The sequence below is a fragment of the Pinus tabuliformis genome, chromosome J (genome assembly GCF_031772625.1).
Source record: "Pinus tabuliformis cultivar Carrire ecotype Pingquan chromosome J, CPIR1, whole genome shotgun sequence".
Lineage (NCBI taxonomy): Eukaryota > Viridiplantae > Streptophyta > Pinopsida > Pinales > Pinaceae > Pinus > Pinus tabuliformis.
The window spans coordinates 538,778,870-538,923,048 of NC_142295.1; positions in this window are offsets into that span (position 1 = coordinate 538,778,870).

The following is a 144,179-nucleotide window of genomic DNA, read 5'->3' on the forward strand; positions in this document are numbered from 1 at the left end:
TGATGATGTTGGACCCGCCAACATGTCAGGGGATCTCCCCAGTAATATGTCCCAACTAGTCCTCAGACCGTTTGGAGGAGGAGTCCCAACAGTGGGTAGTAAAGTAGTGCCTTGATCGAGATAGTGCATAGAGGTAAGTATGATAACTTTGTTAGAAGAAAGTGTGTGACATTGCAGTGACTCAAGTGAGATGCATGGGGGTTCGAACAACAAAGGGGAAAAGGAAGTGTGTCCATTAGAATCCTATAATAGTACGCAGTTTGAAAGGAACACACGAGCAGAATTCCATCGCACGGTGGAAGCAGAATTGTCCACAATCCAAAGTGAGCGGTTAATACAAAAGCACGTCTTCAACAATATTCATACAATTTCATACAAAATATTTCATACAAAAATGCATAAGTTGTATAACATTCATTTCTAAAGTAACCAGAATAGTCGAACTACAATAACAACATATGCATGAAAATGTGTTGGCTCAGTTATATTATTAAGTAAAATTTCCATCCATACATACACCATTGACAACCATTAGCCCCAAAAGTGGAACATTACAGCCAACACCACCTGCTCCTACAAAGAGATGTACTTGCTCTGTGCTGTGGAGAAGCCAAGGCTTGTCACAATACTCTCCAAGCCTTCTCTAAGCAATGCCTAGCCAAAAGATTGCCTCCCAAAAGCTTGGACTATGAGTTATGAGGTTCTATATATAACAAAGGGTGGAGTGACCCTTGACATTCCCCTTTGAGTCTTTGACTACCCTCATGACTCTTCACATTACATAGCGACTGTTCACATTCCACGAATGACACTTGGAATTTCAGTTACAATATATTTACAAATAATCGTACAATTTCCTCATATACCATGTTTGGTCAATTTAGTGAGGTCTAAATTGCTACTTTAAAATGTCAACCCGGGGTTCGTAAACTGACGAAGTGAAGTGTACTATATGTACTAGATAACCATTTCCTTAGTCTTTTGTCGTTTTTAGTTTTTTTAAGTTTGTTTTTGGATTTATCTTTCCCTAATGTGAGATGATGAAAAAGGTGATAAAGCAAGTGAAATATGGATGATTATGGTGATCTCTAAGTGGTTTTTCAAAACTTAAAAGAAAGAAAGCTTTAAAATAACTGAAATGAAATCAATTCTTAAAAAGAAATAAAGACATCAAACAATGAACTAATGACATCGGCCCAGTATCTTTGTTGCTGAATGAAAATGAAAGTGAAATCTACACTAAATTCAATTAAAATTAAGAACAACTAATCCACACTATTTCAACTCTTCAACTCAATCTTCCTTGTGAAAAGATATCATGAAATGTTAAGCAATGTGAAATCTAAAAGAAGTTAAACTGCATAAAAGAAACTAATCACACTACTTTAACTCTCTTGACCTTTTGCCTTTCAGCTTAATTTACCCTGTGAGAAACAATCATGAACAAGTCAAGCAATGTGAGATCTAAAGCAAACTAAATCAAGCTATAATGAGTGATATTCTGGTTCCTAATAAAGTTATTTGATTATAGAAAGAAACCGTTAACAGATGAATAGCATGATATCTAAGAGCAGAAAATAAATGTACAACTTAAGGAAATGACAGTACTGGAAATCAAACTTCAGAAAACAAGAGTCAGCGACAAAGACAAGATGATCTCGTATGCCAATAGTTATAAAAAGAAAAGGTGAAAAATTGCCCCGGGCTGCCTAGGAAAACCTGCAGAAAACACTGATCAGTTGTAACCATAAAAGAGCAGCAATGAAAATGTAAATCAACAGAAATCAAAAAGCTTTGTTATGTACAACTAATATACATGATGAAATAAAACACAACATTTAAATGACAACTGTACAACTAATATAAATGAACAGGAAAAAAAAGTAATGCAAGAGTTAAAGGACAACTATACAAGGCTTTAGTGAGCAGGGGCCCTCTGCCACTTCCGCCGATTCAACGAACAGCTACAAGCTTAAGTTTAAACCAGTCTTCTCATATATTAAACAACAACGTAAAAGTGCAGTGGGGAAATACAACAACTTCGAATTACACTACAAGAGATTAACTTTTTCAGCGTTCATGGACGCGTTATTTATAAGGAAAGAAAGCTAAACAAATTAACTAAATCTACGTTATTAACCACGCTGCCAGAGACACGTAAATCCTCTTCAGCTCGGATCTAGGTAACTGTCATCATGTTTATTAAATCTGAGAGGTATGGCTGTTGGATTCACGCTACCAGGATGTCTTCGTGGCTAAGGACTGTGCCACGTAGCTTCACGTGCTCAAAAACAGAGCTACACAGAGTCGTGCCACCGCTGAACATTTCCGTTGACTATCCTTTGCCCCTTGTTTGACCGCGGGCTTTTATGGGCGTGCTGGATGATCTGGAGGGACACGTTCCATGTCCTTGACTCCTGTAACTTGCCCATGTGTCTCGTTTCTTCAGAGGACACCTGTAGCATGGTGTTTGAAAAAACGGCTGCGGAATCCTGTGCTGGCTGCAGAAACCTGGGTCGGCTGCGGAAACCTGTGTCGGCTGCGGAAACTGAGAAGCTTCCGCAATTGTCTGAACAAAATTCTAAACCAAACAACAGTCATCAGCGTAGTTAGAAAACCATGTCAAAAGCTCTTTTTTAAACTAAAATACAATGATTTAATCAACTTGGTGGATGAAATGAGTGGAAAAAGAAGGCTGAGAGGGTGTATAGGAAGGTGCAGGTTCGAGGCTCAACATACCCCCACTGTGAAGGTGTTGCATGTCCTCATGCAACCAAAACTTAGTTATTTTCCCTTAATCCATATGCTCTGAGGCTTCTGCAAGAACATCTAGCCCTCTTCTCTTTCTCTTTGATGCTAAAATGGTCCTTGGTTTCCTGACTAGACATTTGAACTTAAGATTAATCAATGCCCTGCTCAACTTTTTACACTTTTTCTTCAGCTTCCTGTTCTTCTTTTGCCACAGTCCTAAATGGAGCATAGTGTTATCATGGACAATCTTGTCTACCTTACTCTGCTCTTTGAGTGCTTCGTTTTCCTGTTTGATGTGCCTATTTAGGACTTCCAATTCAAACACTTCCTGTTTTAAAGACTGTACTTGTGCATCAAGTGGCAAGGTGGTGCTTGGTTCTGCAGCTGATTGTTCCAAGGACTCTAGGTAGTTATATACCTCTTGCTGATTAGGATCTACTTCAGGTGTCTTTCTTGGGCTAGGATCAAAATCAAAATCTGGTGGAGGAGGAAGACTGTCCTCTCTTTCTGGCCAAAAAGGGCTTTCATCACGTGGAGGACTTGACTCAATGTTTGGCTGAGCTGGAGCTTTTTCAGGTGTTTCTTCACCTAAATCAATAAAGTGTGATTGTTTTTCTTGGGTTACACTCTTCTTTCCTTTTAGCCTACTGCTCCTCCTCACGTGTGGGCTAGTGCTCTTTTCCTGTGCACTCTGTTTTCCTTTTTGTTTCTTTGTTATGGCAGCAGCTTGAAGATGTACTAATATTTCTGCCAAAGTTTGAGAATCTTCCTCTATGGATGGTTCAAGGGATGGATAGGTTTCTTGAATGGTTATTTTGCCTTTGTCCTTCTTCTGTTTCTTGTTTTTAGCTCCCTCTTCTTCTTCTTTCTGAATAGTTTCCTGAATGTCTATTGTAGGAGAGTCTTGGGCTGTAATATTCTTTTCTTTCCTCCTACTTCTCTTTGGAATTTTTGGGGAACTGCTTCCAGAGGCTTCAGTCAGTTCTTGGAAGTGGTTTCTTGTCAAAAACTTTTCCCAAGTATCCTTAGTGTTTTTCAACTGATCTTCAATAAGGATTTTTATGAACCCGTGATGGTAAAGATGGGGTTCAATATTGCCTACGTGTTTTTGAACAGTAGAGCTCATTTTCTTCAAGCTTGATAACAGAAAATAAGGCAAATTAAGGGTATAACCTTCCATAAAATTCATCATTAGCCTGGCATGATACATGTACATGGAACCAAAACGACCCTCGCATGTGATAAATTTCTGGATAAGTAATAATAGAGTGGACCATTCTTCTTTTATTGCATGCACAGGGATTCCTTTTGTAAATACAGAGGTATCCATACCTGGGTTTTGGAGCATGATTCTCCATCCTTGATCGTCCACACTTCTGTTTTTGAACCACCTTTCACCTTCTTGTGGGAGACTTGTTGCAGCTGCTATTGTGGCCTCGGTCACTGTAAATTTTAAGTCTCCTATCTCCACTGTGTGTCCATTAAAGGACCGTGCAAAGGCTTTAGTCACTTCTTTGTTATAGCCCCTGAACTTTTGAATGAATCTCAGCCACCTTGCTTTCTTCAACGACTCCTTCGTTTGAGGATAACCCTCCAGGTATTTTGGTCCTTCCGGTTCAACTCTTAGTAGTTTTCCCATTCTCGGCTTTAAATTCCCACTGAAAATTCTACTGCGTATGAAGGTTCAGGAAAAACAAAATGTGCTGATTACGGAATTCTTAGGGTAACTGGAGTGGCCGTAATCGAAGTTCAGGATGTATATGGTGACTGTAGCCAGGGTTTGGAGCAAGCTGTAATGGATGCAGCGGAAATGGAGAACAGGGAATGGTATGAGTACCGAGGGAGTAAAGGGTAAGCAACAGTAACGAGTTCAACATCGAATGCATGCGGGAGTGAAGTGATAAATGGGCAGAATAACAGCTGAGTCCTTTTGGATCGGATGACTTGCGCACACGTCTTAGCAGACGGCTGCGGAAATTATGGTGAAGGAGAGCCGTAGTACAGTAGGTCACGTCTCAAAAGTACGGCCAATAAATGGGAGAGCAGTCCATCTCGAGTTTAAATTTAGAATGATCATGGGACCGTTAGAAATGAATAAGGTGTGTGGAATGACATCGTGGAAGAGGAGTGGTATGGGGCTTGCTGTATCAAATCATTGCATTTAGTGGAACTTGCCATGGTTTAATAACTATGCATAATAATGACATTGAATTGTTATTTGGTAGAGATTTTTGATCATACCTTTGGAAGTTTATCATTTCTTGATTAAGGCTTCTGACCCATTGTTGTTCTTTGATCTTGAAGATGCCCCATGTCTTTGCTGCACTTGGTGATGATGACACTAACCTTTGACTGTGATTTTTTTGAAAACAGAGTGATGCCGGCTGTAAAGACAGAGTGATGCTGGCTGCGGAAATTGTTTCTGGCTGCGGAAACTGGTTCTGGCTGCGGAAACGGTTTCTAGCTGCGGAAACTAAGACAACACCCCTTTAACTGCACAAAGATAGTTAGAGAAGAACTAACTAAATAAAATAGTCATGAGAGGGACTTTTATTGATGGAATGAGATGGAAATGAAGTGGAGTGAAGATGGAGATGAAAATGAGATGGATGAACTGAAATGGCAAATGAGGTGGAGTGAAGATGGAAAGAGAGAGAGATTTTTTTTTTTTTGGAAAATATAGAGTGTCAGGTGCCCCTGATTTTCACTCTACATTTTCTGTATAAGACTGCCAATCTATGATTGGTTTTCAGGCTTATATAAAAGGATTTTTTTTTTTTTTCAACTGAAAGAAACAAAGACAAGGCTGATGGAGGAGAAGGATTCCTCTCCACCAACCTCATTGCAGAATTTTCTTGAAACATTTTGACAAATTCCTCTTTTGAGAGTGGCTTATGATAAATTTTCAATCGGTGGCCATTCACAATGAGAGGAGTTTGAAACTCATCAATGGTCTTGAATCGAACTGCTCCATTGCTAAAGACTTCGTCAATCTCATATGGTCCAAGCCAATGAGTCTGAAATTTTCCTTTGAAGTCTTTAAACTTGGAATCAAACAGTAACGCCCAATCTCCCTTTTGAAACTTTTTCTCTTTGATATATCTGTCATGCCACTTAGTTCTTTGGTGCTGAACTAGATCAGTCCTTAAAATTGCATCTTGTCTTATTTCATCTAGCTCATTCAGCTGCTCCATTCTGTGCTTTTGGGCTTCTGATAGATTCATCCCCAACTGAACTGCCATCTTGAAAGTCTTGACTTGAAACTCAATGGGGAGCAGGACTTCTTTCCCATAAACAAGTTCATAGGGAGAATGTCCTGTTGTATTCCTCCATGTAGTTCTATAGGCCCATAAGGCTTCAGGAAGCCTTTCTGCCCAATCTCTTCTATGTAGATGAACAGTTTTGGTGATGATGTTCTCAAGGACTTTGTTTGTAGACTCCACTTGGCCATTTTCTTGCGGATGGTACGGAGTAGATTTTCTATGCTTGATTTTGTATTCTTCCATCAGCTTCTCCATCAAATTAGATGTGAATTGACTTCCCTGATCTGTTACAATTTCTCTTGGGACACCAAAACGAGTAAAAATATCCTCAAAAAGAAATTGAACAACTGAATTTTCAGTGGCAGAAGGCAATGCCTTAGCTTCTATCTGTTTAGTAACATAATCAGTGCAAACCAATATATACTTCTTTTGTTTAGATGGTGGATTAATAGGTCCAATGAAATCTAAAGCCCATTTTTCAAAGGGTTCGATGAGTACCTGTGGCTGTAATGGCATTTCATTTGAAAGAGTTGGCCTCCCAACTCTTTGGCAGCTATCACACCTCCTGACATATTGTTTTGCATCTTTGAAGAGAGAAGGCCAATAATATCCTAAAGAAAGGATTTTATAAGCTGTCCTCTTGTTAGCGAAGTGCCCACCGCATGGCTCATCATGACATGCCTTGAGGATGTCAGGCATTTCATCTTCCCGAACACATCTTCTGATCACACAGTCTAGCCCTGTTTTGAACAATTCATTAGAAATCCATGAATAACTCGAACTCTCCTGAATAATTCTTCTCCTTTCATTAGGAAATAAATGTGGAGGTAGTTTCCCTGTAACCAAATAATTAGCAATATCTGCGTACCAAGGAGTTTTAGTAGTTACTGCAAACAAATATTCATCTGGAAACTTATCCTCTACAGGAGAATCTTTGTTAGTATTTTGGATTCTAGACAAGAAATCAGCTACCGTATTTTGTTTCCCTGGTCTATCCAACACGGTAATATTGAATTCTTGTAAAAGTAAGAGCCATCTGGTAACTCTTCCATTAGTAACAGGTTTGTTCATTAGATATCTAATTGCAGAATGATCAGTATGGACAAAAGTTTCATAGCCAGTTATATAGTGTCTAAATTTATTGATTGCATGAACAACAGCTGTTGGAAATAATACTGAGAGGGGGGGTGAATCAATATTATCAGATCAATAAAACTTTTCAAATTTCATGCTCAGAACATATACGCTACTTCAGTTAAGTGAACCCGCGTGTACACGCTACTGTGTCTAAAGAAACTAGCATATATCCAGAAATCTTATGATTCAGTTAGCTTATCTTCAGTAAATGCATCAGAACATTATTAACCACATTGACAGTAAACAGGTGCAGTATAACAGAACAGATCATCACATAAAAGCCACACACATGAACACCATGATATAAGGTGGAAACCCAATGTGGGTGAAAACCACCTGCTGCAATTCGTCTCTTTCTTCTTTAATAAGAAACTTCTTTTACAATGTACTGGTGCAGTCCTTTACCAGTACGCAGGTTACAACCTGCAGAGGGCTACAACCCTCTCTCATTTTCCAGCTACTTCTGGAAGGGAGCTACAACCCCCTCAGCTCTTGTACTAGCCGATCCATTTACTAGTACGTAGGTGCTGACCCTACAGAAGGCTACAACCTTCTTTCCTTCAGGGACCACGTTTAATCAATTTTCAGACTGGATCCATGAGTACAAAACAAACACTGCTGCAATACAATCATCAACTTATACTTGCATCATAATTCTCTAAATCACCCAATACTGAATCACTGAAGCCCTGTCATCAAGAACACAGAACACAAACCAGAGCTCAGAACTCTGCAAGAACCACCAGAATCAACAGCAACCTGAAATATCAAATCTTATTATGCATACGCTACTTCGCTATACCAAAACCGCGTGTATACGCGCTTTCTCCAAAGGCAACCCGCGTGCAGATCTAGAAATAATTACTTATACCTTCGCTGTCAGATCCAACCCTTGCCAAGCGTCCTGAACAGATAACCAACAATACCATATCTTCTCACTTCGTCAGACATACCTTGCTTGCCGCACTTTGCCTAATGATCTTCTCCTTATATAGCCTTAGGCCCTTCACAATACCATGGTCCAAAACCATAGTAACACGATACCATCAACTTCAAAACTAGGGATCGACACGTCTGTCGAGACACCATGGTCCAAAACCATAGGCACAACTTCCAAGGACTAACCGCCACGGACCAAAGGTACGTTTTCACATGTACGCGCTTTTACTGAAACCAACCTGCGTGTATACGCTGATTTTCCTTAATGAACCTGCGTATATCTCTTTCTTGTCCTGCTGTACTAAGATCTGTCCTCTGATTAAGTTGCCATCACTTGTACCTACTTCTGAGTGAGTTGCCATCAAGGAAAACACTTGTATCATAATGCCAACAATCTCCCCCTTTGGACTTGATGGCAACCACCACACCAAGTCACTCTCCCCCTTTGACATCAAGGGCAAAGGGCAGACCAAGATATTCTCTTCTTTGGTATACCTTCTGCTGTCCATACTCCCCCTGAGTACATGCTGAAGTTTCTGATTTGGCTCCCCTTTGTATATGCCAAGTTGTATCAATCCATCCATGCTCCCCCTGAGCAGATGCAGGTTCTACGACCAGCAATAACTATCATGATCTGTACCATACGCATAAGCCCGCAATACCATTCCTTTGATCAAACAACAAGATGTATCATTTAGTTTCATCAGCAACTTCTAACCATAATGCCAACAATGAATTATTTGAAGTATATGCTCCCCCTGAGCGTGAGCCAACCATGACTGAACCATTTCCTGAGTCTGTTCTGCTGCCATTTATGCTCCCCCTGAGCCTGAGCCACCCATGATTGAACCATTTCCTGGGTATGTTCTGCTGCCCTTTCTACATATACGCGACTTTGCAGCCTGTAACTCGCGTATATACGCGACTTGTCTTCATTATATAAGCGTATGCAAGATGGAATAATGAAATTCATCACTTTCAGATTCCCCTGTGTCTGTTATGTCAGCTGACTGAGTTATGCCACACCTTTCTGTCTCTAATTTTGTCTTCTTCAATTCCTGGAACTGTGATGATGTATGGTCCTCTTGTTTTGAATTTTGAAGTCTGCTCCTGCATTCCCTTGCTTTATGCCCATATTTGTTGCATGTATAACATCTTACATATTTCACGTTCCTTCTATTGCAATCAATTGCTTTGTGTCCATATTCATTGCAGGCAAAGCAATATCCTCTGAAATACCTGGGATGCGATGATTTTTTGTAATGGTCTTGAACCATTCTACTTCTACATCTGGCTGCAACATGTCCAAGATTATGACATACATAACATTCAACATTATTCAGAGGAGGAAATAATCGTCTATCACTTCCATAGTTAGGAGTAAAGGATCTTCCTTGAGGAATTTCTTTCCTTGGTTGTTCCTTGTTCAGCATTTCAGATTTCTCATTAGAGTTTCTTGCCTCACCTTGTGAACTAGATTCACCTTCAACATATTCATGAAAACCAAGACCAGTTTTGATAGCAGGAGACCTTTGACTATTAAGAATATCGTCCAAGACTTTAGTACTATCTTGAAATTGTAAAAGCTTATCCTTTTCTTCTAATTTACCTTTCAAGATATTTACCTCAACTTGATGTTGTTCTTCCTTTTCCAGATACTGATTCCTTAGGTCTTCTTCAGCTTTTCTTCCTTCTTCCACTTGTCGCTTTAGTTTGATCACTTCATGTTCTTGATCTTCAAGAGCTTCTCTGTTCTGTTCTCTTGATTTTTTAAGATCTTCTTTTAGAGAGAGGATCTTTGATTCAAGTCTCTGAATAGTTATGCTCTGATCCTTTACTATATCCTACAATTTCTCTCTTACCCTGGTTTCTGTCTCCAATTGTTCATTTAATTTGGTAACTTCTTCAGTTTCTGCATTCTTCTGTTCATGTGCCATGAGACTTCTAATATCTTCACTATTATTGGATGAAGCATTCTTCTTTTCATGTGCCATGAGACTTCTAATATCTTCACTATCATTGAATGAACTTTTAATATGGGTATAATAGCTTCTACCATCTTCTTCAGATATCTTTCCTTTGTTATGAGGGCATCTAGCAGCATAGTGACCAACTCTACCACATAGAAAACATTTGAAAGGTAGCTTACCTTTGAACCGTCCAGTTCCCCGTTCAAGATTATTGACAAAATTTACCTCATCTTCTTCCTCTGACGCTTCGAATGCGGCTTCTGATGGTACCTCTTGTCGCATTTCAAAAGCAGTTAAGATCCCGTGAAGCTGTGACATGGTGATTTTCTGCACATTCTCCTTTTCTTCTATGGCAGATACTTTAGAATCAAATTTAGCAGACAGAGATCTCAAAACCTTTTCAACTAAGACAACATCCTCAAATTCTTCACCCAGATCCCTCATACAATTTACAATCTCATCCATACGCAGGAAATAATTAGCTATGCTTTCATTACTATGCATCTTAAGAGTTTCATATCGGATTCTGAGAGTTTGAAGCTTTGCTCTTTTTAGCTGATCATCTCCTTCGTAGCTTTTAACGATTTTGTCCCATATTTCCTTAGCTGATTTGAAATGCATGATCTTCATAAATTCTGATTGTGTCAAACTACTCAATAGGACAGTAACAGCTTTGGCATTGAGCTCATATTGCCTTTTCTCTGTTGGATCTGTAGGAGTTGCTGATGGGAATTTGTATCCTCCTTCTACGATTCCCCAAACTTCTGCTCCAAGTGATTGTAGATATGCAGTGGTTCTTATCTTCGAGTGGGTAAAATTGTTCCCGTCAAAGACTGGTGGCCTGATGTGTGCCTCTCCTTCTGGATTAGCCATTATGATGGATCTTTTCCTTCAAGCGATCAAGCTTCCTCTGAAGGACCTGCTCTGATACCAATTGTTGGAAATAATACTGAGAGGGGGGTGAATCAGTATTATCAGATCAATAAAACTTTTCAAATTTCATGCTCAGAACATATACGCTACTTCAGTTAAGTGAACCCGCGTGTACACGCTACTGTGTCTAAAGAAACTAGCGTATATCCAGAAATCTTATGATTCAGTTAGCTTATCTTCAGTAAATGCATCAGAACATTATTAACCACATTGACAGTAAACAGGTGCAGTATAACAGAACAGATCATCACATAAAAGCCACACACATGAACACCATGATATAAGGTGGAAACCCAATGTGGGTGAAAACCACCTGCTGCAATTCGTCTCTTTCTTCTTTAATAAGAAACTTCTTTTACAATGTACTGGTGCAGTCCTTTACCAGTACGCAGGTTAAAACCTGCAGAGGGCTACAACCCTCTCTCATTTTCCAGCTACTTCTGGAAGGGAGCTACAACCCCCTCAGCTCTTGTACTAGCTGATCCATTTACTAGTACGTAGGTGTTGACCCTACAGAAGGCTACAACCTTCTTTCCTTCAGGGACTACGTTTCATCAATTTTCTACTGGATCCATGAGTACAAAACAAACACTGCTGCAATACAATCATCAACTTATACTTGCATCATAATTCTCTAAATCACCCAATACTGAATCACTGAAGCCCTGTCATCAAGAACACAGAACACAAACCAGAGCCCAGAACTCTGCAACAACCACCAGAATCAACATCAACCTGAAATATCAAATCTTATTATGCATACGCTACTTCGCTATACCAAAACCGCGTGTATACGCGCTTTCTCCAAAGGCAACCCGCGTGCAGATCTAGAAATAATTACTTATACCTTCGCTGTCAGATCCGACCCTTGCCAAGCGTCCCGAACAGATAACCAACAATACCATATCTTCTCACTTCGTCAGACACACCTTGCTTGCCGCACTTTTCCTAATGATCTTCTCCTTATATAGCCTTAGGCCCTTCACAATACCGCGGTCCAAAACCATAGTAACACGATACCATCAACTTCAAAACTATGGATCGACACGTCTATCGAGACACCATGGTCCAAAACCATAGGCACAACTTCCAAGGACTAACCGCCACGGACCAAAGGTACGTTTTCACATGTACGCGCTTTTACTGAAACCAACCTGCGTGTATATGCTGATTTTCCTTAATGAACCTGCGTATATCTCTTTCTTGTCCTGCTGTACTAAGATCTGTCCTCTGATTAAGTTGCCATCACTTGTACCTACTTCTGAGTGAGTTGCCATCAAGGACAACACTTGTATCATAATGCCAACAATCTCCCCCTTTGGACTTGATGGCAACCACCACACCAAGTCACTCTCCCCCTTTGACATCAAGGGCAAAGGGCAGACCAAGATATTCTCTTCTTTGGTATACCTTCTGCTGTCCATACTCCCCTTGAGTACATGCTGAAGTTTCTGATTTGGCTCCCCTTTGTATATGCCAAGTTGTATCAATCCATCCATGCTCCCCCTGAGCAGATGCAGGTTCTACGACCAGCAATAACTATCATGATCTGTACCATACGCATAAGCCTGCAATACCATTTCTTTGATCAAACAACAAGATGTATCATTTAGTTTCATCAGCAACTTCTAACCATAATGCCAACAATGAATTATTTGAAGTATATGCTCCCCCTGAGCGTGAGCCAACCATGACTGAACCATTTCCTGAGTCTGTTCTGCTGCCATTTATGCTCCCCCTGAGCCTGAGCCACCCATGACTGAACCATTTCCTGGGTCTGTTCTGCTGCCCTTTCTACATATACGCGACTTTGCAGCCTGTAACTCGCGTATATACGCGACTTGTCTTCATTATATCAGCATATGCAAGATGGAATACTGAAATTCATCACTTTCAGATTCCCCTGTGTCTGTTATGTCAGCTGACTGAGTTATGCCACACCTTTCTGTCTCTAATTCTGTCTTCTTCAATTCCTGGAACTGTGATGATGTATGGTCCTCTTGTTTTGAATTTTGAAGTCTGCTCCTGCATTCCCTTGCTTTATGCCCATATTTGTTGCATGTATAACATCTTACATATTTCACGTTCCTTCTATTGCAATCAATTGCTTTGTGTCCATATTCATTGCAGGCAAAGCAATATCCTCTGAAATACCTGGGATGCGATGATCTTTTGTAATGGTCTTGAACCATTCTACTTCTACATCTGGCTGCAACATGTCCAAGATTATGACATACATAACATTCAACATTATTCAGAGGAGGAAATAATCGTCTATCACTTCCATAGTTAGGAGTAAAGGATCTTCCTTGAGGAATTTCTTTCCTTGGTTGTTCCTTGTTCAGCATTTCAGATTTCTCATTAGAGTTTCTTGCCTCACCTTGTGAACTAGATTCACCTTCAACATATTCATGAAAACCAAGACCAATTTTGATAGCAGGAGACCTTTGACTATTAAGAATATCGTCCAAGACTTTAGTACTATCTTGAAATCGTAAAAGCTTATCCTTTTCTTCTAATTTACCTTTCAAGATATTTACCTCAACTTGATGTTGTTCTTCCTTTTCCAGATACTGATTCCTTAGGTCTTCTTCAGCTTTTCTTCCTTCTTCCACTTGTCGCTTTAGTTTGATCACTTCATGTTCTTGATCTTCAAGAGCTTCTCTGTTCTGTTCTCTTGATTTTTTAAGATCTTCTTTTAGAGAGAGGATCTTTGATTCAAGTCTTTGAATAGTTATGCTCTGATCCTTTACTATATCCTGCAATTGCTCTCTTACCCTGGTTTCTGTCTCCAATTGTTCATTTAATTTGGTAACTTCTTCAGTTTCTGCATTCTTCTGTTCATGTGCCATGAGACTTCTAATATCTTCACTATTATTGGATGAAGAATTCTTCTTTTCATGTGCCATGAGACTTCTAATATCTTCACTATCATTGAATGAACTTTTAATATGGGTATAATAGCTTCTACCATCTTCTTCAGATATCTTTCCTTTGTTATGAGGGCATCTAGCAGCATAGTGACCAACTCTACCACATAGAAAACATTTGAAAGGTAGCTTACCTTTGAACCGTCCAGTTCCCCGTTCAAGATTCTTGACAAAATTTACCTCATCTTCTTCCTCTGACGCTTCGAATGCGGCTTCTGATGGTACCTCTTGTCGCATTTCAAAAGCAGTTAAGATCCCGTGAAGCTGTGACATGGTGATTTTCTGCACATTCTCCTTTTCTTCTATGGCAGATACTTTAGAATCAAATTTAGCAGACAGAGATCTCAAAACCTTTTCAACTAAGACAACTTCCTCAAATTCTTCACCCAGATCCCTCATACAATTTACAATCTCATCCATACACAGGAAATAATTAGCTATGCTTTCATTACTATGCATCTTAAGAGTTTCATACCGGATTCTGAGAGTTTGAAGCTTTGCTCTTTTTACCTGATCATCTCCTTCGTAGCTTGTAACGATTTTGTCCCATATTTCCTTAGCTGATTTGAAATGCATGATCTTCATAAATTCTGATTGTGTCAAACTACTCAATAGGACAGTAACAGCTCTGGCATTGAGCTCATATTGCTTTTTCTCTGCTGGATCTGTAGGAGTTGCTGATGGGAATTTGTATCCTCCTTCTACGATTCCCCAAACTTCTACTCCAAGTGATTGTAGATATGCAGTGGTTCTTATCTTCCAGTGGGTAAAATTGTTCCCGTCAAAGACTGGTGGCCTGATGTGTGCCTCTCTTTCTGGATTAGCCATTCTGATGGATCTTTTCCTTCAAGCGATCAAGCTTCCTCTGAAGGACCTGCTCTGATACCAATTGTTGGAAATAATACTGAGAGTGGGGGGTGAATCAGTATTATCAGATCAATAAAACTTTTCAAATTTCATGCTCAGAACATATACGCTACTTCAGTTAAGTGAACCCGCGTGTACACACTACTGTGTCTAAAGAAACTAGCGTATATCCAGAAATCTTATGATTCAGTTAGCTTATCTTCAGTAAATGCATCAGAACATTATTAACCACATTGACAGTAAACAGGTGCAGTATAACAAAACAGATCATCACATAAAAGCCACACACATGAACACCATGATATAAGGTGGAAACCCAATGTGGGTGAAAACCACCTGCTGCAATTCGTCTCTTTCTTCTTTAATAAGAAACTTCTTTTACAATGTACTGGTGCAGTCCTTTACCAGTACGCAGGTTACAACCTGCAGAGGGCTACAACCCTCTCTCGTTTTCCAGCTACTTCTGGAAGGGAGCTACAACCCCCTCAGCTCTTGTACTAGCCAATCCATTTACTAGTACGTAGGTGCTGACCCTACAGAAGGCTACAACCTTCTTTCCTTCAGGGACCACGTTTCATCAATTTTCAAACTGGATCCATGAGTACAAAACAAACACTGCTGCAATACAATCATCAACTTATACTTGCATCATAATTCTCTAAATCACCCAATACTGAATCACTGAAACCTTGTCATCAAGAACACAGAACACAAACCAGAGCCCAGAACTCTGCAAGAACCACCAGAATCAACAACAACCTGAAATATCAAATCTTATTATGCATACGCTACTTCGCTATACCAAAACCGCGTGTATACGCGCTTTCTCCAAAGGCAACCCGCGTGCAGATCTAGAAATAATTACTTATACCTTCGCTGTCAAATCCGACCCTTGCCAAGCGTCCCGAACAGATAACCAACAATACCAGATCTTCTCACTTCGTCAGACACACCTTGCTTGCCGCACTTTGCCTAATGATCTTCTCCTTATATAGCCTTAAGCCCTTCACAATACCACGGTCCAAAACCATAGTAACACGATACCATCAACTTCAAAACTAGGGATCGACACGTCTGTCGAGACACCATGGTCCAAAACCATAGGCACAACTTCCAAGGACTAACCGCCACGGACCAAAGGTACGTTTTCACATGTACGCGCTTTTACTGAAACCAACCTGCGTGTATACGCTGATTTTCCTTAATGAACCTGCGTATATCTCTTTCTTGTCCTGCTGTACTAAGATCTGTCCTCTGATTAAGTTGCCATCACTTGTACCTGCTTCTGAGTGAGTTACCATCAAGGACAACACTTGTATCATAATGCCAACAATAGCTAAGAACTCTTTCTCAGTCACAGTATAATTTAACTCAGTGGGAGTCAGATTTCTACTGGTGTAGTAAATGGCATAAGGAACTAAATCCTTTTGTCCCAATACAGCTCCTAGAGCTGTATCTGAAGCATCTGTAGAAATATGGAAAGGAAGTTTCCAATTTGGTCCTCTCAAAATGGGTGCTTCAGATTTTCTTGTTTTCAAAGTTTCAAATGCAGATTGACAGTCAGGATCCCAATTGAATTCACAGTCTTTTGTAAGTAATTTGAAGAGCGGAGATGCTATCTTGGTGAAGTTTTCAATAAATCTTCTATAATATCCAGTAAATCCAAGAAAACTTCTAACATCTCTTTGACAATTTGGAATAGGCAACTTGGAGATGACTTCAACTTTTGATCTATCAACTTTAATCCCATCTCCTGAAATATGATGTCCTAAAACAATCCCTTCAGTAAACATCATAAAGCATTTCTCATGACTTAATGAAAGGTTTGTTTCTTTACATCTTATAAGGACTTTTTCCAAATTCTCTAATGCCTCTTCAAATGAATTACCATAAACTGTAAAATCATCCATATAAACCTCTACACAATCATGAATTAGATCAGAAAAGATTCCTAGTACTGCCCTTTGAAATGTTGCGGGTGCATTACATAATCCAAAAGGAAGTACTCGGTAAGCAAAAGTTCCCCATGGACAAGTAAATGTGGTCTTGTCCTGATCTTCAGGTGCTACCTAAATATGATTGTAACCACTAAAACCATCCAAAAATGAGAAATACTTTTTGCCTGCTAAAGTATCTAATACCTGATCAATAAAGGGTAAAGGAAAGTGATCCTTCAAAGTTGCTTTGTTTAATTCTCTGTAATCAATGCAAACCCTCCATTTACCATTCTTTTTAGGTACTATAACCAAAGGAGAAACCCATCGGCTATCTGAAATGGGGTAAATGAAGTTTACATTAAGTAACTTTTGGAGCTCTTCTTTCACTATCTCCCTAAGGTTTGGATTCATCCTTCTTTGAGGTTGTCTGATTGGTCTACTGTTTTCCTCAATGTTGATGTGATGAATGCAAGTCTTAGGGTCAATACCTTTCATATCGGTATACTCCCATGCAAATGCAGTAGAATGTTTTTGCAAGATTTTGGTTAGCTCTTCCTGTTGTGATTTTTCCAAGTTTTTGTTGATATTCAATGTTTTTCCTGGAAAAATCTCAATGTCAGAACTACCAAACTCTTCCATAGAGAAAAGAGACATTTGTCTAGATGATAGACACTCAATGTCAGAATCCAACTGAAATTGTGTGTGGTCATATTCTGAAGATGGTTCAAAGTTTTCTAATGTGTTCAGAATTTGACTATCTTCACTGATCTCAGAAATGGTAAAGACAGGTTGTATAGTATCTTCATCATCAACCCACTCATTATCTCCTATTTCTGTAATTGCTTTTGCTGGAGGATACAGATTGAACTTCTTTGTCGAATTACCATAAGAAATATACATATCCCCAGACCTACAACTGATAAAAGCATCAGCTGTCGCTAGCCAAGGTCTTCCTAAAATAAGAGGATGTCCTCCTAGATTACTCTTGGGAGTTAAAATCATGAAATCGACTGGATATTCCCAAGAGTCTAGGGAGACTGGAATGTCTTCTAATACACCATCTGGTTTGATAATTGATCGATCTGCAAGTTGCAGTAAAGTAGGTGTAAAGAGAAGATTAGGAAGTTTTAGCTGTTCCATAGTCTGTCTACTCATAATGTTGATAGCAGCCCCTAAATCAATCAGAGTATTTGGAATTTCAATTCCATTGATATGTGTTTTGACAATTGGACTACCGGGATCTATATACTTCTGCATGGTAATTTTACCCATCATGATATCTGCAATTTTTCCTACCAGGTGGATTCTTCTTGTGTCTCTTGGTTTCTTTCCTGGTCTTTTAAGGCTCAACTCCTTTATTGTTTTTGCTAGAATAGGAATCTCTTTAATGGCTTGTAACAAGGGAATCTTGATACAAACATTCTTCAATTCATCTAGAAAATTATAGTCAGGCAACCAAATTTGTTTTCCACTCCTTTGTCAATTTGTAATCTTTCAGGAAAAGGAGGTGTGGATAAAAATGCAGGTTGCTCAACTATGGGAGTTGTGGGGGTTAACTCTTTTTCTTTTTCTTTTTGAGTGTTTGGGTTTTGAAGAGATGCTTTAGAACCTTTATTGGCTTCAAGAGACTCTTCCTCAAAAATGTCTTGTTTTTGGGCATCTATAGAAGGCTTATCTAAAATTCTACCAGATCTGAGTTGTACATCATTGAGAGGAACAATCATATAGGTAGGAAATTGTTGTCCTTCTACCATATAAGCATTTTGAGGGTTTTTATTATTGGGGTTTGGCAATGGCTGGGAAGGAAGTTGATTTGACTTCTGTTGGAATGGAAGCAAGAGTTGAGAATTTGGATTCTGTTGAGAAGGTTGTTGTTGTTGAAATGGTAATGATAATTGTGGATTTTGATTTGGAAATTGTAAAGCTTGTTGATTTTGAAAAGATGGGGGATATTGATAAAATTGAGCAAATCTCCCATAAGGATTTTGCATACCTTGTACCCATGATTGAAAAGGATTTTGAGGTTGGGACCAAGGTTGTTGCCAAGGATTCCAATTTGGTGGGTTTTGAAAGTTCATAGAGTTTTTAAACCGTTGATTTTGTTGCCCTTGCCAAGGTCTCCTTGCCACAAAACAGAGAGATTCAATTGTATTTGTATCTTCTTGAAAGACAGCTTTGAGCCCAGGAATTGAAGGACAATCCTTGGTCTCATGATTATCTGAACAAATTACACATGTTTATGCAAATATTGCATCCAAGGGACATTCCCTTAGAGCATGTTTCTTCCTACACTTTGGGCAAAAGATGGCCAAAGCCTCAGCTTCTGCTTTCTGCTTATTGTGAATCTTAAGGGTGTCTAGTTGCTCACTAAGACTCCCTAAGATGTCAGTTTTGAATTCATCAAGCATGTTGCCAATCTCAACCCTACTTACTGATCCAGTTGCAGATTTGTTTGCTCTGATGAGAGAAGGATCTCTAGGCCCTTTTTGAGTTTTAGATTTCCCCCTTGAGAGATGGACACATAGCTCTGCTATATCATGAAGTGGAAGTTGAGATATGTCTCCTTTTCCCATCATGTTCAAAATATCTATCCATTCATCTCTAATGGCTTTTAATAGAAGGGCTTTCAAGGTCTCCTCATCTAAGTTACTCATTTTTGCTCTTTTCAGGTTGTATTGAAATCTTTCAAGTAAATCCTCCAAGTTTTCATCGTACCTATCCAAAAATGTTTGTTTCATATCATTCCAAGTCCTAATGGATTGAGTGAGTAATCCCATGAACCATTTCAAGGCTACTCCTTTCAATGTTGAAGGAAACAATTTGAGTTTTTGAGAGTCTTCCAGATAATCATAAGTTCGACACACGACTTCAAACTCAAATAGAAATGTTTCAGGGTCCTCATTCCCTAACCCATGGAAGTTTGGGAGGACAGATGGTGAGATGTTTTTCATTGTGGCTCGGGAGTCCTCATCGACTATAGGAAATCCGAATGAGTTATCTCCATCCCTATTTCCCCCAATGTTACCTCTACCTTCTCCATTATTTCCTCCTCCACCTCCTCTACTTCTACCAAATCCGTTTACTCGTTCCTCTGTCATGATAGTTTCCCTAGAGACTTCAGAGTCCTCTGGTTCCTCTATTAATGGTGAACGAGGAGGAATTCCTCCCTCTTCTTCCTCAGGTGATTCTAATTCTTCAATTACAATTTGTCCTCCTGTGGAAGGAAGGAAAGGGTCTCTTCCTAATTCAGACTCGATAGATGGTGTGGGTGAGTCAACTAATGCTTCTTGAATTCCAGGGACCCTAGGACTAGGAGTGTGGTTTGGAGATGATGAAGATGTCTCTTGTCTATCCCTTGAAGTGGATGGACTTGTAAAAATCGAACTCTTAGCCCTAGCTAAAAACCTTCCCCTAGAATCTCTTGCTCTATGCATGTCATTTTTATTTTTTCTTCAAGTCGGGGTAATAGTTCCTTTTCTGATCTTCCAGGTCACTCTAGGTGCAAGAAGAGAGCATACTTAAGAAACTATTAAACCAATAACTTTCTCTTTTATGATCCTCCAGATCACTCTAGGTGCAAGAGGAGAGCATACTTTGAGAGGTTATTAATTTTCCTTCCTTGAAATTTTCTTGTTATTATATCTTTTTTTTTAAAGAATTTGGCTACCTAATTTCACTTCCCCGGCAACGGCGCCAAAATGTTTGGTCAATTTAGTGAGGTCTAAATTGCTACTTTAAAATGTCAACCCGGGGTTCGTAAACTGACGAAGTGAAGTGTACTATATGTACTAGATAACCATTTCCTTAGTCTTTTGTCGTTTTTAGTTTTTTTAAGTTTGTTTTTGGATTTATCTTTCCCTAATGTGAGATGATGAAAAGGTGATAAAGCAAGTGAAATATGGATGATTATGGTGATCTCTAAGTGGTTTTTCAAAACTTAAAAGAAAGAAAGCTTTAAAATAACTGCAATGAAATCAATTCTTAAAAAGAAATAAAGACATCAAACAATGAACTAATGACATCGGCCCAATATCTTTGTTGCTGAATGAAAATGAAAGTGAAATCTACACTAAATTCAATTAAAAGTAAGAACAACTAATCCACACTATTTCAACTCTTCAACTCAATCTTCCTTGTGAAAAGATATCATGAAATGTTAAGCAATGTGAAATCTAAAAGAAGTTAAACTGCATAAAAGAAACTAATCACACTACTTTAACTCTCTTGACCTTTTGCCTTTCAGCTTAATTTACCCTGTGAGAAACAATCATGAACAAGTCAAGCAATGTGAGATCTAAAGCAAACTAAATCAAGCTATAATGAGTGATATTCTGGTTCCTAATAAAGTTATTTGATTATAGAAAGAAACCGTTAACAGATGAATAGCATGATATCTAAGAGCAGAAAATAAATGTACAACTTAAGGAAATGACAGTACTGGAAATCAAACTTCAGAAAACAAGAGTCAGCGACAAAGACAAGATGATCTCGTATGCCAATAGTTATAAAAAGAAAAGGTGAAAAATTGCCCCGGGCTGCCTAGGAAAACCTGCATAAAACACTGATTAGTTGTAACCATAAAAGAGCAGCAATGAAAATGTAAATCAACAGAAATCAAAAAGCTTTGTTATGTACAGCTAATATACATGATGAAATAAAACACAACATTTAAATGACAACTGTAAAGCTAATATACATGAACAGGAAAAAAAAGTAATGCAAGAGTTAAAGGACAACTGTACAAGGCTTTAGTGAGCAGGGGCCCTCTGCCACTTCCGCCGATTCAACGAACAGCTACAAGCTTAAGTTTAAACCAGTCTTCTCATATATTAAACAACAACGTAAAAGTGCAGTGGGGAAATACAACAACTTCGAATTACATTACAAGAGATTAACTTTTTCAGCGTTCATGGACGCGTTATTTATAAGGAAAGAAAGCTAAACAAATTAACTAAATCTACGCTATTAACCACGCTGCCAGAGACACGTAAATCCTCTTCAGCCCGGATCTAGGTAACTGTCATCATGTTTATTAAATATGAGAGGTATGGCTGTTGGATTCACGCTACCAGGATGTCTTCGTGGCTAAGGACTGTGCCACGTAGCTTCACGTGCTCAAAAACAGAGCTACGCAGAGCCGTGCCACTGCTAAACACTTCCGTTGACTATCCTTTGCCCCTTGTTTGTCCGCGGGCTTTTATGGGCGTGCTGGATGATCTGGAGGGACACATTCCATGTCCTTGACTCCTGTAACTTGCCCATGTGGCTCGTTTCTTCAGAGGACACCTGTAGCATGGTGTTTGACAAAACGGCTGCGGAATCCTGTGCTGGCTGCAGAAACCTGGGTCGGCTGCGGAAACTTGTGTCGGCTGCGGAAACTGAGAAGCTTCCGCAGTTGTCTGAACAAAATTCTAAACCAAACAACAGTCATCAGCGTAGTTAGAAAACCATGTCAAAAACTCTTTTTTAAACTAAAATACAATGATTTAATCAACTTGGTGGATGAAATGAGTGGAAAAAGAAGGCTGAGAGGGTGTATAGGAAGGTGCAGGTTCGAGGCTCAACATACCAATGTGTGACAAAACATCATCACTTGGGGTCTTGGAGAAAGACCAACTCAACAACATCCTCTTGATGGTCTTCGGTGACAAACTGATACCAAGCTTGGTACTGTGGTATTGTGTCCCCGTACTGTTTGGTGATGTCTTTCTCGAAACAAACTCTCACCTCCATGGATTCCTGGTATATGGTTTTGGAACCTTTTTCCAACTCATCTTGAATCACATGCAACATTGTCCTCAGTGTGGTTAGACCACCGACATACTTCTGCATGTTTTCTACGCTCAGCTGCAAGTCATCGCTAGTGGCCTCTCACATCAACTTCTCTATGTACCTGTCGACCTCTAGCAGGGCTTTATGCTTCTTCATGGCTTGAGTGAGGGTTCCGATTGAAGGGATCCTATGTCTCCTCACTATGACATCTAGACTCTTGAGAAACCGTGCATAGGAAGTCTCAATGTTGGTGATGAGCTGAGGGAGCTGCTCATAATTCCAGATCAACATCCGAATCCGTGCTTTGTCTAACTCTATCTGCAACTTCATTATCTTCTCCAAGTAAAGCGGGGCTCCCTTTTACCTCATTGTCCATTCTTGTACATATGTAATAAAAACGTGGATATCTTTGAGAGTTTGGGTTGTCTTTGTGCACTGTTGCTGAAAACAATATAGATGGACAACCGCCTTGTGTACGGTGACAAATTTGCCATACAGTTTCCGTGTGGTTGTCTCAAGGGTCGATACTTCAGCGAGTATCACTTTTCTCATCTATGCCATAGTGGATTCTGTAGTTTGTTCTATTCTCTTCCTAGCCTCTTGCAAGTCCTTTGCCATCCGATCATTCTATGCTATCAATAACTTGACCGTTGAACTCGTGGCCTCTGCATAAAACTTAGAAGCATCAGCCATGGCAGCTAGATTCCTTCTAACATCTGACACAATCACGCTTTCCTCTATGTGTGCAAGTGACGCATGATCATCCAGGAGCTTATTTCTTAACGTCTGTTCAATCCTTTGCTGTGACTCATCAAATGACAGATTGTACACATCCATCATTGGATTATCATCAAGGAGAACAACCTCTTCTTGCTCGCTCGAGACTAGTTTTGATTCTAGATGTGGTGGGGATTGTGGTGCGACCTCAGATTCTCTTGGCATGAGTTCGGTGTCTTGGTCCTGTGATTCCTGTTCCAACTCCATGTCCATTGCTTCAAACATCTGCTCAATCTGCTGAGCAAGTTCCCTAACTTACACCTTCTCACCCATTTCTTGATTTCATGGCTGGTCTGACTCCTCAACCTGTATAGGCATAATTTTCTCTATCATTGCACTTTTCCTTTCTTCCTGTTCCCATTTTTCATCTCTTCCCTTTCTCTCCTCCTTAGCTCTTGCTCTTCTTTCAAGTTCTTTTCTGTTTCCTGCAATTTTCTCTCTGCATCCTCCAAGATTTACTTCTCTCTCTTCCTCTGTTCTACTCTCCTTTCATGCTATCTCCTCTTTGCCTTATTTTCAAAGCCACTTTCTCAACAACAGGATCTTCTATGAAATTGTAGCTTTGCTTAGCCTTTGGGTTCTCGACAATCTTCCTCTTGCCTTTGTCCTGCGATGGTTTGCTACTCATAGTTGTTGTTGTTATTTCTTCCTATAGTGATGCTACCTACAAATATTCTTTCAATTCTATAGCCATGCTGACCAGTTCATTAAGCCTAGAGGAGTTGTAGCAATACCTCCAAGGGTCTTCCTCTGGTCAATGACATGCCCCGTGGATCCATGGATAATACACCTTCACATAGGGATTCTTGCATATGAAGTGGGGATCATACTGATTGAAATTCTTGGTGCCAAAATCAAACTTCTTCAAGTCCTCAGCCTTGACATCCACATCTTTCAAAATCTAGATCTCGTACAATCCAATCTGCAAACTATGAGGAGGCCATGGTGCCTTCTTCCTCATGTGTAGTCCTGTCGATAACCATGTGGAGATGTGATATGCAACTTATTGCATGACCAAATTATCCTTGGAAAACCCTTGTAGCACATGCGAAGGCTTCTCTCTACCAAACATCCTCATGAAGGTGCCATCGAGTGAGGCATACCAATCTACAATGTTAAGCAATGCCTGCATCAATTCTTGGGACATGCAAGGTGGATCATGTTCGAATAAAATCTTGTAAACTGGGGTGATGAAGTGGTCAAATAGCCTTGCCATGACTCCTTGTTAGCTACACTTAGAGAGCAACTTGCAATAGACATTCACAACATCATCTAATGGTGTTCGTGCCAAACCCATGCCAGGAAACTATTGTTGGGCACAAATTGCATCAAGTAGGTACACAGACATATAGAATATTTCTTGCTCGTCCTTAGTCAGATTCTGGGCATTAGACACATTAAATTTTAGCTAAAGAGCCAACATGTCTAACCAGTTGAATGGTATTCCTTCATTTTCAAACTGATCCACCACAACACCCAACTTTGCATAAAGGTATCCATGCTCTCTTGACCGTACAAGTGACATGCAAAGTGATCAAGAGTTGGTAGGCCTTCTTGAGTGACTTAGTCTTGTAGACCTGATTGGGTGTCAACCTGAACTTCGAGTGCTCTTTTACCCCATTGCTTCATGATGTCTCTAGTGTTCACATTGATGTTGGGAGTAAAGAAGAGTGCATACATGCGGTTCAATGGTTGTGGTAATTGATACATCTGATGATAATTTTCCATCTTGAAGGTAGCAAGATGTGTTCCACTGGCATTGCTCAATGTCGTCGTCCCGAGATTGGTATGTGAGACAATCTAGTGAATGATGTCCACACATGGGAAGGTGGGGTACCTGCATGCAACCCTGTAGAAGCCTGACTTCTGGATGTTGGCATATACCTATTGATCTTCCAGATCTTCCTTGAAGCTACCTGCAAATATGTCCTTTATTTCATGCCATGTAATCTTCACGTCCTTTTCTACAACTGTGTGTATGCATAGACTGGTAAGTTCATTGACACCTATTCAACTACATATCTAGTGCTACTTTCTACAATATCCTTCGGTCCATCTCTCTTGGAAGCCATGTTACTTGTACTGCTGAGAAGTTGCTTAATAACTACTGTACCTAGAGACAGAGAGGACACTCATGGCATGCAAACGTCAACTTAAAATAAAAAATCACTTCAAGGACCGATCATGCAACAAACTAGGCAATTGCTAGGCAAGATTATGCAAATCTGACCCTCATAGGTGAGGGATGGTTAGCTGGATCTACGCATTGCCCAGTCCCAACTTCCAGTGAGAGGTGATGATGACTAGAACTATGCAATGCACAGTCCAGTGTCACTTGCTGATGAATGGAACTACACAATGCGCAGTTCAGTCTGGCTTTGATGCTGGCTGGGACTGCGCATTGTGCAATCCCAGTGGGCAAGACTCTTAGTCTCTCTCCTAGAATTGCGCAACTAGAGCCAATAATTGGAAGCCTCTGCACAATTCTAGGAGCCAAGGCAGACCCTTGGGATCCAAAAATGCATAGTGCATGTCGGGAAGAGTTAGATCCAGGTCAAGGCAGCTCGAATCTGCTTAAGGGAAACATGAAAATGAGTAAATATGAGTTCATGAGTGAAGGATGGTGCAAACCTGAGTAAGAAATGATGCATGCAATAAAAAAATGCGGGAATCAGTCCAACAGAAGAACAACGAAGCTTGTGGGGAGAGTCGCCACAAAGACGACCGTTAGTGAAAAAATTGGGTTATGCATGCAACGCTCAGGAAAGGTAATGCAAAACTTAAAACAACACTTCTATAAGCTAAAACAAGAAAAAATCCCAGGGGTTGTTCAAAAAAATGGGTAAAACAACACTCGCACAAGCCAAGTTAACAAAAGCGATAACAAAAGCTACAAAATAAAAGAAAAGCAAGACTTACCCGGAAAAATTGTGCTGATTGTGCCAAACGTTCCTAGATGCCTCAGGAATGCCAAATCTCCAATATTGAATGTGAAAAATAGCTCTGGTGGCATCCATCAAAAAGATTTGATCAATTTAGGGTTTATGACGTGAAGGCGAAAATCTAGGAAAAAGCGACAAGTGGCGACAGTTTCTAAAATTAACTCAAGTGTAACTCCCACTGCTAAAAATAGATCCCTATTTTTTAGGGATGTTTTTTGCTTTTTCTTTTTGATTTTTTTGGGAAGGGTTGCCATGCATGCATGGAGAAATTGTGCAGTTCTGGGGGAACCAGGCAACTTGCCGGCGCATGCATCAGACAACAGTTTACGAAATGCTTCTTCGCAATTCCTCGACTAAGTTTTTCTGGCTGCCTCTCATGCTCCATGTAGTTTCCCAACTGAAGACAAGTTACCAACTGGGTTTGCACATTTTTGGAGCCGAAGCTCACTGCTTGTCTGAACTGTGCATTTCCTAAGAGAAAGGCTGGTTTCCCTCTAGGACTACGCAGTTTGCTAAGGCAGTGCAAGAACTAGATTGTAACCAAGTCACGGGGATATCAACTTGTGGTTAATCAACAAAGCAAGTAAGAAAACACAAGATTTAGAGAAAAAGATAAACTTGACGAAGGAACGAGTACCTGGGTAGTGCGAGACAAGCTGCTGAGATTTTAGTAGGGATGCTCCAAAACGAAGTGAAGGAAAATTTTTGGAGGGTGGTTATAGCCGCTACAACATATGAAAAATATCATTAATCTAAGATCTAAAAAGTAAAAAGGAAAGTAACCACATGTTTTTGTCTTGCTAACACATATTCCTCAATGGCACTCCCCATAAGAGATGTGGTATATATGCCTACACCAACGACTTTTATAAGCAAATTTCTATCAAGAAAGAAAAGAGATGTTTCTAACAAAGGCAATGCATGGATAAAATACAAAAAGAGAGAGTAGAGCCTTTGGGTTTGTCCCTAACCCAAGGGGACTCAACCCTTTAAAACAAACTAAGATGAAAGATAATAATAATATTTTAATGACATAAAACAAAGTTCAAGTACATCATGCAAAGGAAATGAAAATGGCAGTCTCAAGCTCCTATCTATTAGTAGATCTTATCTGATCCAAAAGTTCGAATCTTATTGAGCCCCTAGGCTTGCTTATTTAAACAAAAATGATGGAGGGGCAGCCTCCTTGGAAAGAGGACTGCTTCCCTCCAAAATCTCTAAAAAAGTGCAGCTAGCACCCTTAGATCATCGTAATTCCTTGAGTGCATCGGCTGCTAGTAGATCCTTGAGTTGTAGATGAGTTATTTTAGGGATCAAGTTGAGTTGTATGTGAGTAAATACTGGGGGAAGGCCTCCTACATCTCCTCCAACTACCTCCAAAGTGCCTCTACATAGTAAGAGCACTCAAAAGCACACTTTTCCTGCACATTAACCGCATTAGGCCATACATTATAACGAACATCCTTTAGTCTCCATATTAAACACATTATAGTAAAAAAGATGTTAACAAATGCGAGGAAAGAGGAAATAATAAGATGGGGTATGGAAAAATGGGCCTTATGATATACCTATTGATAGGACCCATTACTTTTACTTAGATTTATTTGTAATATGATTATGGGAGTGCCTACCTAGAAGATTATCATTTGATGATATTGTACTGTAATATCTTGATTGTTGACTTGTAGGTTTCCAAACAATTGGTATTTGTTTCGAACCTTTTCATGATAAAGCACTTTAATCATCATACCTTTTTGACTTCATACTTTAAGAGGCAATCTGTTACACATTATTTTCTCTCATCTAGGAATATGATGTCAAATTTGTATCTTTCGCTATATGAAGAACTATTGTCACCAATCCCCGACAAAGATGGAAGATAAGAATTTTGTTAAAATACCTTAAAAAAATATTATTTTTGGAGAATGTCACAGGTGCAACCATTATTGACATGATACAATCACATCTTTCATAACTAACATCTCACGATTTCGTCACAAGTTGCCTTCACAAAAAGTGCAATTGTCTTTTAATGTGGGTAAAAAATAAAAAGGAATGAGAAAATTCTATTCTAGAAGCCTTGTGAAGATATCTATTCAAAAAGGTGGGGATTTGGCTATCATCCTTCCTACCTTAGATCTGATCCCTGCCTTAGTGGATCTTGCATCCCTCCTACCTTGGATTTCATTCCTACCTTAGCGAATCCCATCCTTACCTTAGTGGATTTGTAACCTCCATCTCTTATATCATCTTACCCTTTTCTAGTCTATTGTAACAACCACTGGTTGATTTTCCATGTAAATAAAATAAGACCAAGGTCATGGGACACATATTCCAAGCTGGATTCTGGGAAAAACATCATACTGGGCATCACTTCCAGTTTATTTATGGCTATGGAAACTGGGAAAGGCATTGGAAAAACCATAGAGGCAACAATATACATTTAATTAAGGAAATATAGGAAATAGGAGAAAAGGAAGGTGAAGAGTCTCAAATTTGCATGCAAGTGAAATTAGAGAAAAAATGAAGGAAAATGAAGAAAAAAGGAAGCCTCAATGATAAAAAGGCACCTGAGACTTAATTGACAACTTTTTCTCATTCTTTAATCAATATCAACAAAGGAGAAGGAACACGCACTTGGACAAGCATGTAAGGAAAGCAAGGTAGCGCAAGATAAACCTTGAACAATAGCAAGTGAGGATAGAAATTAGCTGTGGATCGTAGGTAACATTGTGCATGTGAGATTTAACATGTTGGTTTTTAGATGCATGGCATATGCATGTGATTCTTTGGTTGTGTGCTGCCATTGGCATGTAGTTTTTCTTGGATTGACAATGGGTTTTAGCCTTGCCTTGCCATTTCCTCGATAACCATGGTATTGTGGGTTTCTTCCACTTGTTTTTCTGATTGGTGCTCAGGTTCCTTATGGATGTGGGTTGGAAAAAACACTCTGGAAAAACTTGGATTGAGTTACTAGTTCCTAGAGCGGAGGTTGGGACAAATGCTCTGGAGCCCTTGGTGTATTGATCCATTAGTCCCCAGAGCCGCGGTTGGATCAAATGGTTTGGAGCCTTGGAAGGCTTTGGGTTGAGCTACTAGTTCTTGATGCCCTGGACAACTTGGGTAAAGACTAATATTGTTAATTTTAATGATTTCCAGATCATAGAGTTGGAATCATTATCGATGAGGGTTGAGGTGGTTGGTCTCTAGAAGCCCTGGTTGGTTTTTTCTTGGTTTATTCCATGAGGTTTGACATTCATTCTTGGAATATAGCGCAAGGGTGACTAGTTGAAAGAGAGATTTGGTTCAACCTAGTCTATGGTCGGGTGGTAAATGGAAGTCCCTGACTAAGTTGGCATTTTCATAGTGTAGTGTGAGATATTTTCCTATTGTGATCTATGAGAATTTGTAGTGATTATGTTGGTGATATTATAGTTGATTTTCCATGGTTTCTATGTTGGCTATATGTTGGTTATATGATGTAATCTATATATGGCCCTTGACATGTTTTCATAACTTATAGATTGGTTGATGAATGCATGGACTAACACCTGCTATTGCAGCGAGGTAGAGAGGGCTTAGATCCTTCTTGGCGATTCTCAGATAAAGACTATCAATTTATGATCAGATACGCATTCATGAACTGTAGCTTACATGTTTTCCATATATTTGACAAAATGTATATTATGGATTAGGCATATTTGGGTCAAGTTCCTACTTGAGTTTTGATTGGCTGGATTTGTAATCACCTTTGATTACATTCTAGAAAGTTACAGGAAATTCTAGGAAGTGGTCTAGAGACTAGCCTGAAAAGGTGGCATAAACCCCATAACCACATGCTCAGAATTGGAGGAGTCAAGTCTTAATCACATGTAAGCAAGCATGTGAATATGATTATAGGCTTCCAACTGCATGGATGCAATGTCAAGGGCACGATTATGGATATAGGTTAGAGAAAAAGGTTTTCAACTTAGGGATTGATCACCTGGGGTGGTTGCTTAGCTCCTTAGTGATCTGCAGTCCGTATGGGTTGTTAGTAAGTATTAAATTTGTAGGCCCCACTTCCTTAACTATAACTTGGAGGTTGGGTCATGTCATAATAACACTCGTCTCATCTTTTCCTTGGCGAGCCTGTGAATTTCGGTAAATGTGGGAGGGGGCGTTACATCTATAAATTCAAAAGAATCTCATGGGAATGGGTTGTCTTTTTGACTCTTGAGACTATACTTTCATGCTACCAAATTATCCATTGGAGGATTTTTATTACAATATTGGAATTAAGGATCATTGGGAGGAAGCTTTCAACATCGAGGCTTGGTTGTAACTCCTTTTCTTCATTCTTAATACAAATGAATTTTTCTTTCCCACACTCATTGTTATGATGATTGTTATGACATTCCTTGATCACTTGTATGGTTTATGTTAAATAATTTATGTATCATATGCTTTGATCATTTGTACGTTTGTGTCTTTGTAAATCTCTTCTTGGAGCATTTAGAACGAGATTGAAAGCTACATCAAACAACAACAAGGAAACACATTTCAAAAAATGAATGAACCATTTATCCCATCTTACATCTATGATTTGAAGATAATCTAGGGAATGTTTCTATGTATTTGTTTGTTTGTTTCTAGACTTGGTTCCAAAGTCTAGGGAGATCTGTCTTGCCAACAAGATAAGATTTGTCTGCAAAACAACTATGTTGCCAAATTGTCTCACAATTGGCATAACTTTATGTTTATATGGTTCACCATTAGGGCTATCTTAAGGATATATTCTTACAAAGAGAGAAAAGGGATATTCCTTTAGGAGTATTATAGGGCTCATTACCATATAAATTACTTTTAGTGTCTTTGGGATAATATTTTAACTCTTTTCATGAAGTAATAAAAGACATTTCTTGCTTTCCTACCTCCATTTTGTTTTCTTTGTGCTAACATTGTAACTCGTGATCTTGTTTAGACATAGTTGCTTTGTTAATTTGTTTATGTGTTTTGCTTTCTAACCATTTTCTTATTGGTTCTATGTAGGGAATAACAACCTTGAAATAAAGTGGATTTTGGGACATCCATGCTCCAAAATCCACACAACAAATTGGTGACTCCACTTTCTTTTCTTACTCATTTCCATTGTTTGAAAACTCCCTCTTCATTTCAATTTTATTTACATATCTATATCTTTTTGTTACCTTCATTTTAGGCCTCCTATTGTCCCGTGCGTGCCAGAAATTGGCTTAGTTTCTTTTTTGGGACGGTATTTACAGATATCAAAAAAATAATCATCATGATTCCTTGCGCATATCATTAGATTTTTGACACATATTTACAAAGTTCAAACCATTGTAATTTTCCCCTGTTTTCAATGTTGGGTAGTAACCACTAATAATTCGTTGCCACTCCTACAAATATTGACAAGTTAGGCTATTTTTCATTGAATTAACCACTAGAGTAGAATTATTTAGTTTCTTTTTCCACAAGGTTTACATCAACATTATTGTTCATGTCATTGTAGAATTGGGACTAGAAGCGTCTTACTTCCTTATTGAGTATCCTCTTCCCCTTGTGCACATACGTGAGCTGGGGAAATTAGAAGAACTTTGAAGTCAAATTTCATCTCCCTTTAGGATTATAGGTTAAACCACATAGCATAATAGGAGGAATGTAATCCTCCTATCATACACACATATTTTCTTTCTTGCAAGGTAAAACACACATACCATAATTAGATTGGAAAGTCACAGTTCTCATGGTATCCATATCTCTAAAATCTAATAAACATTATGATGTTCACTTGATACTTTGCACCCACTACACCCAACAACTTCACTTATTTCTTACTTGATTAGTGTTCTCTTCCCCTTGCACCCAAAGTGATCAGGGAATCAAAACTTGAAGTGTAGACTTCTTGAACTTCAACATTTTTTCATACCATGAGTTACATGAGTTTTGGGCCATCATCCAAAAATCATAACCTCTTAAAAGTAATCTTACTTAAACATGTTAATTCTCCTCATTATGGGGTAAAAAAAGAAATTATAGTCTAAGTTAGTATCCCAGGAAGTAGACATCAAAATAACTCCCCTTGGTAATTATCATTTGAAACATAGAATGTTATCTTTTAGGGAACTTTAAATCCTCCATAATCTAATGTCATAAAGCTACTAGTGAGAATAAACTTGTGAAGGGGCAAGGATTAGATAAAAGATTATTTTTGGCCTCCTTGAGTCCCCCGATTCTTGATAGGGCCTTTGGATCTACAATTGTAACCCAAAAGTCGCGGTTCTCTCACCCACACTATATGGATGCATCTTAGTGGCCAATTATTAGGGTATCTTACCAAAGGTGGTGGAGCGGGAGCACTTTCACCTAGAAGCAATTTTGAACAAATGCTAGAAAAATCGCTAGTTTCTTTGGGATGTGGATCAATACCCCTCATTATAACCGTCCTTTGGAATGTCTCTCTCCAAATGATCACTCCAAAAAAAAAGTTATAAAAAAGAGACCCATGGTATTCTGATGATAAAAGAGAGATTGGAGCCTACTCTTTGGGCATGCATAATCATTTTCCTCATATTGGTTGAGAGCTCTCGTGGCTATGGAGGGATGTGGGTTAAATTCTTGAACGAATTAGTTTCATTGATGAAACAAATTCACCTTAGCTAATGAAAATGAAATATCACTTAGATATTTCACAAGTATTTATTGTTTAAGATTCATCTCATTGCTAGGTTGTGGTACAACGAGAGATTGTGGGATTTTTGGAAGGTTGTATTTTCCATCTACCATTTGAGTGGGAAAAAAGGGGGTCAAATAACTCATTATTAGACAATACAATCACTTGAAGAGGCCATACCAGTTAATTGTCAACACATTATGGGTATTTTTTGTGGGTAGTTTCAACCTAGATTTTTGTTGCCGTATCCAATTCCATTTTTTCTATCAATAGTTTGAGCCATAATTTGCTGGGCCATGGTATAAAAAGGGAGGGTAAAAGTAGCCATAAAATTTCCTCCAATGTAGTAATTTACAGTAGTTTAAGGGGACATTTTAGTGTTTTCATCATCTCCTATTTTCCCAACAAATCATGCCATTAGCTATGGTTGTTTATGGGCTTCCAGAAACCTATTTTTGTAAAGAATGCTCCAACGTGTAATTCCACGTCAAATTAATAAAACATATTATAATATATTGGTTGAGGTTGTTTTTTGTGGTATGATGGTTTCTTATTTGTTTAGCGAGAAGGGATTTTACAGTGGTATTAATAAACATATATGTTATATTGGTTGAATTTCTTTGTTGTGATATTTTGTTTTGGTATATTGGTTGAGTTTCTTATCTAGAAAGGGGGGATTTATAGTGGTATTAGAGCAAGGGCTTTCTTGCCAGCTTATGAGTGCATGCTATCTCGATGTCTCTGGAGGACATGGAATACTTCACCTATTGGATATAGAGAAAAGGTGATAATGATCTTCATTCGGAATAGAAGAAGAGGAAGACAAGGGGGACCAGAACAAATAGGCTAGGGGAAGTAGTGTGTATATTTTAAATGACCTTACAAGGGAGAAACAACACTTGGTTCAACTTATAACCCAACGTATTGAAAATAATCAAGGGAACCAAAACAATGTTGGAAAAAATGGTTCAAGAGGGTTAAATGGTAATAAGGGGAACCATGTTGAAGGAAGAAACACCCATATCCTAATTCAGAATAACCCTCAAACAATGAATATAGTGAATCCTAGACATCCATTACCTTAGTTCTTATAAGAAAAAATAACAAGAGATTAGGGACATCGAGGACAAGATGAAGGGTTTTATGATTATTAGAGGAAGTATCAGGTTCTTGGTGAATAATTTCACGCATCCTTGTCCTTGTAGGAGTTTTGCATCATTAAATACAAGAACATGCCAAGAGAGTAGAATAGGGGCTCACATAATTATGTTTTTCCATTGAAGTTGGGGAAATTTTCCATCCCTTCCTTTGATGCTTCATCCAAATTCACTGACAAAGCATGGGTTCAATAATTGGACACATATTTCCAACTCAACCCTATGTTGGATTTAGAGGCCATCAAATTTTCTACCTTGAATTTGGAGGCAAACTTATACCTAGACATCACATAAATATTGATTGCCTCATTTGATAAGAAGGACCCATAGATACATTTAAGAGAGTTGGAATAACTCAAATAGACATGTGCAAAAATTGTTTATATTTGATAATTTCAAAGGCTCACAATCATGAAAACAAATGTGTCAAACCACAAACTAATTATGCTATTCGTTGAAGGATTATCTGAGCCCCTACATGGTTGGGTTAAGGACTTGAAACTATAATTTCTATAGGATGTTATCCTCATATTCTAAGACATGGAGGATGTGGTGCCAAATAATAAATTCTCTCCCAAAACTTTCATTCATCAAAAGAGCAAAGACAAGAAGCCCTATATAAGAAGTTGAATGATAAAGACAAATTGGATGATGAGACTCTGGAGGAACTAAGAAGGAAGAAACTTTGCTTTATTTGTAAGGAACCTGAGGAATCAGGTCACATGTGCATTGGGAAGTGTTACATAGAGGTTCTCTCCTACAGCGAGGAGAAATAAAAATCACTATAGGCTCATGATGATGATAATAGTGGTATGAATGATGAACAACCACGTGTGGAACTATGGCCACTCTATCAGGAATCCCGAGATATCACACTATTAGGGTCAAGGGAGTAGTACAGGGATAATGTGTCACTATCTTGAATATTTATTGATGTTGGGATAACCCATAACTTCATTGATGTAGCTTTGGTGGCCAAGAGAGGGATTCCCACATAATACTTTGAGGGATTCAACATTGTGGTCACTGATGGGTATGATATGACTTTCAGAAAAAAGGTTCCGTAGTTGGAGTTGATGATGGGTAACTACATTGTGGCTGATGACTTCTATGTGCTTGAAATGGTAGATAGTAATGTTGTATTGGGAGTTTAATGAATTTATTTTATAGGAAACACTCGAGGAACTACCAAAGAATGGAGATGGAATTCACTACAACATATGGTAAAAGGGTAGTTCTTAGGGGCATGTCCAATGGCAGTCATAACATTGTTACAACCAAGTGAATGGAAAATGTATTCAGGCATGATGATGTATCTTGGGAAGCAGAGTGTGTAATTGTGACATAAAAAAATTCATATTGAAACCAACGTTATCTTGTAGACATTCAGTCATTATTGAGTAAACATGACTAGTTTTTAGGGAGATCCTTCTAGGGATACCTCCTGACAAAGGCTTCAAGAACATCATTGAGTTAGAAGAAGGGACCATGCCCATAATAACTTCTCCATATAGGCACCTGAATAAGTTCAAAGATGAGATAGAGAAGGCAATCAAGGAGTTGTTATAGACGGGACATATAAGACTTAGTTCCAGTCCATTCACTTCTTTAGTAGTCTTCATTAAGAATAAGGATGGAACTATGAGGATGTGTATAAACTATTAGGATCTAAAATAATTAAAAATAGGTATCCCATTCCAAAGATCGATAAGCTATTGGAAAATTTTCTTGGGCTAGTATACTTCTTGAAGATTGATCTTTGATTGGGATATCACCAAATCAGAGCAAGGGAGCAAGATGTTCACAAGAATGCCTTCAGGTGTCATTATCGCAACTACGAGTTCTTGGTCATGCCTTTTGGGTTGACTAATGCACCTACCACTTTCAAGTCCTGCATGAACCACATCTTCAATAAGCAATTGCAGAAGTTTCTTTTAGTGTTCTTTGATGATCTCCTTCACTTGAGGCATTTAGATGAGATATTGGGTATTATGAGGGAGAAGTCATTTTACACTAAGGAATCAAAATGTGAATTTGGTATGATGAAGACTATACATTTAAGCCATATTATCAATGTAGGTGCAGGAACATTAGGAAAATACCTAGTCCATATTACATTGGCCATCACCTAGGACCCTTAGAGAGTTGTAGGGATTTTTTGGATTATGTAGCTATTATAGGCACTTTGCTAAGGGCTTTTCATAGTTGGGTTCACCCTTAACATATATTATGAAGAAAGGGGAATTTAGGTGGAAAAAGGAAGCCCAGTAGGCATTCAATAAGCTCAAGGAGGTGATGAGCACTTGTCCAATATTAGCACTTGCTACTTTCACTCAACCCTTTGTGCTTGAGTGTGATGCTTCTAGAGAGGGTATAAGAGTTTTCTTGATGTAGAATAGACATCTGATAGCATTTGAGAGTTGGAAGCTTAGGGAAATAGAGAGGCTTTACTCCATACGTGACAAGGATAAGATTTCCATTATGCATGATTTGGCGAAGTTCAAATTGTATTTGGTTGGTGGAAGATTTGTGGTTAGGAATGAACACAATATTTTGTGGTATTTCCTTGAAAAGAAGGACCTGAATGAGAGGCAATAGAAATGGGTGAGAAAGATACAGGATTAGGATTTTGACATTGATTATATGAAGGGCAAGAAAAATATTTTTCTTGATGACCTTTCTTGGAAATCAACAACATGTTACCTTACATAGGTTTTAATTGATTGGAAATCACACATGTTGGTGGAATATTATAAGAATAAGTTTGCTTATGAGTTGATGGATGATCACATTCAGGATGACATATATAGAGTGGTGGATGAAATTGTCTTCTATAAAGAAAGAATGTACTTAGTTTCTTAGTCTACACTTAAGGAGAATATTACGAGGGCTACTCATGATACACCTTTAGGAGGACACCCTGGATACTTCAAAACTTACAGGAAAATTAGAGGGGGGTTCTCATGGAAGGGCCTCAAGGACAACATGTTACGACATGTGAAGGGTGGATGGCTTGTCAGCAAAACAAGTCAGAGCATACTCATGCTACAAGTTTATTGCAACCCTTTCCCATTCCATAACAAAAGTGGGAGTGTGTGTTTATGATTTTAGAACAGGTCTATTGAAGGCATGTAGCTGTTGATTGGTTGATCAAATTCACACATTTCTTCACAATTTCATCATAGTATAAGGAAACATAGGTGGCATAGTTGTTTTTTAGGGAGGTGTTTAGGCTCCATGGGTTTCCTAAGTACATTGTCAGTGATCAAGATACCAAGTTTCTCAATGCATTTTGGCAAGAGCTATTCAGATTGGCTAGCACCGAGTTGACTCCTAGTACTAGTTATTTCCCTTTAGGTGGATGTCCAGATGAAGATTGTGAAAAAATCATGTGAGGGATATATCTTTGTAACTATGTATGAGGAAAACATAAGGCTTGGATTAAGTGGTTGCATCTAATAGAACATTACAACAACACCACTTACCACATGTCCATTGGTTTGACCTTGTTCCAAGCATTATATTTTTACAATACTCCTTAATTTGTATATTTGGAATTTGGGGAGAGCAAGCCTACCAAATCCAAATATTGATAAACAAAGCCAATATATCCTTCAGATCCTGAAGGAAAACTTGTAGGTTTCCTGGAACTGATAAATATGTATGAAAATAGGCATAGGGTTGAGAATAATTTTGATGTGGGAGACTTGGTTTTCGTGAGGTTACAACTATACAACCAATATTCTTTCAAGAAAATTGGTTCAAAAAAGTTCAAACCACACTTTTATGGTACCTACAGAGTAATAAGGAGAGTTGGGGATATAAATTACGATCTTGAGATTCCATAGGGGAGAAAGCTTCACAATGTTTTTCATGTATCATGCCTCATGAAGGCATTGGGACAACAAGTTATTATTTCATTAGAGTTACCCCCACTAGAGGAGGAGGGGAAGTTGGTATCAATCCTTAAGGATATTTTGGAAGTCAAGGAAAGGAAATTAAGGAGTAGAGTGATTAGAGTGTATCTTATCAGGTGGAAAGAATTGCTAGTAGGGGAGGGTATGTGGAAAGGAAGAAGATTTTGCACCATCATAGTTTACAGTTGCTTGAGTGCAAGAAATCTTGGGAAGGGATGATTGTAATGTCCCTCACTGAATGATCACTCCAATTTTTTATTATAAAATAGAGACGCATGGCATTTCGATGACCCATGGTATTTTGATGATAAAAGATAGATTGGAGCTAACTCTTTCGGCAAGCATACTCATTTTCCTCATATTGGTTTGGAGAGCTTGTGTGGATTTAGAGTGCTAAGGGTGAAACCGTTGAGTTCAGGGGGGGAAACAAATCCACCCTAGATGATAAGAAGGAAATATCACTTAGATATTTCACATGTATATATTACTGAAGGTTCATCTTATTTCCAATTCGTGGGTATAGCTCGAGATTGTGGGACTTTTGGGGGGTCACATTTTCCATCTACCATTCAAGTGGGAAAAAGGGAGCAAAATCACTCATTTCTAGACTGTGGGATGACTTGAGGAGGGAATGCTAGCTATTATTAAAAGGATTAGGGTATTTTTTGTGGGTAGTTTCAACCCATATTTTTTCTTCCCTATCCAGTGCCATTTTTTTCTCGAAAATTCAAACCATAATTTTTTGGGTCATGCAATCAAAAGGAAGGGTCAAACCAACCATCAAATCTGCTTTAGTATAGGGGAAATTTCAGCATTGTCATCATCTCGTATTTTCCTGACAAGTCATGCCATTAGCCATGGACTTTTATGGGCTTCCAAAAAATCTATTTTTTTAAAGGTTTCTCTAACATGCAATTCTAGGCTAGCTTAATAAAACATATCAAAATAAATTGGTTGAATTTGTTTGCTTGTGGTATCATGGTTTCATTATTTGTTTAGTGAGAAGGGATTTTACAGTGGTATTAATAAGCATATATGTTATATTGGTTGAACTTATTTTCTTTGATATTTTGTTTTGGGTATATTGGTTGAATTTCTTGTCTAGAAAGAGGGGATTTTACATCCTTTCATACCTTCACTAGTTTTGTTCCAATGGCTTGAGACCTCAATGTTGTAAGAATTTCGAAATGCCTAGTGAAATTTAAGTGGAAGAACATGATGTCATTTAAAAACCTCGTGCCAAAAAATTGGATTGTTTCAAACATTAAAGACAATGTTAAAGGTTACTAAGCTATTGTTTTTTGTTTTCTTTTATGTATTGATACATTGGTTTGCATGCTTGGAATCTCCCAATCATTCATCCATGTCCTTGAGCACCATTGGGGGACATTTAGTACTCTAATATCTCGATGCCTTCAAACCTCACCACCTTTGGTTGGAGGAGTGCTAGTTCTTGCAGGTTTTCCCACTCGACCTTCCTTGCAGAGATCACCATTTGATCTAGATTTGTTAGACTCATCCATCCTCAGTGCCACTTTTTTAGAATCTTCATTACCTCAAAGGATAATGAGCCATTTTCATTTCAGTCATTAGAGCCAACAATTGAATCATAAATGACTCTAACGAGGGATATAACATTGAGTGTTAGGAAATGATGAATCCAACCAAGCATCCGACAAAGACACATAATACACACTAAGAGGGTTCAAACAGACTATGTATTATCAACACCACTAGAATACAATTCAAAGATCCTATAAGTAGTGAGAGTGTTGTTTGGAATGAGCAACGAGGTTTTCTACATAGACTAGGATAATATGGGCCAGATCATGAAAAATGTAATTCATGGCTCACTGGAAAGTAGTGCTAGCATTTTTAAGGCGAAAAAACATTACACGATACACGAATGTACCCTATGGGGTTAGTGAAGGATGTTTTTAATTGATCCATATATCAGATATAAATTTTATTGTAACCTAAAAGTCATCCATGAAAGACAAGGCATCATGCCCCATGTACACTTCAATGACCTAGTCAATAAATGGCATAGGAAATTTATCCTCCAATCATGCTTTGTTCAAATATTGGAAGTTAGTACAAAAATAATCCCCTATTTATTCATGATAAGAATTGGGTTAGAAACCCTTGAAATATAAGCAATAGGGTGTATGAACCCTCCCTTGAGAAACTTATAAATTTCAGACTTCATAGTTATGGCTTTTGACAGGTGCAATGGAATCTACTTTTGTTGAGCTAGAGCAGTGCCGGACTATGTGTCAATAGGTGTTCTACAATGTAGGACTTAGTCTAGGCATTTCGACATATGAATAAGTGAAAATATCATGGTACTCCTAGAACAAGACTTTATAAGAAACAACTTCTTCTTAGGAGTAAGTTTCCCCTAGCATTATTTCTTCAACGATGTCGAGCTTCATTGAAATTTAAACTTTGATGGTTGAAGATATTTTAGCCATATTACCTACTTCAAAGGCATTTGGTGTAGAATGGGGTTTTTAAACCAATTGACTTGACTTGTGGGAATGAATTCCTTTGTTTCCAATGCATGTGCCTATTTATAGATGGTATAGAAGGTGTGAATGATCCTTCTAGTAAAAATAAGGAGCAATGGTGCATGGAACTCCAAGGACACTTGCACTATCATGTCCTTAAGGACATCCTCATTTGAGTGCAAAATATTTGAAAAGGGTTGTGGTGTCATCAATGGGTCATGAGGTATTGGTTGGTGCATGAAAGTACTGATGGATGTGCAAGGGTGAAATATCACATTAGGTTTCACAAGACCAATGATTGTGGACACATCGCAGATAGGGTGGGTTCATGTTGTCCTTGTTGGTGCTACCTTTTTTTTAGATGAAGTAATATTGACACCATGGAATGATGAGTAGATGAATGGTCAAATTTCCCTTAGAAATGAGGAAATATAGTAAATATTCCCTTGATTCTACGCATTGTTAGTATTGGGGGGTGGAAGAATATCTTTTATTAGTCCAAGTGGTAGGGTAGTTTGAACTTCTAATGGTTGCATTGATGTTGTGGGGAAATTTTGGGTGTGGGTTCTTCACTTGAAATGGTTGAGGTACTTATTGTCTTAGGGGAAGCCACACTCTAAGGTTTATTGGGCTCTTAAGGGGGAGGAGATGACACTGGAGTCCTGTGGTACCATTTGTACGTGATGATCAAAGGACATATATAGGTGAGAAGAGTGTCCTCAACACAAAGTGTGCAAGGGCGTGCCATCCATTGATTAATCAAGGTAGTGACAAAATAAATGGTATATTTTTAATCAAGATTTGAGGTTAGTGGAAGTGGTGGCGCAATCATTGAGGCATGACATAGGGAAACCAACACATATCAATATAATGGGAGATCAAGTAAATGATTCATATAATTTTCATGTTTCACACAAATGGAACACACGTGGTTAGTTCTTAAACCGTTAATACATGATGAGGTAGCATTGTTGATTGATGGAGAGGGGAGAAATCAGGTTGCCTAAGGGGCATAAATAAGAACCCTCAACTCATACAACATGGATAATTGATTGGTGGGATGTCCTAGTATGTCACAAAGAGCACATAGGCTGATTACATTATGAGTAGTTGTGGTTGGGTGGTCTTCCTCTTTTTCTTTCTCCCTACCGATTTTTTGATCCCCTCGAGTGTCCTTATGTTGTTTGGTGTTTTCGAAGGAGTAGGTTCCTCTAAAGATGAGGAAAATGTAATATATTGAGTGGGAAACATGCTTTTCTTATCCTTGTGGGCACACTACACATCAGTTAAAATGTCCACCAATTTCATACCCTTCCACCTTGTTCATGGGATTGAAGCAGTTCTACCCATATAATGCAAGATCCCTACTTTGCACACTACTGTCAATGTTTTACCCAATATAATTGCCATAGAGTAGTGTCTCATCTAATTGGAACACTTCGATGAAGATCAATGAACTCCATGCAACATAATGAGGCCAAACTCAAAAATTTCTAATGGAACATTCAACTGTAATATACACCTTTGTACCTTTCACAAGGGAGACAATCATTCGATATGACATCGATAACAAAGCCTTAGGCCGGGAAAGTTTGAAACATTATGGAAATTCCCCTATATAATCAAACATTTCCTCCTCATAGGGTAATACATCCTCACAAATATAGATGGCACATGCCTCAAAGACCCCGTTAAAGGGCTCTACCTCAAAAAATTCCACTCATGATTGAAATGCTGGTTGTCCCATAAATGTTGTCATATGGTATTTTTTCACTTATTATATGTTGACAACATTTATAAAACTCTCTTTGATGGATAAGTTGTTGTTTCTTTGTAGATGGATCACCAACCAACAAAATTCTTTGGTTTTGCAGATGACACTTCTCGATGGACACAAAATTTTGCCTTTGCAACCTAGGTTATATATTCTCCTGATTAAACCATGTTCAACACAAGAAAATTTTGCATTGGGCCAACCACCAATTATGAAGCAGAATAGGACATTTTCATAGGTCTGTTGGTCGATTCCATACACCTTGGCACTCATCATCCTACATGTTTTCCCTTATTTCCAACTCATTATTGCACAATTGAACCACACCTTTCAGGTTTGTGATACTTGTATGTTTAGGAAGTACCTGCATGCCAAGTTGTTAGTATGATGTTTTGACAATGTCATATTTTCACATGTATCATGGAATTAGAACCAAGTCATTGAATTCTTAGAAAATCATATCTTAAGTTGGTAAGCATCACACTAAATATCTAAACCATGGAGATACATGTCACATAACATACATGAAACATCATAAATCATCTATAAATGAGAAACACATCATAAATGTATAAATCAAGAGAAATACATACCACAATAATTTATATTACACACAACACACATATGCATGCATGCATTTGTATATACATATGCATATGTATATAAAGTTTGTGTACATTGAGGGGTTATCGATCATAAAAATGAGTTGTAGAAAAAAATCATGGGAGCATCCTCATTATGGCTACTTTCCCTCATACAAATACAACATCTACGGAAATGAAAATTCTAGGTCACCACCATGTCCCCCTCAACCAACTATAGGTGGGTCTTGCCCCGCCCCTCAGTCACAAGCCTAAATGGGAATCACAACCACTTCCACCATCACTACCATTCATAGCATTGACCGCCACTCTTGATGTGGCATCATGACAAAATTTGTGTTATCCTCATCAAGAATCACTTATAAAGCCTCAAGGATGGTTGGAAAAATAGTCAACATGCACTGGTGAACATCCATGTCCCTCTCTTTGTGGGATGCCACTCACTCTCACAGTGGTTGAATCTCCTCATCTCATGAATTTTCCTTGATCCCTCAGATAGGAGTGTTGGAAATAATATTGAGAGGGGGGGGGGGGGTGAATCAATATTAGCAAGTCAACAATATTTCTTTTCACAAGCAGATTTGTATACGCTACTTCAGTTAATGAAACTTGCGTATATACGCAACTGCAGTTAAGGAAACTAGCATATATCCTGCAGACTTATAATTTAGTTAATTCATCAGATGTTGATCTTTAATTTATGCATCAGAACCATATAATAGTAACCAGGTACAGTAAAAACAGAGCAGACAATCACACACAAGAACACAAGATATAAGGTGGAAACCCAATGTCGGTGAAAACCACCCGCTGCAATTCGTCTCTATCTTCTTTTAATAAGAAACTTCTTTTTACAATATTTCTGTACTGGTGCAGTCTTATACCAGTACATAGGATTCTACCTGTAGAAGGCTACAACCTTCTCTCATTCTCCAGCTTCTCCTGGAAGGGAGATACAACCCCCTTAGCTCTTGTATTGGCTGATGTACTAATATGTAGGTGCTGACCTACAAAAAGCTACAACCTTCTCTTTTCTTCCAGGGACCACGTTTCATAAATTTTCAGACTAGATCCATCAATAACATCAATCAAACATCAAACTATATCTGCATCAATCAATCTCCTTTGCACCAACCAAAACTGAATCAAACAATCACTTCTCTAAATGATGTAACCAGAATATAGTAGCAGTACCAGAACCCAAGCCAGAACCCAGAACACTGCAACAACAATCAGAAGTAGCTAAAACATATTTTATAAGGTGTACACTACTTCAATGTGACAAACCTGTGTGCATACGCACTTGTATCAAGGCAAACCTGCGTATACACACTTTTGGAATGTTGAACCAGTGTGTATACGCGTCTTTGTTATAATGAATATGCGTACAGATATGTAAAAGATGATTTAACCTTTATAACTATTCAGACATCAGTTATACCCAGATCATCAGATTTACAGATTATGACATGCGCCATTTATAAAAGATCAAAAACCACACAAAGATACTTCTCTTCAAGCCTTAAGATCTTGACCCATCAATAGAACTTATCCTTCATCAAGCAATCATGTTCATCCTTGATTCAGATCCAGCTATGCGCCATAACCCAAAGACCTGTATTCTAGATCTTATTCTTCATTAGATATTCAATGCTTGAGTGACTTTGCTTAATGATCTTCTCCTCCTTTTATAGTCTGAGGCCTTACTAAATACCATGGTCCAAAACCACTTAGAAACAATACCTTGGACCAAATACCTGGGTTCAACACTTCGTACAGAATACCTTAGACCAATACCATGGATCAAAATACCATGGACCAAATACCACAGACCAAAACTAAGTTTTTCCAACATGTACACGCCTTTCCTTGTGTGAAAGTGCATGTATATGCATATGCACCTTTTGGTATGCGAACCCGCGTGTATATGTGGCTTGATCAATGGGGAACCTGCATATACCTCTTTTTCTTCTTTCTGAGAGCCTGAATTGTGATCTGTCATCTGAGTGAGTTTCCATCAAGGACACCACCTGTGACATAGCGCCAAATCTGTGTCATAATTCCAACAATATCGCCCTTTGGACTTGATGGCAACCCCAAGTCACTCTCCCCCTTTGTCATCAAGGGCAAAGGGTTATGCTCCCCCTGAGTACATGCTGAATTCTCTGATATGCTGAAGTGTGCTATCCATGCTCCCCCTGACTGCAAGCAAGGTCTGCAAAAAGATGTTCTAAAATAAGAACATGACTCTATACATCATAAATGACCTTCCTATAACCAAAGACTCATACCTACATCCATCTCCCAACCAAGTGGGGATATACCAAGATTGAATCATCCACCCAACCATGTGGGGATATACCAAATGTTTATGTATGACAAAACAAGAACATTACATCATCCATCCCATGCGTAGTGGAGAAACAAAATAGGTCGTTACATGACCTTCATAACAAAAGATATACATGACATAGAGACAAAATATCTAAAACAAGACTATGATAGTTATTAACAACTATCATCAGCATCTGCCAATCACCATCTAGACCAGCAATCATGATCTCCTTCTGCACCTATTCCACCTGAATAAAAAACAACTGTGAAAATGTACCAATATCTTCTAAGATAATGCCAGCAAGGAGTGGCCTCTCCCCAATATCAAGCTAACCTTGTTGCCATGTTCGCTAGGGTCCCTCTACCTTTCCCTCATATAGACACACACACCTGCCATGTGCGGGTCCTCGAGCTTGATACCTCCCTTGATGGTGATTGCAGATGGTCAAAATTTCCCACCCAGGAGGTCCCATATCTATATGCCCAAAATAAAATCTAAATGTCAACAACATCATATAAATGCATAAAAAGTGATAAAACCAAACAACCAAAATGTAGATAAAGAATAATTCATACCAAAGGGCCCCCATATCTCGTAATGGGGTAGAGGCATGTCTAGATCCCCTTGGAAATCCATCCCCACATAGGGGAAATACAATATAATCTATGGCATGGATAGAAACCATTAATGGAACTTCTCTATCTAGAACCTCCCTTCCTCCCTCCACCCCTCACAAATATTGAGGTGTTCCCACCACATGATCTAACGCTAATGGGGAGGGGTCACCTCCACCCTAATCTAGGGACATAGTATCACGACATAATAAGAAAAATAACTACATAGGAGCATGTCGAATGTAAACTCTTAGAGTCATCCCTCCATTGTTCGGGTCAACAGAGCTAATAAACTTCCATAAGTAGTCGGGCCTAGTCACAAAATGTGCCTCCACGCAATTTCTTTAACATGCTAAGCTATCAGCCAGTAATACAGTTGTAACAACCCTGGTTAAAAATTCATGTGAAAATATACAAGACCACGGTTGATGGGACACATATTCCAAGCTGAATGGTGGGAAAAACATCTTAGTGGGTGTTCATTCGGTTTGTTATGGCTAATGCAATTGGCACAAGGCAATGGAAAAGGCTTTGGAAATGAAAGAGGCATTATTTACAAAAATAAAGGAAATTAGGAGAAAATGGAGGTGAAAGGTCACAGGTTTCATGTGAGGAGGAAATTGAAGGAAAATAATGGAAAATGAAGAAAATAGAGGCCTCATTGATAAAAAGGATTCTGAGGATCAGTGGGCAGGCTTGGTCAGCATAAACTTGGTTAGTTCAGTTTTGGAGCTCTCTTCTATTATCTCTCTCTCTCATACTCTTGGATACTTAGAGTTTTCTTGGAGCACTCTTGGATGGTGTGGCACACTTGGATTTTTGGAGAAAGAAGGTAAAGGAACAACATGAAAGTGCAAGAGGACATCAGGATCAACAGTTACAATGAGTTTTTCTTTTAGGTACCGAGTTGCATGTATGTTTTCCTCACTAGTTTTGGCATGCATGTGGATTATTTGTCATGATCTGTTACTGGCATGGAGGAATGCTTGGATTGACAGTGGATTTCCTAGCCTTTACATTTCCTGGATAACCATGAAGATTGTGGGTTTATTTCCTTAGCTTGGGTTGAGTTATTAGTCTTGGAAACCTTGGTTAGACAAATGCTCTGGAAGCCCTATAACAACTTGGGTTGAGTTACTAGTCTTGGAAGCCTTAGTTAGACAAACACTTTGGAAGCCCTTGGTGGGTTGAGTTACTAGTCCTGGAAGCCCTGGTTGGACAAACACTCTAGAAGCCCAGAATAAGCTATGGGTTGAGTTACTAGTCATGGAAGCCTTGGTTGGACAAACACTCTAGAGCCCAGGAAGGCTTGGAATCACTGTTTGATGGGTTGAGATGGATGACCTCTAGAAGCCCTGGATGGTTTTTGATTGATGTGCTCTATGATATCCCACATTCATGCTTGGAATATGGCACGAAGGTGAATGGTTGAAGAGAGATTTGGCTTAGTCATTCTATAGTCAAGTGGAACGTGGAAGTACCATCCCGAGTTTGGATTTTGCATCATCAATATGAGGTAATTTCTCCTTGTATTGCTATGAATATTATACTGTTTTATATGTGGATCATATGGCTATGATTTCCTTGGTATTTATGTTGCTATCATGCTGGTTATGTATATGTTTTATGACAATAGCTAGCTGTGTATGTCTCTCATCATATTTTTACTAGTAAATGAATGAACAAAGTATATATGACCTAATAGATGAAAGGTAAGTTAATGTGTTGAGACATCAATGCTTCTTAGTGTTTCTCAGCTAAGTATTAGACCACTATGCTTAGATTTGTTAGTTACACTAGTAGATTACATATTCCTGATATGTTTGACGAAATGCCTGTCATGGCTAGTAGGGGTCTAGTCAAGGTCATGTTCAAGTAATTGTATTTGTATTGTCATTTCCATGTTATATTACTGTTCTGAAGGTGTCATTCAATTCTGGGCAGTGACATGGGCTCTGGGCTTGAAAAAGTGGCTCAAATCCTGGGGAAACTAGCACAACACTAAGCAAAATAGTCCCTAGACGCTAACATGCCTTGTTATGAGAGCTGTCCAGAGCCTCTTGGACACTGGCAGACCTATAACGTGGGAGCATCCAAGGGTCAAGTGGTCCAAAATCTCAGTGGGACCCAGGGGCTGGTTGGCATAAATGTTGGGAAGGTTCCTGAGGGTCATAATGCTGATGTTAAAGGTCTATATGGTGTGTTTTTGTTAGTTCCACTTCCTTAATGTAACTTAGGAGGCCGAATCATATCATAGTGGCCTCTCGTCACATGTTTACCTCGATTGGGTGGTTACTTGTGTAGATGTGGGATGAGGGTGTTACAACAATAAGGGCATGTCCTAATGATTAGACATACTATCATCGTGACCACTTCTTGAACACCCACATCATGGATGGACATGATTTAGAATGCTCCCCCCTCCACTTCCTTTGCAGTGCATTATTTTCCAACCCACTCCTCCATTTACATTGTCAATTATAGAGGCTCAACAAGAACCCCTTTTCCTAGCCTATGGACGGTCCTATACCGCAACCTAGATCTCTGCATAGTCATTCTCCCTCGAGTGAAGCAACAATAATAATATTTGTAGAGAAAGAGGGTTAGGCGATATATATATGCAAACACACACACACACACATCTTGGCCACACCGACATCTACATACATACATCCATACATACATACATACATACATATACATATACATATACATATACATATACATATACATATACATATACATATACATATACATATACATATACATATACATATACATATACATATACATATATATATATATATATATATAGACACACACATCTTGGCCACACCGACATGATTGTATCTCTCACAGTCATGTGAGTCCATGCAACTGTAACTCAAACTATTATAGAGGGAGCCACGCAACTACCCTTCGTATAGTTGCATTAGCACAACGGCTATAACCTTCATTAGTGCCCAAATATTTGTGTAGCTGGGTCTCAGAAAATCATGGCCATCATCATGATTTTTCATTACCTAGATGTTGGCGCCATGTGCCTTAAACCCTGACATTTGCATGGGTTAGTGTTATTATACTCATCCTAGTCACACGATTAGACACAAGATCTAAAACTAGATAGTCATAGTCACCACCGCATTTGTGTTTCTACTCCCTGCATGGTAACCATGACTTCCATTGAGTCACCTATGTGGTAGGTGGTTCCAAAGACATAAAATGGTCATACGAGCCCCTATACCATATGGCCACTTGTTATCTTGTATATAACAAGCGCCCCTCCAATTCATTGGAAAATAAATGGGGACCCTATATAAAGTGATTTTTTTCACCCACTTATTGTCCTATGTATAACATGAGAAGTTCATTTTCTTTTCATTTTTGTATAAAAGTACTTTTTTTCTTTAATCTTATAATTTTTTTGAAATTTTGTGTTTAAGTTGAAGGCTGATATTGGCTAATTTTCCCCATATGACTTATTCATCGAGGAGATATTCCTTTTCTTCCCTAGATGCTTGAATGGATGGATTTCCTCCGTTCTCATTTTTTTACTAAATTAAGACCTACTTCTATATTCCATTCATTTTTAATATTTTTTTCCACTGGAAAAATCAGTAACTTTCATTTATATCAGAAAATTACATAAGCAGATGCCGCGGTATTCAATTTTAATATGTTTGAAGTACGCCCCTAATTCACCCATATGAGCTAGTGATAAACACTTGATGTTGTGGCTTGTTTGCCTTCAAATTCTGGGATGTCTTGATATCCACCTATCCAAGCCAAGATGACAGTGAACCAAATTCACCACCTCTATCTCTCAGATGATTGGATGTCTTTCTTTAATACACCATCCGACAATTTTCTCGAACAAAGGAACTATGTACGTCACATGCCTTGGAATACTGAATTCCATGATAAGATTATTTAATATAAAAGGTTTAAGCTACTCGAAGGAACTAACATGTGATTAACACAAATCCAATATCTGGCTTCCTTTGGAAGGCATTACTTGTTTCATTCATTGGACGCCAGATACTCAAATCATATCATCGAAACATTGGGAAATGAGATAATTAGACTAATTTAAACCGTGATTCAACTTTAAGCAAATTTCCTTGAATTTTAAAATAGTTAATTTTTGACATGATTCTCTTAATCTTCTCAGTTCTTATATCTGTCAAACATGTCTATACAGGGGACATGAAAATCAGAGAGGTTCAAGACATATCCCAGGGAAGTTGGAAGTTAATTCAATTTAATTGGGAGAAGGTCCAACTGATAGTGAATTTGAGCAACCTTGACAATAACTTTAACATCTAAGATTTTAATTTAGGAATTTGATTGTATTCATGCAATTGATTTACTATGGGAAGAGTTGTTTTTCTTTTCCGAATAATGAATAATATTTGTTATTAAGTTTTACTCTATATATGACCCCATTTCGATGAAGAAAGGGGTCGGTTGGATGCATTTCTATTAAATTAAGACTCATATTATTTATAACGTAATTTTGATCGATTTCGAAGACATCATGAGCTTTAAATAAAAGTATAATTTCTTCAATGATCTTGTATGATATGTATTCCTATATGTATGTGTGATCTTAGTTGAATACAAAATCTAGATTTCATGAATTGTTTCCTATCTTATGAATGTTAGAATACTCATTTTAATTCTATAATTAAAATAAGTATTAGGAATCATTAATTTATTTATATTTAGATTTAGATTATTTATGTCTTTTAAATTTATTATCTTTCGGTCTAATTTTCATTGCTTTAGATTAAGCTATAAATTATCACTAGTGACATTGATTAGTTTTTTTTTGCTTTGTTTAAAGTAGGATTTAATATCTACAGTTTATATTCAACAATAAACATAAAAGTAGCAAAAATCATATAATCTCCTTGCTCTTGCATTAGAGCAAATCTCACTAGGTGGCCTAACATAACCCATATATTAGTTGAAAATAACTCTTATTTTCAACATCTGCAATTTCCTAAGAAACTTGCATTTGGGTAAATTCTCTCCCTCCTCTTTATCCGTAAAAACAAATCCATCAAATGCCAACAAAATGGGAACACAACTTAGATAGATTTAAAAATAAATAATTACAATAATTAAGATTAGAAAAATATTAGTAATAATATTAATTAGTTATATACTTAGCGTAGGTTTGATTATATTAGTTTAGGACACGACAACGAGGCCAAATATCGATGAGTGCCACCAAACCAAATTAATAAGAGTCTAATTGGGCCCCACATCAGGTGGTATCTCCACATTGTAGGCTAGAATTTTTCCAGTTGTCAGCACCACCCTAAAATAGTGCAAAATTGACAATTGTTAAAGGGAAGGGACTCATTTATCTTCGAGTTCAAGTAAAATGGGGTATTTGAAGGCCTCCAAACAACACCAGGATAATTTAAGAGCTCTTTGATCACCACCTAACCAAATAAAAAATGAGGTGGAATAGTGGCCCTGCCGCCCTTTTATACACGCTAGCTTGGAGCTACTGGTGGACTGTGTAAGAGCCCATGAGATCAATTTTCGAAATTGTTTATACTTTTGGAATCGATGCATTACACAATTCTCATTAGTACCCTCTTTTGGTGTGCTAAATTTTTGCCTCTGGGCCCCCATGACTCTCAGGTTCATCGTCAAGTGTACCATGTTCTCATCTCGTGCTTTTCATATACACATTGTTAATATTTTTATATCTATGGCAGTTTCACTTGGGGTGTCTAACACATGGCTGTAGGATATGTTTTCTCGCCCGCCATAAATCCTCAGCTAAAAGGAAGAAGAATCACACTCAGGTTATCATTTCCTAACTGACATGATAACTTTCTTCGTTATAGACATTTGCATAACCTATTTCACTCCCTTGATCTAACCATAGGCCCCCAATACCCCGACCACATTTACCTCACCTTCCACTTGTAACAGGTGAACATCCACACATGGTCATTAGTTATCACACCATAATGGATTGACCCATAAAGTAGTGCCCTTTGCATTATTGGAATCCATGCTATCATGCATTTCTCATGAATCATTCATTTGCATGGCTCAAACCATGGCCACATTCCTCTTTCTTGGCTCTTTACTAACCAACCCTCTATATTCCCAACCACCCATATTTTTGATCGTCAATAATGCACCACCCCATTCACATTTGGCCTCTCACACCTCCATAATGTAGTAAAATATTTGCACTATCACCCTCCCTTCATTACTCCCACATCAAGCCCAACTAATGGGACCCCTAGCCTCTATGGCCATTACCCTACACCATCACATAGGATACCTCACATTGGGGCACTTATATTTGTGTTTGTATATGTCAAACCATTTATGACATTCTTTTAGAAAGTGCACAAATATTATTTTTGGAAGTAAGGAACTCAGTCATTTTCATACCTTCTACTTGGAGGCAGTCCTAAGTCACCCCTAGTTGAAGCATATATTTTACACCCTGTTTGTTCAATATTGGTTTCATGTCATGAACCTCCGCCACTTCTAGCAAGTGTATCGTATTGTTGCATACCTAACTCACCCAATGAAAGCAACCATTTGTTCCTCCCTTGGATGTCCTATTAATTCTAGAGGATTTCCTATCTTAGTTTATTTTGATTTCCGCCACTTGCATTGTGCTCCAACCTTGGAAATTTTATAGTCTCCATATAATTTTTCAACCTCTCTCATTAAGCCTTTGTCATCATTCCATGGTTCTATATCTATATCGGCCTCAAGTGGATTTCTTGGAAAAACGTCATTTCTGGACGGTTGCATCTTCCTTCCTATCGACATCAAATCCAATTTTCTAAGAAAGAAGTAGTATCTTGGTTCTCATTCCCATCCAGTATGAAACTTGGATGAAGTAGAACGGGTCATTGTTTCCCATCGATTTCACTGATACCCCCAATTTTTGACATCAACATTGTTTCACACCAATAAGTGTCGTATTTTTCAATAGTTGCATTTTCTCATTTTGGTCAAAGATCCATTTACAAGGACGACACCTCTATTGATGGTATCATTATCAATCATCATGCTTGGTACATGGGTGCATGTGCATCAATTGTACTACATTTGATCATATATGCCCTGAAGGGCGAAGTAGTCACGATCTACTTCAACAACAACAATTATGTTCTCAACATTGTTGATTCTTCTTGTGTACAAATGTAACCATCACTGTCAAAGTCACGATCCCAAGCATGGGACTTGTCCACCTCATATGCTATAAATATTTTCTATTACTAGTGGATCCTATTGTCTCTCCTTTAGGACCCCCTGCGCTCTCTTCAATCATGATCTCTCTCCCAAGAAGTCAGCATGACTCATCACTAGGAATGAAATCATGATGTATTTCAGTTATATGCTTACTTCTCACCTTACACATCAACAAGAAAATCACTGAAAAATTGTGCACTCAACTGTAGTAGCCAAGGCACTAAAAACTAAATAATGAGATGTTTAAATTCCCCAGTGATGGTCAGAAAACATCAAAAATCAAGAAAAACCTAAAGTTTCCTAAGATTGTCATTTAAAAAATCAAATCGTGATGTCACCTAAGCAGTTTTTCATGGTGCACCATGATTGTTTCTTCAATAGCCACGTGGATTTGTATAATTGACATTTTAGTAGCCCACGGGCCAAAATAAATCAAATGTGCAACCACCAAGTCAAACAACTAAGTCAAATAACATAATCTTGAGCCACTACACAATGAAAGTGGAGTTAAGGAGGCTATAAAGGACTCCCCTTGTCTCCCACTAACTCACTCAAAGATAAAATCTCATCAATGATCCAAGGGGAGGAAAGGAATGATCTTGGGCCTATCAATATCATTGCATTTCATACCATTATAAGAAGGAAGTTCAAAGCAATGTTATGCTGTGAAATTGTCTCACAATTGACATAGTTTTGTGTTCATATTGTTCACCATTAGAGCTCTCAAAGAACATCTTGTGGAGAGATCATTCTTGTAAAGAGAGAGAAATAAAAGGGACATTCCTTTAGGAGGATTATAGGGTTCATCTCCCTATCAATTCCCTTTAGTGTCTTAGGGATAGTATTATTACTCTTTTCATCAAGTTATAAAAGATATTTCTTGCTTCCCCAACTCCATTTTTGTTTTCTTTGTGCTAAAATTGCAACTCACGATCTTGATTAGATATAATTGCTTTGTTAATTTGTTTGTGTTTTTATTTCAAACCATTTTTTTGTTGGTTGCATGCAAGGAAGAAAAAGCTTGCAATAGAGTGGAGTTTGGGACATCCTTCCTCCAAAAGCCACTCAAGGCCAGGGGTACTACATATTATGAGTTTATCCATGAATCTAATATATGTAAGTCAAATGGATGATGCAGGTGTACATACCATATTTGAGAAGAATTCATGTAATATGGTACATGGTGCAATGACACTAATGAGAGATGTTCATATCGGTACATTGTACAAGCTATCATGGCATATCAAACCAAGGGATTGTAATAGGATAGTCCTTCCTAAAATTGACGAGTTAACCTCTTGTCTAATCAATGAAAACATGTTGTGACATTCGAGGATAGGACACATTTGAAAGAAAAAATACTACGAGCTATTCAAAGCAAAGGTATGGTTGAAGGTGTACCTAGTAACTCTATACAAGTTGATTTTTGTGAACATTGCATTCACGGAACACATAGTCGTGCTAGATTCCCATATGGTGTTACAAGGGAAAATATGATTTTGGAGTTATTTCATAATGATGTATTTGGGCAAGTATCGGTAAAATCATTATGTGGATCTATATATTATGTTTCTTTCATTAATTATTTCTCTAGGATGTCATGGTTGTTTTTCCTAAGGAAGAAGTTAGAGGTTTTCAAGAAATTTCAGGATTTCAAATCACTTGTGGAGAACTAAATAGATAGGCAGATAAAGGTAATGAGAACTAACAACATAGGTGAATTCTTTGGCAAAGAGTTTAAGCAGTTCTATAAACAATATGGGATAATAAACTGTTATCGGTGTGGCTGATTCATGAGGCATTGATGCTTATGTTTAAATGATACAATTGATAAAATGTAGTACAATTCATTTCTCATTAGTGGGTCTGCATCTTCATTTTCTGAACCTTCCATGTGTTCTAGACAAGGGCTCCCTATTTATTTCCACTTGTGATTAGGGTATGAGTGGATCTATTTCTAGCTAAATGGACTAGATCCACAAAGGAAAATTTGGAGGCAATGAAACACATACTCATATTTTGTATATGAATGATGTACCTTTGTTTTATAATGGTTTAGAAGACAAAAATAGGAAATTCAAGGCAACCTTATAGTTTATTAGTAAAGTTATTGACATGGGAGCTAAGGTTTAAAAGTCTACTATCTATTTAATCAGCTAGATCAGGAGGTGACATAGACTTTGAGTCAGTTATTCCTATTTTTAGGTGACAAGGGATGCAAGAAGGTATCAAGTATTTAGGGTTTGTTCTCAAATCAAATGAGGGACCAAACATCACTTCATGCAAGGATTGAAAGGAGGATCATCCTCTGGTGTAATGGATGGATATCTGGAGAGGTAGATTTACACTTGTCAAGTCTATTTTAGAGGCAATTATATTCTATTGGACAATCTTCTCACATTCCAAAAGGCATATTGCAAAAGTTAAGGAAGGTGTGATTTGTTTTTCCTTGGATTTGGGGCAATAATATGGTTGGTGCACATTTAACAGAGTGGCAATCTATAGCTAAGTCAAAGGAAGAGGGTGGTTGGGGACTAAAGGAATATACATTTTTAGTACTTCATTTACTACTAAAACACGTTGGAATTTGATCACTAAGGGAAATATATGAAAATGATTTTTATACCTATATACATCACTCTTGGTATTTTTATGGATTAGCTAAGGAGTGAAAGAAATAGTATTTAAAATGTTTCTAACCAATGAAAAATGTTCATCCTAATATTCATATTTATTAGGACATATCTAGCTTGGAAAGCGTGTGATGATTCATAGGGAAGTGTTGGGAATGTTATTGTGGGTTGTAGCAATGAACTATTTCTACTTGTGGATTTGATTAAAAATATATAGTATATAGTTTCTTGTACCCTAAATCAAGTTGGGGAATCATGTAATTATTAACATAGGGCATAAAGGTTAGTTGTTTGCACATATTTTAAGGTTAGAAGGAGAATATGAAGTTGAATATTTATTAGTCATAGTTTAGAAGGATTCAAACTAGATGAGAAGAGGATATAGATGTATGTTCTCGACCATAAGTAAGACATGAGGTACCTACTTTATTAGGATACAAAGCCTTATAGGCCAATGAACAATAGGAAGGTTAGTGGTGGTGGTCTAAAATTTGGAAGGTAAATTCACCTATGAAGGCAAAAAAGACCGTGTGGTTAATATTGAGAAATAATGTAATATTTTAGGAGATGATCTAGAAGTGTAATAAAAAATATCCCAATATTTATATTCTTTGTAAATAGGGGGAGACACTACCAATTATTTTTTTCTTTATTGTACTTTTTATTAAGAAATATATGGAGTGAAATGGGTTATGGATAGGGCATAATAATATCTAGGGAGGGACTTGTATTGATGAATATTTGAAGTATCGCTTTGATAGACATGAATTAAATAAATATAAAATTATTGCCTTTCTGGTATTTTGGGGCATATGGATTACTCTTAGTGCACCTCTTATTTGTCAATAGAACTATTCCTATGTTGCAAGTAACCACTTCGAATCATGTACTATTTCATTGATGCAAAAATCCTCAAAGGAATACTGTTCTTAGGCATATTAGTGATGTGTTGATTGATACATTATTTCCATGGGTTTTTTCGATGGGGCCTATTAAGTTTTAGGCTCTACCTATAGTTTGGGGGTATTTTACATATTAAGAGGATTACTTTCTTTGGTGCATAACTTGTTTAGAAATAGGTTCAAATAAATATGTTGAATCATTCGCTTTGAGAGTATGACAAATGATATGATATCTTTAAAGAGAGAGATTTAGCAATTATATGCATTTAGGAATTCACTTCTAATTATCAAATGGGTGAATAATCAACAACTTCTTTATAATGTCTCTCTTCTTCCACTTCCCGAACACATCAAGGAGAATTCATTGTTATTTGAGAAAAACCACTTTCGCTCATGTTTATGATGAGTTGAACGTCATGGTTGATTTGACATCAAAGGGCTTAATTATGCTTGAAGGTCAAGTTTTGTTAGTGGAGAACATGGATCGGGTTACTACTGAATCTCAATAGCCAACTAAATGGTGACGGATGTTTTGGTTTACTACATAGGTCACGTTGCTTTTACTTAGAAGAATATAATATGTACTATTAGAGACTTTCAAGACTATATAGGACACTTAGTTAAGATAATCCTAGTCATACGTAATGTGCCTTTGATCATCTAAAGATAATGTTTTTTATTCATCCACTAGAATAAAGAATACATTTTTTCCATGGAAAAAAGGTTGATGTTATTGGAGAAGACAAGGGTTATTATATCTTTTTAACATATTGTATTGAGATAACTCTCTCATTATGATTATTTAAAGAATGAATTTTCCTTGATTTTAGGATATTTCCTACTATTAATCTTTAGTGTCATTGATGGGAATGTTCTTACCTTATTTCAAATGAATAGTAATATTTATGAACTTAATGTCCAATTATCATTATTTTCTATGGACCATAATAAATGTAAGATGTAGATGTTATATTAGTTTATTTACGTGCTTTGAATATATTGACTATTTTACTAACCAACAATTGGGATGCATTTCATAAAATTCACGTCCCTTGTCACAACTAATGAAACCATACAACTAGATATTGGGATGACTTGTTTGGTCGGGGGAAACTCCAATGACAATGATGGGGTCAAATGCATTCCAAGAAAGGAAGTACAAGTATTTTCATCTCAAAAGGATTAGATTATATTTGATCATGGAAACATGTTGCTAAGAAATATTGTAAGTAGGCAAGTCAGTAAGAGAAGTAAGGGAGGTGATGCTGATGAAAAAAGGAAATATTAAGAAAAATATAACCACATGAAAAATGAAAATGGATAAATATCATAAAAATATAATAAAGTCTCAAGATACTGGAGAAGAAAAATTAATCCAAAATAAATACACATAGTGAAGATATAACTTTATTGTTACTATATAATTGGGAATAATGAAAATTGTACCTTGAAGAGATGGTTTGGTTTAGATCCTAAGAATCACAAAAAAATAAATGGTAAATCATATGTTTGAGGGTCAAATAAGTGGAATTTTTGGGACTTAAACACCTAAAATTAATTTTCAATGTCATAATTACATTTTACTTGTCAATAGATTTTCAATGGTGGTTCATTTTCATCAACACAAAGTCATTTGTGAAAGTTATATCCCCAGCAAGGGAATGATCCAATTATTTCCCATAGGTCCAAGTGGAAATTGTGTTAAGTTACCATAATTCACACGTGTGGAGGTTGTAATATATTGGAATCCACTAGATTTTGTTTTAAGCATCATGGAGATTCCAAGAGGGGTCTGAAATTATAAACCTAACATTGACTCAAGCTACCAAAACCTAGCTGAAGGAGGGGAAAATATTCATTTTTTCATACGAACCATTGCTGTTCCATAATATGAGCAAGGGGTGTAGAAGAAATAATAATAGAGTAGAGAGCAATAGGAGAATGTTCTAGAGGAATGTACAAGACCATGGTGCCTTATAAATTTGGAAAAATATTGTGCAACTTTCTAATTTGTATCATCTCCATAATACAAGAACACAAAAGGAACAATCCTTCATTATGTTGTTGGTTTTCTCGTATTAATTTTCCAAGGTAATTATGGTATTTAATGTGTATGCCATTTCTATTGTACTTTTATTTTTATGTCATATGAGTTAAATAAATTGATTCTCATCCTTGTGTCCTAGTTAGATCATAAAAAATACAGAAAGAATAGTTGTGTAATTGAGCACAGTCTCATTGTAGTTAATGTACTTGTATATATGCTTAGGTGAGTTGACCATTGGATTATCTAGGGTGATTTATAGATTAAATATCCTCCAATAAATAAGAAAACACTTCAATACAATATTTAGACAACCAAACAAGATGGAAATAACCAATAATAATATTTTCAACCAATGGAATTTAACAATTAAAAAGGACACACATGGATATGACCAAAGCACCACTACTTTATGAAACAATGAGCACTGATCATCATATATGCATTTTGGAATCGCCATGGTAAGAATCTGATAAATTGAAGATAACAAAAAACGGGATCATATTTAAATGAAAGAAGAGCAACATTGTTGTGGTATTGGAAATGTGAAAAATAGAAATGATTTAATGCATGAAAGGATGTTGTTGCAAAATTCATGGAAGTATATTTTTATCTTATACAATTTTTTTTGGCATTTGCACAACTAAGAGAAAGAATTAGATGAAATGAGAAAGTGTAGTCTATCATGATGTTGTTGTAGTACCTACAACCACCCTCCAAAATTTTGCCCAAGCTTCGTTTTGTAGCCTCCCTATTGACCATCCTCAACAACATGTCTTGCACTGTCAAGCACATCAACTTCAGCTATTTCATAGAGTCTCGTCAGTTTGTGCATGCAAGTTTGTTCCACCCCCTTCACAGGATGCTTTCTTGACTTGGTATCAATTACTAGTTGAGCAACTTGCTTTGGGAATTGCACAATTCTGGATGGGAACCATCATTCCCTCCAGAAATTACACAAACCCAGCTGGGCTCCAGAATTGTGCAATTATTCCTGACAACCTTCCTCCCAAAAATTACACAATTCATCCTAGAACAGTTGCTCAGCCTAGAAATTGCGCATTTCTCAGCAACAGTCACCTGTTGTTCCCAGAAATTGCACTATCCCTCTGGGACAACTAGCCCAACAGCTAGCAAAAATTACGCAAATCCATCCAGGCAGCTTGCTGGGCTCATAAATTGCGCAATACTGTCAGACATGATTCCTTGAGAAAATTGCGTAGTCTGACCTAGGACAGGTGCTTATCCCAGAAATTGCGCAATCTTGAGAGACAATCACATGTTCCTCCCAGAAATTGTGCAATCCCTCTGGGACAACCATCTCTGCTCAACCTAGAAACTGCGCAGATTTTCATCCCAAGCTCGCAGATTGATGCATGTGCCTTAAGGTTGACCGTTTCCCTCCGGGACCGAGAAAAACTGATTTGCATGCATCGACTGCTTTTACCAAGGCAACATGCAAAGGCATCCCTTGATTCAGGGATCTATTTTTAGCAGCTGGAGGTTACATGCAAGGATCATTTCAGAAACCTCCCTCAAAGTGTTACTTTTCCTAGATTTGTGGCATGCGCATCACAACCTTAATTTTAGCAAAAATCATCAACCAGACACTGCAAAGCTCATTCCTCACCTCTAACTTGTAGCTTTGACATCCCACATTGCATCTTGGAGTTCTCGGCACATTCAGTTCAGTTGTTTCGGGGTAAGCCCGCTTTGCATGTCTTGCGCTGCGTTTCTGTTGCTTTTTGTGTTTCGCTTTGTGTGAGTGATGTCTACTTGATTTTAGTGAACATTTGTTGTCGTTTTAATGTATGTTAGCTTGTAGAAGCACCGTTTTAGTTTTTGTTTGCATCTCACTACTGTTGCATGCATGACATTATTTTGCACGAACAGTCGCCCTCGCGACAACTCACTTCACACACATGCATTCTCTTCCATTTTTTGAATCCTGCACTTACTGTTTGCATGTATGATGATTCAATCTTATTTGCACTCATATCACCATGCATTCAAACTTCTTATGTTTTCAGTCGCCCGTCAACCGGACTGGGCTGCCTTGGCCCGGACAGTGCCTTGCTCGGCTAGCACTGTGCATTTCCAGAAGTGAAGGCTTTACCTTCCCTCCAGAAATTACACAAACCTGGCCCAACACTGACCTCCAGGCTTGCATTGTGCAATTCTTGGAGGCAGTGTCTTGCTCACCCCAGAAACTGTGCAATGCAGTTTGCTGGTTGCATGTCACTGCTGACTGAAATTCCGCATTGCGTAGTTTCAATCCTCAGCAGGACAGGATGGTCTGCGCAGTGTGCAATTCAAATAGTCATTCAGCCTCCTTACAACCCAGACCATGCCTTGCGCAGTTTTGGTAGTCAGTCTCCTGACCTCTCGGAGGCAATCGCGCAACCTTCATGTTCAATCACACAAGTATGTTGCAAGTCAGTCCTCAAGTTTGTTTTGGTTTTCAACTGACAGATTGCTTGCCATGAGTGTTGCTATCTCCAGGAATCAAAGGTGTTTGTCTGTCTCTCAGCAGCACAAGTACAACGGCTTCCGGGAGAGCAGAGTCAAATACACTGTTAAGAGCGCAACTGGGGATGCAGTCAGTCAAGTGTCTATGAACTTGCCTATCCACGAACATCAAGTTGTTCATGGAAAAGGATATCAAGATCTATGGCAACGACATCACAATGAGCAGCACCATTAGCAGTAGTGGAAGGCGGAACACCTACACGCGACGAATGCAAGAGGAAGGTTGTTGAAAACATAAAGGCAGAGCAAATATGCAAGTTCAAAACAGATCCACTCATGATGAAAGCAACTTTGGAGATTGAGGCTATGAGGTGACGACGCGACATGAAGATCACACGAAGGCAGAGAACGGAACATAGAAGGAGTTGCATGTGTTGAAGCAACAAATCAAGGAAGAACACGAGTTGCATAAATGGGAGAATGAGTTGTAGCAGGAACAGGTACAACAGGGGGCGCAACATGCACAGACAGACGAAACTGCACCCATACAAGTTATGGATCCATCATAGCAGCTGGAACAGAGCAGACAAGGTGAGAAATGTTGTTGATCGCATGTAAGGGAATTCAACAACATGCATGTCATTGTGTACACGGATGCTATCCCACCCATTTGGCACACTCACCGAGGTGAAGACAAGAAGCAAGTCCAACTAGAGTTGAACATGTATTTTGACAAGTTGATGTGCACGACCACGAACACATGCTTGGAGATCAGCGCAAACACTATGCATCAACATGTTGCCGGTTCGATTTCACCCATGACGACCATACACATGCTATCAGACGAGTTGGACGGAGGAGCCATATCAATGTACCTGGATGCAACGGAGACAAGAGTTCGCTTCAACAAGATGTCATCATTGAGCGCATGAACACCATCACGGACGACCAAGGTTGGCATCAGTTCGCCACCATCGACCATCACAAGGATGTCAAAGAGTTGGTCTCACCACAATGGTTTGAGTGTTAGTGATGTCTTGCATGGCTTGCTCAAGCCATTTTGTCTCACATGGGTACATGTGCAGATTGTATGTAACATCTTGTCAAGTGGAAGTTCAAGTGTCGATAGTTGAATGTAATAGTCATAGAGTAGTTGAAGAGTCATGAGGATAGATGAACGATCACAAAGGGGAATGTCAAGGGTCACCCCACCCTTTGCTATAAATAGAACCTCATAACTCATTGAAAAGGCTTTTGGTCAGCGAAGGTTCTGATAGGATTATCTTAGAGAGAGCTTGGAAAATATTGTAACGAGCCTTGGCTTCTCCATTGCGTAGAGCTAATATATCTCTTTGGAGGAGCAGGCGGTTGTGATTGTAATGTTCCGTTGTTGGAACTAGTCGTTGGACATGGATGTATTGTATGACTGGAACTTACACTTCTTAATATAACAGAGCCAACACATTTCATGCATATGTCATATTATATTCCAGCTATCTTGTTTACTCTAAATGATATATGTATCTGTTTTCTTACGCATGTATGGACTATTCTGTATAAGTATGTATGAATCTTACTGAAATGTGCTGATTGGTTTAACCATCACTTTGGATTTTTATCTAACTCGCTTTCCAGTTTGTGATGCATCTTTGCTCGTGTGTTCCCTTCCAAGATGCGTGCTATCACAAGTTTCCAAGGGACGCACTCACCCCACTCTCCGTGTGTTAGAACCTTTCATGCACCTTCCTTGTCTTTCCACAACTGTCACACCATTACTACCAACAGGAACATCTTGCTTGCCTCTATGAGAAACCATGGTCAAGGCGATACCGCACGACCCACTGTTGGGACTCCTACACCAAATGGTTTGAGGTCTAATTGGGACTTCTTACTGGGGAGATCCCCTGACATGTTGGCGGGTCCAACACTATCAACATTTCTGGTGCTAGAAGGAGGGCCAGATGACAAGCTGTGTCCTCTCATCCTATTTTGAACCTTTGCGCATCTATCATGGAGTCTTCTTGCACAGTCAACTCTCCACGATGTTTTTTGCATGCTGAACTTGTCCACATCACGAGGGATTTTTTTGATCTCTTGTCTACATACATGTATGATGGTGAAGGCGAAGTCGCCTAGCTTGTGTTATTACATGACTTCCTTTCCATGCTTTACGAGGAAGATGAATGTTTTGACGAACAAGCCACTCTTCTTCTTGCATACACACTTCGCAAATCCCCACATTGGTGGTTGTGCAGTCTATTGGCTGACAGTAGGCACTCACTTGAATACTTATGTGATCTCATTGAAGATACTTTCCATAATTTTGATCCAAAACATCTTAAACACAAACTGTTACAACAACAGAAGTCTCCACATGAATTGCCTGATGATTTTTGGAAGCGCTTCCATGTTTTGCAGTTTCAAGCTCCGAGAAGCCAGATGAAGTTTCAATATCTCATTGAAAAATTCGAGTATTGCCTTATCAAATGTCAATCCCAAGAAGAAATATGAGCCCAAGCCTCTCTCAACATACTTCAGTGATGGAGCTGTGTAATCATAGACAGATACGGTGACTGTCATAAGTGACTGTTCGCTGTCCCCTCATCAAACAGCTCCACCACTGTAGAATGATGTGGGAGATAAGGCACACACATTAGTTCAACTGTCACATCTTCCCAGCATCACTTCACTTAATTTTTGCGTAGATTTGGTTGTAAGTCCATCAAGTTGTCATATGAATTTTGTACCACAACCTCCGTCTTTGTACTTGGATGATCCTTGGATGATACTATCTTCTGTTCTTCCATTCTGAACTCTACACTTGTTGTGAACAAGAATCAGGCCATTGACGGAGTTGGTGTTGCACAACTAGCATGCGATGTCATTCATGAAGAGTATGACTGGGAGCTTGAGTATCAACACTCATCGAAGGATGAATCCCTTCTGTTCGAGCCCCCTCCATTATTTCCTGACATATTTGGTGAGCCTTCCATCCATGATTTTGCATGTGTATCTTCATCTATGGATGCACCCATTGTTGATCACTCACATGACACACCAGATGTCAGTCCATCATCCGAAAATGGAGAGGATAAATTATTCATTGAAAATCCACTTGAACTTTCATCTGCCTTTTCTCAAAACAAAGAGGATGGATTTGTCACTTCTCATCTACCCCTCTATTTGATTTATCAGATCATGAGGATGTTGATGAAATCATTGATTTTTCTGATCGTAGTTGTCGTGATCTATTTACTCCCATATTTGATCACGATCATGATTCTATCGCAGTTGATTTTTCGAAGCCACCTATTTATGATGATCTATCTGATGACGGAGTTGAAACACCCCAAAATGTCAAGGCACTTTAGCCCGAGATGATGGTTATGTTAGGCCCTCACTGTCCTAAGGTTGGTTTCACTTCCGATTAGGAAATTGTTCAATCACCTGAGGCTCCTCATCACTCATCTGTATGCATTGAAGATCAATCTCACACACAGATCATACTTCCTCCACTCAAACTGCACGATCCCATCACTCATGCATTGGAGGAATCTTACATTGCAATCACACGTGCACGACGCAAGTTGTCTTTGTTTCTTTCATTTTCTTTCATGTCACAGTTAAGAGTATGAGCATGCTTCACAGCTGCATGCAATGTTGCACAACACCGTGACAAGTCCACGACCACATGTCATGTTCTTGCACTCACTTATGTCCTGTGGACACTTTTAAACATGAAGAGTGTTTGTATTCATTGTTATATATTTGTTGTTTGCTAGTTCGCACAACCGGGTTGCTTGCGGACCAAGCCTTCACCAACATGGGTCAACCAATGCGCTGGTGGCTACATTGGAAATATCACTTCACGTGATTAGGCCCATGCATCGTGAGATTCAGAGTAGGAGTAGGAGTAGTGTTTTCTTTCAGTTTGTTTGCTTGCATGCATGCTTGCTTTCTTTCTTTGCATGTTTGTTTGTCTGCTTGCTTGTTTGCTTACTCACTTTTCTTCCGCATTTACTTATGCTTCTGCTTTTCTTTGTTGTTTGTTTTTTTGTTGTTTGTTTGTAGGTTAGTTTCACATGAAACCGTGCGCGACTCTTGAAACAAGATGGGTAAAGTACAAGAGGCCTTATGCAACTATCACTACTTGGTTATCTGTCATCTTGACTCTGTGTGAAGAAATTGTTACTTTTGGTCCATGATACATCGATGGAAAATACCTACTATTTGAAGTGAACCTTGGTGAAAACACAACTCTTGTGCGCTAACTAGTTTCACCTACTCTAGTCAGTTGTTTTTGGGTTAGCCCTTGGCAGCTCAGTCAAGTAGAGTAAGGCGAGGGGGAAAACCTTAATAGGCACGTCAGAGGTATATAATAAACTAATTATCTAAAGGAACAACCTCTTCTACTCTCAATAAGTTGGGATCTCTCTTTCGCCTTTGAAATGAATAAGTGCTATGCACAATTATGAAAATGAAAAATGAAAAAAATGAAAAGTGAAAAAATTTTAAAAATGAAAAATGAATAAGGCGAAAGAAGAGAAAGGATTTCTACACAGAGAGGTGATGCAAGTAACTCCACCGGGGTATTGACCAGGCTCGTTGGCAGCAAAGTGATGCTTTTCTTTCTACATGACTTTGCCGGGGTACTGTCCAGGCTTGCTCGCAGTGGAGCAACACCTGAGATGAAACTAAGACTCCGATGACTATACTGCTTGTGCACCAATATACCCCTCAACCCAATCGAAACAACTGTGTTGAATTGGCTTGGAATGTGTGTCGACCGACCAAGAGCTTGGAAGATGCTACATCTTACAATCAAGCAAGTGTGGAAACCAAGATGACTAGAGAAATGAAAAATACTTTCGGAAGTGTTAGACTTGCTTTTCACGAACAAAGTCCATTCAGGGAGCTGGAGTTCTACCAGTGTGTCGCCAAGTGTTGTAGCGGCTAGAACCACCCTTCAAAATTTTTTCCAAGCTTCGTTTTGGAGCCTCCTTACGGAGCATCCTTAACAGCATGTCTTGTACTATCAAGCACATATGCTTCAACTGTTTCATAGAGTCTCGTTAGCCTATGCATGCAAGTTTGTTCCACCCCTTTCATAGGCTGGTTTTCGAACTTAGTATCAGTTGTTGGTTGAGAATCTCCCTCTAGTATATGCACAATTCTGGAGGGGAACCAACCTTCCCTCTAGAAATTGCGTAAACCCAACTAGACACCCAGTTGGGCTCTAGAATTGTGCAATTCTTCCTGATAGTCTTCCTCCCAAAAATTGTGCAATTCATCCTAGGACAGCTGCTCAGCCTAGAAATTGCGCATTTATCAGAAACAGTCACCTGTTGCTCCCAGAAATTACACAATCCCTTTGGGACAGCCAACCCAACAACTAGTAGAAATTGTGTAAATCCAGCTAGGCAGCTTGCTGGGCTCAGAAATTGCGCAATACTGTCAAACATGCTTCCTTGAGAAAATTACATAGTCCTATCGAGGTCAACTGCTCAGCGCAGAAATTGCACAATCCTGGGAGACAGTCACCTGTTCCTCCCAGAAATTGTGCAACCCTCTAGGACAACCATCTTTGCTCAACCCAGAAACTGCACAAATTTTCGTCCCAGGCTCGCAAATCGATGCATGTGCCTTCAGGTTGACCGTTCTCTCCGAGACTGAACAAAACTGATTTGCATGCATGAAATTCTTCTCCAAGGCAACATGCAAAGGTATCCCTTGACTCAGGGATCTATTTTTAGCAGCTGGAGGTTACATGCAAGGATCATTTCAGAAACCTCCTGCCTAGTGTCGCTTTTCCTAGATTTGTGGCATGGGCGTCACAACCTCGATTTTATCAAAACTCATCAATCAAATGTTGCAGAGCTCATTCCTCACTTGAACTTGCATCTATAACATTCCACATTGCATCTAGGAGTCGTCAGCACATTCAACTCAGTTGTTTCGGGGTAAGCCCGCTTTACATGTCTTGCACTGTGTTTCTGTCACTTTTTGTGTTTCGCTTTGTGTGAGTGTTGGCTGCTTGATTTCAGTGAACTCTTGCTGTCATTTTAATGTATGTTAGCTTGTAGAAGCACCATTTTAGTTTTCGTTCGCATCTCACTGTTATTGAATGCATGCCACTGTTTTGCATGAACGGTAGTCATCGCAACGACTCACTTCACAGACATGCATTGCATTGTTTTGCATGAACGGTAGCCGTCACAAAAACTCGCTTCAGACACATGCATGCTTCTCTGTTTTTTAAATCATGCACTTTCTATTTTCATGATCATTCACTCTTGTTTGCAATCATCTCACCATGCATTCAGACTTCTCATGTTTTTAGTCGCCTGTCGGCCGGACTAGGCTGCCTTGGCCCGGACCGTGCCTTACCTAGCTAGCACTACACATTTACGGAAGCAAAGGCTCTGCCTTCCCTCTAGAAATTGCGCAAGCCTGGCCCAACACTGACCTCAAGGATTTCATTACACAATTCTTGGAGGCAGAGTCTTGCTGGCTGCAGAAACTACGTAATGCAGTTTGCTGGTTGAATGCCACTGCTGACTGAAATTGCGCATTGCGCAGTTTCAATCCTCGGCAGGCCAGGATGGACTATGCATTGCGCAGTTCCAACAGTGAGTCAACCTCCCAATAGCCCAAATTGTGCCTTGTGTAGTTTTGGCACTCAGTCTCTCGACCTCTCAGAGGAAATCACACAACCTTCACGTTCAATCACACAGGTATGTTGCAAGTCAGTCCTCAAGTTTGTTTTGGTTTTCGACTGACAGATTGCTTTCCATGAGTGTTTCTATGTCTCCAGGCATCACAGGTGTTCGTCTGTCTCTTAGCAGCACAAGTACAACGAATTCTAGGAGAGAAGAATCAAATACACTGTTAAGAGCGCAACTGGGGATGCAGTCGGTTAAGTGTCTATGAACTTACCTATCCACACAGACATCAAGTTGTTCATGAACAAGGATATCAAGATCAATGTCAACGACATCACAACGAGCAACATCATTGGCAACAACAGAAGGTGGCACACTTGCACGCAACGAATGCAAGAGGAAGGTTGTTGACAACATAGAGGCAGAGCAAAGCTGTAAGTTCAAAGCAGATCCACTCATGATGAAAGAAGATTTGGAGATTGAGTCTGTTATCACTCAGGTTGTCCTTTAAGCTCCGGAAAGGATATGGCCGAGGTAACCACAGACCAACTTTGGATTGTAGGTTCTAGCCAACCTGCAATCAGAGAGGGCTCTCTCTTTTAGGTTTAGCTTTGTTTGGAAAGGATTTTAGGCTAGGTCTTGAGTTCAGAGGGTTTTTGTTTTGTTTTTGGTGGGAAGGAAGATGTCTCAAGTAGAGAGGCAAAACATAGTCTGGTAAGTTTCAAACCATTGGGCGTGGAGTCAAGGAGTGGGACTGCTGGTGCGTTTTCTTGGTCACAAGAGAAATAAGGAGCAAGGTAGCTGCTCATGAAACAACACTTAAATCTTAAAAGGATGGAATGAGGGATAAGGAATGAGAGGCAACAAAGAATCTCTCACTCGGCTTAAAAGGGGGAAGGTGAATGAGCTCTGTCTAGGAGCAATTAAGAATTCCTAGACAACTGTCAAAGATGAATGGATTAGGGGAAACATGAGCCATAGGGAATTCATATTCATTTCTAACCCAGATGAAAACATAAAGAAATAGCAGAAAATGAGCATAGAGGGCAGTTAAACCAATTCTAGACTATTCTTTCTTTCTACTATTTTAGATGGTATATTAATGGAAAAACAGAGGTAGGAAAACTTATTGAGTCATGTTGCAGCACAAGAATTCCAAATTCACTTCTTCAAAACCATTAGACACAGAGCAGACAGTCTTTCCTCCAAGCCTTTCAACAGTCTTTGATTACAGAAAACATATCAGGTATACAGTGCGAGTCTCCACTGAAGACTATCAACCAACCGACCCTTTAAACAATACAGAGGGTCGTATATATAGGGAAGATTTATCCAAAATTTATCTATTACAGCCGACCTAACAGGTCTGACAGAAAACTGATTACTTTTAACCTAATCTTATCTAGAAATAAATGCAAGAAAATATCTTTGAGCTATGCTGGGGGCAGCTGTATCAAAATGAGTTAATGTCTGTCCTGGTGGCTCTGTGCTGTTCATCTGTCATAACTGTGCATTGGTCTTTGCACCATTGCTGTTCGGTGGTATTGAATGCTTTTGACTGTCATTTGAGAGCTAGGATGGGCTTACTCGTCTTGATTTGACTTTCTGGGGGGCTCATCAATGTTCAGGTGCTTTGAGCCCCTAAAAAATCTTGACTGATACTCTTTGGCTCTTCTTCTTCCTCTGATACTCTTTGGCAATAAGTAGATGCTGTTCTGATGTGCTGTGGGTCTCATTCAAAAATTAATGGCCGTTGTTCGGCCTCTATTTCTTTCAAAACTGTTTTCTGCTCCTTCCGGCAAGCTTCGCAAAGAAAAATGGGTCATTCGGCACCTTTTGGGCTTGCTGGGGGCCACAGAATGAAAAGATTCCCTGAAGATTCCCCATTCAGGCCCAAAAAATCTAGCGATGAGCGATTTGCACACAAATTGCTCATCAAAAACTGCCTCAGAATCTGATTCCGGGGGCCCCGAAGTGCAATTTTTGCCCTTCACGCCAGAAAAGTGCTGATGACGTTAGCATGACGTGACATTGTACAGCGGGTGACGTTAGCGATGACGTCAGCATGATGACGTGGCGGGATGACATCAGCATGACGTCATCATGTACGGACGGTGACATGGCAAGGGGCCATGCAGGCAGATGACTTGACATGTGACCGGGCAGAGGGGGGTGACGTAAGCGGTGACTGTGCAGGGGGGTGACGTAAGCGGTGATGTCACCGGGCAGGAGGCGGTAAGTGGTTTTGTGGCGCACCACCTTTGGGGGGGAGCAGTTTTGTCAGAGGGGGCTCCGCCACAGCCCAGCGCTTGACGCGTGGCGGGAGGTACGGCGGTAATACTGTCCATCTCCCGGATGCTAACGCTCGGGTGTTTTGGAGATGGGACGGCCCACCCACCGTCGATCTGCGGGGCGGACGATTGGACGGCTGGCGGGAAGGACGAGGCGACGACTGGTTAGGGCGGGGAATATGCGCAGAATATTCCCTTTTAAATATAGCGCGTGGGTGGGTCTAAACAATGGTTTATGCGGGTTACGAGGGTTATATGGGTTTAATAAGCGCGGGTCAATGTATTTGTGAACAAAACTTTGGTTTAGGGGTAGAAAAGGGGGTTTTTGAGGGTTTAGGGCTAGGGGAGAGGTTATTAATCTGGCCAGGTGTCAGATTAATCCTTTTTAAGACACGGATGGGCTAAAAACAGCCCCGGATGGACCATTTTTCCCCGGACTTATAAAAATATGGCTATATTGCCAGGGAGGGGATATTTACATAGGGGGATTTTATATACAGAGTTTTAATAGGGGAAAGGGGAAAACTGATAGGGAGTTTATATAATACTGTTAGTAGTTAATATGAAGGTGATAAGCAGGCGCTAAGGTCAGGGACCTTAGGCTAATTTTGGGGAAAAGAACTTGTAAAGAACTGAGATCCTTGAGTGAAGCAGATCTTCACCAAGGCAACTGATATGGATGATGATGAAACTGAGAGGAATCAAGCAGATCTTGACCTCTTTGGGGAGTTAGTAAGTGACTTTGGGGAATTTGGAAGAAGGGGGAGTTAGTGATGTTCACCTTTGAGCTCCTTTGCCTGAAAAACTGCCTGCACTGTGATCTGTAAAGATAAAGCACTTCGAAACACAAAATTGATCATCAATCATCATTCTGCAACCACAGCTACCTACCCAGCCTATTCACCTAACATTTTTTCTTCTTCTTTGGGTGGGTGCATTTAGACTTGCAGACCCAGATTTACAATTTTCTTTTGAATTCTTCCTATCTAGATCTACACTTATTTCTGCCAGGGCCCAGATTAAACAGTTGGGTCCCTTTGATTCTCTACCTATCTACAAATCTGCCAAGATTAAACTGTTTGGAAAGATACATTCTCTATATTCTAAAACAGGAAATTGAAACTTAGGGAGACCAAGATTAAGCTGTTTGGCCTTCCCTTAACTGAAAAGCTCATCAAAAATGGAATACAGCAGTGGCATTTGGACCAGCACACTTTCATGGCTTCTTGTGGAAATATGGAACACTGCAGCTTGCAAAGTATGACATATTTGGCATGTAAAAATGTCAATCATGAAAGATGAATACCTTCTGCAGCAGGAGGCTAACAGAGTCTATGAGGTGATGACGCGAAATGAAGATCACGTGAAGGTAGAGAATAGAACAGAGAAGGAGTTGCATGTGCTGAAGTAGCAACTCAAGGAAGAACACGAGCTACATAGACGAGAGAATGAATTATAGTAGGAACATGTACAACAGGGGGCACAACATGCATAGACGAATGAAATTGCACCCATACAAGTTATGGATCCATCCCAACAGCTGGAACAGAGTAGACAAGGTGAGAAGTGTTGTTGATTTCATGCACTAGAATTCAACAGCATGCATGCGATCCCACCCATTTGGCACATTCACCGAGGTGAAGACAAGAGGAAAGTCCAACTAGAGCTGAACATGTATTTTGACAAGTTGATGTGCATGGCCACCAACACATGCTTGGAGATCAATGCAAACACTATGCATCAACATGTTGTTGGTTCAGTCACACCCAAGACAACCATGCACATGCTATCAGATGAGTTGGATGGAGGAGCCATATTAGTGTACCCAGATGTAATGGAGACAAGAGTTCAGTTTAGCAAGATGCCACCATTGAGTGCACAAACACCATCACGGACGACCAAGCTTGGCATCAATTCGCCACCATCGACCATCAGAAGAATGTCAAAGAGCTGGTCTCATCACAACAATCCGAGTGTTAGTGATGTCTTGTATGGATTTCTCAAGCCATTTTGTCTCACATGGGTACATGTGCAGATTGTATGTAACGTCTTGTCCAGTGGAAGTTTCAAGTGTCGATAGTTGAATGTAATAGTCATAGAGTAGTTGAAGAGTCATGAGGATAGATGAATGGTCACAAAGGGGAATGTCAAGGGTCACCACACCATTTGCTATAAATAGAGACTCATAACTCATTTAAAAGGCTTTTGGTCAGCTAAGATTCTGATGGGAGTATCTTAGAGAGAGCTTGGACAATATTGTAATGAGCCTTGACTTCTCCACTGTGCAAAGCTGATATATCTCTTTGGAGGAGTAGGTGGTTGTGAATGTAATGTTTCGCTATCAGAACTAGTGGTTGGACATGGATGTATTGTAGGACTGGAACTTACACCTCTTAATAGAACAGAGCCAACACGTTTCATACATATGTCATATTGTATTCCAGCTATCTTGTTTACTCTAAATGATATATGTATTTGTTTGCTTACGCATGCATGTATGGACTATTCTATATAAGTATGTGTGAATCTTACTGAAATGTGCTGATTGGATTAACCATCACTTTGGATTGTTAGCTAACTCGCTTTCCAATTTGTGATGCATCTTTTCTCATGTGTTCCCTTCCAAGACACGTTCTATCATAGGTTTCCAAGGGGCGCACTCACCCCACTCTCCATGTGTTAGAACCGTTCATGCACCTTCCTTGTCTTGCCACAACTATCACACCCTTGCTACCAACAGAGGCATCTTACTTGCCTCTGTGCAAAAATGTGGCCAAGGCAATACCATACGACCCACTACTAGGACTCCTACACCAACTGGTATGAGGTCTAATTTGGACTTTTTATCGGGGAGATCCCCTGATATGTTGGCAGGTCCAACATTGTCAACATGCTAAAATTAAATACTTTATCAAACAACTCAAAATTAAGATATTGAAAGTAAAGAAGGTAAATTGGTTTATAAGAAGGCTTTTAGACACCATTAGAGCAAAATCCAAAAAAAATAATCCAAAACAATAAAAATATTCAATACAACAAGTAATATAAATTGAAAGTAATCAATTACAGACAAAAGGAAAAAGAAAAAGTAGAGGGACGAAAATCAATAACAAATACAAATCCTAGAAGCTAAGGTCAAGAAGATAAAAATAAAAAAAAGACATGAATCAAAGGAAAAACAATAATAGAAATATAGGTATAACTAAGAAAATGATTGGGAACCTAGGGATTTGAAAAAATCCACCTTTTTGTAGAGCTGATAATAATTCAAATCATTCTTGGCTTAAATGGCATCACAATCTAAGAAATTAGCAGATACCTTTTAGGCCAAGTTATCCACAAGGAGGTAATTGAGGATCTTTTAGGAATGAAGGCTTTAAATAACAATAGGACCAAGATTAATTTACAGCTTAGTCACAAATAAATAATAATACAAATGTTCAACCCTTACTAGGAAGAAGACTAGCTTGCAAATCTGATGCATGTCGAATGTAGAGTCATATGACGAATAGTTTCATTTATTCAACAATAGGAGTCATTGTTTGTTAAAATTGTGGACCGAGTAATCATGATATTAACCACTATTCAATACTACTAAAGGAGATATAGGAAATTGATTGCAAAATGATACAAGTATTTGTAGCCTTATAACAACAACTAGATTTAGTTACTACTAAAGCAAGTCTAGAAAAATACCTTAGAATACAATGCAATGAAGAGAAATGCAAAAATGATGAAGACCTAGAGTTTTCACTCCAAAAGGATGTCTACAAATAAGTTATCCTAGTAACTGGAATAAAAGAGGTAGGAACAAGATAAAACTGAAAGAGAATGAGGTAGTATAAACACAAAAGACCTAAGGGAGGAGAAAATACAAGAACTAATAGATGAAATAAAACAATTTGCGTAAGACAATCAATACCTGAATAAGATAAGAGACTTCTTCAAACACCTTCTAAAGTTGATGAAGAAGAGATAAATGACCCTAAAATGGTTTAGGGACCTAAAACCATTTCTTGTCTAATGGGATTGAAAATAAACATCTTTTTGGCTGCCTTTAACACTCCTTTTTGACATATGACCAAGGGCTAAGTTCACCATAAATATTATAAAATTGCTATTCTCATAGTCATATCTTATATATGCCATAAGGTAATTGGATTTCAATTATTTAATTTCTTTTTGTTTTGTTTCTTGATTAATTTGGAACTATTTGTATTCTTAATGATGATAAAGATTGAATCAAGATATATTATAAGTGTATGATTTTCAATAAAGATTGTTGATAAACTTGCAAGACATCGTCATTATATTACACAAGGTTCCCAGAGATTTCACATGCATAAGAAGTAGGCTAAGGAAGATATAATCATTCATGACAAGTACAAAATATTTAACTCACCGCAACAAAGTACCTTTAATTTAATGAAGCAAGTAAGTTATTAGACTCAACAAGAAGACATCAATGCATTTACCCTCAATAGCTTGCACCAATTCTATTTGACCAATCAACAACCATATTTCCACCTGCCATCAAATCTATCCTATTTTGCAACAACATACCTAATATCTTGTGCCTCAATGTTTATGAATTAGCACAAAGACAAGTTTATTGGGTGTTTTTGTATTGGGAACCTACATCCAATCATGGATCACAATGCTCCAAAGTTTGTTATACTAGAATTGTAGCCTTGATTCAAGGTCCCCTGTTACTCTATTTTTAATAAGTGATTATTATACTCACCTATATATACATAGGGGAACACTTACATTTGGGAGGATAGAATTTTAGTAATTTTTTTTTGTATAATATAATTAATGTGTAATAGATATATCTATGAGACTGTTCTTGTGCATGGTTGCTAGTAAATGTAGCATGGTGATTTTTAGTTAGTTCATGGTGTATCCGATCATGTAAATTCTACACCATTTATGAGGTTGAAAATAGTAAAATCAAATGAATTGGTGTTAAGACATGGGTTACCTCTGAAGTATTGGAATCACTAAGGCAAAGTTACAAATTACTATTTGGAAGAATTTCCTAATTTATGCAATGAGAGGCATTATATGTTATGATAAAAAATCCTTGTTCTTTAATAGAGGTGGGGAGAAGGTTATATAATTTAGATAAATGGAAGTAAGTATTATAAGAAAAAACAAATGTCACAAACAAATATGAGCCATTGAGTCCACCCCTTGATATGGAGAATTTATATACGATGAGAAGAGAGAGAATAAAACCTCAATGAGCAAGGCGTGCTACACATGAAACTATCATTATGAGAGGAATCAGATAGTGTTATAGGCATGGGCACATGACAATCATGAAATATATCTAGCATGAAACAAAAATATATTGAATATTGAAGCATAAAAGGTCCACCCAATAAGAGAGTATGAGGATGGAAGTGCTTGATGAAACATCTAAAGAAGTTTGAAGAAAACCTGATTTTATTTTGTTTTTTTAATGGGAACGATAATTTTTGGAGAGTCAGTAACTTCAAAATATTGGTTTCCACTATTATAATAGATACAAATATTTCATAAATACCACAAATGAGCTAGTTACAACATGTCTCTCGAGACTTGAACCAACACAATTAGGGAAATTAATTGTTCACTAAGCCACTCAAGCTAAGATCCTTTCAATTTTAAAAGGAGGGCATGGGGGTGGCATTTGATCAACTTATGTGTGCATAGGTCATGAAACCATTTAATATGGTCTCTATGGGTGCAACCACATGTTTAACCACTACATCAAGGTGAACCCATGGCTCCAGGGAATCCCTAATGGGAATTAAACTTTGGACAATGGTGAAAAAATCATCACTTTCCACCATTGGATCCAACCCATTTGGGAAAGAAAACATGAAGTTATAATCAAAAGAAAAAGGGAAGGGATTTTTCCAAATTCACTTGGAAATATGCCTTTCTAATGGTGGTTGACACATTTTTTATCGTTGGGACTGATCAAATTCATAAAGACAACATTTGAGGAAAAATACCACCCCCCTGATCCATAAATTTTATAGAGATGGAATTCCTCTTTTAAATAAAGAACACAAAGACAAAAATGCATATATAAAATTCTTGACAAGACTAGGTTTTATATGAAATGCCTATTAACAATGATATAATACAACATTAACATAAGCATAAATAAAAGCTGCATATTTATTATACACCATTTTCCAGCATAACAAAAAGTAAAGTGTCATGCATTGGGAAAATGAAAAAAAAAGACCACATTTGTAGAGAAATTTCAAGGATAATTGCATTTAAACTCATAGGAATGAAAGTTACACACTTGAAATCTTAATCTTAAAACTCAAAATTGAAAGATCACACTAGCTATGAACTCTTGCTAGTTCTCTGTGGAACGTTTAAAAAATATACGGATGTTTGAAGAAGAGTATATAATATACGACAAATTAAAATGTATTCGTCCATATAAAAATAGGGATGGGGCTCCCATTGACAATATAAAGAGGAAAAGAGACTTGGAACAGAAAAGAAAATGTAATTAGGAATTGATTTTAATGTTCAGAAGGCTCTAGAGTGAAAATGTTGAATGAATACTAAGTGGGAATAAATAATAGTGGGAAGGAAATACCAAACTAGACATTTTAATTACAATGTTGGAAAATACCTCTATCTTTATTTTCTTGCTAAAGTCTATATTTATTGATGAATTTTCTTAAAAAAACCTTACTACTCCCACTCTTTTTGAATTCCCGAAATTGGTTAGTTATCAATGATTTTATGTATAGAATTTTCTAACCACCTTGCAATGAAGTCTCATAAAGGTGCCATGGTGACTTCATGTGTAACTTGAGGAGTATTATCCTTCAATTTCATCTAATTTTACAATTAATCGACGTTTCAGATTTTCCTTATCATCATTCTTATGAGTGTAGTAAACTAACCACTTTTGAATATCTTCATTTGAAAAGTTTGTGGTTATTTCAAAAGTGTTTGCCCATAAAATGCACATTTCATTTAACTTTTCTTTCATTCCTTGTTTTGTTAATATGGCATTAGTCACCATATGTGGTCCATTTAATTCCCTTGCCTTGTCAAAAAGTCTAAAGAATACATCAAATCTTCTTGTAGAAACATTATCACAATCAATCATAAAGTGTCATAGAGAATTAATTCTCTCATTCCAACAAACCATCAAGTGTTTGAGTCATGCCTTTGAGCCCAAATTATATTCTTTTCTCTGCATCCCTTTAATGTTGGTGATCTTGGTATTAAGAATACTTAGAGCATTCTTAATGAAATATTCATCACTTTCCAAATATTTTTTTAGAATTCCTTGATAAGGATTAATTTGAGAGGCAATAATAAGTGGAATCTCTACTAATTCCCATGACTTTAGGATTATCTCAAGTATTTTGTTAATGTTTATAGTCACAAATTTCCTTATCTTTGGCAGTAGACTTGATGCTTCTCTAATCTTTTTACTTGGTCCAATACATTCGTCAATTGGTCTCAATCTACTTAATGGCTGAACAAACAGAGATCTGGGACACATAATAACTTCAAACTTCTTTGCTTTCCTTTTTAAGGTGATAATTTTCTTTTCTTGCTCAATAATTGAATATTCTAAAGAATCCCTGTAGCTTGGTGCAACTTTAAAACTCTAGAGGCTATGATTTCTGCAATGTTAATGTAAAAGATATATTGTCCCCCCACTTTCTTATTTTTTACACCGACCTTTCCTATCTGTAGCTTTCTTAAGTGCTTATCTAATTATGCATTGTGTAGTGTTATTGGTTCTTGCTAAAAAATAATAGGGTCCTGAGTAGCAAGTTCTTCAACAAGCATACTGTTTTCTAGTATTTGTTTCTTAGCCCAAGTAGGGACTTCAAAAATAACATGAATTTTCATATTATGAGAATCTAGTTGTTCTTCTTGAATTTCTTTAACAACTTTTCCCTTTTATTTCCTCTTTCTTTTTGAGCTAGTAGAAACAATATGATATTTTTCAATCAAATTTCTTAGAGGGTTTTCACCTCATACACTACTAGCTCTGCTTGTATTACCTCTTTTTCTTGAAATATGCTTCCTTTCTCTTGAATTCTAGAGACTGAAGAGCTCTTGGGAGAATTAACAAGGGAAATATGATTAGTACTAGTTGCAAATTGTCCTAATTGACTTTGTCTTTCATATGTACTAATTAAAGTATCATTAAGAATAGAGTTGTCTTTGTGTTCTTGTATTTTAGATTCTAATTGTCTCTAGATGTTTATTCTAGCTGCTTACTAAAGCTTAAATTACACCCAATACAAATCATGAGTATAGAAAATATTTCATGTGGGTGAAAGCCTTTGCAAGAGTTGAATTTATCCATTTTAAAAGCATCAAAATGTGAAGAAATTTAATCCAAATGGACAATGGATTTCACTATGAATTCTCCAATTTTAAAGAGGGTTAGGTTGAATTGTTTTTTCATTCTTTGATTAATAAATGTGCTCAATATTACTACTTTAGGCACACTTCAACTAAAAATAATTTGTCAAAAAAACAATATGGAAGGAGCATATGTCTTCCTTTTAAGCCTTAGAGTCTAATGTAAGAAAACTTTACTTGGAATTCAAAAATATACTTTCCTAAGAGAAAATATTGAACGTCATTAGAGATCCTTCTTGTATTAGGACCAAAACTAATTTTCTTGAACTTTGTAATGAAATAATTTTAAACTTGATAGAAATGAAAGGGAGCCTTGTGCTTCCATAGCACAGGATAGTAGAATTAAATAAAGTTCTAATCTATATTTACATTTTCAGCATCGAGTAGGTCTTTAAACACATTTACATAAAGTAGAGCCTAAATTAGATATGAAGACATAAATAATCTTTTTAAACTCTCGATATTTCCTAATTGATACGAAATATCATTGGAAATGACACTATCCTAGTTAAATATGATTCCTTATTTTACTAAATCATGCTCTTTATAATGGCCAAATAAGAAATTTACTTGAATTTGAGTAGCATCCAATGAGGCAGGGGAAGGGTGTTTAGAAAAATTCTCATAAGTTCATTACATAATCCTCGAGATTTCATAAATTCATTTGCCCTAGAGACATCAAAATTATTATGTGGAGTGGGTAGCCATAACATTTTTTTGAAAAGGCTTTGTGTTAATCTCATAGGCATTTTGTCCATTTGTTGAAGGTTGACACTCTTTCATGCTTGTCAAAATTTACTATGCACCATGAAACAATGTCCATGAAGTCAAATATTTTTGGAATACAACCTGCTTTCACTAATCCAGTCACCTAAGCTTGATTGACGCCGCATTTATCTTTTGGTAATTCTAAATGCCATTTATATTTAATGGACTAGTGATAATTATGGTTGTTGAAAATGGAAACAAGAAATGCTAAAATTAGAAGTGCTGAAAATAGCAGTTTGGGTACCAGTGCTGGATTGGGCAATAGGGAATGAAAAATGGAAGTGCTATTTCAGGATGGATTCCTATTTTAGTCAGTCCCTGGACTAAAAATAGGAAGTAAAATTCGAATTTGAACTTAACAGCTATTTGAAAATAAATAAATAAATTAATTCATCTTGAGTTAATTAGTTAAGGAAAATAAAACTTGAAGTCTATGTGGGGACATGCAACAATTTATCTATTAATTGAGGAATTTATCCATCAGTTAAAGAGATAAGGATGAGTTCTAATTTGAGATGGCAGTTAACTGAGTCAAGTCCAGTTAGATTGATTTAAACAGTGTTTTTAAATTAATGTGAGTTCAGTTAGTTAATGCTTGCATGCATGTAACTGCTGCACTTCAAATAACTGAATATTCTCTCATAAATAACTCATGCATGTCAGTTTAGAGAAAGACCCAGTTGAGATTAGAGGAGGGACAATGTACTATCAGTTGGATGGATTTTTCCTATAAAGGAAAATCATCCAAGCAGAAGGATTAAGGTTCCTTGAGGATTGTGCAGTTTTACAGGGTGTGAGATCAGTGTGAGAGATTAGTGTTACACTTGGTAACAGGAGGATCACCCAGGAAAAATTGCGCAAGGAAATAGGAGGCTTGGAGGGTAGAGGAGAAGGCTTAGCAGAAGTCTTGATTGCCTGTGAGCATCCAGGAGGATTGCATTGAGAGCTGGCTAGCTATGAGAGCTAAGGCTTTGTGTAATCCTGATGTATTTCCGCCTTCATATGTGAGGATTGTACTGAGAGCTAGCTAGATGTGTGAGAGCTAAGGCTTTGTATAAATCCTATGTATGATAATACAGAGTTGGGGTTTTAGGCTGAGGCTTTCCTTGGGTAAATTCTTCTGTGTTATGTGTGATTGATTTCTCCATATCAGTTATATGTGTTCTTATTGATGTTGCTCATATTTGATTAAGCTTCCGCTAAATTGGTTGTAGAAGTAGATCAAGTGTTTTTCTTTAGTACATTGCATTACTAGGTGATCTACAGTGGGAATTTCTACATGGTATCAAAGCGAAGGTGATCAAAGGAGAGAATAATACACTGAGAGGAGATTTCAAAGTTTTGAGTTTTGGGCTGAGAGTTTTCAGAGCAGATCTGAAAATTTATGTACAAAAATTTCAAAAAAAAATAGCAGATTTGGATTCCTTGCGGAAAAATACCCAAATTCAAAAACAAATTCGGCTGAATCGGAGTTTGGATGAGGGAGATATCACTGATTTAAAATCGGCTCTTTTTCTAGAAAATTACGTGACGGTGGGAAAGATGAAACAGATTGGTGTGCTAGCCAAGAACCTGTATGCACTTGAGGTACAAGATGCATGCAAAGCCTTGAGGAGAAAGGCAAAGGTTAGATACTTGGTGGTTGAGAGGGAGAGTAAGTTACCTCTCAACATGCAACACCAGAAGAAGTCTCAGACAATTGTGGAGGATCCACGTTTGGTGCAACAAATTCAGGAGGTTGTGGAGTAGCCACAATAGGGGAAGCTGGGAGGAGATTGAGTAGAGACATATACTCATGCAGAGACCTCCAATAGGGGGAAACTTCGAGCCAGGTGGGCAGAGGGATCACATGTAGCCATACCTCTAGGTAGGAGGTGGGGCGATGTGGAGTGATCGTCCTAAGGAGGAGGGGCAGGATCCTTGAGGTACCCAACCTCTTTGATTCGAATTCGCTATAGGAGCCCCGATGAGGAGTAGCAGGACTGACTGATTGGGTAGAGACAAATGCGGATGGAGCGACAGAGAGAGTTATAGTGCAGGAGTCCTAGGACTGTGTAGAGCTAGGAGGCTTCAACGATGCGAGAGGCACAGGAGTGTTGCACCAGTGCAAGATGGCACAGAGAGGTGTGCAATGGTGCGAGATGCATGGAGTGTTGCAGCAGCTCAGAGGTCAAAGAGGGAGCACTTGTCAGCAGCAGGTAGAGCTTCAACATTAGAGTATGTTTCTAGCCCAACAGAGAGGTCAGTGGGGAGTTTTTTTTGTTCTGAGAGTTGCTGGAGCAACAACACTTGGTAGGAGTGTTGCATGCAGAACATTCCAGAGTTACAGGATCAAGTTCGAGTTGAAGCCTTTCTTGTTGAGAGGGGGTGTTGAAAATGGCAACAAGAAATGCTAAAAATAACTGTTTGGGTACCAGTGCTGGATTTAGCAACAGGGAATGAAAAATGGATGTGCTAAAAATAGAATTTCTATTTTTAGCAGTTTATGATGGATTCCTATTTTAGTCAGTCCCTGGACTAAAAATAGGAAGTAAAATTCGAATTTGAACTTAACCGCTGTTTGAAAATTAATTAATTAATTAATTCATCTTGAGTTAATTAGTTAAGGAAAATCAAACTTGAAGTCTATGTGGGGACATGCAACAATTTATCTATTAATTGAGGAATTTATCCATCAGTTAAAGAGATAAGGATGAATTCTAATTTGAGATGTAATTAATTGTCTCAGTTAACTGAGTCAAGTCCAGTTAGATTGATTTAAACAGTTTGTTTAAATTAATGTGAGTTCAGTTAGTTAATGCTTGCATGCATGTAACTGCTGCACTTCAGATAACTGCATATTCTCTCATAAATAACTCATGCATGTCAGTTCAAAGAAAGACCCAGTTGAGATCAGAGGAGGGACAATGTAATATCAGTTGGATGGATTTTTCCTATAAAGGAAAATCATCCAAGCAGAAGGATTAATGTTCCTTGAGGATTGTGTAGTTTTACAGGGTGTGAGATCAGTGTTACACTTGGTAACAGGAGGATCACTCAGGAAAAACTGCGCAAGGAAATAGGAGGCTTGGAGGGCAGAGGAGAAGGCTTAGTAGAAGTCTTGATTACTTGTGAGCATCCAAGAGGATTGCACTGAGAGCTGGCTAGCTGTGAGAGCTAAGGCTTTGTGTAATCCTGATGTATTTCCACCTTCATTTGTGAGGATTGTATTGAGAGCTGGTTAGCTGTGTGAGAGCTAAGGCTTTGTATAAATCCTATGTATGATAATATAGAGTTGGGGTTTTAGGCTTAGGCTTTCCTCAGGTAAATTCTTCTGTGTTATGTGTAATTGATTTCTCCATATCAGTTATATGTGTTCTTATTTATGTTGCTCAGGTTCGATTAAGCTTCCGCTAAATTGGTTGTAGAAGTAGATCAAGTGTTTTACTTTAGTACATTGCATTACCAGGTGATCTATAGTGGGAATTTCTACAATGGTCCTCTCTTGCAAGAATAATAAGAGTATCTCCGTAATAAGGCTCTTTCTTCCCACCCACCATCTTTTCCTTTAATAGCTTTAATGTAATTTGCATAATAAGCTCTTCATGATTACTTAAAGAGGAAGGTTACAATGAATATAACTAATTCCTAATTCCATCAATTACTTGCTGCAATATTCAATGAAGATGCTTTAATGAGGATGATTTTCTCTACGCAAAAACCATGTGATCGCCCTATCGAGAATCATGCCAAATTGAATGATAAAATCAACCAAAATGAGGTCGTGGTAGTAAGTATTTAATTCACCTCAAAAGCCATGCTTTTGCAACAACCATTTTCTTCACCCCCACGTTTGTAAATATAACTGTGTACTACTAGCATGAGAGTCAAAATTGGTTGAAGTAAATCCCGTGAACCCATAAACATTAAATGTAAATTTTAATTGGTGGTTAAGTAGAGGAGTGGATAACACATATGCATTGTTTGATAGGAAAAAATTTTGCATGCCTTAAAGAGCCAATACTTAGTCCAAGTTATTGTTGAAGGTCAGTTGCATGCTAAGTAGCCAACTTCACTGACAAAAAATGATGAGATGGTATTAGGTGGTGTGGGCAGATGGCCACACCCATCTCAATCTTCCTCATGGATCAAGGTCAGGGATAATAGCCTTAGGAAAAGAGGATTGAGTGAAATAATGAAAGGGAGATTAGAGGAAGGGACAATCAAATAGAAAGGAAGAATAAATAGTGAGGGGTTTCTTTGGAAAACTCTCTTGGTTCTCTGTCATTTCATATTGATAATATTCCCCTAAAAACTTGGAAGGATCAAATAATGGCTTGTAGTGGAGCATATGGAGTTGAGGGGGACATGACAAAGAGGACCAAGAAATGTTAGAGATCATTTCTGATCCCCATGATTTATGATTTGGGTGATATCCCTTGTATTTTTATGTTTGAGGCCACTAGACTATGTGTTTGTGCCTGAGTGGCCAATGGAAGGCTTAGTGGATGATTGAATCACTGTGGTTCTTGTTGTATAACGAATAAAAAATATGGATAGGGAAATCTAATTCATTGTGGTGTTTGTTGGAGAGTTGTTAACCATGTGGACAGTGAATTGAATACCCATGTAGTGTTTTCTATGAAAATATAGTTGATAAACCAATTGAATGATGGATTCAACGTCCTGGATTGAGAAAGACCCCAATTGGACCTAGGGTGAATCCTTGTGAATGAACAAAAAGGAGTGAGTGAGTTAATTTGGTTCTTACAGCTAAAGGGTAGTTGATAAATCACCTACAGAATGGAATCCCTCTCCCAAGTGTTTACCAAGCCTTGGTGTAAATTTTCCTTGAGAAAACATCCCCTCAGACTTTGATCCAACTCAAGGGTAGTCAACTACAAGAAATTTGCAGTTTAGCTAACATATCATTGGGTGGAGAGTGGAAGTCTTTCCTTTAGTTTCCAACCATCTTAACATACACAAATAAGTTAAAATGTTTGCACATATTGGATTATGACTGTGATATTCCTAGTTGTGCTTATGATTAATGCATGGTTCTGAATATTCATGTGTAAATGACCAAAGTCCACTACACACTTAGGATTTACAAGCCAACTTATATGTATATCATTTAATGAATGCGTGCATTGGATAATTTGCTACCGTAGTCATGAGTTGCAAGGTATTATGTATGCTACGAATTGAAATGTTCTCTGAATTTGTACTGATAATAACCAGTTCATGAATAATGTGATAATCCATGCATTCATGCTCTCTCTCTATTGCTTGATATTAATGTATTGAATAAAAAAATCATCCTGTTCAATGGACTTGTGATGTCTGAGGATATATTGTACCTATCAGTGTGTAGTTATGAAATTATTTGTATTCCACATTTATGTGATTGGTGGATATGTGCTTCTGAATATGAATTTAAATGGCCTATGCAAAAGGCCTGTAGAATTGGGTTTAACTAGTACATCATTCCACGAAAGTATTGAAAAGTTTAGGGAAGCTTTAGAAGGAGTTTTTCCCTCTTCTTGTCTTGAAGAGCTATGAAACGAGAATATGGTGCATTGAAAAGCAGTCAAGGAAAGGGTCTATTGTTCGGCCCCAATTCATTATGCCCTTAGTCTAATTCGACCATTGAGTTGTGGTCAGAACCAAAAAATAGATCACACGTAAGTTAAAAGAGGAGGTGGTGGGCCTGAGGTGGAATAATGGTCACTGGAACTGTGCTTATTAGACAATCATGCCAATGTATGTTGTGGAATGTTCGCATGAAAAGCATTGATCCAATGATGGAACTTCTATTATGATAGTGGAAGTAGCCTAGTGGAAATTTGCTGTTGGACGTTCATACCAGTGTGCTTCAAAAAACATTTTTGTCTTCTTGCATGGGAAGGGATGATTATATGGTAGAATTTTTCATATGAAAATGGAACCGTTCAGAAGGGAACCTTGCTATCAGGTTGCCAAGTTGTTAAGGATTTAAGTAGGTGAGCAAGCTAAGGAGCCGATCCCATGTAATGTGGCTCAGGGGTGGATCCCATTTGCTCTTGGTAATTTTCATTAAAAACTTTAAGAGTGGGAGAAGAGTGGACATAGTTATGTTGATTCGATGAGAAATATGTCGGGGGTGGGATCATCAAACTCAAGGGCCATATGATAATTGGAATTGGCATGGAATTCATTGAACACCTAATCCTCTAGGATCAGGCAAAAGATTGTAAATATTTAAATAGAAAATTAGAATAGGAAGATACCTTGGCATGTGAATCCCAAGATTAATCATTATGAATTTATATAATTACATTCATCTTAATGAAATGCATCAATTCAGGAGTTACCATACTAACATAACATGGTATCAAAGCACAAGTCTCAAATTTGGCATTTCTCTTCCCCTATAACTCTTAGTTGTCCCTCTCCCTATATCTTTGTCATATTGGAAGGTTGGTTAGTTTGGTACATGTAGCTTTCCCTTCCATCCTTGTCTACTAACAACTATAAATGCTCTATGTTGTCAGGATTGAAATCTGACTTGTCTGTTTTCTCTACTAGTGAAAACATTATATGCTTAACGTGACGGGTCTGAATTAACTTGACTTCTCATGCTCTGTGCTATTGGTAATCCTAAAGTATGTTCGTCACTTCTCTCCCATATATATTCTTGAGTTTGAATTATATGCTGTTGCTGCTCTTCTATCTTTCCTCTTAACACTAATACTTATTCCACAATGAATCTATCTCAGTGCCATGTCGGTCTACTTCACCATTTATAGTCCCTAGATTCTGAAAAAATAAAATGAAACACATCTCTCTATCTCTCTCAATGCCATGAAGCCTCTAGGCAGACCTACAAGGTTCGGCTTGAAAACATTACTGATTACTGTGTACACCACTACATTTTCACCATTGTATTCATTAGATATCCGAATGATAAATACAAAGGAGGAGATGATGATCTTGACCATGCCTTTGTAGTGAAATGGGCAATGGTTAATTACCTCAACCCGATTGATAATGTGATCCTTATCCATGTTAGGATGACTAGTGTTTTGTATAGGGCCGATTGGGGTTCTATCAATTTAACCATTAAGGGAAACACTGAAAAGGAGTTCCATCAGAAGCTTGAGCACAATTTTGATGAATTCACATTGACTAAGGCCTCCAATCTTTCCCAACCCCTGGTTGATGCCCATATCATGATACCTCAGATCATAGGCCAATGATCAGATGATGAATGCTAGAGGCCTGGTGGGGATTATGGGATCGTGCTAAGATGCATATGTTACACTAATTAATGTTGTAATCTTGCCATCTCTTGACATTTTGATCATTTTTTATTTTGAATAACTAATTGCATTTGGTTTATTTGTGTTTGCGACACTCAATTGGAGAACATATAATCCTTGGCAATAAAGAAGACTAGAAGGAATGAGCTTCAAACTCACTAAATCCTAGGGTGAGTTGAATAGTCACTAATTCTTTTCTCAGGTTATTTTCATTTGAAATCATCAAGAGGTTGGGGATGTAGCCTTTTCACTATATGAGATGCACGAGTGATTCAACTACCAATTTCATAGCTTTTGTTTGTCGTGCTTAACCTCTAGTGGTACTAGTGAATTGACCTAGTTGATTATGCCTAAAAGGGGAATATCAATAAGACTTCCTCGCTTGAACTCTAACATGAAGCTTACTGAAGAACACCTTTTCATGCTTTTGAAAGAGATGACATCATTTTCAAATTGTGGTTACCATATTTTTTAGTCTGGAAGCTTGTGTACATTGGGATTTAGAGTACTTGTAATATTATGAGAAAGAGATATTTGGGGCTTTCAGTGGATTTTATATGGAAGTTTGGATGTGGTTTTCTCATGTTGTATATATTTGAATAAACAAGATTATTATTACAACATTTTTTTTCTTTTCCATTGTTGGAGATGCATTTCCTCAAGAGGAAGACAACTTATCAATCTCTTGAACAAGTTATGTACCTTTCACAAAAAGAGAAGAATCAAACACAAGATTTTTCTATAGAAAGTGGTCGTAGAAGAGGACACAGAAAGAAGAATAACATAGGAATGGGGCTAAATGTCATCAAGGAGGAAAATACGATATCCATTGTATTAGATACAAAAAAAATGGACATGATGCATCCACATGAAAATTCTCTTGGGATAAAATCCATCAAGAAAAAAAAGAAGGCAAAGATAAATTTCCAAATCCAGGGAAAGGTAAAGCACATGAATTTTCTCATTATATTGTGGCACATTGAAATATTAGAGTACCCGGAGGTCTATTTAATATTTCATTGGTTCCTTGGAAAAATGCATGGTTGCTTGACACAGGTGCAACCTTCCACATGAACTTCCAAAAATATTTTTTTGAAGAATTTATTGACAATGTAGATGAAGCAAAATAATTTGCATACAAGTCAAGACTCAAGCCATTTAGACTTAGCAATTTTAGGCTCAAACTATATGGACTCCCTAAATTTATTCTACATGATATTCTCTACCTCCCAGATTTGTGAAGAAACTTGCTATCCCTTGTTCACATTTTCCAGCAAGGATACTCCATTCACATGTTTGATGGAAAATTTGATGTGAGAAAGGTATCAAACAAAAAATTTGTCATGACTGGAATATAGGAAGAAATATTCTTGAAGCTGCGAGGAACGACTACTCCTGCACATAACTGTGCATACAACTCTAAGTTTAATGAAGCTACATTTCCATCTATTCTTTTATGGCATGCAATATTTGGACATCTGAATTATGAAAATTCCTCATTTATTAAAAATAAATTATGTTTTTGGTTTTCCAACAATTCCAAGGAAACTAAAGCAATGTGATGCTTGTGTCCTAGGAAAACATAGCAAACAACCGTTTCATGGTTATGCTTCCAAGCATGTAGAAATATTGCACTGATTCATTCTAATTTGTTTGGCCCTATTCCTATTCATTTTTAAAATGGAAATAGATATATGATGAATTTTATTGATGACTACACTATATTGTGTTCGGTATATTTGTTGAAAAGTAAATATGAAGCTTTTAAAAATTTAAAAAATTTTCATGCATGGATTGAAAATGATGCATAGTCTCATATTGTCTCTATTTGTACTGATAATGGAAAAGCGTATACTTTAAATGAATTTAAAAACTGTCCTCACCAACATGGGATTAAACATCAAACAACTATGTCGTACAATCTTCAACAAGACAGTGTAGCTGAAAGAATGAATAAGACAATCTTAAATATGGTTCATTCAATGATTTTTTAAAAAAATGTAAAGATGATTTTATGGGATGATGCAGTTCTATGTCTAGTATATACTAAAAACATATTTCCATCTCATGATATTAGAAACAAGAGTCCTTATGAAATGTGGTATGGCCACATTCCTTCGGTAGGGCATCTCAAGATCTTGAGTCCACTTGCTATGCCTTGATTGCTAAGGAACAAATAAACCAATTGTTCAAGGAGTAAAAAGTGTCTCTTATTGGGGTACTTGGATACTTCAACAACATATCGTCTATATGATGAGGTAAAGTAGAAGTTTATATTGTCTAGAGATGTGTTTTTTCTTGAATCTTCCAAGACTGACAATATTGTCGAGCGACAACTTGATCGTTTGGACACATTTAGTCATGCAATTTTTTTTTGGAATTTGATAATGAGATTTCACATCTTAAAAGGGGGATCTCTATCATGGATCAATTTGTGGAATATCCTTTTGAAGCACTCCCCCCTCATGAAATTCCAACCTCTTCTTTAGATCAAGAAGACACTTTGAGTGATGTGATTAAGAGGATTGGAAGGCTAAATGTTGATGCAAACCCATCTCAATTAACATAGCAACCCAAACCATCTCAAAAATGTCCTCCAAAATGGCCCACTAAAACGATTGAAAGCGTTCATCTTGATGAGGTTGGAAAGACGAGAACTAGAAATCCCATAAGGAAAAATGAAGGTGATGTATATGATTCTTATTCAACTGTTGATATGGATGTTTCTTATGATTATGAATTAAAACTTTCTACTAATTTTGAACCAAATTCCTTTCAAGAAGTTGTTTCTCATGATGAATGGAAAGAAGAAATTTAGAAAGATTATGATGCTCTCATAGACAATGGAGCCTAGAAGTTGATGGACCCTCCATTTGGAACCAAACAAATTGGTTGTAAGCGGTTCTTCAAAAATAAGTATAAATCAGATGGCTCACTTTACAAGCACACAAGGAGGCTTGTGGCAAAAGGATTTGCACAGAAAGAAGACGTTGATTATGAGGAGACTTTCTCTTCCAGAGAAAAATGGACCACCATTAGGACTCTCTTTGCCTTGGAAACTCAGAATGGATTGAAATTCCATCAAATGGATATAAGAACTACTTTCTTGAATGGAGACTTGAAAGCATTTTTTTATGTCTCAACCGTAAGGTTTTATTGTGAAGGTACAATAATATAAAGTATGTAAAATCATCAAATCCTTGTATGGCCTAAAACAAGCACCGTGATCTTGGTATGAAAAATTGACTAAGCATATTTTAAAAATAAATTTCAAACACTTTAATCTTGGTGACTTAACTTTATTTGTCGAGAAAATTAGCAAAAATATTGTCTATATTGTAGTATATGTAGATGATCTGGTTATGGCAGGGAACAATGAAAATTGTATTGTATCCATAAAGAAATAATTGAAGAAAGGATTTGAGATGACATATTTGGGACATCTTCATTACTATTTGGGCATTGAAGTGATTTAACATCCGATATATATATATATATATATATATATATATATATATATATATATATATATATATATATATATATATATATATATATATATATATATATATATATATATATATATATATAGATATATATATATATATATTCCTCTCTCAAAAGAAGTACATTGGGTAATTGTTAAACAAGTTTGGCATGGTTGAATGCAATCATTTATCCACTCCAATGGAACAAAATTTAAAACTCACATCTAAAGAAGGAAATGAATTTGAGGATGAAACTAAGTATAGAAAACTTCTAGGAAGTCTTATCTACCTCACCACTACCAGATCAAATATTTCATTTATTGTATGTAAAAGCCTTATGAGGGACATTTGTCTAGTGCAAAAAGAGTTATAAAGTACTTGAAAGGAACTCAATATTTTGGACTGAAATATACACAAATGGATGACTTTAGCTTGATTGGATATTATGATTCAGACTTTGATGAAAATGAACTATCTACTTTAGGTTATGTTATGAGTCTTGGATCAAGATCTATCTCCTTGAGATCACACAAAAATTCAGTTCCATCAGATTCCATAACAAAGGTAGAATATCTAGTAGCTATAGAAGCAACCAAAGGGATTGTGTGGCTTAGGAAAATTCTTGAATTTCCATTCCTCTTCTAATAGAAAATACTTCTACAATTAAAATGGTCAAGAATCCAAAATTCCATGATTGAACCAAACATATCAATACAAAGTATCATTTGATTCAACATCATGTTTAGACCAAGACTTCATCTATGACAATATTTAACAAATTAGCAAATTGTAGACATCTTCACCAAAGCACTTGGAAGAGAAAAGTTTGAAATATTCAAAATGATTCTTGGACATACAAACTCCCCTTCAAATTAAGTGAGGTAATGGCTGACACCTAATCCTCTGGGGTTGGGAATTTTTTTGTAAATATGTTAATAGAAAATTAGAATAGGAAGAGACCCTGGAATGTGAAACCTAAGGGTCACCATTTTGATTGTGTATAATTACATTCATCTTAATAAAATGCATCAATTCAGGATTTACCATCTTTGCCCGACATACTTCTTATAAGGATGGAGGAGCGGGATATTTTTGATTTGATGTGAAGTTGATCTAGGGGCTCCACCGTGGTTGGAAACCTCGACCTTGCATAACAAACCATGTTTAACGTGTAATGTAAACATGACCCATCGAAACATGATACACATGGACCCCGCGTTGATGGTGTTACAGTGTCACATGAGCTACTAGAGTCCACATAGGTGCCACATGGCACCCTTATGATGTCATGGCATCTTTTAATAGGCCAAAAAATTATAATGAGCATAATTTTTGATCCAAGATTCAGATTTAGATGAAATTTATATCACTAAAAATATCTCGATGAGTTGAATGCAAAGGCGGTGTCAAAATTAAATTCTACAAACTTAAAAAATGAGGTGGTTTTAGCCCCATATTCATAATAGATTTTGGAGATCGGTTCAAATAGGTAACACCTTTCACAACATGATATTCTTAAGGTGGTGGAGGGTGGTTATAGAGTGGTAGCTGATCGTAGGTTGAAAATTGGGCGTTTGGGGATAAAATTAGGGTTATGATGAAAAGTGGTATTAGAGAAAAGGTTCAACACATGACCTTTGGGAATAAAGTTTGAGCTCTAATACATAGTGGTATCAGAATTAAGGTTCAACAATGGACTTGAAGAGGCTCACACACAAAGGAAACAATTTAATATGATAGTTTGATTATTGCATATGGTGATTTTCGTCTTGCAGTTGATGTGGTTGCTTTGCTTGATATAACGTTGATATGTCCTTTAATTCTCTAGCATGTATAACTGTCATGGTTTTTAATTTTATTGACAACTTTAGATGATAATTCTTAGTGCTAAAAATACAAGGTGATGAATTAATATATTTATGCTTGATTTAGCAAACAACTATGCGTGTATGGTAACACATAAGAAGACAAAAATTATAGCAAGAAATATAGGAATGAGTAGTAGAATGGTTCAATATAACATGTACAAAATATATCATAATCTAGAAGAGGAATCAATTCAAAAGAGGTTAGAGGAAAATTCCCCTGATTAGATGGATACCCTCAGGAGCTTGAGAATTGAATTGTGAAGCTTCAAGGCATACAATGAATTTTTTTTTAGAGCTCAAGAAAGGAAAGTAGAGGTGAATGCGCTAATTCTACAGAGTTTTTCAAATTTTCAAAGGAAAAAGAAACATGATCTTTGTGCCAACTACCTATAAAAGCATAAATCCAAGAAAATTCCATCTGAAATCTAAAAGCACTAATTGGAAACCAAAGGGTAAAAGATAACAAGTCAAAGAAAAGACATAGTAAGGCAAGTGAAAATAAAATGAGAGGATCAAATCCATTAATCACTCTAAAAAGAGGGACAAACAACCATGACCAATTGTCTAGTTCTATAACAAGAAGACACCACTAGCAAAGGAGAAGTGAGAAGAGCTTAATGTTAGAGGAGTTCAAGAAAGCAAGGCCTCTTACCTTTGATGGATAAATTAAGAAGGATAAAGAAGAAAAGGCACAATGTTAGGTTTAAATAAATAATTTAAGGTCCATGACTACTCTTAAAACATGAACGCCAAGGTATCCATTTAAACTTGAAGGGAAAATATAGTATATGGTGGGAAGAATTGAGAAATGTCAAAGGCATAAAAAAGAAGGAATTAACATAGAGAAAATTTAAAAAATATTTCCAAGAAAAGTACCTATATCAAAGGTACTATGACAACAAGATTAAAGAGATCCATAAGAACAAACTAGGATAACTCACCTTGGTTGCTTACACCAATGTATTTTTGAAGCTATGTAGGTATGTGCCTCACATTAAGGATAAGAAGGTAAAAATCCAGAGATACCTCAATGGGTTACCACAATCCTACCAAGACAAGATTGAGTTTGATGAGCCAAGGATGTTGGAGGACACCATTCGAAAGGCCAAGTATTACTATGATCAATCCAAGCATAAGGCCAAATTCTGGGCAGATTGAAAAAGGAAAGACAACCAATTTTAAAGGGAAAGGACCAAATTCCTCCGGACATAAGCAAATGGGGAAATGTTAGATTCACCACACTTGTAAATAGTGAATTTTGATAGAATTTCCTTGATTCCAATAAAGACCAACCTGTTAGATCAATAAGGGAAGAGGCCAATGAGTCTAAGAGAAGCATATTACAATGTTGGGAATATGGAGAGAACCACATGTTGAAGGACTATCCTCACCATTAATAGAACAACAAGAGGTTGTACAATGCCCGAGATGTAGCAATGATGAACGATGTGGCTCAAAACATACCTCAAATTTATGCAACAATGGAAAATACGAAAGTAGATCATAAATCATTAATGATTGAAATGGAAGGTATGGTCGCTAACCAACATGTTTCAATTTTAATCAATTTGAGTTCAAATTTCAGTTATATCAATCCAAAATTTGTAGAGATGCGAACTTTGCAAAGAAAGAACCATGCAAAGTCATGGCTAGTCCAACTAGCCATGGGGGTCAAAAAGAAAGTGGCATATTGGGTGGAACCATGCCAATTAGAGCTGTATGGAATTCCCACTACAACCACCCTCAACATGCTACCACTTGGCTCGTGTGACATAATGGTGGGCATGGACTGGCTGAAATCCCATTGAACTAAGGTGGAATTCTATAATAAGTCACTAGAATGTATTAACGATGGAGGAGGGGAAATGATATTGTAAGGGAAGAGGAGACTAGTTTCAGTTAGGTAGATCTCAACACTGGAAGTGAAAAAATGCAGTCAGAAGGGATGTGCCCTATATGTGGTCCAAGTGAACAATGTGCTAGGAAACTACGAATCCAAAATAGAAACCCACCCCATTCTAAAACAATACGGCAATGTATTTATGGAAGAAGTGTCAATATTTCCACCTATGAGGGAATCAACTTCTTTATCGAACTAATTCCTGGAGTTGTACCAATTTCAAAGGCTCCATATCGTATGATAATTCTAGAGTTGGTAGAGTTAATCTAGAACTGAAGGAAATGTTGGATAATGGGTATATCAAACCTAACATGTTGTGTTAGGGAGCCCTAGTGTTGTTTGTGAGGAAAAAAGATGGCACGCTATGATTGTGCATTGATTATCGACATTTAAATAATGCCATAATGAAAAAAATACTTGTTTTCTGGTGTTGATGATCTATTTGATCAACTGAAAAGGGTTTTAGTATTTTCTAAAATATCTTCAGGTCTGAATTAAGGACAAATATATTCACAAGACAACCTTCATGATGAGATACATGGACTATGAGTTTGTGTTCATGCCATTTGGGCTCAAAAATTCCCTAGCCACATTTATGTGCTCGTTGAACAATGTAACCACTTGGTATTTAGATAAATTCATGCTAATTTTTTTGGATGAAATCCTGAATTAATTAAAAAATAGAGAAGAATATGAAGAGCACTTAAAGGAAATGTTGTAGTAACCACTTGGTATTTAGACAAATTCATGCTAATTTTTTTGGATGAAATCCTGAATTAATTAAAAAATAGAGAAGAATATGAAGAGCACTTAAAGGAAATGTTGTAGTTTATGAGGGAACATAAACTATATGCTAAACTCAGCAAGTGTGATTTTTTTCCAATCACAAGTTCAATACTTGGGACACGTCATCTGAAAGGAAGGAGTTCCTGTGGATCTTGAAAATATTATGACCATAATGGAGTGGTCTACTCCCTTAAATGTTACATGGGTTAGATCCTTCACGTTGTTGATTGTATATTATCAATGGTTTATTCAATATTTTAGAAAGACTGGACATCTAATAAAAACCATAGAAAGGAGAGGGATAAAACTTCAATGGACATCAAAGTGTGTAGCTATTTCTTAATAGCTCAATAAATTGCTCATGCAAGTACTTATTTTGAGATTGAATAACCTAGAGAAGGATTTCTTAGTTTGTATAGATTCCTGTGAGGAAGGACTAGTTGGAGTCTTGATGCAAGAAGAACATATATTTTTTTATGAGTCAAGGAAATTAAATGAGCATGGAAAGAACTATGTAACTCATGACTTGGAGTTGGTAAAATTTTTTCATGCATTAAAGATGTGGAGGCACTACTTCCTTTGGAGGATATTTGTGTTGATGTTAGTTCACAAAGGGTTAAGATACTTGTTTGATCAACTAAAATAAAATTCCCAACAAGTGAGATGGTTGGCTTTAATTAGTGAATTTTATTTCAAGATCAAGCATATTAAGGGCAAGGAAAACAGAGTAGCATATGTACTTAGTATAAGTCTACAAGTGGCTCACTCAGAAGCCATGAACTCATGTGAAATTGAAACCAAAGAAAGGATCAAAGAGGCATTGATACGTGATGAGAATTTATAGCATGTGAATGAATTCTTACAATGAGAATTAGAGGGATCAATGAGAAAAAATTACAAGCTCAGCGAGAATTTTATGTTGTTGTTCAAAGATAGTTGGTACATGTGTTGTGCGACCAACTCGAAGAAGATCATAATGGAGGAGTTCCATAAAACACCTTATTCAAGTCATACTGCTTATTAAAAAATGTTAACAACAATGAAGAAATTATACTATTTGCCAGGAATGAAGAATAAAATTGTTGAATACAATGTCAGGTGTATAGAATACCAACAAGTCAAAGTAGAATGCTTGCAACCAATGGGATTGTTACAACCAATCCCAATCATTGAGTGGAAATGGGAAGTCATATCCATTGAATTCATTATAGGATTTTCAAATACATCATGTTATAGACATTTTTGGGCACTGCAACCCCAATCATATATGTCCATAAACCAAGGGCTTCTGAGTCCCTAAAAGTGTTGTTTCATGCCCTAAAGAAACAAGGTCAGCTAATTACATCATCTCCCAGAAGTTCTCCACAGGAAAGTACTTAGAACTGGTCAAAACTGGACCATACAGGTTGCTCAGTGCTAAGGGTGCGATGCATCTCACCTGCCCTGTGCAAAAAGTGCGATGCATACTGAAAAGCACTTCTGTAGGGTGCGATGGGCGAGAATGGACAAATGGCAGAGACAATTTTCAAGGTGGATGATCATGGAATCTTCCAGAAACTTCTCTTGTGACACTTGCCTCTCCGAATTCGCCCAGGGATGAGTAAGAGATCATCAATCTCCAAGTGGAATCAAGAACTATCAGAGAGAAGACACTAATCAAAATCCCAGAAGCTGACTCACCTCCCTGCAATCATATATATATGGATCCCTCATCCCAGAGATCCAGAGGTTGGAATTTTGTATCTTGTAAGGAAGTGCTGTTGGTTTCTTGGTGGAATATCATAGTGTTGGGTGATCTAAGATTTTCATGAGGTGAAGAAGGGCTTTCATGCTGGGAGGATGACACTGGGTTAGATCAATGGGTTGTAATACTCTCTTCTAATCTTTATATCAATAAATCTATTCAAGTTTTCCTCCACATTCTTGTATGTCTGATAGTATATGCATTTGTGTGGTCAATATATATCTAGTCTATATTGTTTATGATTGTAGATCTTTGCACTTTGAAGGTATTATGCTGCTTTGACTTTACAGGTACTCTTTGAAGCGGAGTGGTCAAGGGAGAAGTGGCAAAGACCTATCGGTGAGGAGAAGGAACAAGCAAAGAACCGAGCGAAAGATCGAGGTTGGTATTCTTTGATCCTCTCCTATATACTTCTCATAAAGGGAAACGTAAGTAACTTTAATCTGTTTGTTTCTAAGATAGCTACCCATCTTAGTGGGACTAGCAGCTCTGCATAGACACTAGATTTCCTGATAACAAAATGGTGACTCTGCTAGGGAGCGAATAGATTGTTTGCTTGTCTATATTTGTTTGTTTTATAAACTTACAGACGGAGCCTGAAGTTAAGCTAGCTAGCCTTCGAACTGCATTTGCTATGCAAGTGCAAAGTAGATCATTGTTGCTTCAGTCTATCTCCAGGTTTTGTTTATAAACTGAACAATCGATTTGCAAAAATCCTAATTGCCCTAGTGGTGGCTCTAGTAACCTCACTAGATCAGCCCCTGTGATTTCTATTTACTGACTATCATTAGCTCGGCCTAAATCACTGAACTAAGCTGCAAACCGTGACTAAGAACCAAGTTGAAGTCTCGTCCCTGGAACATCGCACCTTCTCCTCTTGGGAATCTGGATGCATCGCACCTCCCATGTGCAGTAGGTGCACTGCATCGCACTTTCCCTGTGTTGTAGGTGTGCTGATCAGATAAGACCTCTTCTGCTCTCAGATTTTGGTTTCTGTCTTCACTCTTTTCAGCTTTATTCAAGAGTTTTGCTATCTGTGATCAGTATACCACTGTGGAAACTCCCTTCCTTTGCATGATTCCGCCTCCATATTACAAATAATTGTGAATTTTTTTATGTATTGTGCGCCATTTACAGTTCTCTTTTACAAAAAGTAGCGTAATTGAACTGTTGTCTTTTGATTTGGAAGTGTTGCAAGTGCCATTTTCAGTCAAAGAAAATAATTCTATTGTTCTTGATGGTCGATTATACAGTTACTCTTGTATTTGATTTGGATTAGTAGTTTTTCAAGTGTCGAAAGCAGTTTTCAATTCAAATTCGCAAAGTGTCGTCATTATCTTCTGTTCGTTTTGAAGAGAAATTTGTTAGTACTATCGCTTTGAAAAGACAATTCAAATTTGTACTTAGCATTCTTCTTGTCATTCACACATTAAGAAAGATGAAAACAAATACATGCATGTGCATTTTCATTTAGACTGCTTGTCGGTTTGATTTAGGACAGTGCATCTAGTGTGTGCTCTCTGCTCTATGTTGAAAGAATATCATCTCTCTTTCTTTAGTAGCTAGGATTTTCATTGCAAAAAGAAGATTAAATGATTGTTCATCATCTTATATTGCATTTTAGGAATTGCATATCTACATCACGTGGTGAACCTGAAAGGAAAATTTCTTAAGAAAGATCATCTGTAAAATAAATTCAATGAACATAAAAATTCTTTCGAACCTAACGCACAACATTTAGAAGTCTAGGCTAGAGACGTATTCTGGCGTCGTAAAGCCTAGTAACTATTGCTTTCATTGTTGGTTGGATGATTCCTCCTCTTTGAGATGACAAGTGCCAGTACAGATTTGTGCTCCCACATACTGTCGAGTATATACTGGGAGACCATAATAGGCTATATCCTTTATCCTTAGGAAGCCGTGTCTGCCGCCCTATCGATCGCAATGCACTGAACACAGCATTCGGGAAGATTGACTGCCATGCTGTAAAAAGTATTCTGTAGTTTTGCGATTGGTTTGGTAATCCCTCTGTCTATATTTCCAGAGTAGTCTCTTTCATTCCTTTTCAGACTCCTTAAAGGAAAAGGTCCATCTGAGCACTTGTCACTTCAGGCTCATTAAAAATCGAAGGTGACTAGAGTCATCTTTTGTTTTTTCTCGACTCTTAAAAATTGAAAAAAAAAGTTGTGTCAAAGCATCTGAAATTTATTTTAATCGGAATAATATCACTATTCCCGCGTTGGTCTTAGGTTGAGGAAAATGGAGTCCACCAATCAAGGATTTCCCCTTGGAGGAAATCCTAGTCCTTTCTGTCATGTGGAAAGAGTCGACAGTGCGGACACAACCGACCTCCCTAGAAGCAAAAGCTTTCTAGTGACAAACAAGACAAATAAAGCTACCTTTCTCTAAACATGCATTGCGAATACAAGTAATCAGGGGATCTTTAACATACCTTTAGTCCAACGCTTTGTAGTAGTCCAGCCTCGCCGATCCGGATGAGCTCCTCCTTCTCTTCGAAACCTGCATTCACTAACAAGCCAAAAGATTAAATAACACCTGATAAAATCATAAAACAATACATATCCATCATACAGACCAAGGAGTATATGAAACAAACCATGAATAACAATCTGTTGAGAAAAATAAGTTCATTTGCATTAAAAGGTAACAAAAGGAACCATTACAACTTGAGCCTTGGTGTTGTGCAAGTCCCTCCTAGGGTCCAGCAAGAGTTTTCCTTTACTTTGATCAGCTCACCCACTCTCAAATAAGGCTAGGAAAGGATGGGAATCTCTCCTCTCAAGCTTTACAAGGGAGTCCTAATTCCAGCAGCATCTACCCTTAGGAATGTTCAGCTTTCAACCTCTCCTCCCTTTGGCCCAATGCCTGTATTTATAGTGCTCTAGAGGAAGTTATTCAGGTCCACCATCAATGGGATAAGCCCCTCTTTGGATGGGATAGCTCCCCTCTTGATGGGATAAGTTCCTCTTTGGTAGGGATACATGAACCATCTGGAGGCGCTTCATACACGTCAAACAAGCTTCTAGAATGCTCTAGAAATGACCACAAGTAACTTTTTTGGAGTGAAACTTGCACCTTTTGACCTTTATAGGAGTACGCACCCATTTCTTTACATACAGAGTGTACAAGTACACAGGTACTCTGAACTTGGAGTGCGTACACGCAGGTAAGGCTAAGAGAAACTGCGTACCCAGAGATATATAGATTTTTAATGACTTTCTCTCTTTCTTGAAGTTTGACATGGTGAGCAGAGGTATGAGGCTTTCCAAGGAGGATAGTATGACAGTTGATGGAGCCATACTAACTGCAAATAGTCATGGTGACAAATTTTAGTGTAACAGATTGCCCCCTAAAGTGTGAAGCCTGTAGTAGATAAGGGTTTCATATAATCTAGGAAGGGTGAAGTACTTTATCATTTCAAGGATTATCTTGTGGAGAGACCAGTCGGAACCTGCAAGTATTCAACACAAAATACATATGTAAGATCATATCATCGCTGAGGTAGGCATTCCCATACTCAGATTGAAAACTTTAACTAATTGACTATCTACTGCTCTGATACAGGAATGATTCTGCAGTACATCATAATCATAGACTTTTGTAGACACAGTATGGACGCAACCATCTGTTTATAGTTAGTCTACTGTATAATGAATACAAAACTCCTCGCAGCCTGGATGGTGGAAACTAGATCCAGGGTCTTCATTTCTACTTCCCGAAAAGGTACGATTCTATCCATGCGAATAAATGAGTTGATGTCGAACATGGTAGAAACCACTTGATTACCAGTCAATGATGTAAACTGTTAACAAGCGTGAGAGAAACCACCAGTGATGTCAATGGCTCTCAAAGTACCCAGTACAATCCATGAGATGTGAATAAATGAGTTGATGTCGAACATTTCACGGAATCCTCCGATCGAAAGTCAATGATGTAAACTGTCGTCAAAGGCGAGAAACCTGCCATTGATGCATGCAGACTTCAAGGTACTGACGATTCCTAGGTCATCTTTATAGATAATGTGCTGATGTCGATAGAAAGCGACCCGTTGCAGGCAAGCCCACAACACGAAATCATAGGTCAAGTTGAAGAAATGTAACTGTAAGGACTGACTCAGGGATGGTCAAAATGGATGACAAGTATTTTGCAGATGAATGTTTATTGCAGAGACCTCTTGAACACATAACGACACGATAGATGGCTTGGTAACATTTGACCCAAAATTAATACCCGGCTAAAGACTTTCAATGTGGTTTGATCAACTGTGAGGCAAAGGATTTCCCAACCCAGGTGAATGAAAAGTGTCGTGTTCAAGAGTGGTAATAAGGCTTCTTCTGAGACAAAGGATAACAAATGGGCTCATTTTTCTCTCTTTTCCCCCACCATTTCTGGCAAGTACCTCTTTATTTTTTACAAGCTTGAGGAGGATAACATATGCTTGATTATAAGCTCATCCTTCGGATGAGTCTAACTTAGTTTTGATTCGAACCCTAAGAAGGAGTGGTTTGTTCCTGTTTGTAATCGAACAGGTCCTTTACTGTGAAATTTTAACAAGTCCAGTATAGGAGAAACTCGGCGTTTTTCATTTTTAGAGTCTGAAAAAACTTAAGAAGACTCCAGGTTGAACTTTTTCGTAAAGTTGTGTCTCCCAAGCCCCAAAAAGTATAAAATAATACTTGAGAGAACCGCTTAGTTTTGCGACCAAGGAGTACTTTCATGATTAGTGCCTCTGACCTGAAAAGTAAAAAGCGATCAAGGACACTTCGTTTTATTTCCAGTATCGAGTTTGAAACGACAAAAACCCGACAATCTTTTCCTGTTTTTACGGTCAGAAAAGAGCTATAAGGGGACCGTCTTTTAATTCCGTTTTAACGAGTGTAAAAGAAACGCTCGGCAATCTTTTCATGTTTTAGGAGTCAGAAAAGGGCTTAAAAGATGACTTTGATATTTTGGTTCGTGAAAAATGATAGTCTTCCCTGAAAGTCTTTTTGTCCTGCACAAAAACGACACATTACTCATACCTGTTTAAGATAAGCAAAAATGCATTGAGGAATATCCTTCCATGGTGAAAAATAAACAAACTTAGCATTCATTTATCCAAAAAACCTATAAAAAGACCTTTTACCATGTCATTTTTAGCATTTTACTGTTGAGGGAGAGAAAAGGGCTTTTGGCAAGAAACTTCCCGTGGACTTTGCGGAGAATCCGACCGTCGGAATCGAGTGCCGTCTCTTTCAGGTATTTCACAACATCCTCCTCTTTGTTTTCATCCGTTTAGAATTTCATTTTAAGCCCTAGTTTGATTTTTTGAGGGCTTTGGGGTTTTAGGATCCGCCTTTCGGGGTATGCAGGTGCCCATCCCCCGACATTTTCGTTAATGGGAAAATGGTCGGAGTACGCAGCCTACCTTCAGAACAGCTGCGTACCCATGCTCTGTTTTCTGAACGCGGGGTGCGTACTCCGCGTAAAGTGAATTTAAAACCCTAAAACTCAAAACTAAACCATCAATTTTTGATTTAATGAATTCTAATGAATGTTTTCTGGTGTGTAGATTGCCCACCATGCTTGATTGGCGCGAAAGAGAACACGAAGATGTCGATTTGGCCGCAATAGATCATCAACCCTCCATTGATGCTTTGAAGGCATGCGGTCTCTATAAATACTGGGCCATACCTGGCATGAGGGCCCAGGTGCGATTCTTAGAATGGCTGGTTGAAAGGTGGAACGTTCAGGATCAATGCTTTTACATCGGAGGGCACCAGCTCGAGATAGAGCCCTCAGACATATATTTTCTCACTGGTTTGCCTAATAGGGGCGAGCAACTGACTCTGTCCGGGACTAGGCCGGGTGGCCAATCCCTTGCTAGCCTCTGGCTAGAGTGGTGCAACAATCAAAACCAGGAGAAAGGGATAGAAATCAAATACATATCCCTGCCTGAACTTATGGTAATTGCCTTTACAGTTACCAGACTCTGCGGCGCAGCCACCTTGCACATTGCCACCGGGTCCCAAATGTGGATGGCGATAGATTGCTACCGAGGCACCATTTTTAACTGGTGTGACGCTGTGTTGGCCAATATGAAGGGCCAACTGACTAGGGCAAAGAATGGGCAATTAAAGACCTTTGGGTATGGGCCTCTAGTTGTGAGCTTTGCCCTAGAGAGGGTTCCGATGCTAATCCCACAACATCTCACTGTTCCAGCTGGGCCTCCTCGGGAGCCAAAGTTGATGCGATGGGTTGCGGTGATGGCTCGGCATCCTGATGAGGGAGCGGGAGTTGTCCGATTTCCTGCGGGTTACTTTCACTGGTTGGAGGACCAGGTCTTTGCGATCCAGGATTTTCCTTATGCCGGAGTAGATTTTCGCGCTGATCCGGACATGGTTCTTCCACAGGGAGAACAATGGGACGACAGAGGTACATCATTTTTCACAAGTTTTTAAATTATTTACTTTTTTTGTTTGTTTTTTATATCATCTCAAAACTGGCAGTGACAATTTTCAAAATGCAGATGTAGGTCCACAGCGTCCGGCCAATCTCCGGCCATTCGAGAGAAGAGTACCAGTTGCCCCAGCACCGGCCCCACAGGATGCGGCCGCAGAGACCTTAGCCGAGCTGGAACAGGACCTAGAGCGTCTCACGACGGACATACCAGAGACGACTATAGACGATATTCCTATCCGACTTCAGCGCTATGTGGTCGCAGTCCCAGGACCTTTCAGAAGGTTCCTGTGTAGGGTAGCGCGGGCAGTGGTCTCGTATAGAGAGCACCACCAGTGATTGGCTAGTCACTTTTTGTAGACACATGTGACATTTTTGGTTTTTTGTACTTATCATTTTTGCCGATCATAAGGTGTTTTTCAACCTATGATCGAAGACGATGTATATTTTTTGACACACTCCTATTTATATATATATCATTATTACCGGATTATCTTGTTAAAACATGTATGATGAAATGTTTTTTAAATTTATATTTATGATTATCGCAAATGTCTGTCTAACATTCGAGAAGCAATTGCATCTGCTAATGTATTTAATGACCTTGGAATATGCTGATATTCAATGTAATCAAATTCACGTTCCAAGAGGCGCACTCTCAAAAATAATCTTAATAACACTGGATTTCTAATGGCATATACTCTATTAAGCTGTAATACAACGAGTTCAGAATCTAACCTCACTATCAAACTCTGAATCCCAAATGAAATAGATTCAGATAATAACTCAATCACTACACTGTATTCTGCAATGTTGTTTGTTGTTTGACCGAGGCTCACCCCATGCATAGAAACTAACTCGTCAGAGGGCGAATAGATAACCCAAGCTGTGGAAGAGATATTCCGTGTACTACGACAAGCACCATCAGCAAATCCAATGTACGTTTGGAGAGGCGTCGACATCTGCAATATCAAGAGTAAAACCAAGATAAGCCAAAATAACGACGAAAAACACACTCTCTAAGCTAAGCACACTGTCTATACTAACAAACACACCAGCTAGAAAGAAAAACTAACCTAACTAAATCTCCATACCCATCATTAAGCATAATACCTCTTTAGGTAAAGTCCATTTCTGGGCTTACCAAAAGAGTCCCCATCAAAATCTACCAGCTCATAGGCCCCCTTTGCTAGCTTTCGCTTGACAATGTAGGGTCCATGCCACATAGGAACGAATTTGCCAGCACCTAATTTATCGTTAGCTTGATCATATAATAGCACTAGGTCTCCTTCCGAAAAATTACGAGGGGTCACGTTGCGATCATACTGAGCTTTCATCCTTTTTGCGTGAGTCTCAATTGCCAAAGCAGCGTCACGTCGAGTCTCATCTAATTTAGCTAAGTATAATAGACGCTTCTCCTCTTCGGAAGTAGCTGGAGGTAATTCGATAGCCATTTGAAGTGATGGGATTTCGCATTCAATGGGCAACACTGCTTCCAAACCATAAACTAGTTGGAAAGGAGTGAACCCTGTTGATGTTTTCACTCAGGTTCGGTACGCCCAAAGCGCTGAAAATAACATGTTGTGCCAATTCGACCGATGAATACCAATGATTCGTCGGATCATGATAACTATAACTTTGTTGATGGACTCAACCAAACCGTTTGCTTGGGGCTAATAAGGAGTAGAACTATCATGACGTAAACCAAGCTGACTTGTAAGTTCTGTCATCATAATGTTTCGAAAATGGCGCCCATGGTCAGTGATTATCACTTGTGGGACACCAAACCTAGCAATAATATGATTGAATACGAAAATCGTAGCTGTCTTGCCGTCAGCCTCGAATGTAGGCATCGCCTCGACCCACTTAGTAAAATAATCAACCGCAAGGATGCTATACGCATGCCCCCCGGTCGAGTGAGGGTTACATGTAATAAAGTCGATACCCCATTTAGCAAAAGGACCAACAACAATTATAGGGTGGAGAGGAGCAGGTGGTGCACGCATCTTGCGATCAAACACTTGACAGTTGTGGCATTTTCGGACCGCAATGATACAATCTTTAAATATGGACGGCCAGAAGTAGCCAGCACGCAACACCTTCTGGGCTGTGGCATACCCAGACATATGACCGCCACACGCTCCAGAATGACAGTCATTCATAACCCTTTCTGCCTCTTCATGAGTTAAACAACGACGAAAAACCAAATCTGCCCCACGACGATAAAGAGTATCTCCAATAATTTGGTACTGGAATCGAATTTTTCGGCGTTCCGACTTTGAAGCTTCGGGCCGAAAGGATTGGGTTTGGAGATAGACGATTATATCCTCATACCACGGATCTAAAGTGCTGATGAGAAACATAGATTCGTCCGCAATGGGTTCCTCTGCCACAGTTTCCGTGTCAGCACGCGGGAAGTCACACATCAAATCTGCAAAAACTAAAGATTTCTTAGACTTAGATTTTTCAAATTCCAAGTCGAACTCCTGCAGGATAACGATCCATTTAGAGTACTTGCCCCCTAGCAACTGTTTAGTCAAAATGTAAATCATATGGTTGCAATCCGAAATGACTGTAGTTTTACGGAGAAGAATGTAATGACGAAAACGCTGGACAGCCTGAACAGCTGCCAGGGCCAATTTCTCCACATGCGAATATTTAAGCTCAGTGGGATTTAACGTCCTACTAAGATAATATATCACATGTTCCATTTCGAATTCATCTTCCTGTACTAAGACCATTCCAATGGTGGAATGAGCGGCGGCGAGGTACAAAAAGTAATCCTGGTTGTAGTTGGGAGGATGCAGCAACGGTGCATGGGTCAACGCGTGCTTTAGCGCATCAAAAGATTTCTGAGCTATCTCATCCCAAGAAAATTGAGCATTTTGTTTCAACAACCGGGTAAAACCCTTGGTAATCTCGGCGTAGTTAGGAATGAAGCGGCGTAAAAAGTTTGCTTTCCCTTGCAAACTTTGGAGTTGGCGCAAACTCGAAGGAGGAGGCAATTTGATGATAGCTTCGACCTTCGAGGGATCGACACGAATGCCGGCTTTTGAAACTACAAATCCCAGCAATCGTCCCACTTCTATGCAGAAGACACATTTGTGTGGGTTCAACCGTATACGATAATGCCTACACCTCATAAAAATTGCTCGTAAATGGACAAGGTGATCAGCTCGACGTAAGGAGTGAGCGGGCAAATCATCGAGATACGGTTGCACAATGTGCTTGATGTCATGAAATGCATAAGACATCGCCCTTTGAAAAGTGGCTCCGGCATTCTTAAGCCCAAAAGGTAGTTTGCAATAAGCAAATGTCCCCCATGGACAAATGAAAGCCGTTTTTGGTTGATCGGCAGGTAGAATATTGATTTGGTTGTAACCGGAAAAACCGTCCATAAAGGAAAATATTTCACTGCCGGCAAAATCATCAATTATTTGAGCGATATAGGGCGTTGGATAGTTGTCCTTGGGACAAGCACGATTGATATCCCTATAGTCGATACATATTCTTATTGTTCCTTGTTTCTTGTTAACCGGAACAATATTCGATACCCAATCCGTTAACGGGATTGGATAAATGAAACCTGCTTTCAACAGATTCTCAACTTCTGCTTTAATTGCAGCCGCTTTCTGAGGGTGGATCTGACGCAGACGTTGCCGAACGGGTTTAGCTTCCGGGTAAGTCTTGATCTCATGAACAACAATGGAGGGATCAATTCCTGGCATTTCCTCATAGGACCAGGCAAACACGTCGCGGAATTCTTGAAATAGGGCCTTGTATGTTTGAATTTTGTCATCTGAACACGAGGCACCTATATGAATGTGTTCAACAATTCCAGGCTTCACTGAAATGTCAATGGGAATAGTGCGAGAAACGTTTTCCAAATTCAGCTCTGAATCAGAATGTTTCATTGGACTCTGAGCGTCTTTGACATATTCAGCTGTAAATATTGATGAGAAATCATTTTCAAAACGATCATCCTTAGGTAAAAACGAAGATCTGTGATGGAGATCTTCCCATGGTAAATCGTCTACGCACAGGATTTCACAAAGTTGTTCGTCAGATGACACAACTTCGGGAAACGTTATTAACTTTGAGGTTGATGCGAAAAGGGATTCCTCACGGACCACATTCATTTGGTCACTTTGGGTTGAACTTGTGTCGGAAAATGACTGCACGGCTTCATAAGCAATTTCATATGGACTCAAAGGCATTGCATCACCGAATGAGTCTATCTCAGATTCAGATGGGACAATCCAAGGATCGTCATAAATAATAGTGTCTGAAGTAATCATATGAATGAATGCTAATGAAGGGTCCGTGTTGATTGGAGGAAAAGGAAAAGTTCCCAGTAAACCGGAATCTTTAACTAATCCTACGCCAACATCCTTATAAGGGATAGTCGTTTTACCGACATGCTGGATACTCTCTGAAGAGGCTGGGTCGGATGAAAAATAAGCCAGCTGGTCTATTGTCACGATCTTGCCATTATGTGGAAACTTTATTACTCTAAAGACCGATGAAACGACCGCTGTCATAGCGTAAGACCAACTTCGACCCAAGAGAAGGTTGTAGTCTAGAGGGGCATCAACCACCTCCACATCCAGACTAACTATTTTTCCTTCAACCCCTATAGGCAAATCCTGTAAAATGCCAAACGGATGGAACCCACGGCCATCAAAGGCCTTAAGAATTGTCGGGGATTGGTTCAGCGAAGGAGAACCAAGCGATCTCCAACACTGAATCGGCATAATACACGTGGAAGCTCCCTCGTCAATTACAGTGCGATGAATAGGCCTGTTTTTGACTATCACTGGTATCTGGAAAGCCATCTAATGAGGGAGACACGGTGTACTATTTTCTAGATCAAAGATTATCAGGTTCGGGTCCTGAACATCAACAGCTCCTATAGCCGACAAAAGTAATTTTCGCTGTGCTGGGCATGATTGCAACACTTCTAAAGCCGACATTGCTGAGGGTGAAACAGCTAAATCCTCAACAATGTTGTAATTCTGGGCTGCTCTCGCATGTGGATTGAAAGCAGACCTTCGAAGTACACCCTTGGCGGGCGGTTTTATTACTAAGTCAGGGTTAGGTTTCTCGATCTGTAGTGGATCGGAACCAGGAGCTGAGGTTGATGGATTTGAATGAGAAGATTCTGCTTCTTTCGATCCATCAACAGGACTTTTACTACCATAATCGTGAGATCGAGTCGCAATCCTTACATGAGACATCATCAATATGGGTTCTTCAGTGGCACTCGAGGAAGAACCTATCATCTTACTCTCCTGCTTTGGAAATGGATCTTTCAAAACAGCAGGAGTTGAGGAACCTTTGACAATTTTCACAACCTCGGCCCGATGGGGGCAATCTCTTGTAAAATGATCCTTTTCACAAATTAGACAAGGATATCGAGGTTTGCGCTTTTCGTCATTGGTTTCCGACTTTTCTGTTTTCTCCTTTGGAGTTTTGTCTGCTTTACCCTTCTTCTTACCCTTCTTCTTCCCACCGTTTTTTGATTTAGCCGTAGATGACTCTACAGCGTGAATATCGGTGGAAATTTCAGGAGAAGACTCTCCTGTCGGGGAATCTGGTAAGGTTATAATGGGCGAAGAATTCTTTGAAGATTTCTTCTTACTTTTATTATTTACCGTACCAATCATGCCATCAGCAGCATGAGATCCCGAAGGAGCAACAGTGATTTGATTTGACTTTGGAAGATCTGGGATCTTTTCATGTAACGTACCTGACTGAGTGTAAACTAAGTCAAGGTACTGCGCTTGAGCAATTACTTGCTCCTCAGTAACTACTCCGGCCTTAGCTACGTCTTCAGTAATCTTCGGTAATAATGATTTAACAAACCGTTCAGCTAAGATTTTGTCCGGGATAAAAACTTTCACTAATCGCCGTCGACGTCTCCATTCATGTATATGATCGGAAATATAAGTGGACGTTGACTGTTTTAGTGAAGTTAGTAGCTTCGTGCCATTATCATACCTAACTGGCAACTGAAAATGAGTTAGGAACGAGGTAGCTAACTGACTAAAATTGTAAAAAGAGGCCCGTGGTAACTTAATGTACCACTTGGCCGCGGGACCAATGAGCGTACGCTGGAAAAGACGTAAGCGGATCGAATCATCCGAGATGGAATTTGAAGCACACCAGAGGTGGTAAGTCATCACATGATTGGACAAATCCTCTCTAGACTTACCTTTGAACTTGGTATATCATTGGGAAACTTATTTGGCATTGGCGGCCAGAACGGAAGATATTGTATTGGATCATTCGTTAGGCGCAACAAGTCTGGTAAATCCAAAGTTGCGATAAACGGTAACTGCCGATTGGGATCCCTAAAACTCTGGGTCACAAGACCAGTCCCAGGAGGAGGATATCTAAGATAACTTGGAATGGGAATCGCATTCGGGATATTATATCCTCCTGGAAAACCAGGATTAACCGGACCGTACTGGGGTTGTTGAGGTTGTTGATAAGTGTACCCAGGATACGGTTGATACTAGTAAACTGGCTGTTGGACAGCAGGCCCGTATTGGTACTGTCCCTGATACGGTTGATAAGTGAATTGTGGTTGACTAGTGACAACTGTACTTAAACCAGGTTGTCCTACAGGCATTTGAACCGTAGTTTGAATCGTAGATCCAGACAATGGTAAAGATGTCTGAGGAGTAGTTGCAGAGACAATAGAAACCGGAGCTGTCGATACTCCAGAAGCAAGTGTGGTGGAAGGAGCAAATGTTGCGGTAGTTGCAGCAGCCGTTTGAGATGGAGTACTAGGTGCAATTGGCGGCTGAGTAACTACCGAAGGTACAGAAGTTTGAACATTAGACTGGACCGGTTGCTGGGATGGACCAGCAACTAAGGTTTGTCCAGCTTGAGATGACAACTGTACACTTGGCTGCAATACCTGTTGAACTTGCGATGGATCCCACACTATATTCATTCCGGGGTATTGACCCATGACAGGTTGAGGATATTGAGATCCATAACCGGATTGAGGATAGGATTGATAACTGAAAGGCACAGTTCCCGTACCTTGAACATATGATTTACCTTGAGGTGGTTGATAACCTTGACTCGAGTATTGACCTTGAGGTTGATAACCTTGAGGTAAATACTGATACTGGGGTTGACCTTGACCTTGAGGTTGATACCCTTGAGGTTGATACCCTTGAGGTAAATACTGATACTGAGGTTGACCCTGGGGTACATATTGAGGCTGGGGTTGACCTTGGGGAATGTATTGTACTATGGGTACATACTGTCCTTGAGGTTGCCCCCCAGACGCAATTTGTGTACCTTGAGGTTGCCCCCCAGGCGTTAATTGAGGCTGCCCCCCAGGCGGTAATTGGCCACCTTGAGGTTGAGAACCAGGAACTGAACCTGACATCATGTAAATGTCTCCTACACCCAATGGTTTATTACCATTGTTTCCAGCTAATAACCCATGTTCAATGGGTTGAGGAGATGCTCCCACAAAAGTACCAGAAAGTGACTGATACCCGGAGGGAACAGAAGGACCACCGTACAAGAAAGATTTAGGAGATTGAGTGAATACGGACGACTGACCAGAGATATTTACAGGAGTATAAATACCTCCAGGTGGGAAAGGAGTACGAGGTGGAGAAAAACTTATCCCTGAGTTGTCTAAATAATTGGTTAACGAAAGGTACCAAGTAGTACTTCTAGGAGGACTGTAAAAGATAGATTCACGCTCCCTTAGATCAATAGTAGGTTGATCTTCAAGGATAGATACGCCAAATTCTTCCTCTGGAGCAAGTTCTTCAATAGCTATCAAACCAGCAGGAAGATTTTCGGTGATGACTCTTTCTACCCTAGGTGAATCAGGTGCGCTAGAAGTTGGAGTAACAGGTTCAGATACTTCAGGTTCTTCGCCTATATCACTAGTAGATGAAAAACTACCAACAAGCTCGGAAACTGCAACAGCTTCAGGATTATAACCTGTTTCTAGACCTTGGTAATCTGGATGGACTACCAACGACGATTCTCCTTCTTCAGTTGAACCTACTTTACTGCCACTAGGAGTTACAAGGACCTTCAAACCTTCGTAATGACTCGGGACCTCTTCAGGAGGTTCGCCCTGCAATCTACGAGACTTCCTCAACAAATCGGCCATGGTAACAATCTCAGGAGACTTGCCCCGAAGTCTACGGGACTGTCTCGGTAATTCAACCACAGTTAAAAACTTTTAACTACTGCACACGCAAACAAAGTACAATCTCAAAGCAAACCACCTAAAGTCTCTAAAGAACCAAACAAATTTGAATCACACGCCTAAAGAATCTAGGGCGTCAAACCATACACAAACAGTAGCCTTCCGGACCGAAAACGCTAGTTGGAGATGAAACCCAACGTCGCTGAATTCAGTACAGAAGTGGTGGGCGGAACAGTTACCCCGGCAACCTGCTTAATGAATAGACCGGCACAAGTTCCTCCACTTTAACCGTCTCGAGTGAAGTGAACCCCCCGGAAAATCCAAGTGAGTCTAGCCGACGTCTACTCCAGGTACAGTGGGATCTTCCCTCCACCGTCACCTCGGTAGAATCCTAAAGGTTATGGTCACTAAGGTTACCAATAGCAACAAATGCACCTGGGGGAACAGTCTACACTCCGACAGCACGCAAGGGTAGATTATCAAGCTCAATCCCCTTGCCGGCTCCTTGACAATAATCCAAGGTTTACCGACAAGTGACCCCTGGCTCCTCAACAATGGTTAATCTGAGGTTTACCGTTTGTAATACGTGCGTGTCTGGCGTCGTTCCCAACGAGGGAGGATTGATCCCCTCACTGGTTCGGACACGAGCTCGTGCTTCTCCTTTAAGAGGAGCTTTCCCAAAGTACAAATGAAACAGTTGGATTTATCCTACCACAAGATGAGCTACTTGTTTGGTTTTGCTGTCTTGGAGAGTTAATTACTCTCCTACTCCAAGACACTAGCCTGATCTATATTGGTGTTTCAGAGCCCTAGTAAATAAAAGTTACTAAGTTGACTTTACTTTAAGCGTTAATTTTATGGCTTTTCTTTAAGACAAAAGGTATTGGAGATGAAACTGATGGTGTGTAGACTCGACCGAAATCCACTAAAAAAAATGCACTTAGGATGATTTACACTAATTTTTCCTTTTTCAATGAATTCCTTAGCTAAGAGAGTTGGAGAATTCAAAATTGATATAAAGACAACTTTCTTGGCAATGAAAATCAAATAAACAAACTCTTTATCTTTTCAAAGCACACAACACATGACCACTAATTACTTCACGAAAATTCCTTTTTCTTTCAAAGACTCAAATGCTATCAAAGCAAACTTTCCTTCAAAAGATATTTTTGTATTTTTTCCTAATTAATAAAGCATGTAAAACTTTAACACAAATCAAAGTTAAAAAAGCTATGGCAATCAAATCAACTCAATTTTCACTCAAAAGCAAAACTAAGAGAAATAGCACCTAAAAGTAAATCTAACTAGTCAAAAGCTTACTAAAGATGATTCCTGGATGTTTTACTCAGTCAAAATGTAACTAAGGACTAGTTAATGCAGAACCAAAAACTAGTCAAGAACAAAAATCAAAATCTTTTTGTTCTTTTTCTCAAGAATAAAATTCAAAGTTCAAACAACAAAATTTTTCGAGATTCGCAAAGAGAAGACACAAAGGTAGGTCTCTCACATGGGTGAATTCTATGACAGGCCCGACTCCTAAGAGGACTGAACAAAACCAAGGAGATCCAAAGTTTGACAACCTCTAACGCCAAAGTCACTACAGGACCAGTTAAAAATCAAACCCTAAGGCAAAATCCCTATGAATTTCACTAAAACCCTCGACACTGACAAAAAAAGCTTAGGTGAAGATTTATGGCAGAAAACCAGTGGATCTGGGCAGAAAAAACAAATTAAAAACAAAATCTAAAAGGCAAAAAGAAGAAAATTGAAATTTTCTTAATTTTGACAGGGTACACAGGCGACCTGTTTGCACAGGTGCGGGTACGCTCTGTGCACAAAGCTACAGTGCGTACTTCTAGCAAAACAAAGAAAAACTAAAATCTAATTTAACCCTAAGCTAGCCCACCCAAATACACAGTCAGACAGCCAAAAACCAGAAAACAAACGACTTTTCTCAGATCAAAATTTCATACAAAGGAAAACAACATTCACATCAATGGATTCCCCAGTATGGTCGCCATTTTGTCATGCGGAAAGAGTCGACAGTGCGGACACAACCGACCTCCCTAGAAGCAAAAGCTTTCTAGTGACAAACAAGACAAATAAAACTACCTTTCTCTAAACATGCATTGCGAATACAAGTAATCAGGGGATCTTTAACATACCTTTAGTCCAACGCTTTGTAGTAGTCCAGCCTCGCCGATCCGGATGAGCTCCTCCTTCTCTTCGAAACCTGCATTCACTAACAAGCCAAAAGATTAAATAGCACCTGATAAACTCATAAAACAATACATATCCATCATACAGACCAAGGAGTATATGAAACAAACCATGAATAACAATCTGTTGAGAAAAATAAGTTCATTTGCATTAAAAGGTAACAAAAGGAACCACTACAACCTGAGCCTTGGTGTTGTGCAAGTCCCTCCTAGGGTCCAACAAGAGTTTTCCTTTACTTTGATCAGCTCACCCACTCTCAAATAAGGCTAGGAAAGGATGGGAATCTCTCCTCTCAAGCTTTACAAGGGAGTCCTAATTCCAGCAACATCTACCCTTAGGAATGTTCAGCTTTCAACCTCTCCTCCCTTTGGCCCAATGCCTGTATTTATAGTGCTCTAGAGGAAGTTATTCAGGTCCACCATCAATGGGATAAGCCCCTCTTTGGATGGGATAGCTCCCCTCTTGATGGGATAAGTTCCTCTTTGGTAGGGATACATGAACCATCTGGAGGCGCTTCATACACGTCAAACAAGCTTCTAGAATGCTCTAGAAATGACCACAAGTAACTTTTTTGGAGTGAAACTTGCGCCTTTTGACCTTTACAGGAGTACACACCCATTGCTTTACATACAGAGCGTACAAGTACACAGGTATTGTGAATTTGGAGTGCGTACACGCAGGTAAGGCTAAGAGAAACTGCATACCCAGAGATATATAGATTTTTAATGACTTTCTCTCTTTTTTGAAGTTTGACATGGAGAGCAGAGGTATGAGGCTTGCCAAGGAGGATAGTATGACAGTTGATGGAGCCATACTAACTGCAAATAGGCATGGTGACAAATTTTAGTGTAACACTTTCTCCTCTTGGGGAGATGTTGGTGCACCTCATATGGCCACATTGCCACTTCTAGGATTGACGATTGGATTGCCAATATGGCTCTTCTCGACCTCCGTCGTTGTTATAGACATTTTTGTGCCTTACAGCATTGAGCATGAAATGTCCATAATCTAAGGGATCCAAAGTCCCTAAACATGTTGTTCCTACCCCTAGAGGAACAAGGCTAACAAACCACAACAATTCACAGAAGTTCTCCACCTGAAACTGCTCAAAAACAAGTCAATTCAGGATCATGTCAACTGCTCCATTGACCATCTGCGCTGAATGTCAGAGGCTCCACTGTCTACCTGCGTTGAATGTCAACTCCAACACTAGCTACCTGCGCTGAGCGAGTTTGGACATGTGACAGACTCATTCCTCAAGGTGTCAGAAGCCAGGAAGCTTCCAAAATGACACTTGCCTCAGGGAATTCGACTGGTGATGAGTAAGAGGTTCCAAATCTCCAAGTGGAAGCAAGAACCTCCAAGTGGACTCAAGAACTGATAGAGGGAGAGGACACTAGTCAGATCTCAAGCTGACTCATCCTCTCTCCAAACATCTATATACGGATCTCTCCTCCATGAGATCTGGGGGCTGGAATTTTGTTATTGCAAAGAATTGCTGTTGGTTTGAGACTGGAACTATTGGGTTCTTAATGCTTTGAAGGGGCTGAAGATAGGAATTCCATTTGCTGGGAAGGAGATGCTGGATTGGAGCCCTCTGGGTTGTATCTCTTCCTGAACCTTGTTATTCATCAATAAAGCTATCTTGGTTTCTCCTATATGCTGATGTTTTCTTGATGTATGATTGCATTAGTGTATTTGATTTGTTTCTAATCCTGAATCATTTATGAATATGTATATTTGCCTTTGTGTTGTGTTCTTCTCTTGTCGCAAGTAGCTGTTCTCTTGTGATCTCGCAGGAATCAAGTAGCTGTTCTCTTGGGCGAGCAAGGAGGCAAGTAGCTGTGAACACCCAAAGGGAGGAGGATCTGGATCGAGGGACAAACGGAAGACACCGGTAAGTCTATTGATCTCTCTTCTTTCACGTTTCATAAAGGAATAAACCAGTATAGCTGTACTCGTTTGTTGCTAAGGCACTGTCACACCTTAGGTGGATAGGATCGTCCTGCATAGGCATTTTTCCCCACAACAGTCGTTCAGAACACCATGATTCCTGAACAATCGAGTCAGCAACTAGATGATACTAAAGTTACCCCCCAACCTTCTATTTCATCCGATTCTCCCTCTCCTCCTTCCTCTTCGCTTGATGAAGCTGATAAAGCCAAAAATCAAGTAACTAAGAAGGAGAAGAAGGGGAAAGAGAAGAAAGAGAAGAAGAAGGAGCCGAAGGAAAAAAGGGGTAACCGGGCATCGTCTAGTGAAAATCCACACACTGCACCGTCCAAGCCTAAATCTCCATGTGTCATTTGCAAAGGAGACCACTATCATCGAGATTGTCCTTGCATCCCTTGGATCTTGAGGGACTGGTCTCCTCGTTTGCACAATCTGGTGTCATCAACCTCTGAAGATCATGTTGAAAGTACACCGTCAACTAGTGAAAGCGAAGTATTTGGAAAAAAAAGGAAATGTAAATTTCCTTGTAAACTGTGTGAAGGCGATCACATCGTCCACCATTGTCCCTTCCTAGATGAAGCTAAAAGAGTCTTGGATAACCGTCCTGCTTCACCGCTACGGCTTCCTCCTAGATACAAGAAACTCTTGCCGAGTCCATCACTAGTTGAAAATCTGACTGACACACCCTTGTGGTCAGTCGAAGCATCTACCATTGAAGATAAACCCGCTGAACCCATACCAGACGAAAGTCAAAAGGTTGAGGTGGCAGTCGACCCGATCTTGTCTTTGGAAGGTCCATCTTCAGATGATACAATCACCGAAGAGAATGAGAACGACACCATTCAAATTTTCTTTTCGTAAACGCAGACTTCGATGAACATGGGGGAAATCTACCCGTTCCTTTACCGCAGGAAGGAAGTTCATCAAAGTCATATCCGATCATCTATTCGGTCCCACTTCCAAGCAACCTAGTCGTTTCCTTCAATTGGAATCTACTAGGCATACCCTGTTTACCGACTAATGTACCATTCCGAATCATTGTACAAGCTTACAAAATGGTCATGGTCGGTACCATGATAGATGAAGGGGCTTCTGTGAGTATCCTTTCCTCAACTGCTTGGAAAGCGCTTGGTTCACCATCACTTCTGCCTGAGATGAGAAATCTGACAGGCTTCGACAAAGGAACCAGTCGACCGTTAGGGATCCTCCCCAGTGTGCCTATAACGTTGAGAACAAAAACCATTTATATGAACGTAATGGTAGTCCAAGAACATCTAGACTATAATCTATTCCTTGGGCGTGACTATATTTATTGCATGGGAGCCATTGTCTCCTCACTCTTTCGAGTAATGTGTTTTCCGCATGAAGGCCGAGTGGTCCAGCTCATAAACCAGCTTTCATTCCCCGGCTCACACATAGCTAATAGTCAAATGCCATCCCTAAATGGTCTTTTCATGCAAGGAATGTCTCATCAATCTCCAATTTGTCCACCTGAAGAACGCAAATAATTCGGGAGGTCGTGATTGAAACCCAGGGGGCATGCGCTCTGGTCTGCTCTGACAGGAAAACTTTGGGTATAGAGTAGGTTTCAGCGAAGGATATATGACTGGTCTGACACCCGTCCGTATGGTAAAATGGGATTAGAATGGATAAGATACCTCCGTTAGAAGGTATGCCTTTCCTGATAGAACAAATGTTTTGTTTGCAAATTGAGGGGTAACCTATAAAAGGTAGACCTTTCCTAAAAAAGAAAATGTTTTGTTTTCAAATTGATGGGTAACCTCGAAACTCTACTTCACTATACATGGGGGCATGCAAACCTTCTTGCGTGCAAGTTAAGAGCGACCATTTATTTTCTTATTTTGTAGGTTATCAAACCCTTTAAACTCGTAGGATTGGTTGTTCCTAGATTACATAAAGGAAGGATACGGATCAAAGCTTCAAAAGGTGAAAGCTCCATAAAAATGGAATCTATCGATGAGACATCCTTATTATATGACTGGCACGAGCAGTTTTTATGTGAAGTTCAAGCTCGTTAAAAATTAAACCTAAGCAATGAGCAAATGTTTCCCCAGAGTTTAAGCTCGTTAAAAAATGAACCAATTTATGGTAAATAACCATTGTGAATGCATTATTATCAGCTCTTGAGCCTTGGTCATGTTCTTATCATCACCTCCACTCTGTTTTAGCCGATCATTTGCCTCCATTTGATTGTTTACCCATTTTGAGGAACATCTGCAAAGAGTGATTCTGTTAGCCATCCTTGTGACACTGCCGTGATTAGAAAATTCCAAACCTTACCTGGAATCAGCTGCTACCCGAAATTATCACTCGTTCCTCAAAAAACGAGTCTCCTTTAAGTTCTTTTCGTTTGACTCGTAAAATATGAAAAGATTTCCGAGCAGTTGGCCTCTCTAGCTCGTTAAAGCTACCAAGAGTGTTATCCCTTCTCTAGATTTTAATCTTTTTGGACCTGAGGGATTATTACACAAAAAGATCGAGCGCTTGTTTTGTTCGGCTCGTTAAAATTATCGAAAATTCATCCCTTTCGTATTATTTTATACTTTTTCGGACTTAAGGGATTATATGATGAAAAAGGATTATTGGAGTTTCCTTTACGTCCCTTTTCAGACTCTCTAAAATTGAAAAAGGACCGAGTTATCTTTGTCGTTAAACTCGTTAAAACCAATAGTGACAAACTTGTCCATATAGACAAGAACGAGTTTCACTGTTGCTAGGCTCGTTAAAACATAGCGACGGGTTTGCCTGAAGGGAAAATTATAGAACAAGCATATGTTATCCTCCTCAAGCTTGATAAAAATAAAGAGGTACTGGTCAGCAATGACTGGGGAAAAATTGGGAAGAAAACTTGAAGAAACTTTATTGGTAGCAAAGTCGCTCTTGAACATGACACTTTCACTCCATGTCTGAGTCAGGTTGGGTTATTCCGTTCACCGGTCATATTACCATTGGTCCATCGTACCATCCATCTTTAGGGTTAACACTACCAATCCATTTCAAGTGTCACCAATATGTTCAAGAGAATTCGATCAGAGAATTCACCGACCCATATTGTGTCTCATCCACTGCAATACCTTTATGCTTCATTCTTTCATGACCGCCACCCTGAACCCTGTATCATCAGATCGTTTTCACCTCCAAAAGTCATTTGCTCCGTTCCGTGTCATAGATGTGGGATTCATTAAGGCCCTCCTATGACGGGTCACTTCTTGTCGACATCAGCTCATTATCCAAGAAGTCGACCTAGGAACAACCCTTTCAGTACTTTGAAGCTTGCATGCCTCAATGGCAAGTTTCTCACTTTCGGTGACAAGTTTACATCAATGGCCTTCGACAGAGAGATTTTGTGTGGTGTTCGACGCCATGTCCCATTTTCACACCACGTGAATTGTACTGCCATACCTTGAGGATCATCATCATTATCGGTGATTCCTCTCGCGCCTGCTAACAGCTTACATCATTGGCTGGTAATCAGGCGATGTCTTTCCATGTTCGACTCCGGAACATTTTTCACATGGATCGAATTGTACTTCGGGTGAAGATTGGATGAGTTTGAAGACGCCAGATCCAATTTCATCCGGGCTGCGATATATTCATGAAAATAAAGACATCAAATGTACATCATTGTTGCACAGATGATCATTCGAATCAAAGGATGATGGCTCTATCAGAATCATCAGTCTGCCACACAGACGGTTGTCTGTCCTATGTACATGAAAATGAATTTATAAAGCTGAGCATGGGAATGCCCGCCTCAGCTAGATCATGAAAATATTATGAAGATAATGTATTGTATTGTATCTTATTACAGGTTGCCTTCCAGTTCGAAAAACCTCGGATCCTCATGATAAAGCATTTCACCCGACATCAAAAGATTAACAACCTCATGCTTTAGGGGGCAACTGTTATAGAAATTTTTTGGCACTGCAACCCCAATCATATATTTCCATAAACCAAGGGCTTCTGAGTCCCTAAAAGTGTTGTTTCATGCCCTAAAGAAACAAGGTCAGCTGATTACATCATCTCCCAGAAGTTCTCCACAGGAAAATACTTAGAACTGGTCAAAATTGGACCATACAGGTTGCTCAGTGCTAAGGGTACGATGCATCTCACCTGCCCAGTGCAAAAAGTGTGATGCATACTGAAAATCCCTTTTGTAGGGTGCGATGGGCGAGAATGGACAAATGGAAGAGACAATTTGCAAGGTGGATGATCATGGAATCTTCCAGAAACTTCTCCTGTGATACTTGCCTCTCTAAATTCGCCCAGGGATGAGTAAGAGATCATCAATCTCCAAGTGTAATCAAGAACTATCAGAGAGAAGACACTAATCAAAATCCCAGAAGCTGACTCACCTCCCTGCAATCATCTATATATGGATCCCTCATCCCAGAGATCCAGAGGCTAGAATTTTGTATCTTGTAAGGAAGTGTTGTTGGTTTCATGGTGGAATATCATAGTGTTGGGTGATCTAAGCTTTTCATGAGGTGAAGAAGGGATTTCATGCTGGGAGGATGACGTCGGGTCAGATCAATGGGTTGTAATCCTCTCTTCTAATCTTTATATCAATAGAGCTATTCAAGTTTTCCTCCACATTCTTGTATGTCTGATAGTATATGCATTTGTGTGGTCAATATATATCTGGTCCTATATTGTTTATGATTGTAGATCTCTGCACTTTGAAGGTATTATGCTGCTTTGACTTTACAGGTACTCTTTGAAGTGGAGTGGTCAAGGGAGAAGCGGCAAAGACCTATCGGTGAGGAGAAGGAACAAGAAAAGAACCGAGCGAAAGATCGAGGTTGGTATTCTTTGATCCTCTCCTATCTACTTCTCATAAAGGGAGACAAAAGTAACTTTAATTTGTTTGTTTCTAAGATAGCTACCCGTCTTAGTGGGACTAGCAACTCTGCATAGACACTAGATTTCCCGATAACACATCCAAAAAACATGATGTTGTTATGGTGGTAATGGAAAATTTGAGTAAGAAACCCGCTAATAGATGTCAAGTCCACCCACTAATCCATTAACATTACTAATATTTTCATGAAAGAAATATTTATATTGCATGGCATACCCAAGAAGATCATTTTAAATTGGGATGTCGAGTTCACATCTAATTTTTGGAAGGCATTGTTTGCTGGCTTTGGGACTCAACTAGCTTTTAATACAACATATAATCCTAAGACATATGGTCAATTAGAAAGAGTGAACACAATTTTAGAGGACATGTTGAGGATGTATGTCATGCATCAATGGACGAAGTGGGAATAATTCCTGCCATTAGTTGAGTTTGCATATGATAATGGGTATCAAGAGTCATTAAAGATGACCCCATTTTAGATATTGTATGGTAAGAAATGCAACACTCCCAATAGTTGGGATGGCCTAGTGAATAAAGTGGTTCTTATACCTAACATGCTAAGAGAAATGGATCCAGAAGTGCTTAATATCATGAAAAGGTTAAAGGCTCTCCAAGATATACAAGAGTTATGTAGACCAACAAAGAATGCACAAAGAATTCCAAGTGGGAGAGGATGCATATCTCTGCATCAAATTCTTGAGTTATTTATATGTATATACCACAAAAATTTAATTATCACCCTGAGGCTCATAAGCTTATAAGGAACATGCAAAATATATGTGCATGACTAAAGCTTGGGATATCTTGAAAGTATAACAATTGAAAGAAACTAGAAATCACAATTGCATAATACTCTAAAGAAGAAACTACTTCCTCTCATGCTTTGTAAAGAATATGGGGCTTAGTTGGCTTAGGTAAAGGAAATGAAATCATGACCTTTAAGTTCATTTGCCTTACAAGTACTATGTTTCCATAAACTCATATAAGCTGGGATGAAGATCTAACAAATCATAAAACCCAATAAATTATGCCCATTAAATCATCTGGTACCATACATTTGTGTGTTAAATGGAAAGATGGTTTGGTAGATGAGTCTAAATGAGTATTTCAACCAATCACTAAATCTTATAGAAATAAAACTTTATGAGAAGGAAAATACATAGACATCAAACAAAACAAAAATGAATGACAATAAATATACTGTGTAGCCTTACTACCTAAGAAGGGGGCCCTTCCTTCCTTGGAAGTAGGCTACCTAAAGATGATCAACAATAGAGTAACACCAGTGCCACAAACTAATAAAAAATCAAAGTGTCATTATATTCCAGAAAAGTACATTAAGTATCCATATCCTTATTGTATTATACTGCACTCATTACAAGATCTGATACTATTTATAAGAAAAATCCCTAGTTGTGGATAAAATAAACTCCTCTAATCTCATGGATTATAGGGAAAAATGATTACATTGTTTTATTAGAATTGATTGAGAAAGATCTGGATTAAAGGGAAATATTATTACATTGTTTTCTCAAAACTGATTGAGTAAGATATGGACCAGAGCTTCTGATGCTGAAAAGCAAGAATGTTCTTGATTGAATTGATATGGTTGAGTTGTATCTTCATGAGAAAAATAAACATGAATAAAGAGGCTTCATATCAACCAATATTATTCTCCATATATATATATATATATATAATCAACATGAATAACTCCTCCGTCTACAAGATTTAGGCTATCTCAGTCCTTGGAAACTAAATTACAAAAATAGCCAGGGTTTGTTGATCTATTATAATCACGATTAGATGTAAGGATTATATTGTATAATAACAAATGAAAATTTTTTAATATATGTTGTTTGATATCATTCATAGGAAGGAGATTAAAAATCTCGATCTGTTGATGATCTGTCCAACTATTTGCTTAAAATAAGAGATTTGACCAGATTGTTGACCAAAAATCCACACTTCTTCTTAAGAATTTGGGTGTGAATGGAGTAAAATGAAACCATCTCAAACCTCCAATCTACAAAAACCATATGCCCTATTTGTACCACAACAACTGGAAATATGATAACCTACAACATAAGATCTAGAATTGTACTATGCTTGTAGGAACTAAACTGTTTGAGCATTTGACACAAGGATTGCTTCTCAACATTCAAAAAATCTCATTTAATCCTTCTTAAAACATTAAAAAAAAGGAAACACATAAATTAATTAACATTTTACCTTATCATTCTTATAGTTATGTTATTGTTCCAAATATATGTACATAAAGGGTGATATTGGTAGGATCTAGATATAAGTATAGGCATTCATAAAGCAAAAATTTGGTGAAACCATATCAAAATGAAGATCCAACACTCCCATACATTTTCCATTTAGCATGTCCTCTTGCAAAAAAAACTTCTGAGTGAAAGCAAAAATTCAACCATAATTGTGGGACTGCAATTTTCCACTAAAGCCCTGCAATGCTGACCAAAATGTTCTAGTTTCTCTGTCCTCTATTTATGGCCTCTTTACATATCCTCTTTAGTAAATTTTTGTGGAAAACATAACTCTTGGATCATATGCACCATTCCTTAACCATATTTTGCAATTTCCTGTTCTTAGCAACCAACTTATCATTCTTATGTTGCAATTTATAATTGTATACTTTTAACCTCTCATTCTCCTCTTTGATGTGTCTATTGAGGACAATATATTCTTTAATCTTTCTTTTCAACCTTTTAATCACTCTATATTTATTCTTTAATGTAGAGTGAACAACAAGATGAGATGGATTATGTTTATTAATGGAATAAACATAATTTGTTTCTACTACAGGGAGCTCAAACTCAAACCGAGAAGCAAATTTCGCATTTGTTTATGCTGCAGGGGTTTCAAACACAGGATTGAACTCTTCAAACCTAGGAGATTTTATTTTTTCTTTATTAGAGGCACGAAGAGTATTCAATATTTCCACTTCTTCCCTTTGATACTAATCTAAATTCTCTTCTAAATCCTCTTGGGGAGTAGGATAGTGCTGACCAACCCCTAACTTCCTTGCCATACTTAATGTGATTTTTCGGTGAGGTACACAATTTGAGCTACATAGATTTCCACCACATATTTATTTTCTCTACTTTTTAGTGATTCCTTGGCATATGAAGAAAATAGATCACCTTGTTTATTCCACTTAGCAACTTCCTCTAAGCCTCTTAGTTCAAGATTATGCTGAATACCCCGTTCTTCAAGAACTATTATAACTAAGTGGAACCCATTTCATCCCAAGAACTCAACCCAACCATCATTCCTAATTTTTAAATCATCATGTTCCAATGAGGCCACACTGGTAAAGACTAGTACTTCTGCAAACCGTTCCATAAAAATTAAGAAAATTTGATTTTATAATATAGAGCAAAGTGAAGCAACAACATGATATGATATAGATATGTAATTGCAAACCTTCCCTCAAAATTCAAGTATTTGTGAAGGAAAAATAAAAGAAAGTGTTATTCATCCATAATCTAAGAATGAGGCACCCATTGTGACCTAATTAATATCTTGATGTCCAGGCTTGAGAAATTGTATGCTCAACTATGTGTTAACGACCTTGTTTTTGAACCATTTTTCTCCTTTGAGTGACAACCCAATCACTTAGGAAATCGTTTTTTCATTCAATATCATAATCATGTTCCCAACATGTGCTACCTTATCATAAAAAATTATTGCAAACTGGAAAAAAAATTCATCATTAAAACTTTGAAATTTTGCAAGGAAAGTATCCCATCCTTTTTCCACTAACCTCCGCTTGCATGAATTATACTAAAGGAATTGTTTTATTTCCTCAATAGATGTTCGCTCATGGTGATCACTCTTTGATTTCTCCATGGTTTCTCAAAGAGCCATATCAAGGATTGCATAGAGGTAATCACAACCTTAACACTCGTTCACCAGTTAATTTGGGAAGCTTATGAAGTTAAACGATCATGAATGCATAAGTAAACTAGACAATTCTCATTCAAATCCTTTCTGTGATTTGAATGAGTCGAATGACTACTCCAACTAACTATAATGATGTCAAATTATATTGAAGGATAATTTTAAGAAAATGGGAAATCATGACCTTACAACATGATGATAATGTGGTATCATAACGGTATAAGGGTAGGAGGACTAGATAAGCGATGATAATATTATAAGAAAATGGTATTTCCATCATAATGGTATAAGGATATAAGGAAGGGATAAATGATGGTCACAAATACAAAGCTGGATAAAATTATATCATGAAGTGACTAGCTTAGATAAGGTAAGACCATAAACATGTAAGTAAATGTTATATTTGTAATATCAATTTCCTTTGTATTCAATAAGAAATGATAATGGATTTATACCTCAAGTTTACCTTCTAATATACCATTGATACTTACAAATATGCATAAATTATGTTGCAGGACTTTGCTTCTTCAAGCTTGTTACTTACATGTTTTCTTGCCACCTCTGTGTATTTGTTATGACCAAAGACTCATAGACTTATTGGAACATTTTCAACCTTGCTTGCTATAAGTACCAATATGGATAAGAAACTACAAAACTATATGCATAGTAAGTCTTCAAAACAAACCTCTGATGCTTATTAAAAGTGATCTTTACTACAAGTATCTCTAAATCCCACATAAAGAAACCATTTTTTTCTTTCTCATTCCTTCTTGTGTAATACTCTACCCATGTGATCAGTATGATAAATATAATAGAGAACATTCAAAATCACAATCATTTAAGAGTATTTAGAATTTTTTTGTTGTTGTTGAATTGGATAGACATGCTTATTTGGGATCTAGCCAATTGCCGAATTTCCAACTCGATTCCTGCTAGATTGTACTGGAAGATTTGATTTTCATAACCAACTTATTCCTTTATTCACTACACCATTATATCCTACTTCATAAAAGGTTTTTTGTTTTTGTTTTTTGTTTTCTCAAGTATAAGTATATTTTCAATGGAGCCATGTGAAAAATAGGGATACAAATGAATTCATATTCAGATTTGACATATAAGATTTAATATATACCCAAATATGAAGAACCAAGTGATCTTCTTGATGGTGCCAAAAAATGTTGAAGGATAAGGTGTTGCTCTGGCCTGATCACTGTCTAGTGAAATATTTCAATTTAGTCATAACTTTCTTGGTCCTTTTCTTCATCATCCATGATTTGTGTGTCTTCCTTTGCCATATTCATTTGATGGTTGGTTTCTTTACTATATACAAGATCTAGTGATGTGGACAATGAAGTTCCTCAACTTCTTCATCAAATGTATTCCCTGGCTACGTGGTCTCTTCTAGGTATTCTTCCTTATGCTGGACATGGAGTTTTTTCTATGTTATAGCTTCCTGGAATTCATGCATATTCCTCAAATCTATCATGATTTTTTCTTCTTGAATCACATAGATATTTCTAGCTACTACCATGATTTGAGAAATTTGTTCGACCAACATCCTCCTTCTAACTAGTCCTGAGGCTCCTTGAAGTCTTATTGTTGGTTTTTCTAATCCTTGTTTCACACATGGATTAGTGTGTGAGGTTTTTTTACAAATTAAAACAAAATTTTAAGAGAATAGATGAAATATTGCACACTACTCAAAATAAATTCGGAAGCTAGGCATGTATTTTGGAAACTCATGCTATTGAGACCTTGCTGTCGTAAAGTTTTATGTTGACATGAGAATAATTTCCCTTTCCATGCAACACTCTAAAAGAGGAAACACCAAACCAACAAGAAATTTTACAAGAATTTAACATCTAGGCTTTGGTGAAACCCACTAAAGTTGACGCATCAGTCTAGAACCCCTTTAGAAATGCTGAAGTAAGTCATCTTTGAGTCTTATTGTTTCTCCTAAAGTTGACGCATCAGTCTAGAACCCCTTTAGAAATGCTGAAGTAAGTCATCTTTGAGTCTTATTGTTTCTCCTCCCCAAAGTAGTGTAATTTAAAGGAAACCTACCTGTCTAAACACTAATCCCTTTAGCACCTTCCCCGAAAAGGATACCAAAATGTTGAGTTATTTATATGTATAAACCCCAAACATTTAATCATCAATTGAGGGCTCGTAAGCTTATAAGGAACTAGCACAATATGTGCAGGACTAAATCTTGGGATATATTGTAAGTACAACAACTAAAAGTAACTACAAATCACAATTTCACAATACTCCAAATAAGAAACTACTTCCTCTAAAGCTTTGTACAATAAATGGGGCTCAGTGGGATTAGGTAAAGGAAATGTAATCGTGACCTTTAAGGTCATTTTTCTTACAGGTACTACGTTTCCATAAACTTACATAAGGTAAGATGAATATCTAAAAAATCATCAAACCTAATAAATGATGCTCACTAAATCATATGCTTCCATATGCTAGCACAAGAAGTGGAAAGATGGTTTCATAGATGAGTCTTAATGAGTCTTTCAATGATTCACTAACTCTTCTAGAAATAAAACTAGTTGAAAAGGAAAATGCATAGGCATCAAACCTTATCATGCTTATAGTTATGATATTGGTCCAAAAATATGTACATAAAGGGTGATACTGGTTGGAACAAGATATAAACATAAGTAGTCATAAAGAAAAGGGTGTGTGAAACCATGTCAAATTGAATGTCCAACACTCCCCCACACTAGCCATTTTTCATGTCCTCATGCAAACAAAATCTCTTGGTCAAAGAAAAAATTTAACCAAAATTGTGGGACTAAAACTTTCTACTAAAGCCCTCTAGTGGTGCCCAAAATGTTCAAGTTCCTTTGTCCTTTGTTTTTGGCCTCTTTAAATCTCCTCTTCAGTACCATGTTATGAACAACATAACTCTTGGATCATCTGCACCATTCCTTAACCATATTTTGTAAATTCCTATTCTTAGCAACCAACTTATCATTCTTATGCTATAATTTAAAACTGTATACTTTTAACCTCTCATTCTCCTGTTTGATGTGTCTGTCAAGGACAATATATTCTTGAATCTCTTTTCTCAACATTTTATTCACTCTATATTTATTCTTTAATGTAGAGTGAACAACTGTATCAAATGAATTCTATTTATTAGTAAAATAAGCATCCTTTGTTTCTACCACAAGGGGCTCAAATTCAAACTGAGAAGCAAATCCTGCATTCATTTCTACTTGCGGGGTTTCAAACATAGGACTAGACTCTTCAAACCTTGGGGATTTTCCTTTTTCTTTCTCATAGGCATAAATACTATTCAATATTTCCACTTATTTCCTTTCATCTTGATCTAAATTTATGATTTTTTGTTATTTTAAATCCTCTTGGGGAGTAGGATGGTGCTTATCGATTCCTAACTTCCTTTCCATACTTCTTATAATTCATTGGCGAGGTATATAAGTTTAAGCTACAAGGGTTTCTACCACACAATCATTAGGTCTCCTTTTTTTGTGATTTCTTGGCATATGAAGGAAAGACATCCCCTTTTTTTATTTCCTTTAGCAACTTCCTATAAGCCTCTTATTTCAATATTATGCTGAGTACCTTGTTCTTATGGAATCATGTTAATTGAATTGAATCCATTTCTTCCCAAGAAGTCAACCAAAATTTCATTCCTAAGTTTTAACTCAACTTCAATCAATAGTTTAATGAGGTCATAATGGTAAAGACTAGTATAAGGGTTTTCATGGGTCTTATGGACTTTCTATGACATCTTTTGCAAACTCTTCCCTAAAAAGAAAGGAAAATTGATTTTCTCATCTAGAGTAAAGTGAAGAAACAATCTGATATGATACAGAAATATAATTGCATACATTCCCTCATAAGTTAGGTATTTCTGATGGACAAATAATAGACTACACCATTCATCCCTAATCCAATAACGAGGCACCATTTTCACCCAATCAATGGATTGATGTCTAGGCTTGAGAAATTATATGCTCAATTGCTTGTCAAAGACCTTGTTTTTGAAACATTTTTCTTCTTTAAGTGACAACCCAACTTCTCGGGCAACAATTATTTAATTCATTTTCATAATGAGGTTTCCAACATCTGCTACCTTACCATCAAAGCCTTTTGACAAACGGAAAGTGACTGCATCATTAAACCCTTGAAAATTTGCAAAGAAAGTATGCCATCCTTTTGGCACTAACATCTCGTTGCATGAATTGTACTCTAGTAATTGTTATAATACCTTAATATATGCTAGTTCATGGAAATCATTCTTTGGTTTCCTTATGGTTTCTCAAAGTGCCCTATCAAGGATCGAACAGAGGTAATCACAACCTTAACACTCCACCAATTAATTTAGGCAACTTATGAAGTTAAACGATCATGAATGGATAAGTAAACTTGAAAATTCATTTAAATCCTTTCAATGATTTGAAAGAAATAAATTACTACTCCAACTAACTATAATGATGTCAAATTACACCGAAGGATAATTTTGAGAAAATGGGAAATTATGACCTTACAACAGGATGATAATCTGGTATCATAACATTATAAGGGTAGTAGGAATAGATAAGTGATGATACTCCTATAAGAACATGGTATATCCATCATAACAATATAAGGATATAAGGAAGGGATAAAATGATGGTAAAAAATACAAAGTTGGATAAAATCATATCATAAAGTGACTAGATTAGATAGGGTAAGACCATAAGCATGTAAGTAAATGTTATATATATATAATATAAATTTTCTTTGTATTCAATAATAAAGAAAAAATGATTCATACCTCAAGTTGACGTTGTAATATACAATTGATACTTACAGATATGCATAAATTATGTTACAAGAGATTACTTCTTGAATATTGTCACTTACATGTTTTCTTGTCACCTCTGTGTATTTCCTATGACCAGATCATCAAAGAGTTATTGGAACATTGTTAACCCCTCTTTCTATAATTACTAATATAGAAAAGCAACTCCTAAATTGTCTCCTTAATATTTTTTCAAAACAAGACGTCTAATACTTATTAAAAATGATATTTACTATAGTTTTCTCTAAATTCCACTTAAAGAAACTTTTTTTTTTTTTTTTTGACATGCTTATCTGGGATCTAGACCACTGCCTAATTTCCAACTAGATCCCTACCAAGCTATATTGGAAGATTTGATTTGCACAACCGACTTATTCCTTTATTCACTATATTATTCTACCCTACTTGAATTGTTTTTTTTTCTCAAGTATATGTATATTTCCAATGGATCCATGTGCCAATAGAGATACAAATTAACTCAATCCATATTAAGATTTGAAATACAAGTTTTAATATATACCTAAATATGAAGAACCAATTTACCTTCTTGATGCAATGACAAAAAATGTTGAAGGATAAGGCATTTCTCTAGCCTTATCACTATCTAGAGCCATCAATCAATTTAGTCATAACATTCTTGGTCCTTTTCTTTATCATCCCTAATTTGTATGTCTTCCTATATCATGTTCATTTGATGGTTGGTTTCTTGACTATATACAAGATTTGGTGATGTGGACAATGAAAGTTCCTCAACTTATTCATCAAATGTATTCCTTGGATGCTTGGTCTCTTCTAGGTCTTCTTCATTATGTTGGACATGGATTTTTTGCTCTATTATAGCTTCCTGAAGGATATGTATATTCCTTTAAGCTACCGGGATTTGTTCTTCTTGAATGACATAGATATTTCTAATTGTTTCCAAGATTTGAGAAATTTCTTTGAGCAACATCCTCCCTCTAAGTAGTCTCAAGGCTCCTTGAAGTCTTATTTCTAGTTTTTCTATTCCTTTTCTTGCACATGGCTTAGTGTGTGGGGTTTTAATAAACTAAAACAAAATTCTAAGAAAATATATGAAATCCTGTACTCTACTTAAAACAAATTATTAAGCTACGAATGTATTTGGGCAACTCATGCTATTGAGACCCTGCTGTCACTAAGTTTTATGTTGACATGAGAAATGTTTCCCTTTCCATGGAGAAATATAAAATAGGACACATTAAACCAACAAGAAAATTTGCATGAAATGAACATCCAAGATTTGGTGAAACTCACTAAAGTGGATTCGTCAGGTTAGAAGCCCTTCATAAAAGCTAAAGTAAGGCGTCTTTGCATCTTATTGTTCCTCCTCCCCCAAGATATGTAATTTAAAGGAAAACTACATATATAAACAATAATCCCTTTAGCACCTTCCCCAACAAAAACTTCAAAATGTTGAGTTATTTATATGTATAAAACCAAAAGATTTAATCATCAACTAGGTGCTCGTAAGCTTATAAGGCACAAACACAATGTGTTTAGGACTAAAGCATGGGATATCTTGAAAGCATAACAATTGAAAGTAATTGGAAATCACAATGGAATAATACCCCAAAGAAACAACTACTTCCTCTCAAGCTATGCACATTAAATGGGGCTCAATCAACTTAAGTAAAGATAATGTAATTGTCACCTTTAAGGTGATTTGATTGACATGTACTATGTTTCCATAAAATTACATAAGATAAGATGAAGATATAACAAATAATCAAACCTAATAAGTGATGCTCATTAAATGATCTGGTAGCATATACCGACATATAAAATGGAAATATGATTTTGCATATGATTCTTAATGAGTATTTCAAGAAATCACTAACTCTTCTGGAAATAAAACTTGTCGAGAAGGAAAATGCATAGAAATCAAACAAAAAAAATGAAAAACAATAAATATACTGTGTAGCCTTACTACTTAAGAAGGGGTCCCTGCCTTACTTAGAAGTAGGCTACCTAAAGATGATAAATAATATACTAACACTAGTCCCACAAAAGAATAAAAATTTAGTGTCATTATATTCCATAAAAAAGTCTTTACATGTCCATATCCATAATTTTTTGTACTTTTCTCATTACAATATTTGATACATTATTTATAATAAAAATCCCTAGTTGTGGATAAGATCAATTCCTCTTATCTCATTGATTAGAGGGGAAAATAATTACATTGTTTTCTTAGAATTGTTTGAGAAAGATTTGAATCATAGGTTTTGAGGTTTTTAAAGTTTTGATCTCACTTTTTTTGGGTTGTGTTATATTCTTTCCAGGACTAGCCCATGCAGTTAACCAGGGGGTTAGAGGGGGGGCGAAGCCCCCTTTCGTTGTACCGATTGTGTAGGGGGGGAGGGGGGTCACAGGGGGTTTGAGGTGTACCCTATGTTAGGTTGGGTGGACCCACCTATGGTTTTGGCATGATTTTCGCACATGTTTTTTTGGACGCGATGGTTTTGTACGTGATGGTTTTTCAGTGCATGGTATTGGATGATTCGGCATGTATAAATATGTACTGTAACATTGAAAGGAACATAATGAAAAATCAAGCTGGTAGTCCTGGTTTTAGGATCCAGGGGAAAATCTTTGTGTATATGTGTTTTATGTGATATGCTCTCGCATTGTTTATTTTTTGTGTTTTAGAATTCGTATGTAGGTAATTTCTGTACGGGGTTAAAACCTACATTTGGTATTAGAGCAGTTTTGGCTTTAAGGGTACGCCTTTGTTGGTGAGGGGTTTCACTCGGGCCTGTGGTAGACATTGTTCGGTGGAAGATCTGCAAGATTGATTCTGGTGGTGAAATAAGATGGTGAGTAGTGGAAAGATAGAGATCGAGAAATTTAATGGTCAAAGTTTTGAGTTGTGGAAACTCAAGATGGAAGATTTGTTGGTGGATAAAGATCAGTGGATTGCAGAGATCCGGGTACTAAACCAACGAGAGTGTCCGATGAAGAATGGAAGAAGTTGGATCAGAAGGAAAAGAGCACAATATGATTGTGTGTTTTAGATTCATTATTGCTGAATGTATCAGGGGAAGCTACGACAAAGGCTTTATGGGACAAGTTAGGGACTTTGTACCAATCTAAGTCTCTGGTGAATAAACTGTTCCTGTGGAAAAAGTTGTATAACCTGAGGATGAAAGATGGAAACTTGGTGACAGAGCATCTGAACGCATTTAATACTGTGGTAAGTCAGTTAGCATCTATTGATATTAAAATTTCAGATGAAGATAAGTGCATCAGTTTGTTGTGTTCTCTACCAGATTCGTGGGATAGTCTTGTTATTGCAATAGGTAGCAATGCAACTACCTTGCAGTTTGATGAAATAGTCTCATCCTTGCTGACGGAGGAGATGAGATGGAAAAATATGGAGAGCCAGAATGGTGATGCCTTGTCTATACGAGGACGGTCCTAGAACATAAACAAAAATAAGTCATCGAGTGGGAGATCTAAATCTAGAGGGAGATATAAATCTCCAGGAAAACTTGTAAAGGGTGTGCTGGAAATGTAGAAAGGAAGGCCACTTCAAAATGGATTGTAAATCTAAAGCTCATGACAAAGGAAATGGATATGATGAGGCTCCTTCTACAGAGGCGAAAACCACCTCAAATGAAGGTGGGGATGTGTACTTGGCTTCCTCAAGTACACATGTAGATCATGAGGCATGGTTTATTGACTCAGGTGCATCCTTTCACTTCACTCCCCATAGAGAGTGGTTCTGTGAGTATGAGAAATATGATGGCGGTGATGTCTTCTTGGGGGATGATAGGAAGGCTATAATCATTGGTCGTGGAAAAGTAAATTTGAAGTTGCAAGGTGGAAGGGTTAGAACACTTTCGGGTGTTCTGCGTATTCCTGCATTAGCCAGAAATTTGATTTCTATTAGCAAGCTGGATGATGCAGGTGTAAAAACAGTGTTCGAGAAGGATACCTGCAAGATGGTTCGGGTAGCACTGGTATTGATGCGGGGAGTTTGGATTGGAACTTTGTACAAGCTGCAAGGTAGCACTATTGTTGATGGGTGCAACTGTTCCGTGGTTCCTGAAAGTGGAGTAGAAAATCTAGTGGTCTCTGGAGAAAAGACCTTGCTGTGGCATCAAAGGCTTGGACATATTAGAGAGAAGGGCCTTCAAATACTTCATTGTAAAGGTATGGTAGAAGGTATGAGTAATAGCTCTCTGGATTTTGATTTCTGTGAAAATTTTGTATACGGGAAGTAGAATCGGGTGAGTTTTCCCTCTGGTAGTAAGAGGGAGAAACATATATTAGAGCTTGTGCACAGTGATGTGTTTGGACCTGTGAAGGTTCCATCACTGGGTAAGTCTATGTACTATGTCTCATTTATAGATGACTTCTCAAGGAATACATGGATATATTTCCTTAAGAAAAAATCTGAAGTCTTTGACAGGTTTAAAGAATTTAAGGCTCTAGTGGAAAACCAGATAGAGAAGAAGATAAAGGTGCTAAGGACGGATAATGGTGGAGAGTTTTGCAGTAAGGAATTTGAAGAATTCTGCAAGAAGTGTGGTATAGCACAACAAAAGACTACTCCATATACACCTCAACAAAATGGAGTTGCAGAAAGAATGAACAAGACGTTGATGGAAAGGGCAAGAAGCATGTTCAGTGGTGCCGGGTTAGGATAGGAATTCTAGGCAGAGGTGGTGGATACTGCATGTTACCTGGTCAACAGGTCACCTTCATCAGCGTTGGAGGATAAGACTCCACAAGAGGTATGGACTGGTAAGAAACCCTCTCTTTCACATCTAAGGGTATTTGGATGTTATGCATATGTACATGTTCCAAAGGAGAAACGAACCAAGTTGGATAGTAAATCTGAAAAGTGCATCTTTATTGGGTATAACGATGGTTTAAAGGGTTATAAGCTTTGGAACCCAGTAACAAGGAAGGTTGTGTATAGCCGAGATGTGGTGTTCAAAGAGGTGAAAGATGTTATTAAACATGAAGTCCAACCAAAGGAACCTGAGGAGATAGAGTTTGCGCTTAAGGAGGAAGAATCCGACTCTACAGTAGAGGAGGAATCAGAAGATGAAGAGCCACAAACTCTGGGTGTGAGAAGATCAGTTCGAGAAAGAAGGCAGCTAGAAAGGTATAGTCCATCTGCTTTCTGTTCAAATTTTTCTTTATCTATTACTGACGATGATCCCAAAACTGTGAAGGAAGCAGTAGATTCAGAGGATGGAAAACTTTGGAAAGAGGCCATGGTTGATGAAATGGCATCTTTTGTTAGGCCCCTATACTACTAGTGTAGCCCCTTATTGTTATTAGTACAACCCACTTATTATATTTATGTATCCATGTAGTGCTCATATTGTTACTATTGTGCCCCATAGAAGCCCACTATTGTTATTATTGTGCCCTTACATTATTATTGTTATGTCAGCTCTGATTATGTTATGACCCCTTAGACTCCTATATATAGAAAGGAGGTCTTTTCATTTGTATCATCTAAGAATTGCTCATTTATGTAATGTAAAGGAGGTTTCCCCCTCGAAGAGGCTGAATTCTAAGGCGTGGATCTCTCTTTTCTATCCTTTTGTGAGCTGGTTTCATAACATTTGGTATCAGAGCTTTGGATTCTAGGGTTTCGCTGCTCCAAACAGGTCATCGTGGAATTTTCACTATAACTTTTTTTCTGCAATGTTTCAAAAGCTAAAAAAAACCCATTTGAGAAGACATCGCGTTGAATCTCGAGTCTGAATTTCAGATATTTTCACGCTATATTTGTAGAGATATGATATAAGGAAGTTGGTCTTTTTGCAGACTCCTGAATTACATTCCAAACAGGTGACCTGGGGAAAATCATCATAACTTTCTCTCTGAGCATCGGATTAAAATTTCGTAAGAAGGTACAGAAATAGGATGGATTGTAGTTTTTTTCATATCTTTTTTAGATCGAAAGGTCGAAACAGTGACATGTGACACTTCATACAAGTTTGCTCTTCTAGAAAGGTCTATAATCAGGTCATCTTGGGAGATTGTGCATAACTCTTTCTTGGAGAATCCAATTTGGATAAGATTGGTGGCATTGCAAAAAGGACACAGAGGGCTACTATAGGACGCAATTTTAGAACTTAAATATCTAAAAGTACAGAGTTACAATCGTTTCAAGATCGAGCTCCTAAAATCAAGAAAAAGCAAGATGAGGAAGTTTGATGGCAAGGATCCGATAAATTGGATACTTCAGATGGAGCAATATTTTTATCTACATGGTGTACCACTGTTACAAAAGGTATGTATTGCATATTCATATTTAGAACCGGATCAATTTTTATGGTATGAAGGGCTTTGTTCTCGTAAACAACTTATTACGTGGTCAATTTTCACGGAGGAAATGATAGCACATTATGAGGATACAAAGAGCAACACCTTCTTTAGAGAAACACCACAACAATTGGAAAGAGTAAAAGGGCTTTGTGACATAGTGGAAAGCAAAATTATGGAAACCAGGAAGCATACCCCTCACAACTATAAATATGGAAGTGTTGTTTCTCCTAGCCTTCCACAACCTATAAGGGTTACACCACAACAATTGGAAGAAAAAAGAGAAAAAGGGCTTTGTTACAATTGTGATAGCAAATGCACTAAAGGTCATAAGTGTGCTGAGAAGAAATTATTCTACATAGAATATGAAGAGGAGGAAGAAAATTATCAAGAAACATCGAAAGAAGAAGATATACGCCAGGACCCCACCCCAAAGAAAGAAGAAATGAATCAGCCCATATCTTGTAAAGCATTGGCAAGAATTACCACTCCTCAAACTCTCAAGATAGAAGGACATATCAAGAAGAAAAAGGTGCAAGAAGTGAAAGATCACATCGAGAAAGAAGAAATGAATCCAACCATATCTTGTAATTCATTGGTCGAAATTACCACTCCTCAAACTCTAAAGATAGAAGGACATATCAAGAAGAAAAAGGTTCAAGTAGTGAAAGATCACATCGAGCATCAACAACAAGTTCTCCAACTTTTAAAGGATAACGCCACTTTAGTGCAAAATCGAATGAAACAACAGGTAGATCAACATCGTAGTGAAAAATGTTTTGATGTAGGTGACTGGGTATTTTTACTACTACATCTCAAGCAAGCTATTTATGAGAAGGAGATGTTGGCAATACTACATGCACTTAAGAAATGGCGACCTTACCGAATGGGAAGACACTTCAAGGTAAAAATGGGTCATGGTAGCTTAAATACCTTTTAGAACAACTATTATCTTTAGAAGAATAGAAAAAATGTGTCACAAATATGTTGGGTTATGACTTTGACATCATCTATAGAAAATGGAAGCAAAATTTTGTTGTAGATGCACTCTCAAGAAAGGATGAGGATGTGGAAGCATTTTTTTGTGCTATTTCTATTATCCAAGTAGATTGGATAAATGAAGCAAGGGAAGAATGGAAGAAGGATGAAGTATGGCCACTTATTTAAAAGATCCCAATTCAAACAATATTACCAGAAATTGAAGAGGAAGGAAAAATCATATTGGAACCTGGAGCAGTCAAAAAAATAAGAACCCAACAACTACGAAATCGATCAATTTCAGAGTATCTCATCAAGTGGAAGAACTTGCTTGCTGAAGATTCCACATGAGAGGACAAGAATTTTATACAGAAGCATCAAGAACTACTCAAGCGTTGAGGACAACGCTTTTTGAAGGAGAGGGGCATGTTAGGCCCCTATACTACTAGTGTAGCCCCTTATTGTTATTAGTACAACCCACTTATTATATTGATGTACCCATGTAGTGCCCATATTGTTACTATTGTGCCCCATAGAAGCCCACTATTGTTATTATTGTGCCCTTACATTATTATTGTTATGTCGGCTCTGATTATGTTATGACCCCTTAGACTCCTATATATAGAAAGGAGGTCTTTTCATTTGTATCATCCAAGAATTGCTCATTTATGTAATGTAAAGGAGGTTTCCCCCTCGAAGAGGCTGAATTCTAAGGCGTGGATCTCTCTTTTCTATCCTTTTGTGAGCTGGTTTCATAACATCTTTGCACAAAAATGAGGCTTGGGATCTGGTGGAGTTGTCGGCTAGAAGGAAACCCATTGGTAGCAAATGGGTGTTTAAGAAGAAGACAAATGCAGAAGGAAAGGTGGAGAAATACAAAGCTCGGTTGGTAGCAAAAGGTTATTCCCAGGTGCGGGAATTGATTTTAGTGATATTTTTTCTCTTGTTGCCAAGGTAACTTCTATTAGATTACTTTTATCTGTTGCTGCTGCTTTTGATTTCAAGGTATAAAAGATGGATGTGAAGACAACATTTCTTCATGGGGATCTGGAAGAGGAAATATACATGAAGCAACCTGAAGGCTTTGCAGTGAAGGGTAAGAAAGAAATGGTATGCAAGTTAAAGAAGTCTCTATATGAGTTAAAACAATCACCAAGGATGTGGTATGATAAATTTGATACATTTATACGGGGATTTGGCTTCACCAGAAGAAAAGCAGATCATTATGTGTATTTTAAATTAATTGGTGACCGTGTTATTTATCTAGTCTTATATGTGGATGATATGTTGTTGGTTGGAAATGACAAAGAAATTATCTAGGATTTGAAGACCCAATTGTCCTCCAAATTCGACATGAAAGATCTTGGTGCCACAAAATATATTTTGGGCATGGAAATTAAAAGAGATAGGGCAAAGAGGAAGCTCTGGTTAAACCAGAGGAAGTATGTCGAGATAATGCTGCAGAGGTTTAATATGCAGGATAGTAAACCGGTGAAGGTTCCTATTCTTGTAGGTGTGAGGTTATCTGCTGAACAGTGTCCCAAGACACAAGAAGAGGAAGAGGACATGTCCCGTGTTCCATATGCAAGTGTAGTCGATAGCCTGATGTATGCAATGGTCTGTACTAGACTAGACATTGCACATGCATTGGGAGTATTGAGCAGGTTTATGTCAAAACTAGGAAAGGAGCATTGGACAACAGTGAAGCGGGTTTTCAGGTATTTGCGTGGCACTAGTGATTATGGTTTGTGCTATCAAGGAAGACCATGATTGGACAGAGCATTGGATATTCATGGCTTTGTTGATGCAGAATGGGCTGGAGATCTGGATCAGAGAAGATCTACAAGTGGGTATGTGCTTAACCTATTTGGAGGTGTAGTCAGTTGGATGAGTAAGAAACAATCTGTAGTGGCACTATCAACTACAGAGGCAGAATACATCGCAGCCACTCATGCAAGCAAGGAAGCAGTTTGGTTGTAGAGATTGTGTTCAAGTATGGGGTTAGTACAGGGAGCTATAAGGATAGACTGTGACAGCCAAAGTGCAATTTTTTTGGCAAAGAACCCCGCATATCATTCAAAGACAAAGCACATTGATGTTCAGTATCACTTTGTGAGGGATATGATAGAAGTCAAAAAGGTGTTGCTGGTAAAGGTGGACACTTTGAATAATACTGCAAATGCATTGACAAAATCTGTGAGCTCTAAGAAGTTCTCTTGTGTAGAGAGACAATGGGCGTTTCAGGGCTGGAAAAATGACTAAGCTCTCTAGTGGCCCCCTATGGAAAGAAAACAACAAGTGGGAGAATGTTGGGTTGTGTTATATTCTTTCCACGACTAGCCCACGTAGTTAATCGAGGGTTATAGGGGTGGGGGGGAGAGCCCCCTTTCGTTGCACCAATTGTGTACCGGGAGGGGGGGGTCATAGGGGGTTTGAGGTGTGCCCATAACTCCACTTTATGGGGTCCGGGGCAGCGCCCCAGAAAATTTTGCTTTTGGACCCTATGTTAGGCTAGGCATACCCACCTATGGTTTTGTGCATGATTTTCGCACATGTTTTTTTGGACGCAATGGTTTTTGGTCCATGGTTTTGGACATGATGGTTTTTCAGTCCATGGTAATGGATGCTTAGACATGTATAAATATGTATTGTAACATTGAAAGGAACATAATGAAAAGTCAAGCTAGTAGTCTCGGTTTTGGGATCCAGGGGAAAATATCTGTGTATATGTGTTTTATGTGTTATGCTCTCGCATTGTTTATTTTCTATGTTTTAGAATTTGTGTGCAGGTAATTTCTGTACGGGGTTCAAACCTACAACTCTCTGTGAATAGAAAGAATATCCTTGATTGCATCAAAATAGTTTAGCTATACCTTCACGAGAAAAATAGTCACAAATCATACATACATACATACATACATACATACATACATACATACATACATATATATATATATATATATATATATATAATCATCATGAACAAATCCTCTATCTATAAGATTTGCACTATCTCAGTCCTTAGAGAAATAATTAAAAAAATAACGAGGTTTTGCTAATGTATTATAACAATTATAAGATGTAAGGATGGTATTGGTTGATAAAAAAAGACAACTTTTGAATATATATTGTTCGATATCACTCAAAGGAAGGAGATCAAAAATCTCGATCTGCTGATGATCTATCCAACTACTTGCATATAAGGAGAGATTTGACGAGATTGTTGGCCAAGATTCCACACTTCTTCTTAAGGATATAGGATTGAATGGAGTAATATGAAACCATATTAAACCTCAAATCTACAAAACCCATGTTCCTAATTTGCACCAAAAGAGCTGGAAATGTGGCAACATGTAACACAAGATCCATAATTGTACTATGTTAGCAAGAATTGAATTACGTGAGCATGTGACACATGATTATTTCTCAACATTCACAAAAATCACTTGGCCCTTCTTAAAGCATTTAAAATAAAGTAAATATATAAAAATAATTAATATTTCACCTTATCATGCTTATAGTTAAGGTATTGGTAAACAAATATGCATATAAAGGGTGATACTGGTAGGAATTAGATACAAGTATAGGTAGTCATAGAGAAAAAAGTGGGTGAAATCATATCAAAATGAAGGTCCAACACAGACCAAGGAAGATCTCACTAAAAGTGGGGTCTTGTGCTAAATTAACACCTAGGTTTTGTGGACCTTTTCATATTTTGGAAAGTGTGGGACCAATGGATTATAGAATGAAATTACCAGCCATAATGAAAGCACACAATGTTTTTGACATTTAATTGCTTGAAAAGTATGTATATGATACTAATCGTGTTATTAATTGGTATATGATAGAGGTGGATTTAGAGGGATGATTCCAATGAGAACCACTATGCATCATAGACTAGAGGAAAACCATGCTCTAGAATTGAGTAATAGAGCAGGTCAGGGTGCAATAGAAGCACTTTGGACCCAATGAATCAACCTAGGAGATTTTAGATCAAATGAGGGTACTCTACCCTTTTGATCTAAGAGATGTAAATATAAAGCTCAATTTTTCTTTGTTGTTTTCTATTTATATAACACCAAGAATGGTTTTCTATTAAGGGGGTGGGGTTTGTAACAACCATTTTACTCACCCCCATGTCTGTAAACATAACTATGTATGGCCAACATGAGAGTAATGGCTGACTAAAGAAAATATTATGAACCCATGAAAATTAAATGTAAACTTTAATTGGTGGTTGATTGGAGGACTGGACAACAAAAATCCATTATTTGAGGGGCATGCATGTTGCATGAGTTAAGAGCCAATAATCAGTCCACGTTAATGATGGAGGTCAATTGCAGGCCACACGACCAACTTCAATGAAAAAAATTGATGAGATGGGATTGGGTGGTTTTGGAAAAGGGTTGTTCCCATCTCCCTCATGGATTGAGGTTGGGGACAATAGCCTAAGGAAAAGAGGATTGAGTGAAAGAGAAAAATAGGGACTGGAGGAAAGGACAATCAAGGAGAAAGGAAGAACACACAATGGGGGGCTTATTTGGAAAAATCTCATAGATTCCTTCCATTAGACATCAATCATCTCCAATTGAAAATGTGGAAGGATTAGATCATGGGTTGTAGTGGAGTGTGTGGAGTTGAGGGATCCATGTTAAAGAGGAATGTGTAGCATTGGAATTGATTTTTGAACCCTGTGCTTTAGGATTTAGGTGATATCCCTTATGATTTTGTGTTTGTGGCCACTACACTGTGTGTCTATGCCTGAGTGGTTAGTGGTAGGCTTAGTGGATGATCAAATCACTATGATGCTTGTTGTAAAACTGTTAAACCACCCAGATAGGGAAATTTGTGTCATGGTGATGTTTGCTAGAGAGTTGTTAACCACATGGATAATGGACTACAAGCCCCTATGGTTCTTTCTATGAAAAGACAACTGACAAACCACTTGGAAAATGGATTCAACCTCCTGGATTAATAAATACCCCAAATAGACCTAGGGTGAATCCTTACGAATGAACTTTGAGGAGTGATTCACTCTATTTCTTACTGTTAAAGGGTAATTGATAAATCACCTAAACAATGGACTCCATCTCCCAAGTGTTTACCAAGCCTTGATGTAAATTTTCCTTGAGAAAGCATCCCCTCAAACTTTGGATTCAACCCAGTGGTTGTAACAAACTTGGTTAAAAAACATGTAATAAAGTTAATAAAGGAAAAATAAGACCAAGGTCATGGGATACATATTCCAAACTGAATGTTGGGAAAAAACATAGTGATGGGGATCAATGGTGATTAATAAATGGCTATGGAAATTGGCAAAGGAAAAGAGGAATTAATTGGAATTAATTTATGAAAATAAAGGAAAATAGGAGAAAAGGAAGGTGAAAGGTCACATAATTTCATGGGAGGAAAATTTAATGAAATGAAGGAAAATGAAAAAAATAGAGGCCTCAACGATTATTATTATTATTATTATTATTATTTTTTAGGATTAGTTCACAATCTTTTTTTAGTTTTATCTTGGAGCTCTCTTCTATTCTCTCTCTCATACTCTTACACACTTATAGTTTTCTTGGAGCATTGTTGGAGGATTTTGGCATACTTTAGATTTGGGTAAAAAAGGCAAATGAAAAGCAATAAGTGCAAGGGGACAATGAGATCAATGATTATAGATGGATTGCTGTGTAGGTACCAAGTTGCATGTATTACTTCCTTGCTAGTTTTGGCATGCATGGTATATGCATGTGGTTGTTTGATTATGATTTGTCATTGGCAAGAAGGATTTCCTGGATTGACAGTGGTTTTTCCTAGCCTTTTCATTTCCTAAATAGCCATGGTGTTGTGGGTTTCCCACTTGATTGTTTCTACTTGGTGTTTATGTTCCTTATGGCTATGAGTTGAGTTACTAGTTCCTAGAGCCTTGGTTGGAAAAATACTCTGGAAGCCCTGGAACAACTTGGGTTGAGTTACTAGCCTTGGAAGCCTTTGTTGGACAAACACTCTAGATCCCTTGGCGGGTTGAGTTACTAGTCTTGGTGTTAGGTCCCTATAATACTAGAGATTACCCCATTACTATTGTAGTTGTATCCCTTATTAATATTGTTGTGCCCCTATTGTACCCATATTGTTATTACTGTGCTCCATAGAATCCCTCTATTGTTATTTTTGTGCCTTTATATTATTATTTTTAGGTCGGCTTGGTTATATTGTGACCACTTAGACTCCTATATATAGAAAGGAGGTTTTGTCATTTGTATCATCCAATAATTGTTCATTTATGTAATGTAAAGGAGGTTGCCCCCTCGAAGAGGCTGAATTATAAGGCGTTTATCTTTCTTTTCTATCTTTTTGTGAGCTGGTTACATAACATTTGGTATCAGAGCTTTGGATTCTAGGGTTTCGCTGCTCCAAATAGGTCATCGTGGCATTTGCGCTATACGTTTTTTCTGCAATGTTTCAGTTGCTAAAACAAATTTTCTTTTGGTTTGAAATCTTTTTGAACCTCGGGTCCAAAATTCAGAGCTTTTCACGCTATATTTGCAGAGATATGATCTAAGGAAGTTGGCCTTTGTGCAGACTCCCGAATCACATTCCAAACAGGTGACCTGGGGAAAATAGTCATAACTTTTGTTTTGAGCATCAGATTGAAATTTCATAAGAAGTTACAGAAAGAGGACGAACTGTAGTTTCCTGTGTATATTTTTTAGATCCTAAGGTCAAAACAGTGACACGTGGCACTTCATACAAGTTCACTCTTCTAAAAGGGTATATAATCAAGTCATCTTGGGAGATTGTGCATAACTCTTTCTTGGAGAATCTAAATTAGATCAAACTGGTGGCATTGGAAAGAGGACACAGAGGGCTACTGCAGGTTTCAATTTCAGAACTGGAAGATCCCAAATTACAGAGATACATCAAATGCAATATCGAGTTCCTACAAAGTGAAAAATGTGTGTAGATTTTTTAACTTTTTGCATAAGCTTGGTTTGAAAAATTAGTTTGAAGAAATTAAAAGAGCATAGTGAAGCATTATTATTGGTAACTAATGCCCCGAGGAAAGAAAATGAAAACACCTAGTAAGAAACCTGAAAGCTCTAGCATGACTCATGAAGAAGAGGAAGAAATGCAACATGATATATCGAAATTACGAGACCAAGTGCAACAAATGTCACTTCGCACAAAAGTTAACAGAATATAAGATGGATTGTTTAAAGAAAGATGTAGAAGCTAAGATGTATGGCATGGAAGCTAAGATGAATGACTTGGAAGCTAAGATGGATGATTTGAAGATAGATTTGAAGACAGATTTGAAGACAGGCATGGGAGATTTGAAGACAGGCATGAAAGTTTTGAAGACAGATTTGACAAAGTTTCTACAAGAAATGCTTACTAATGGTGAAAGGGTAGAAAAGAAAACTCATGATGAGAAAAAAATAAATGTTAATCATGATTTCATAGACTCTAAAGTTGGATCGAAGAACCACCATATTCCAAAAATCGATATGAGGAAGTTTGATGGCAAGGATCCTGCAACACGGATACTACAGATGGAGCAATTTTTCGATCTCCATAATGTGCAGAACACACAAAAGGTACGTATTGCAACTTTATATTTGGAACCAAATTAGTTTGTATGGTATCGATGGCTTTGCTCTCGTAAAAAAATTGTCACTTGGGCAATTTTTACGGAAGAAATGACAGTACATTATGAGGATACAAAAAGCAACACTTTTTTTAGCCAATTGATAAGTCTCAAACAAAAGGGTTCAATGATGGATCACATTGAGGACTTCCAAAAATTGAACATAAGGGTCAAAGATATTCCAGAGGAGCATAGGATTGATGTGTTCATAGGGATTTTAAAGGATAATATCCAACATGAGGTTCGCCTTTGGGAACCTGATTCATTGGAGAAGGCATTCAGGTTAGCAAGAATAATGGAAAGAAAAATTATGGCAACCAGGAAGCCTACCACTCACAACTATAAAGATGGAAGTGTTGTTGCCCCTAACCTTCAACAACCTATAAGGTTGACACCACAACAATTGGAAGAAGAAAGAGCAAAAGGGCTTTGTTACAGTTGTGATAGCAAATACAATCAAGGTCATAAGTGTGCAGAGAAGAAATTATTCTA